Source organism: Malus sylvestris, chromosome 8 (assembly GCF_916048215.2).
Source record: "Malus sylvestris chromosome 8, drMalSylv7.2, whole genome shotgun sequence".
Classification (NCBI taxonomy): Eukaryota; Viridiplantae; Streptophyta; class Magnoliopsida; order Rosales; family Rosaceae; genus Malus; species Malus sylvestris.
In genome coordinates this window covers 5,012,660-5,151,727 of record NC_062267.1, presented here as the reverse complement: position 1 = coordinate 5,151,727, position 139,068 = coordinate 5,012,660, and the positions used below count along the sequence as shown (strand labels likewise).

At 39.7% G+C, this 139,068-nt stretch overlaps 13 protein-coding genes, 3 long non-coding RNA genes and 2 pseudogenes across 53 annotated transcripts in view; 7 read left to right on the top strand and 11 right to left on the bottom strand.

The window, feature by feature from the left end:
• The window catches only part of LOC126632169 (pentatricopeptide repeat-containing protein At3g06920-like), a 69,201-nt gene extending 21,615 nt beyond the window's left edge, over positions 1-47,586 (top strand). For 5 of the 24 annotated variants that reach the window (XM_050302443.1, XM_050302439.1, XM_050302425.1 and 2 more), the window contains 2 exons: positions 44,257-44,330; positions 44,490-47,586. In XM_050302443.1, the coding sequence (XP_050158400.1) occupies positions 44,312-44,330; positions 44,490-47,122 (2,652 nt within the window). In that variant the 5' untranslated portion in view covers positions 44,257-44,311 and the 3' untranslated portion in view covers positions 47,123-47,586. Of the gene's footprint in view, positions 1-41,125; positions 41,263-42,940; positions 43,022-43,340; positions 43,527-44,256; positions 44,331-44,489 lie in introns of those variants that run through there. The other 19 variants (XM_050302444.1, XM_050302438.1, XM_050302437.1 and 16 more) reach the window with 16 other exon arrangements.
• LOC126632175 (uncharacterized) lies at positions 6,504-11,266 on the bottom strand. Its single transcript, XM_050302448.1, has 7 exons — positions 10,756-11,266; positions 10,574-10,671; positions 10,135-10,398; positions 9,218-9,283; positions 8,155-8,310; positions 7,593-8,068; positions 6,504-7,512 (listed from the first exon to the last, which is right to left on the bottom strand). Coding segments are annotated over exons 5-7 (1,131 nt in total). The 5' UTR covers positions 8,156-8,310; positions 9,218-9,283; positions 10,135-10,398; positions 10,574-10,671; positions 10,756-11,266; the 3' UTR covers positions 6,504-6,858.
• On the bottom strand, positions 17,696-23,829 carry LOC126632180 (uncharacterized). The gene is made up of 2 exons (XR_007626595.1): positions 23,704-23,829; positions 17,696-18,361 (listed from the first exon to the last, which is right to left on the bottom strand). It is a non-coding gene; the product is annotated as an uncharacterized LOC126632180 (long non-coding RNA).
• Positions 22,362-23,375, bottom strand: LOC126632177 (uncharacterized protein At4g33100-like). Its single transcript, XM_050302451.1, has 3 exons — positions 23,043-23,375; positions 22,827-22,911; positions 22,362-22,700 (listed from the first exon to the last, which is right to left on the bottom strand). The coding sequence occupies exons 1-3, from the start codon at positions 23,141-23,143 to the stop codon at positions 22,620-22,622; spliced, it is 267 nt and encodes an 88-aa protein (XP_050158408.1). The 5' UTR covers positions 23,144-23,375; the 3' UTR covers positions 22,362-22,619.
• On the bottom strand, positions 29,432-56,470 carry LOC126632166 (aminopeptidase M1-like). Of its 3 annotated transcripts, none has more exons than XM_050302412.1 (19): positions 56,157-56,461; positions 55,636-55,791; positions 55,424-55,526; positions 54,891-55,080; positions 54,712-54,805; positions 53,316-53,469; positions 53,089-53,193; positions 52,895-53,011; positions 52,568-52,681; positions 52,272-52,454; positions 51,787-52,105; positions 51,588-51,709; positions 51,413-51,510; positions 51,108-51,285; positions 50,907-51,021; positions 50,756-50,823; positions 50,572-50,646; positions 50,377-50,453; positions 29,432-29,741 (listed from the first exon to the last, which is right to left on the bottom strand). In XM_050302412.1, exons 1-19 carry the CDS (start codon positions 56,369-56,371, stop codon positions 29,555-29,557), a joined length of 2,670 nt encoding a protein of 889 aa, XP_050158369.1. In that variant the 5' UTR covers positions 56,372-56,461; the 3' UTR covers positions 29,432-29,554. The 3 variants fall into 3 exon arrangements, with proteins under 3 accessions (XP_050158369.1, XP_050158370.1, XP_050158368.1); XM_050302413.1 differs by lacking the exon at positions 29,432-29,741 and adding an exon at positions 49,930-50,269 and having other exon boundaries at positions 50,376-50,453; positions 55,636-55,781; positions 56,156-56,470; XM_050302411.1 differs by lacking the exon at positions 29,432-29,741 and adding an exon at positions 49,930-50,269 and having other exon boundaries at positions 50,376-50,453; positions 56,157-56,460.
• On the bottom strand, positions 29,584-37,288 carry LOC126632174 (uncharacterized). Of its 3 annotated transcripts, XR_007626594.1 has the most exons (15): positions 36,835-37,288; positions 36,324-36,507; positions 36,137-36,205; positions 35,947-36,045; positions 35,473-35,552; positions 34,549-35,383; positions 33,380-34,059; positions 32,957-33,041; positions 32,781-32,832; positions 32,617-32,666; positions 32,382-32,429; positions 32,085-32,279; positions 31,965-32,005; positions 31,444-31,554; positions 29,584-29,722 (listed from the first exon to the last, which is right to left on the bottom strand). XR_007626594.1 is itself a non-coding variant. In XM_050302447.1 (13 exons), exons 1-12 carry the CDS (start codon positions 37,089-37,091, stop codon positions 32,103-32,105), a joined length of 2,616 nt encoding a protein of 871 aa, XP_050158404.1. In that variant the 5' UTR covers positions 37,092-37,288; the 3' UTR covers positions 31,610-32,005; positions 32,085-32,102. The 3 variants fall into 3 exon arrangements, 1 of the variants encoding a protein (XP_050158404.1); XR_007626593.1 differs by lacking the exon at positions 29,584-29,722 and having other exon boundaries at positions 31,164-31,554; XM_050302447.1 differs by lacking the exons at positions 29,584-29,722; positions 31,444-31,554 and having other exon boundaries at positions 31,610-32,005.
• On the top strand, positions 47,172-49,103 carry LOC126632179 (uncharacterized; annotated as a pseudogene).
• A 2,122-nt stretch (positions 56,471-58,592) lies between the features above and the next one.
• LOC126633231 (uncharacterized) lies at positions 58,593-61,302 on the bottom strand. 5 transcript variants are annotated; one of them, XR_007626990.1, is made up of 6 exons: positions 60,933-61,302; positions 60,739-60,831; positions 60,564-60,672; positions 60,398-60,464; positions 59,467-59,546; positions 58,593-59,063 (listed from the first exon to the last, which is right to left on the bottom strand). It is a non-coding gene; the product is annotated as an uncharacterized LOC126633231 (long non-coding RNA). The 5 variants fall into 5 exon arrangements; XR_007626987.1 differs by lacking the exon at positions 58,593-59,063 and having other exon boundaries at positions 59,334-59,546; positions 60,398-60,479; XR_007626986.1 differs by lacking the exon at positions 58,593-59,063 and having other exon boundaries at positions 59,334-59,546.
• Positions 61,303-68,215: 6,913 nt separating this feature from the next.
• LOC126632697 (aminopeptidase M1-like) lies at positions 68,216-73,578 on the top strand. Of its 2 annotated transcripts, none has more exons than XM_050303154.1 (19): positions 68,216-68,500; positions 68,874-69,019; positions 69,129-69,231; positions 69,508-69,697; positions 69,783-69,876; positions 70,039-70,192; positions 70,311-70,415; positions 70,500-70,616; positions 70,832-70,945; positions 71,059-71,241; positions 71,409-71,727; positions 71,807-71,928; positions 72,006-72,103; positions 72,233-72,410; positions 72,502-72,616; positions 72,699-72,766; positions 72,876-72,950; positions 73,069-73,146; positions 73,253-73,578. In XM_050303154.1, the coding sequence occupies exons 1-19, from the start codon at positions 68,285-68,287 to the stop codon at positions 73,436-73,438; spliced, it is 2,661 nt and encodes an 886-aa protein (XP_050159111.1). In that variant the 5' UTR covers positions 68,216-68,284; the 3' UTR covers positions 73,439-73,578. The 2 variants fall into 2 exon arrangements, with proteins under 2 accessions (XP_050159111.1, XP_050159110.1); XM_050303153.1 differs by having other exon boundaries at positions 68,865-69,019.
• A 5,345-nt stretch (positions 73,579-78,923) lies between these two features.
• On the bottom strand, positions 78,924-79,914 carry LOC126632724 (uncharacterized). The gene is made up of 2 exons (XR_007626797.1): positions 79,804-79,914; positions 78,924-79,585 (listed from the first exon to the last, which is right to left on the bottom strand). It is a non-coding gene; the product is annotated as an uncharacterized LOC126632724 (long non-coding RNA).
• A 3,442-nt stretch (positions 79,915-83,356) lies between these two features.
• LOC126632716 (protein phosphatase 2C 53-like) lies at positions 83,357-86,865 on the bottom strand. 4 transcript variants are annotated; one of them, XM_050303182.1, is made up of 5 exons: positions 86,715-86,865; positions 84,920-86,184; positions 84,485-84,802; positions 84,263-84,368; positions 83,357-84,034 (listed from the first exon to the last, which is right to left on the bottom strand). In XM_050303182.1, exons 2-5 carry the CDS (start codon positions 85,814-85,816, stop codon positions 83,697-83,699), a joined length of 1,659 nt encoding a protein of 552 aa, XP_050159139.1. In that variant the 5' UTR covers positions 85,817-86,184; positions 86,715-86,865; the 3' UTR covers positions 83,357-83,696. The 4 variants fall into 4 exon arrangements, with proteins under 4 accessions (XP_050159139.1, XP_050159136.1, XP_050159138.1 ...); XM_050303179.1 differs by having other exon boundaries at positions 84,920-86,206; positions 86,586-86,862; XM_050303181.1 differs by having other exon boundaries at positions 86,586-86,862.
• A 2,558-nt stretch (positions 86,866-89,423) lies between these two features.
• Positions 89,424-93,979, bottom strand: LOC126632718 (uncharacterized). 2 transcript variants are annotated; one of them, XM_050303184.1, is made up of 12 exons: positions 93,738-93,978; positions 92,772-92,946; positions 92,545-92,628; positions 92,197-92,438; positions 91,834-92,077; positions 91,648-91,727; positions 91,481-91,565; positions 91,226-91,357; positions 91,016-91,129; positions 90,792-90,833; positions 90,099-90,183; positions 89,424-89,973 (listed from the first exon to the last, which is right to left on the bottom strand). In XM_050303184.1, exons 1-12 carry the CDS (start codon positions 93,872-93,874, stop codon positions 89,882-89,884), a joined length of 1,512 nt encoding a protein of 503 aa, XP_050159141.1. In that variant the 5' UTR covers positions 93,875-93,978; the 3' UTR covers positions 89,424-89,881. The 2 variants fall into 2 exon arrangements, with proteins under 2 accessions (XP_050159141.1, XP_050159142.1); XM_050303185.1 differs by lacking the exons at positions 89,424-89,973; positions 90,099-90,183 and having other exon boundaries at positions 90,804-90,902; positions 93,738-93,979.
• A 6,236-nt stretch (positions 93,980-100,215) lies between these two features.
• On the top strand, positions 100,216-102,844 carry LOC126632722 (RNA-binding protein 1-like). Its single transcript, XM_050303187.1, has 6 exons — positions 100,216-100,408; positions 100,649-100,773; positions 101,147-101,465; positions 101,592-101,653; positions 101,906-101,987; positions 102,237-102,844. The coding sequence occupies exons 1-6, from the start codon at positions 100,366-100,368 to the stop codon at positions 102,350-102,352; spliced, it is 747 nt and encodes a 248-aa protein (XP_050159144.1). The 5' UTR covers positions 100,216-100,365; the 3' UTR covers positions 102,353-102,844.
• A 925-nt stretch (positions 102,845-103,769) lies between these two features.
• On the bottom strand, positions 103,770-105,734 carry LOC126632717 (protein ALP1-like). Its single transcript, XM_050303183.1, has one exon. It carries the CDS (start codon positions 105,579-105,581, stop codon positions 104,034-104,036), a length of 1,548 nt encoding a protein of 515 aa, XP_050159140.1. The 5' UTR covers positions 105,582-105,734; the 3' UTR covers positions 103,770-104,033.
• Positions 105,735-109,848: 4,114 nt separating this feature from the next.
• Positions 109,849-112,473, bottom strand: LOC126632719 (peptidyl-prolyl cis-trans isomerase CYP57-like; annotated as a pseudogene).
• A 1,462-nt stretch (positions 112,474-113,935) lies between these two features.
• On the top strand, positions 113,936-117,572 carry LOC126632712 (U-box domain-containing protein 52-like). Of its 2 annotated transcripts, none has more exons than XM_050303172.1 (8): positions 113,936-114,272; positions 114,365-114,438; positions 114,541-114,662; positions 114,739-114,951; positions 115,158-115,437; positions 115,558-116,088; positions 116,191-116,970; positions 117,189-117,571. In XM_050303172.1, the coding sequence occupies exons 1-8, from the start codon at positions 114,098-114,100 to the stop codon at positions 117,231-117,233; spliced, it is 2,220 nt and encodes a 739-aa protein (XP_050159129.1). In that variant the 5' UTR covers positions 113,936-114,097; the 3' UTR covers positions 117,234-117,571. The 2 variants fall into 2 exon arrangements, with proteins under 2 accessions (XP_050159129.1, XP_050159130.1); XM_050303173.1 differs by having other exon boundaries at positions 114,159-114,276; positions 117,189-117,572.
• A 512-nt stretch (positions 117,573-118,084) lies between these two features.
• LOC126632723 (leucine-rich repeat extensin-like protein 1) lies at positions 118,085-118,990 on the top strand. Its single transcript, XM_050303188.1, has one exon. The coding sequence runs from the start codon at positions 118,280-118,282 to the stop codon at positions 118,847-118,849; it is 570 nt and encodes a 189-aa protein (XP_050159145.1). The 5' UTR covers positions 118,085-118,279; the 3' UTR covers positions 118,850-118,990.
• Positions 118,991-119,271: 281 nt separating this feature from the next.
• Positions 119,272-123,486, top strand: LOC126632713 (conserved oligomeric Golgi complex subunit 8-like). The gene is made up of 12 exons (XM_050303174.1): positions 119,272-119,818; positions 119,914-120,066; positions 120,167-120,315; positions 120,652-120,729; positions 120,854-120,947; positions 121,062-121,136; positions 121,236-121,532; positions 121,826-121,893; positions 121,980-122,034; positions 122,114-122,252; positions 122,649-122,833; positions 122,929-123,486. Exons 1-12 carry the CDS (start codon positions 119,543-119,545, stop codon positions 123,217-123,219), a joined length of 1,860 nt encoding a protein of 619 aa, XP_050159131.1. The 5' UTR covers positions 119,272-119,542; the 3' UTR covers positions 123,220-123,486.
• Positions 123,487-139,068: the final 15,582 nt, after the last annotated feature.

Sequence of the window (139,068 nt, the reverse complement as noted above, 5' to 3'; positions counted from 1 at the left end):
ACATGACACATGTCAATGTGACAAAGCTACAAGTTTTTCTATAAATAGGGGTCATTCCCCCACAATATTGCCTAATGCCATTTGTGTTAAATCATTCACAAGAACTCACTAAATTGAGAGCTTGATCCTTTGTACTTGTGTAAGCCCTTCACTACTAATAAGAACTCCTCTACTCCGTGGACGTAGCCAATCTGGGTGAACCACGTACATCCTGTGTTTGCTTCTCTGTCTCTATTCATTTACGTACTTATCCTCACTAGTGACCGAAGCAACCAAGCGAAGGTCACAAAACCTGACACTTTCTGTTGTACCAAAGTCTTCGCTGATTTTGTGCATCAACATTTGGCGCCGTCTGTGGGAAACGACACTTATTCCTACTCTCTTCAGCTGTGTCAAGCTGGTTTCTATCATTCGTACACTTTCTTTTGATCAGGCATCCCTCTCCAACATGGGAAGCGAAGGAAGCCACAGCACACAGAATGACACCCCCCTTGCACATAGTGCGAAACAACGAAAGAAGGAAGGAAAACGAGTTCTTCTTCAAGCTAAAGTCGATGAGTTGGAAGCTCAGAACAACAAGATAGCAATGAGGAATGAGGTCCTCCAGGAGCAATATGAGAAGCTCTTCGAGACACTCCACAAAGCTAGGCAAGCTCAGACACGCGAGCTTGTTGCCCCCGTGGAAGTCAACCATCAACTGGGTGCCCTCCAACATGGAGGGTCACATGCATTCGACATAGATATCCCTGATAGGGAACAAATTACCCCTCGACTTGATAATCAACATGAGGCTTCTCTTAACCCAGTTGCTTCGACCCGAACCATGAGAAGTGGAGGGAGACACCTCTTTGCTGAAGGGGCAGAAGGATCGAAAGCCGTCTTTCGCGATTGTCGGGATTTCCTGAAGCAACGTCGAGAGAATTCCATCCATATAAGCTCAAAGATTAATGACCCAAGGATTTCTGAGAGACTCGGTCCCCTGCCACGGCCCAAGCCGGCCACCAATTTGGGGAAGGGGCAACAAGTCCCAGAGAGACATGAGGGTACAGGGGACTCAGAGGTGTTCCGACAGACATACCCTGGAAGCCAGTACAGCGAGTCCAGGGAAAAATCACATGCCCTTGATCAAACCTTCCTAATTCCAAGAGGAGATGGAGATTTACGAAAGAAAGCTCCAGTGACACATAACTCCGCTCAGGACCCCCTTGTCCTACAACTTCTTGAGGAAGTAAACAAGTTGAAGGCTGAACGTCAGGCTGAAATACCTGACTGGAACCAACCCAGGCCTGGCCCTCTTACAAGGAGGATCCTCAACACCCCCCTTCAAGCAAAGACAAAGCAAAAGCTTGGCTTGCAACTTTATACTGGAAAAGAGGACCCGATTGAGCACCTTAACCTCTTTGAGTCCACCATGGCATACCGGATGCACACCGACGAAGAGCGATGTCTTCTCTTCCCCTCCACCCTCTCTGGTGGAGCTCTAAATTGGTATTGTCGTCTTACACCTGAGACGGTAGACTCATTTGAGGAATTGAGGAAACTATTTGTTTCCCAACACATTTTCCAAACCGATCACTTGCACTCTGCAGATGACTTGTACACTATCCGCCAGAAGCCAGACGAGTCATTACATATGTATGCTGGCCGCTTCAGCCATGAATACTCCCGGTGTGCCGAGGCAGACGACAAGACTGCCCTCAAAGCCTTCACGGCAGGCCTACGTGATTGTTTCTTTAAATACATGATCAATGCCAATACTTGGAAGACTTACTCTGAGGTGATGGCGCAGGCTTATAACCATGCCTCCGCCGAGGCAAAGACATATCAGGAGAAACCCCCTACAACCATCCTTTATCAACAAGTGGGAGGTGGAAGCCAGACTCACCTAAATGAGAAGACCTCGACTTCCCAAACAGCAGTGGCACCTCCCCATGCCTTGCATAATGCTTCACCGAATCAACAGACATATCAATTTCAAGGCAAGAGGAAGGATTTCCATCCTCACCACTCTCCTTTCAGTAAAAAGAGTAAGGGACACTATCCCGATAACCAAGGGTATCGCCGCAATAACGCTCGCCCCCAGGCAGTCAATGCAGTGGGTCAAACCCGCGTCAAGATACCCCCTACCCCAAGGTATGAGACATACACGCCCTTGAATGCCACATGCGCGGCCATTTACCCCAGCATAGCTCACTTGATACCAAAGCCAAAGCCGAGGCACCCAGATTACACGCCCCCGAATAACGCGGGCACGTTTTGTTGCTACCATGAGCATAACGGCCATGATAGCGAGAAATGTATCATCCTCCGTGATCGTATTGAAGCTTTGGCACGAGAAGGAAAAATTGATCAATTCCTTCTTCACCCTCAAAGGGATAACCGAAACCAACGCCAGGTGAATGTCATATATTCCATAAGCAGCGGCACACCCATATCTGAATCTTCCAATAGGGCCATGAAAAACAGTGAACGAAGTCTGAGGCCTGGTCACCAAGTGTTTCACGTGGAAGACATCAGGGGAGGGAAGTATCAAAAACCTAACTGGGATCCGATATGTTTCTACCCTGAGGAAAAAAGAGGCATCATCTACCCTCATAACGACCCATTGATCGTAGAGGCTCACATAGCCAACTTTGATGTTCGACGAATCCTCGTAGACACAGGGGCTTCGGTCAATATCATGTTTGCCGAAGCTTTCAAGGCACTCAGTGTAGCTGAACACTTGCTCGATCGCTCGATTTCTCATCTGATAAGCTTCTCCGGTGTTATCGTGCAACCCTTAGGGAGCATACATTTACCCTTTACTATTGGTACAGGCCCTTACACGGCTACCATTACCACTAACTTCCTAGTGGTTGACTGCCCAACGGCATACAATGTCATCTTTGGGCGCACAGGCATCAATGATCTCAAGGCTATGGTATCCACGCATATGCTGTTGATGAAATTTCCAACCCCCCATGGCAACGGCTACATCAGAGGAGATCAGCTTAGTGCACGATCATGTTACAACACTTCAGTTAAGCAACAACACTTGCCCGGACCCAAGGAAACCCTGTCTGTACATGACCAAGTCACAAAGACCAGCCTAGATGAAGCGACCTTGGATCTTCCTGATAGCAACAATCAACCCGATGATCATCGAGATGACTCTTTCACCCAGCAAGCCCAACCTGCTGAAGAGTTGGAGAAGGTACCTATCTCAAGAGATCATCCAGACCGCATGGTGAATATTGGCACCACATTGTCACCACCCCTTCGGTTAGCATTGATATCTTTTTTGAAAGAGAACACTGAAGTCTTCGCCTGGTCATACGAAGACATGCCAGGCATCTCTCCCGATGTCATCTGTCATCGTTTGAGTATTGACCCCAAGATCAAGCCGGTGAGACAGAAGCGAAGATCTTATGACGCTGAACGATACGAGGCAATGAAAGCAGAAGTTGAAAAACTCAAAGGCATAGGCTTTGTCCGCGAGGTCAATTACCCGACATGGGTAGCAAATGTGGTCCTTGTTAGGAAAAATCCGACCAAAGAAAGTCTTTCGCTTCAAAAGGTCTTGTGGAGGATGTGTGTTGACTACACCGACCTAAACAAAGGGTGTCCGAAAGATAGTTTCCCTCTTCCTCTTATTGACAGGCTTATAGACTCTACGGCAGGGTGTGAGCTCTTGAGCTTTATGGACGCTTATTCAGGATACAACCAAATCCTCATGAACCCCTCAGACCAAGAACACACGGCCTTCACTACTGACAGGGGACTATATTGCTATAAAGTCATGCCTTTCGGCCTAAAGAATGCAGGAGCAACTTATCAGAGACTGGTCAATTCAATGTTCGCCGAACAAATTGGGAAGAACATGGAAGTTTACGTTGATGATATGCTAGTCAAAAGCAAACATGCTGACCAACACATCACCGACCTATCTGAAACTTTCACCATTCTAAAGAGGTATCGAATGAGGTTGAACCCCAACAAATGTGCCTTCGGCGTGGGCTCTGGCAAATTCTTAGGCTTCATGATTAGCCAACGAGGCATTGAAGCTAACCCTGAAAAGATCAAAGCAATCCTCGACATGAAAGAGCCAATAACTTCAAAAGACATCCAAAGCCTTACTGGCAAGGTGGCAGCCTTAACCAGATTCATCTCTAAGGCCACAGACAGATGTGCTCCTTTCTTCAAAGCACTCAAGGGAAATAAGAAGTACATTACATGGACGGAGGAATGTGCCAAGGCATTCAGGAACCTCAAAGAGTACATGAGTAAAGCCCCTCTGCTCTCCAAACCAGAAGTTGGTGACACTCTCATCATCTATCTATCGGTTTCGGCTTCAGCAGTCAGTTCTGTTCTTATTCGAATGGACAGTGGTGTCGAACGGCCCGTCTACTACGCTAGCAAGGCCCTACAAGATGCGGAGACACGATACTCCAACATTGAGAAATTAGCTCTAGCATTGGTCATGTCTGCTCGGAAACTTCGCCCTTATTTCCAAGCACACGCCATCATCGTGCTTACCAATCACCCTCTTCGACAGATACTCCAGAGTCCTGACACGTCTGGGCGAATGATCAAATGGGCGATAGCATTGGGTGAGTTTGACATCTCCTACCAACCAAAACCAGCCGAAAAAGGTCAAGCAGTAGCAGATTTCATCGCCGACTTCACATATCCTGTTGACATTGCTTCTACACCTGAAGCAGTAGCTTCATTACCATCGGAAGCTCAGAAAGTAGAATCAACGACCTCAGCATGGAGTCTGTATGTTGATGGCTCATCCAACCAACAGGGCTGTGGAGCGGGACTAGTCTTGACTACGCCCGACAAAGTAGCAATGGAGTATGCTCTTCGTTTCAAATTCAAGGCATCAAACAATGAGGCCGAGTATGAAGCCCTTCTAGCAGGATTACGTTTGGCCAAACACCTCGGGGTTAAACAAATTGATATTTTCAGTGACTCCCAATTAGTGGTCAACCAGGTTACCAACAACTTTGATGCTAAGGACAGCTCCATGGCAGCATATCTTGCGCAAACACAACTTTTGCTTAAGCACTTCCACTACCAGATCACCCAAGTTCCTCGAGCGGCAAACAGTCATGCAGACGCCCTGGCTCGCCTCGCCTCAGCTGTGGAAGACAAGATTGGAAGAAAAATTCATGTCGAACTGTTGGCAACACCAAGCACCATGGCCGCAGAAGTATGCAACTTACAACAGGGGGATAGTTGGATCACCCCGATCTATAATTTCCTTGCTCATGGCACCCTCCCAAATGATAAAGTCCAGGCTAAGCAAATTCGATACAAGTCTACCCGCTACCTGATCATCAATGATCAACTCTATAAGCGAGGTTTTAGCCTGCCATACTTAAGGTGTCTTACGCCTGCCGAGGCGGAAATCGTCCTTCGGGAAATACATGAGGGAGTCTGTGGAGATCATGCTGGATCTCGGTCCCTAGCACACAAGACTTTTCGCCAAGGATATTACTGGCCAACACTCCACCAGGATGCCATCAAAGTATCCCGCTCATGTGACAAATGTCAACGATATGCAACTATTCCTCATTCCCCTCCAGAGCCTCTTACTCCTATGATCAGCCCTTGGCCCTTCGCCCAGTGGGGACTTGATTTGATCGGCCCAATGCCGGCAGGGAAGGGCAAAGTCTGTTACGCAGTCGTTGCAGTGGACTACTTCACAAAGTGGGCCGAAGTAGAACCCTTGGCAACCATTACTGAGGCAAAGATAGAAGACTTCGTGTGGAAGAACATCCTTTGTAGATTCGGCATTCCCAATGCGATAGTCACTGACAATGGGCGACAGTTTGACAACAAGAAGTTCAGGTTGTTCTGCTCTAAGTTCAACATCAACTTATGCTTTGCCTCTCCAGCTCATCCCCAGTCTAATGGACAAGTTGAGGCCATCAACAAAATAATCAAGCGCACTTTGAAAACCAGCTTGGACAAAGCTAAAGGCTGTTGGCCAGAATTTGTACCCCAAGTTCTTTGGTCATATCGCACTTCATATCGGACTTCAACAGGAGAAACTCCATTCTCACTTGCCTTTGGCACAGAGGCGGTTGTCCCTGTTGAGCTCGAGCAAGCAACATTCCGAGTCCAGAACTACATTCAAAGTGAAAATGACAAACAACTCACCCTCAACTTGGATTTAGTCGAGGAACACAGAAACCAAGCTCACTTGAGGAATGTCGCCTACAAGCAGCGCATCTCCAACTATTATGACTCTAGGGTCAAGCCTCGTTCTTTCAAAATAGGAGACTGGGTCTTAAAGAAAAGATTACTCTGCGACAGAGTCCCGAGTGAAGGCACACTTAGTCCAAACTGGGATGGACCGTATGAAGTCATTGGCATCAGTCGCCCTGGCTCTTACACACTTAGAAGCTCCGATGGCAAGACCCTTGGCCATCCATGGAACGCTGATCACTTGAAGTACTACTACAAATAGACTCACGATGTACAAGTGTTGAGCTATAGCCGTTCGGCATCCTATGTAATGAAGGCCATTTGGCAATGAATTCAATAAAGAGGTAATTTAGCCAACTCAGCCCTCACTCTTTTACATTCCTAGCAAGGGAACACTCAAGTGTTGAAACCTCAAAGCAGATATATCCAACACGAAACAAAATCTAAGTATGTGTCGACAAGACTATACAAAGAAAGGAACAACCAAACAATGGCTTATATCCAAACAATAGATCTATTCATACATAGCCAAACATGCATTAATAATAGTGCAAACACTCATAAACACCTAAAATCCAAAACTCTCAAGCTTATAACATGGGCACATGTTATACACACATCAGACTACTACATCCAGAATACATGCAGATAGTAAAGACACTGCTATTCATTCTCATCTGAAGCCGAACCCCTGGCAGTATCACTCCGCGTCCTACCATCATCCTCTGCATCCCCAAGATCCTCTTCACCATGCTGAGTCTGTGCATCAGCACTACCTTCATTATCAGATTCATCTTCGCTGCTAGGATCAACAGCAAGGACAAATGTCTCGCCCTTTCGATGATGCTCATCTATATCTTCGTGGTATTTTCGAAGAATGCTCCCATCATCATAACGATCAAGGACGACCATCCATTTCCTTTTTTCAAAGCGAGCTTCTTGAGCACAGTAGGGTTTAATAGCAAGATGAAAGGTCGAAGAACTTAAGTATTCTTGCACAGCAGCCTCCCTTTCAGTTGGAATGCTCTTCTCCAGTTCAGAAATCTCAACTAAGGCACCATCCAATTCTCCCCTAACCTTGGATACTTCCAAGGTAGCCACCTCCAACTGTTTTTTAGTTGCCTCAAACAATTTCTTAAGCCTTAGGTTCTCACCATTTCGCCTTTTCAAGCTCTCCATGGTTTCGTCCTTCAGTTGGAGAGCCTGAGTCAAAAGTCCCTTATTCCTTCGGGCCTCGTCCACAAGCTGCTTATTCTCCTTCAGTTTTGCCTTGTACCGCTCAACCTCTTGCAGTCTGTCGTGATACTCGGCCATGACCTGCATGGCAAGACGATCATCACTACCTAAATAATGATAATAAAGAGGAAAAAGTAAGGAAATGACAAAGTAACACTCACATATGAAGACAGCTTCAACATCCGGTCGCAATCCGATTCATCCTTAGCTAAGGGCTCTCCGAGCTCATCGAAGGCGAATCGACGCCCTGCCAAGCAATTGTTGATATCCCCAAAATCCTTTGGCCGCGTGGCAACCCTCAAGTCCTTCCACGGGACACTGCCAGCTCTTTCCTTGCCTTTCCCCTCATGGCGGGAACCAGGATCACTTTCCTGGACAGTGTGCTCCATAGTAAGAGGATGAGGCAACAGTCGGCTCCCTTCTCCTGCAACTACGGCAGCAGCATTTTCAACGGCCTCGACTCCAGTCTTCCTAAAGGCAGGCCCCTTAAGGACCCCATCTTGGGACTTAGGTCTAACGGATGGTTCCCCTCGGAACTTATGAATTTTCTTATGCGGTAGGATGTCTTCCGAAGGAACTAACACTGGTGCTTTCCTTTTATGGGTGCTAGTCCCTGTTTTCTTGCTTACCTTCTCCACTGCATAAGGAAAATCAAAATAAGAAATACAACTTTCCAAATAAAGTAAGGAATTGAGCTAAGTTTACATGAAGGATACAACTTACTCGATCGTCCCTGGCTCTCGGAAACTAAGGGTTGGAAACCGTACCGACGAAATAAGGGTCGTAGCTTGCTTAAGTGTCTATCCTCTTTGGGCACCCTCAACACCTTCTCTATGTCAGATAGCTCCTGCCCAAACAGTTGGATGGTGCCCCGCGTCACTACATGAAGCAAAGTGTTAGAAGCAAGAAAAGACCACAACAAATAGCAAATAGTACGAACGGTTGATACGTTACAACCTACAGTCTGGAAGTGAGTAAGCACACGTCGCTCAGGCGTGACACCCTTATCATACTCCCAATCATTATACAGAAAGCACCAACGGTTTTTCCATGTGTAGTATGCCTTTTTCTTACCATACACAATACGCTCTCTCTCACTCCGACATGCACACTCGGCATAACCAGTGCATGATTTTGCTGGGCGCATCTTGTAACAGTAACGCCACTGATGGAAGGAAGGCTCACACAACCCACACTCCATCCAAATGATATAAAATCCAATCAAAGTATCCCAGAAACCAGGATTGAGTTGCCCAGGTGCATATCCGATCAAAGATAACATCTTTTGCAACCACGGATGTAAAGGTAGTCTCACCCCTAAAGTCAGTAATATCTGGGTGTAGAACATAACATGACCCTGGGGAGGCTCAGAAGGCCATTCTTCATCATGTACCAAACGTATCCCTACACTACGAGGGATATTACATGACTGCCTTAGCGCCTCAACCTGCTTCTCATTATCTAACAAGTTATTCTTTAGATGGTCTGCTGTGAACTCAGAGCGAACTATGGGTATGGCATAAAAAACAACCCCCTCACCCAACGCCATGGAGGAAGAACTAGCAATAGCTAAAGTTTGACGGTTGGGAAGATCATCCAATGTTTCTCTAGTACCGGACTCTAACAAAGACCCTGAAGACTCCGACATTGCAGACTCAGACTTAGAGCTAAAGCTAGAAGAGCCCTCATCACTAGAACTTCCAGGCTCTGACATCTACAATAAGAAGAAACAAATTCTATCACTACATGCATGATCAAAACATAAGGAAGTTCCTATATTACCCACATGAAGATGGTGCAAAGCGATGCCGGAACCCTTCTCAATCAGAAAGCAATCCGTCTTCCACAGTCACTACAAAACAAGCAAATGAAGACCGTGTCAAGCGCCAAAAAAAAAAAAAAAAAAAAAAAAAAAAAAAAAAAAACAGCTTCATCCAAAAAGCTTCACCCGAAAAGCTTCACCTCCAAAGCTTCACCCACAAAGCTTCACCCACAAAGCTTCACTTAAAAAAGCTTCACCTACAAAGCTTCACCTAAAAAAGCTTCACCTAGAAAGCTTCATCTACATACTTTCACCATCAAAGCAGCTTCATCCAAAAAGCTTCACCCGAAAAGCTTCACCTCCAAAGCTTCACCCACAAATCTTCACCCAAAAAACTTCACCCACAAAGCTTCACCCAAAAAACTTCACCCGAAAAGCTTCACTTAAAAAAGCTTCACCTACAAAGCTTCACCTAAAAAAGCTTCACCTAGAAAGCTTCATCTACATACTTTCACCATCAAAGCTTCACCATCAAAGCTTCACCTAGAAAGCTTCATCTACAAAGCTTCATCTCCATACTTTCACCATCAAAGCTTCACCATCAAAGCTTCACCTAGAAAGCTTCATCTACAAAGCTTCATCTACAAAGCTTCACCATCAAAGCTTCACCTAGAAAGCTTCAACACCAAAGCTTCACCTACAAAGCTTCAACACAAAACCTTGCTCCAAATAAACAAATTTTGTTCCCAAAACCCAAGATGTCCTTGAACTTGTACAAAAACACTTGGGTCAACATAAACATTTTTTGTTTTACACCCACAAGGGCCCAAAATCTTCATTCTTATTTATTCACTTATATATGTTCCCAAACATATTATGATAGATCAAATAATAATTCAAAGTCCAAAATTTAGTTATGGACAAAAATACAAGCAATTCACCAGTACTGAAGTTGCTACAAAAACTGGAATCTTCCCCAGCCTAGAAATCCAACAAAGCTTCGCCTCCTTTTCTCTATCAAATTTTTGCAGCTGCTGCTTTTCTCCAATGGAGCTGAATTTTGGACACCCTCTAGTTCTTGAGCAGATGAACAACTTTCAAGAAGGAACCATTTCTGTTTGAGCCACGGAAATTAAAGTGTTGAAGCTCCAAGCATGACAGTCGGATTCTTGCAGATTTCGAAGCTGCTGTGATGTTTCGAAGATCTGGAAATATTTAACCATTAGTTCTTTCTGAATTTTTGATATGTTATGAAAGAGACGATGAGGAACAACTTCAATGAAGAAAGCATGCTGATCTGAACAATAGAAAATGGAGTTTCGAAGCTCACAACAAATCTGACGGGTTGACAGAAAAATAATAACCAGTCATTCATCATACCTGAATTTCTTGAGTTATACAGCTCCGAGGGATCTCAATTTTGGATATGTTGTAGTTCACAAGTTAAGGAACAACTTCGATGAAGAAAGTATGTTGATCTAAGCAAGAGAAAATGGAGTTTTTGAAGCTCACACCAGGTCTGACGTGTTGACAGACAAATGATGAACAATCACTCGTCGTACCTGAATTTCTAGAGTTGTACTGATCTGATGGCTCTCAAATTTGGATATGTTGTAGTTAAGGAATTAAAGAACAACTTTCATGAAGACAACTTTGTGATTCGAGCTACAGATGATGGTGTTATATTGAAAACCAATTCAGGTTGTTAGGGGAAATGAAAAACAATTCCACCAAAGAAACATCATTATGATGTTTCATCATTATGGTGTTTTCATCATTATGATGCTTTCATCATTGTGATGCTTCCATCATTGTGATGCTTCCATTATGATTGTGATGGACCAACGGTTACACCCTCTATCATAGCAGTATGTGTGTGTATCTCCCTATAGTCATCATGTGCAAGACTATCGTAGTCAGATGGCTTTCCATAAAACAGCTACCAACCGTTACACCTTCTGCAATTCCACTTATTCGGGCCTAGCAACCTTCATAAACAAAATATATGAAGAAAAAGTCCGGGGCTACCACTTAGAAAACAAAAGAATGAAGTTTTGGTACTTACGACATGGACTATTAGCAAGACACTTCATTCGTCAACTCCTTCGACTAGAGACTTGGGGGACTCCCACCATATGCTACTACGCCTTGGTACTCAAAAGTTCGTGACTACTCAGTGACTTGGATTTTTCAAGTCTCCAACCGAGAAGTTTTCCTCACTCGGGAAATTAAGGGAACACTACCTCAAACTACATGCTTCACTCACAAAGCTTCAACAATACAGGTTTCAACAAAAGCAAAAATTCAAAGAACTTTATGAAGAAGGCTTTGGTGTATTTAACACAATATGTTGAAATGAAGCAAAGCTTATTTATTAATATTTTCGATAAGCCACAAATATGTACGTATACATGAGTCAAAATAAACAAACAAAAGGGAGCCTTCACAAAGGTTGCTTAGGGGAAGTCTCAGCAGTCGGTAGAGCCCCAGAAAGAGAAAGCACCGGAGGGTGGTTATCCGGAGCCTCAGTACTTGACAAAACCCCAGAAGGAGGAGGCATTGGAGGTTCATCATTTGAAGCTTCATTACCAGGTACAGCCCCAGAGGACGAAGGCAATAAATGCCTTTGGAACAAACCCACAAACCGCTGATGATCAAGTAAAACCTTACCATCAGATTCCTTCATCTGGTCAAGCTTCCTCTTCATGTTTGTAGCATAGTCATGGGCGAGCCGGTGCAACTGCTTATTCTCATGCTTGAGCCCTCTAATCTCCTGTTTGAGACTCATCACTTCAGCAGCCAATGATTCAACTTGGCGGGTTCTAGCAAATAGGCGTTGGGCCATATTAGACACAGAACCTGCACACTGAACACTAAGAGCCAGAGAGTCCTTAACAGCCAACTCATCAGACCGTTTGGAAAGTAGTCTGTTATCTTTGGGAGTGAGAAGGTTCCTGGCCACCACTGCAGCGGTCATATCATTCTTCATCACAGAATCCCCAACGGTAAGAGGACCAGTAGGGGATATGAAGGATGGGCGCCATATGTTGTCTGGAGAAGGCGTGGCTGTCTCTTCTCCAAGGTTCAAGTCAAAACGACGGTCGGAGGGTCCAGACATTTTCAAATGTGTTGAAGAAGGAAGAGGTCAGACAAATCAAGATCTTAGAAGTGCAAGAAATGAGCTTCTACTGGTAGAGATTCAAGTGTGCTGTGGAACTTAATGCCAGCCTCTATAAAAATCTGCACTCGACGGAGCTTCAGAAATCGAAGAGGCGTTTGCTTTCTCAAAAGCTGGGCTGCTCAGAGACCACGAGGGCCGATCTCAGAAATCGAAGAGGCGTTTGCTTTCTCAAAAGCTGGGCTGCTCAGAGACCACGAGGGCCGATCTCAGAAATCGAAGAAGCACCTGCTTTTGCAGCCTCGTCAGCACCTGTCACATGCACAATCAGCTTTGCGGAAATTACGGGCAATCTGTCGAAGATTTCTGGTGAAGTAGAAAGCACGTGAATCTTACTGTTCAATCACCGCTCTCCATATGCACCATCAACTCCTCGGGTACCACATATAACTTTGTCAAATATCTCTGACAAAGTTTAGGCACGAGAATTTCGAAGTTCCAGCTACCCTACTATTACCCATAAGGGTAAAGGAACAGCACCACTGCTTGACAACTGGAAAGTCCCTATGTGTGTCGACCTCCGTGTTTTGCGGCAAGATAGGTTGGCAAGAACGTCCAACCTTTACTCACATTCGAGAAAAGACTCCCAACATAATTACTTTCTCAAAAACCGGAGTAGCACCGCTTTCCGAATCTCGAGAGTCAGATCCTCGACGGGATTGCTTGTTCGAAAACCGAAGAGGCACAACTCTCAGAACTTCGAGAGCCAGATTTCCTTAGATAAAGCTTGTCTGTAATCTTCACACGTAATATCAGCTTTCCAGATACCACATACCACTTTTTCAAAGTGCTCTGACAAAATTAAAACACGTGAAGCTGGCAGCTCCCACTACATTGCTGTGACCAAGAAGGGTAAAGGAATAGCATTACTACTTGTTATTGGGAAATCCCTATATACATTGACCTCCCTCCTCAACGGACAGGCAAACCTGCAAAAATGCTCAACCCTTTCTCGCATTCGAAAAGGCACCCTCAACATAACCTCTCGAAATACTCAGCTTTATTTCCCCCCGATAATACCTCAGCAAATAAGCCACACCAAGAACAAGAGTATCTCATATCATCAGGGTCGAAAGCAAGAGTATCCCATATCATGTTTTCTCCCTGTCTTTGTCTTTGTCCTTGTCCACACCTGCAGGACAAGGAGAAAGAGAGCAGTCAGTCGGAACCTGAAATCAAACCTCCAATCGGGAACTGACTGCCTGGAGCCTTTGCCTGGTTGCTTACTTAGCATTGCTCTCGAGTACTCATCCTCAACTGCTGTCAAGGTCACGAATTCCACCGGCAAATACCTCATGACAGTTGATCAGATATTGGCTCTTTACACTGAAGCTGCCAAGCGTGGATGAGTCACTATGAAGGAATGTTCTGAAGGACCATTTAAATGCAAAGGTTGCACACCACTTCTGCCATGCAAAAGATTGAAGCAGAAGGTTCAACGGTGGGCTGAAACAGATCACTACAGCACGACACCTTTCCATACCACATTCATTATTCCGTCAACATCAATAGTATCCCATATCATCAAGGTCGAACGTACTCTAGATTTGATGGACTTGTTTTGACCCTCAAATTTTTGAGTCGGCCTTATACTCTGAAGGGCACCAGAAAACCCTCCAGCACAGTTCAAGAATAAGCCTGTGGAAAGTTACTTCTTCAAAAGCAAAAGTATCTCATATCATCTCTTATCCATTTGCTTCTCCTTATCCTGGCAGTTGAATGAGAGACAAGGAGAAGGAGAACAATCAACCGGAAGCCGAAGTCAAACCTCTGATCCTGGGTTGCTTACTTGGAAGTTTGACTGCTTACCTTGTCTGTCACATCTTTCGGCAGATCTCCTAGCTCGGCGACTTGGGGGACTCCTACTATAGGGTTTGTATCGCACTTGACCAAGCCCGAAACTACAAGTAAGCTTCAAGTGAAATTGATACATTACCTTGTGCGTCAACATCAGCTAAATACACCATTCCCGGATGGAGGAAAGGTACTTCCAGAAAAGGGCAGATGAAGATCAAACCACACTTCGGTACTTAGAAGTCTCGTGATTACTCAAGGGATTGGATCTTGCAAGTCCCCAACCGAGGAGTTTCCCTCACTCGGGAACTTAGGGGAGCACTGTTTGTACCATACTTGACCAATCCCGAAACTACCGAGCACCGGCCAACGCTATACTGTCAAGGACCCAGAAGAGTTCCCCTCCGACCAGGAGGCCAATCACTACTCGACACGTGTCAAGATTAGAAGCCAATCAGAGCGCAGCACGTGTCGACATCAAGAACCAATCACAACATGACACATGTCAATGTGACAAAGCTACAAGTTTTTCTATAAATAGGGGTCATTCCCCCACAATATTGCCTAATGCCATTTGTGTTAAATCATTCACAAGAACTCACTAAATTGAGAGCTTGATCCTTTGTACTTGTGTAAGCCCTTCACTACTAATAAGAACTCCTCTACTCCGTGGACGTAGCCAATCTGGGTGAACCACGTACATCCTGTGTTTGCTTCTCTGTCTCTATTCATTTACGTACTTATCCTCACTAGTGACCGAAGCAACCAAGCGAAGGTCACAAAACCTGACACTTTCTGTTGTACCAAAGTCTTCGCTGATTTTGTGCATCAACAACATGCATATGAAACATGAGAGCTCTTGTCTTCTCAAGAAGGTCTCGATTTTTTCTCTCAGCAACCCCGTTTTGTTGGGGAGTACCGACACAACTTGTTTGATGAAGAATGCCATGGTTGCTCAGATATTGTGACATATTATTGGACATATATTCAGTGCCATTATCAGATCTTAATATGTGAATATTGGATGAGAATTGAGTGCTAACAAGTTTATGGAAATCTTGAAACACACTTGTAAATTCACTTTTAAACTTTAAAAGGTACAACCAAGTGATCCTTGTAAAATCATCCACAAAGGTTACAAAATACCTATATCCATCAAAAGACTCGACAACTGGTCCCCAAATATCTGAATAAATGATTTCAAAAGGATTACTAGCCCTAGACAAGGATGAATCAAAGGGTAATCTAACAGATTTCGACAAGTGACAAGCATCACATTGAATCTTGTCCTTACACAGGTTTGGAAACAAAAAAGACATCACTTTTTTAGAGGGGTGAGCCAACCGTTGGTGCCAAAGATGTTGGTCTTGTGGTATACTAGAGCTAGCTTGAAAAACCTTGGAAGTCTTGAAATCTTTGGCTAGGTAGTAAAGGCCATTTAAAAAGAAACCTTCACCAATCGTCTTCTTGGTGATGATATCCTGAAAAACAACATTATGAGGGGAGAAAATGGCTATGCAATTTAAAGATTTTGTGAGGGATCCAATGGATAACAGTTGACAAGGGAATGAAGGAACATAAAGTGCTATTGACTCTATGTGATCTGAAAGAAGATTGATTTTTCCTTTTCCTACAACTAAGGCTCATTTCCCATTAGCTACTGACACTTGAGATGGAATGGACATTATTTTAAAATCATGCAGTTTGGTGAGTTGATTTGTCATATGATATGTAGCTCCTGAATCTATAATCCAATAATCATGCACACAACTAGCATTAAGAGCAGTTGAGAAGGAACTTAAGATACCTGGCATATCATTTTGTGGAACACGGTCAGTCTCTGCAAGAAATCCAGTGAACTTTCCCAATAAAGCAGTGTGATTTTTGCTTTCAGACATAGAGGTTTCCAAACAGTCATTGTGCAACTGTTTCTTGGGGAGATAGGCTGCGAACTCGTTGATCAATACGGCGGGATTTGCTGTAAAGTTTATCATGCCCTCAGTTGAAGAACCAGCTGCATGGTTGGCTCAGTGAGATGAATGATTCAAGCTTTTATGGGGGCCCTTGTTATCCTTTAATGAGCTTGGCTTCAGTTCTGGATGAAGAATCCAGCATCTATCTCGAGTGTGTCCAACAACATCACAATTGTTGCATTTCAAGTCAAGCCTTTATAAGGCCTTCATTCAGTGCGACTATGATTAGAAACATAAGCCCTAGTTTCAGGCATATTTGATTTGATCTCCAAGTTCATCACTTTCTTCCTTACTTTTTCTCTTTGAATGATAGCACATACACTTGTGAAAGATGGCAGCTCGGAATTCATAAGTACATGGCTTCTAAGATCTTCAAACTCTGTGCCCAAGCTTGCCAAAAGTTGAAAGATCTTATCCTCCTCAGCTCTCTTTATTAGGACAGTAGCATCAGTGGTATGAGGTCGATAAACATCAAGTTCGTTCCACATACTTGTCAAGCTGCCAAGGTGTTGAACAAATGACTTGCCTTCTTGTTGCAGATTTGCAATGTCTTTCTTAAGCTGAAAAACACGAGCATCGTTGTTTTGATTCCCATACATTTCCTTGACTTGAGCCCATAGATGCATGGATGATTCTGAATAACTGAAATTTCAGCAATTCTACGCTCCATAGAATTAAGTAACCATGACATAACCAATTGATCTTTACACAGCCATGACTCAAATGTAAGAGACGTGGCTGCAGGCGCCTGTATAGCACCATTGATATATCCAAGCTTAGATCTTCCTCCCAGTGCAAGAGATATGGCTCTAGCCCATGGAAGATAGTTGAATTCATTCAACAAGACAGAACTGAGACGTTGGTTTGGATTAACCTCAACGTCGGAACTTGCTGCAGTAGCCAAAGAACTTTCAGCTTCAAATGAGTTGTCTTCCGCCATCGTAGCGTGAAGGAAAAAATGCAACGAAAAAAATTCAGAGTCAGGATTTTAGAATTCCTGCTCTGATACCATGTTGAATTTTGGATGTATATTTCATATCAAAACAATTACAAGATGAAACATATATATAGGGAAAGAAAGAAAACATAAGCCTAACTTGCCTAACTTGCCTAATTTCCTAACTTGCCTAACTTGCCTAATTTACACAAAGAATGTTAACTTGCCTAATTTCCTAACTTGCCTAACTTGCCTAATTTACACAAAGAATGTTGACTAGTCATCCAACATGTTTATTTCATGCATGCATTTTAACAAAAGATATGACTTGGAACATGATTGATGCTTCTTCCAATAGACGACGACTGTTACTTGCGAGCTGCGCGAGAGTTTATCGAGTTCAGACTTCGGAAGTGTGCGAGTGGGACTCATCGTCTCCATTTTTTCTAACTTATTTAGCCTAAACATATGATCTTTTTATTATTTTAATTTCTTTAAATCAGACGGAAAAAAATTAGAAAGATGTGTGAGACGTTAAAAGGAATGTGCGGATAATCTTCTACAATTTTTCTAACTTATTTAGCCTAAACATATGATCTTTTTTAAAATGCTCTGATGAATTGTCAACTCAGCAATCGTCTATTTATTTAATATATATTCTAACAACTAATTTTTTACAGTTAAATTTTTTTAAATTTGTTGCCTTATTAAGAATATTTGTTTTAACTAATTTCATAAGAGAAGGTACGAGGCCATTCTCGCATCAAAGCTTCAGTCTCCAGGCCTTGAAGAATTTTGGCCTTCCTTCTTCTTAATAGCTCACTTTCTTTGTTGTGCTCTTCTTCAGCGGCTTCAATAATCAATGACAAATCAGAATTCTCCAAGCAATCTTCAGAATCAGAACCTGGTGAAACAGAGGATCCAATTTCGGGCTGGTCTTCCTTCCAATCAAAATCAAAAAATAAGTTTCCCGAACCCAGAGCCTCTTTTTCAAACTCTCTTAAAAGACGTTCTCTAGGAGACTTGGCATCACTATCGGAGTTCAGAACTCATGCTACAGTCCATACCAAGGATGTTTAAGAAATCACTCGACACTGTAATCTTTGGTGGGGGCTTATGAAAGTAAAGGGCTTTGCGTAGTTCTTCAATGTCACGCAACAACTCACCATTGTTGGAATTCCCACCACTGTAATCTTCCCTACTCTCAGTTTTCTGCAACATGATATCTTATCTTTGCATACAAATTAATCTAATTACACCATATCCAACCAAACCCACCATGGAAACTTGTAAATAATTCAACTTTTCTCCAAACCCCCCTACAGATTCTTTTGAATAACACTCCAAAAACTGGAACTGATTAATCGAATGAGAAATGCTGAAAATATGATAAAAAACTGCAAATTTACAATACCAACAAGGACCGAGCGTCTCTTGGCCGGAGGAACGTCGCTCGGCTTCTCAGTCAATGAACACCTGGATGGCTTGCTCGGGCGAGCCGTGTGGTTGGTTTCGGGTATTTTCTCGGGAATCGTGTGAAGATTTTGCGGGTAAAACTTTAACGTGACGAATTTAAAGGTGATGGAAAATAGAAGTTTTGTCTTCTGTGTGTTGTACGGTGGAGTAAGTAGAGAGTTGTAATTAGAGCACTTCCAGCGTGGGCTGGAGCTCGGGGGAGAGGCAGCAAACAGGGTCTGAGAGCCCGGTTTATTGACTCCAGCGTGTGGGAGGCCGAGGGACAAGGCATGCCCGTGTACCAGGCCTGTCACGAATTGCCAGCCAGCGAGCCCGAAGGCTATTTGACGCAACGCTGACGTCAGCCAAACGTCAGATCCTTTTTTTATTTTTTTCTGTCAGGTGCGTGCAATGCATCCGCACGTGGGGGCACGTCACCCGACATGTTTTCAGCGAATGGGACCCGCGGTGCAGTTTCAAATTGTTACCATTGGGAAGCCACATGGCTTCCCATGGTCTGTTGGATCTCAACGACTCTTATTTAATATCAACCGTTGGATCTGAGATCAACAGTTGATATTATTCTCTTTTATAAATAAATAAAAAAATAGTTTTAAAATTCAGAAATGTTGCCGTTGTGCCACGTGGCACAATCTGGAGTGTTGGAATTTAATTTTTTAAAATCCAACGGCAGAGATTAATTAGTTGAATAAAAAAAATTTAAAAATTGTAAAAAAATGAATAAAAATCAGAAGAAAAAAAAATTGTTTTTACTTTTCTATAAATACCTTCTCATTATCATTTACCTTGCACCACAATTTCATATTTTCTCAACTACTTTAAACCACATTCCTATCTTTGTCTCAAAGTTTCAATCCAATCTTTTTCAACAAAATGATTACTGATGCATGTACAAATTGGACGTTTTTTGAAGATGTTGCGTTGTGTACTAGCTGGGTTGAAGCTACTCATAGTTTGCTTACGGGTAATGAGATGCAGTTGCGAGAAATGTGGAGTCTTATTCATACCAATTATCTTGAGAAAATGGGTGAGAAAAGAACCAAATAATTGATGTCCAATCGTTGGAAATTACTTAGCCAATCGTTTAGTATGTGGAGAGATGCCTTGGCACAAGCTAGTACTAATCTTTGAAGTGGGAAAAATTACGCGGATCAGGTAACAATATATTATTTATATGTTTGTACTATACCCAAATTTACATTATAATTATTTCTTTGTATTATTTATTTGTTACCTACTTTCATTATAATTATTTCTTATCCCGCATTGTGTAGCAACTTCAAGCACAAGCTTGGTATGGTGCCAAAACCAAAAGCAAAAATAAATCATTAAACCAGTTGGAATGTTGGAATATTGTCAAAGATTGTCCTAAATTCAAAGTTGTGCTTGTCAGTCAAGAAGTTCTCATGAACAGCACCCATTTACACTTTACAATCGATCATGCCTTGCATGTTCACGAAGATGAAGCAGAAGAAGTGCCCGAAACGCCCCCCTGAACAAGCGTCAGGATCGACCCGTTATCTAATTAGGTCTCGAGGTAAGAAGACTTCAAAGAGAAAATGGAGTGCTTCCAAGAATGATTATGCAAAGTATATGGAAGAACTTGCTCACTAAGGTAAATTGACTTTGGTGCGGGAAATGGCAAAATTTGAGGCTAATAAGGCTACAGGAGGCAAAAGCTGCAGATGTTGAGATAGCATTTCAAGCTAATGAGAGAGAAAGAGAGCTAGTTAGGCAAGAAATGAAACAGGTTAAAGAAGAAATAATGGCTCAACGAGATCGTGACATTATGGCCACCCCTTTAGAAGGAAAGGTCTCCAAATTCTAAATATTTTTGGAAGTCGGAGAAAGCGGAAGTGGTGCGAATGAGGCGTGCAAGAGAAGCGAGAGCAAGAAGAGATGGTCCTAGCGCGACAAGAGAATATCATCCTAGCACCACAAATTGGTTAGTGAATAGAGTACTTTTTGTAATCGGAGCCCATAATTTTCCAATCACTTTGGGTTGTAATTTTTTATTTATTGAATAGAGTACTTTATGTTGTTTCCAATTTATTGATTTTAGTACTTTATTTAAACTAATAGTATATTTATTTAATTTGGTAATTTATTTATACTAAGAGAATCTTTATTCAAAAGACATTTAAACACACCAAATAAAATTATATAAACATACCAAATAATAAAAAAACTCACTAAATGAACTGAAAAAAAAACACCAAATAAAATTAAATAAACACACCAAAAAAAAAAAAAAACAAACACACTAAAGATCATAAACATCAATCAGTAAGTTTGCCGCAACGATATATGCAAGGGGAGTTGGCTGGAAATATACTTATATATAGCTATATATGGAAACGAAACTTCGTAATCGAGGAGGTTTTTTTGTTGCAAGAGTAATAAATTGTTAAAACTGTTTTTTTCAAAAAAAAAAAAAAAGGACCCGTGGACTGGCTCCGAACCGGCCCGTTTTTTCTAGGCCGGGTTAGGTCCTGTTTCAAAGTTCAAATTTCTTATACCCAGCCCGTTACATTTTAAAACCAGTATGGTCCAGTCCCTCCAAATTTGGACCCGACCTGGCCGGTGTCCAATGGTGGACTAATACCAGCCTTACAAGGTTATAATCGTCATTGTATTGCGTGAACGAAAATATGATTTTGGATCTTAAAAAAAAATGGAAATGTTATTGTCACTTTAACACAGTTTCACTCTCATTTTACATTTCTCGTATATTTTTATTTCTAAATATAAAAAGCTAAAGTAAAAAATGAGAATTTTAGAGTGTTAATAACAATTATAAAAAATATTGTTTTTAGGTAATTCTTTTTCTTTTATGTGTCTACGGTCTGTTTTGTAGTTTTTTATTTTGAATAATTACTGTAAAATTAAGAAAAAAAAAAATAGTGCATATGTAGAAAGAGGAATGTTAAGGGACCATTTCAATGTGTCGGACACATGGCCATTACACTAAGTATTATAATATAATTAGTTGGAAAGTTGAAAAAAAAAAATATTTCCAACCAATTGTATTATGACAAACCAAAGCAAGTGGCTTAGTGGTAACAGCGCGAATTCTGGCTCCCAAAATACAAAAAACAGGGAGATCCTAGGTTCGAGGCTTCAAGCTGGTGAGTCTGCTTGATTGTGACCAGGCGAAAGCTGAAATGCCTTTGTGAGTTTTCCTGACCTCCGGAATGGATGGATAACTATGTCTTGCCACAAGTTATCCCCTTTTTCTAATAAACTACATCACTTAAATTACCACTACAAGACCAAAAGCATACTCCGCCCTACTTGGGTTGGGCTCAAAAGTTGGACTTTCTAGTAATCTTCCCGTGAAAACCATGTAAAAATGGTCCACGCCAAAGCCCATATCCGGCCAGCAATGGTCAGAAACTCCTGCTCGCCTAAAGAACTCTCATGCGTTAATCTGATGCAGGACAAAAGTGAAGATGACCGGATTACTAGGCATCGAGGAAGGATTCGTCTTGGTGATATTTCTTTGTGCAAGATGATGTTTCCATCGTCAATCATTGCCTCGCAAACGGGAAGCACTATGCGCAAACAAGGTTAGGTTGAACCCTCTCACCCCTTTTGTAACCGAATGCAAAACTCTAACCGAGAAATTGAAGACCCTTTTGTGTTGCAGTGAAGAGTTGCTCAAAAGAACGGAACAGAAGAAATGAAGCAATCAAAGCTCCGTTTGCGTACGAAGCAAATGCCGATGGAAAATCAAGTGTAAAAAGCAGTCAGCACTGTCAAAAATCAAAGTGCATATTTGCTGTTCAAAATAATGAGACGGTTGAGAAATTGTAAAAAGTATAAACCCTTCAAATTATCAAACAGTTTTGCTGGTTGATCACACAAAACTCTAACAGAAAAACTAACCAAAAACATACAATTTCGCAGAATGATTGACAGTGTACAAACGACCGCTTTTTAGACCAAAGTGAGAAGTTATATCACAAACCATTTTGACCAAAACGCATTTCTCTAATTCATTCTCAGACTAACAAAAAACCTCCTAACCAAGACCGACATTACTGTCTCCGCCGCTGCCAGCTTTCGTTAGCCACCGTCAGTGGTGGTGGAGTTCACATTGCCTTTAGCCTCTAAGAAGCGACTCAGCTGCTTATCTTCCAAATGTTCCTGCGCAAAACCAAAGTTAAAATAATTTAAAAAACCCAGAAAATAAAATAAGCAAAATATTTATATAAAATTATTAATTGTGATTTGGATGAAAATTTGGGAGAAAGGTAAGATTTGGAAACGCACGGCGAGGCAGGCCTTGTATTTCTGCCACTCTGAAACGCAATCCTCCTTGTCCCATTGGCCCTTCACAAACTTCTCCGAGTACCACCTGCACACAGTGACAATGCCCATTATACCCTTTTCAGAAAACGAAAAATCGGATTTTAGAGAGCGGGTTGGGGGAGAGAGAGAGATTAGGTTTAAGGGTAGTAATGGAAATTAATTTTGCGCTGAGAGGACCTGGTGAAGCAATTGTGGTAGGCGTCTCTGAGTTTTGCACAGGGAGAAGTGGAAGAAGAAGAAGATTTCTTTTTGTTCCGTGAATCGGTGATGATCCCCATGTGTTGCAAACCGGTTCAGAGGCGGGAGGCGAAGTCCGAGTTTTTCACTCCCTTCCACAAACTCAGCTACGCCTTCCACAACCTTCGAAGACCGAGTCTGCAGCACCTCACCCTTCCTCGTCCACTGCGCACATACACTAAGATTATTAAAACTCAGAGGCAACCCTTCAACAGAATGCACATGAAGGTAAAAACAACAACTAAATTTCCGATTCCCGATATGACTGAGAGCCTTCAAGGGCTTCTTCCAATTCCACACCGAAGACGATTTCTTATCCTTGTGCAACAAATCTTCCCTCACAAATCTGGGTTCGAATCCGAAAAACGGGTTTTCCCAGCAGATTTGGATCTTCCATCAGAAGAGTAAAGCAAAACCTTCTGTGGGGCTTCTGAAAGTAAAGGGCTTTGCTTAGTTCTTCGATGTCACGCAACAATTCACCGTTGTTGGAATTCCCACCACTGTAATCCTCCCTACTCTCATTTTTCTGCAACATGATATCTTATATTTGCATACAAATTAATCTAATTACACCATATCCAACCAAACCCACCATGGAAACTTGTAAATAATTCAACTTTTCTCTAAAACCCCCTACAGATTCTTTTGAAAAAACAATCCAAAAACTGGAACTGATTAATCGAATGAGAAATGCTGAAAATATGAAAGAAAAAAAACTGCAACTGTACAGTACCAGCAAGGACCGAGCGTCTATTAGCCGGAGGAACGTCGCTCGGGGTCTCAGCCGATGAACACCGTGCAGATGGATGGCTTGGTCGAGCGAGCCGTGTGGTTGGTTTTGGGTATTTTCTCGGGAATCGTGTGAAGATTTTCCGGGAAAAACTTTACCGTGACGAATTTTAAAGGCGATTGAAAATAGAAGTTTTGTCTTCTGTGTGTGGGACCAGTGGCGGATCCAGGATTTTAAATTCGGGGGGTCCCAATAATAAAGGTAAAAAAATTTATAGATAAAAATAACATTGAAAAGTTAAATATAATACACTTCATTCAAAAATTAGATGGTGCTATTGGCTTTGGCTTGAAAAATCTTTCCATATTTCTCATTTCTAAACTACACATTTAACCAAAAACACAAAATATATACCAATCAACCAATAAACAAAAAATCCATCTAAATTGCAATGATAAAATGAGTATACAAACATAAAACATATCAACAACCATATCAATAATAGACTAAAAATCTCCACCAATATCTAATATAATTTAGTTGAGATTAGATTAGAATACCAAAAAACATACTTGAACTTTGAACTAAATAGTGGTGGCTTGGAGAATTGAAACAAGTGGAGGTATGATATTGGAGTAATGTAATTATAATATGAAATTGGGTGGGATTAGGAATTGGGTGGGATTAGAAATTGGGTTTTGGGTGAATATAAGAAAGATGGGGATTAGGGGAAAAGCAGAGGAGTGGGGAAAGGAAACGGGAGGGACTCTCGGGAAGGATGCGGCCCATGTGGGGCTTTAAAAGAATATGGAACATCATGGACAAACAGCAGAGTTTGTCTCATTGATTTTTTTATTAAATTAAAACAATTGGCCAAAACTATGCCGTTTTGGACCAATTGTTAAAAGGCCCTGTTTTCTTTCTTCTTCCCCTCCCAGCTGTCTTCTTCTCCATTAGAACCTGCAACTCCAACCCGTAGCACAGACCTCGTGTCGAGTACGAGGGGTCCTCCGGAAAATTTCTAGCAGCAATTTAGGATCGCCGAGGGGTCATGGGACCTCCCAGGTCCCTCTGTAGATCCGCCACTGTGTGGGACGGTGGAGCGATTAGAGAGTCGTCCCGGTAGACCGATACCAGTTTGGCTGTTATAATAGTCATTGTAATTTGTATTTCGTGAACGATAATATGCTTTTGGGGATTTGGATCCTCTCCTGAGCAGAGGATCCGGCTGATCAAGAAAACAGACCGTTTGATCAAAATCTAACCGTTACAATTATTATAACTTTAGAAGGTTTTTCTGTTTGTAGTAGTTAGATTTTGATCCAACGATCCGTGTTCTTAGTCAGCAAGATTTGGACCCTCTGCTCAAGAGAGGATCCAAATCCATGCTTTTGGATCGTCTAAAAAATAATGATTTTCCGACTTTCGTTTTCTTTTTCTGTGTCTACTATCTCTTTTAACTAATGAAACTTAGGAGAGAGAAACAAAAAAAAAATTATTGCTTACGTAAAAAGATTAATGTTAGAGAGACTGTATTTTTATATCACATTGGCTTATCAATGACGTGTTAAGTGAATATATGTCTCGTCAGTTAATAAATCTATCTGATTAAATGTTAGTTGTATCCATTATTTGCCACGTGTGAGTACATCAATATGATTTTAAAATATAACTTACCTAACATTATTTGGGTAAAAAACAAGAGCATCAAGATCACTACCATATTAATTTTAACCTTATACTCTAACTAAAATTTTACTTATCCTTATAGTTTCAAACGTAGCAATTTAAAGTTTCGTAGTACGGTTAATTTTGTTCTTAGCAAAACATGTGTAAATGAACTTCTCTCTCCTCTGTGAGAGTTCTTCCCATTTTGTGGGGGTTCTTTCTCCTATGCGAGATAATTTTTCCAGCTTTCTCACCCTCTCTCCCGTTTTTCTTCCCTTTCTTCAGTTTCTCCTTATGATTGCCGTTTTGACAGTCGGAGGCCTGGGTTTTCTCCTTTTATATTTTGCTTTCTTTCCTCACCTTTTTCCCTCCCTCAAACCCAGCCCTTCCATATTTCCATCACCACCCCACACATCAGTCCTTGTCAACCGTGCTCTTCCCCACCATCTTCCCTATCCCTTAACCAAAAATTAGATCTTAAAGTTTTAGACCCGATATGGAATTTCAATTGCTGCACTTTAAGATTTGATTTTTGCTTTGGTTTTGCTTGCCATTTTTGGTTTGATTTGGCTATGGGTTGCTTCTTTTTAATGGGGATTAAGGTTTTATCAGCTGTTTTTATTTTTGGACTAACTGCTTTTTATGTCTTTTTGTATCCGTTTGATGTTGGTGCTCCTCTCAATCCTTCCTATAGTTGTGGATTTCATGTCTGCGGTGGTGGGTTGGATAGTTTGAGAGTCATGTTTGACTCATCCTCTGATTGCTTGAAGATGACGCCTATTGCTATTGACTGAAAACGCTATTGAAAATATTTTTGGGTTGTAAAAGAACTTGAATTGCTTATTATAAGAAGCACTAATTATATGCTTCTTTCATAAAGCACTTTAAATGTTTTTCTAGATTCACACTTGCGTGAGAACTCAAGTAGAGGATGTTGAGAAAGTAGTGTTGGAGCTCTACTGTGAAAGGTCATGGATAAAAGATGGTCACACTGATCTTGATTTTGGGTGTGGCTGGGAATCTTTGTCATTGTACTGTAGACATCGAAATTTCGGTGAAATAAATGTTGATCAATAATTAGAATTTCAACGTTCATGTGTCACATAAATTTTACACATAGCATGTGACTCAACAAAAAATCGAGAATCATCATGAAAGTCATCAAACATGACACGTGTCAACGCTTGGCAGAAATGATTTATTTCATCTGATTATTTAAACCCAAAAATCAAATTTTGGAATTCTATAAATAGGAAGCCAAGACATTCATTTAAGAGACCAATTCATAACCTATTCATAACCAATTCACCTCACACCAAAACCTTGAAGCTTTAAAACTCCAAAGCTCCCAAGCAAATCCCGAAGCTCAAGAAAGCTCTCTTCGTTCTTCGTCAACTCAACCTTCAAGACCAAGCCCCAACGGCCCTTTGAAGGAACTTCCACCAATTCAAGATCAAGCCCCAACGGCCCTTGAAGAAAGTGTTCATTGTTCATCATCCGTTCATCCTATGATCAAGCCCCAACGGCCTTTTGGATCAACAACATCAACAAATCCACACATCCAACCATTTTTCAAGATCAAGCCCAAAAGCCCTTAAAGATCCATCCATTAACTGTTCATCAAGATCAAGTCCCAAAGGCCCTTGAAGATCCATTCATCAACAGTTCTTTAAGATTAAGCCCAAAAGGCCTTGAAGATCCGTTCATCCATCAACCTTCAAGATCAAGCCCAAAAGGTCTCTTGAAGAAACTTTCAACCGTTCGTCCGAGATCAAGCCTCGACGGCCCTTGGATCAGCATTACAATCCACAAATCAACATCTTACGGAGATCGAATCAGATGATCAAATTTGAGAGAGATTGTAACCCTTAAATCATTAATACAAATATTATTTTGTACACGTGTTCTTGTCTCTTTTGTTTCAAGAATTTCCGTGTTTACATGTGCATTGCACAGAGATATAGCAACTGCAAAGTTACCGGGATCTGCAGCTCGACGACACAAAAAGCTTCCATAGAAGAGCAATGTCTGTGCGTAAGCGATTAATTCTTTATCACATTGAGTCGCTGGACTATGTGCCGTGATATTGATTCATTTTTGTTAAGGTGTGTATGGATCTAGAGCTGCAGAATGTAGAGACGTCGTCGGAGATATCAGCACGTTTGAAACAGAGGCTTCCTGCTCCATAAAACCAGTTATGGATTCAGCCGTGAAATGGACAGTATATTGGCCTACATTCTTCATTTCGGTGGCAATGCTAAAGCTCTGTTTGCGTACGAAGCAATGAAGCAGCCAAAGCTCTGTTTGCGTACAACAATGGAGAAGAGTCGATGGTTGTTCAATTCCTATTCAAGAAGAAACGAAGCAATCAAAGCTCCGTTTGCGTACGAAGCAATGCCAATGGAAAATGAAGTGTAAAAGCAGTCAGCAATGTCAAAAATCGAAGGTACGTTTGCTGTTCAAATAATGTGACCCTTCAAATTATCAAACAGTTTTGCTGGTTGATCACACAAAACTCTAACAGAAAACTAACCAAAAACGTACAATTTCACAGAATATTAATGCCTAATGTTACACATTTCGGACCCGACTCGATATTCTCAGTTTACGATTTCTCTAAGGCTTTTTAACCAAATGGTCCTGAAAAGTAAGTGGAGGGGTTGATTAGATAAAAATACTGGATATTTTTCATAAACTAACCAAAATGATTGAGTTCAAACGACCACTTTTATCGAAGGTGATCAAAGTGAGGAGTTATACAAATCAGAAACCATTTTGACTAAAAATCATTTCTCTAATTCATTCTCAGACTAACAAAAAAACACCTAACCAAGACCAATATTACCGTCTCCGCCGCTGCCGGTTTTCGTTAGCCAACGTCAGTGGTGGTGGAGTTCACATTGCATTCCGCCTCTAAGAAGCGACTCAACTGCTTATCTTCCAAATGTTCCTGAGCAAAACCAAAATTAAAATAATTTAAAAAACCCAGAAAATAAAATAAGCAAAATATTTATTATAAAATTATTAATTGTGATTTGGATGAGCATTTAGGAGAAGGGTAAGATTTGGAAACGCACGGCGAGGCAGGCCTTGTATTTCTGTCATTCTGAAACGCAATCCTCCTTGTCTCATTGGCCCCTTCACAAACTTCTCTGTGTACCACCTGCACACAAATACAATACCCATTATACCCTTTTCAGAAAACGAAAAATGGATTTTAGAGAGAGAGGAGAGAGAGAGAGAGAGAGAGAGAGAGAGAGAGAGAGAGAGAGGGGGGAGTGAGATTAGGGTTTAAGGGCAACAATGGAAACTAATTTTGTGCTGAAAGGACCTGATGAAGCAATTGTGGTAGGCGTCTCTAAGTTTTGCACAGGGAGAAGTGGAAGAAGAAGAAGGTTTCTTCTTGTTATGTGAATCGGTGATGATCCCCATGTCTTGCAAACCGGTTCAGAGGGGAGGGGCGAAGGTCGAGTTTTTCACTCTCTAATGAGGTGTTTTGGGCCGGTTTATATATTTCTTGGGTAGATATTGGGTCGTTTCGGAAGGAAGGGGAAAGTGTTGACTGTGCTAGACCTCTTATTAACGGGCCTTGTAAATGAAAATTACCAATACACCATCCAATCATCTATAGTCGATTCTTTTGAGATAATTATCTACACTCATATTCCAAGTTCAAACTCTCTCTCCTCTCTTAGTGTAGTTTAGAGTAGAAATATTGTTTGGCGGGATAGACAATAGATAATAGACAATCTTCTTCCAAAAAAGACAGACCATAGATGACAAAGAAAGGTATTTGATTCAAACAAACATACGGCAATCAAGCGGAGTAACTTGTTTTTGTGACCGTAAGTGCGTTCCGTGGTGTTATCAGTCCCCATCTTATAAAAGATCACAGGAGATTCAAGTAATGGTTGCATTTTTCATGAGAGAATACTAGTGCAATTATTTATGTCTCTTTATTCTTTGTTTTGGCAAGTTCAAGTTACATTAGTTTGGAAATCCAGTCCCAGACATAATCTTCGTTAAAAAAACAGAAGCAGCCAAACATGGAATCCTAGTATTTCCGGTATGCCAACTCCGTTGCGACATCGGCGAGTTTTCTCTCGCACTGAACACTCTGAACCCATTTGGCGTTGATTTGCACCCGCTCAATGCTCTGCGTCACTGTTCTAGTTATCTTCGGGTTGGGATGCGCTTTGAAGAACTCATCTACTTCCTTAACCTTGTCAAATGAGGCAAACAGCAGAGGAAGGTAGAAGGAAATAACAAGGTATTAGAAATCTAAGTTGCACAACAACAGACCTCGAGCATAAGAACGAAAGTTTCTAGAGAAAGAAAGAACGAACTGGTGAAACAATTTTAATTTTGACGCAGTTCGAGTTGGGATCTGCATTTCCCAATTTTGCTCGTGTGCGTTTTTTTAAGAAACGCTTGGGCTTTCGCGGTTTGGTAGAATTACTTTTTTATTTTTTATTTTTTTTTAGTAGATTGATAATATTTTAATTATTTTTAAAATAATTGAAAAGTTTTTTGTGAAATTGATTCAGAAGAATCATTAAATATGTATTTTTTGCATGAATCATTTAAAGTGCTTTTCAAATATCCACTTATATTTTTAGTTATAATTGATTTTAAAAATATTTCCACTAAAAACGCTTTCAGCTATTTTATAAATATTTCCAAATAAGCTATGCATTAAGGGAAAAAAAAACGATTTTTTTATGCAAAAAAAAAAAAAAAAAAAAACGATTGACCCATTACTATGCATAAGGTTTTAACTACTTTCGTTGTGACTTTCTTAATGTGATAAACATAATTTTTTGGCTTGAATGTCAAAATGATCAATGTGTTATAGTCATATGGTCAATTTAGTCTCCATGTTTTAGATTTGGGTAATTTAGTCATCGTGTTTGTCTCTGTTAGCCAATTAATGACATTTCATTTCATCTCTGTTAAAAAATTCATAAAAAAAATTATAAGAAATATAATTACCTTTTCTCTTTACAGAAAAATGATTTGAGAAATAAAACATATAAAAGATAAAACTTCCAATCTGAAAAAATGATTAAGGTTGTGATATAGAAAAGAGAGGGGGTAACGTTAGGGAGGAGGTCGGGAGTTGGGAGGAGAATAAATTTTCTTTTAATTTTTTAATTTTAGATATTTTAAATCAAGTAAATTATTTTATAAATAAGTTTATAATAATTTATACAATTTTTTTTTTTTACAGAAATTAGATAAAAATGTCCTTAATTGGCTAGTAGAAATAAACACAAAGACCAAATTAGTCAAGTTGAAAACACAAGGACTAAATTGACCCAATGACTAAGGACTCGTTTGGATTTGGTTTTAAAATGATTGAAAATTATTTTAGAGAAAATGTTTTTTTTGTTCCAAAAACACTTAAAATGTTTTTCCATAATTTAATTGCATTTTTACTAAGAATTGATTCCAAAAACATTTTCACTAAAAATGCTTTCAGTCATTTTAAAAACACATCCAAAAGAGTTCTAAAACGCAAAGGACCATTCAAACATTTGAGCCTAATTTTATCTATTATTTTCAAGGACACAAGATGTTTTTTTTTTTTTTTGTCGAAACACGAGGCATGTATCTCAATATATGCAAGGAAAACAATGTTTCCTTGTAGTCAAAACTAGTAGTACTACAAAAATGAACAGTCATGATTGAATTGGAGAAATATTATTTTTGACAAATATTTTTGCTTGTCAATCTAATTGATATAAAATCGTGCTACCCAGTAGTCCGAAAACCTCGAAATATTGAAGACTTACCCTGTTCCTCATGTGAAAGAAGACGAGAAAGGTGAGACGAGAAATTTGGTTGAATGTTGCTCAATAGATATAGCCATAGGTTTGCATAGACTTCTAGCAGCCGAACAAGACTGCTACTAAAACAAACATCGAATGCTACAGAACTCACCAGTACCCTTTTTGCATCAGTGAACGTAAAGATTGTAAGCCTTCGCTGTTCTCGAAGCGCAGCGCGAGTATAAGCACGTAGCAAAGATCGAAAGATGTCTCAAATGCCCACCTGTAAGCCAGCAGATAAAATACATTACATAGTCCACTTAGGGCAACACCACACATACGACGATATGGGTAAATATTTGACTAGCTAGCATAGCAGTTGAGGTGCGAGCTTAACCAAATCCACTGCACGCATTGTTTACTCAAACATTCGAAAAATAATACAAAGACGATTTTTCATGGGAGATGACTTTAACACACCATTTTTCTCCACATGCACACCCCACGCCTGTTACCGACTGTTTGATCAAACGAATACAGAAAATCAACGAACAAAACCAAACAGAGGATGCAAATGGAGAAAAATGGTGTGTAAACATTTCCCTCTTTCTTTCCCTCAATACAGTATTTCTTCGCAAGAGAATCCTTAAATAAACAAAAGACAACTACTTGTCAACACGGTCCAATTGTCACCTCGTATGTCGAAAGCCAACTTATTCGGTTGTGGCTTTTATCTGAAAAATAAGAAAATATCTGTGTCAGCAAGGAGGATAGTTACCATCATGTTCCAGATAAATTTACCACCGAAACTACCTCTGTATAATTCATTATTCATACAAGCTGTACAACAGCAGCCACTCTTAGGGTCCCGCTTTGGAGAAGATCAGCAAGCTCGTCAAACAGCAGAGCCGATCGCCATCCCCAGCCCTTGGGAGCTTTCGGTAAAAGCGTGCCTGTCTGCTTGAAACTCCCAAACACCATGACTTCCCTCTTTGATGGGCAAATTAACTGCATCATACAGGTATATGAAGCACGGATTCAATATACAAGGTTCTGGCGTAACATGAAAATGGGCTAAGCTGACAATGTTTGGTCACTTTGGAATGTTACCTGATAGCGGGCTGTAACCTTTTCACGAGAATCAACATACATCTGCACCTGTGTTGGGCATAAACCGTACAGTATCAATTAACAACTATATGAGTCACAAATGCTGACAAAACATACTCGTCAGCAAAACACAGTGAAAAAGGGTGATCCTTTAAATATGAAGATAAGAAGCATTCTTCTCCATAACTAAAATAACCCAATCATGCTCAAACAATCAAAGGGAAGGCTGGCTAACCCTTCTGAATGAATCAGTAATCTCTGCCTTACGTCGGTGAATAAATAATCCTGAAATAACAAATATATGATATGCATTCAGCTTAAGCAACAAATTTAAAATATAATTCAGGAAAGCAAAACAACATGCTTCCAAGGTATATATCATTAAGCCAGGAACAGTACCAAGTGTTCGACGTCCTTGAGGATCTTCATCATTAAAAGCCTGAACGCTAACCTATAAATTGGAACAGAAAACCCATCTGTCTGAGAGCATGGAAATTGGAAATCGGAAATCGGAAAAGCATCACCACATATGTAAATCTTATATTGAAAAGAACAATAAGTTTGTACTCAAACACCTTCCATAAAGAACCAGCATAAAAGACTTCTGAAGAGTGCTTCACTTGGCCATCACTAAGCCTGTGCACATCCTCAAATTGCACCCTGTAAAAAAAAGGGCGACTTGTAATTAGTAGGATAGACAATTAAGCATGATGATCAATCATTACATCCACATTATAATATTGTTAATGACATTCAGACTTGAGCAAATTCGAACTCAACCATCCTCACACACACAAAATCCAGTCCCAAGCAGAAAGGACTTGCATAAGTGGATGTGCAAAAGCACTTGTATAATTAGGTAATCAATTTGTAAAGGAGACCTCTGAGCTAGTAGATCATAGGACAGCATCCTAAAAAGAATGTATGATTCTTATTTTCCAAAGAGAGTTCAAAAGCTAAAGCGCAGGTGGAAAGGAGTATGGAAAGAGCTCACATACCCAAAGCGGAAAGGAGGGAAGTGACTTAAAGGTGTTTTCATATCCAATGAGATGGAAGAACTGCTTGCATTATCCCACTCAATCCCAAGTGCATGGTCTGACGACTCTACCATCTGAATGGGTACACCACTAGTACTTGGCACTGACATGGACGTTCCAGCCATTCTGCTTTGCATATCCATCTCATAGCCTCTCTCTGTTTGCTCCCCATGAGCATTAGCTACATTGTTCCCTCCTTGGCTTAGCCCAACTAAAGCTGTTAATCCATCTCCAGACAGGTCCCCATTATGGTCAGCTCTAGCCTCTGAATCATCATTAGCAAGAGACTGCTGGCAATTTCTGTTGCCCATGCCAAATGGCACACGGGAAAAGACAAACCGAGTTGGAGGCCAGGCAGTTGCTGGTACAAATGTAGTTCCGCGTCCGATACCAGCAAGCCCATCAATAGGACCCCTGACATGCACACGTACAGGCCTAAAGAGACCATTTCCTTCACCTGGGGCAGACTCAGCAACATATACACCAGGAGAATTATTCTGATTATGCTCTTGCATGTAGTATCCAGTAGTAACTCCTTGTGAGAATGAAAATTGCTGTCTGCAACTGCACGCTATACTTGTAAGACAGCAATTTTTGCACGTATCAGCACCAACTTCTTGGACTCTCTGGCTTAAAAGCATCTACATGATTGCACACCAAACAATTAAGTTAGTAAAAAAATAAACAGATAGGGTTTCTTTGCGACATTTTGATATTTAAACACACAAATAAACAAATAAGACATCTCTTCAAAAGCATAACCGCGGGCAACAATGTGTGTATGGAAGAAAGAGATGCCTAGCTTTCTCATGGTGAGAGGTGGGCAGAGAGCCCTTGCAGTCAGCCTGCCAGGGCCTGTAAAAATAGTTTCATCGACTGAATCAATTTATCAGCACTATGGTTTATAAGATATTTTTCCAAATGGTTAACTATACCAGTTAATAGGGATACCATGTAAGACATATAAATTGCATACCAATCAAAATTGCTATAAAAACTAGATGCACCTTGTTTGTGTGCACAACCAAAACATTAACCAAAGTAACTGTAATGATTGCTCTTTCATTTCCCCCACACTTGTATAGCAAAAGAAAGATGGAATTAAAAAGAAAACAGATATAGAAAGAAACCTGCAGCCAAAGACCATCGTTTACAGCTTTGCAGGGGAACCCCAGTTCCTCAAGTTGCTTTCGTACATTCAAAAGTGCCTCAAAAGACATGTTGCAGTATAAAAGAGATCCGCCTTCAAATATATTAACAAATGCATCATATTCCTCCCCACCAACCCCAAAGTTCCCTTTAGCATAACCTTTAACCTGTCTTCTCCCTACAACCCTGCCACCCCATGAAAGAGGAGGCATGCCACATCTTCCCCAATCATTTGGCATGAGCTCACGAGTGGAAGAGTTCATTGAAGAGCATTGCCTTGACTGGTCCCTGGCAAACCAACTGTTGTTATTTAAGTGAAAGCATGATCCTTCATCAGATGGCCCTTCCATAGCCACTCCATTCGCCCCCAGTCTACTTGCTCCAACACCAACTGGCATTTCAGCATAACATGAGGTTCTCATCACATCTATTTCTGATAGTGAATTTTTTAATGATGAAGGACCACCCATGCTGCAGTTGTATCCTGGCTCCAAATTGGATTGAGGGTCCGCAACTTGTTGGACTTGCTGTTTGGAATTTGAAACTCCTGTTTGGAAATCAACCACACAGTCTGCAAGCTCTATCAAAAGACTACGAGCAGTATTATGGCCCTCTACATCATCTTTTAGAGTTAAGCGCCCGACTTCAGACTCCAACCTTTTGTTAGCGAATCTATCAATCAGATTCTTTCCCTTTGCGTTAGAAGAATCAGATGGAGTATCCGTTCCTGCCTCAGAACTGGAACTTCCATGATCATAGTCTTCCTGTTTGCTTTGAGCACCTTTTGCAAGGAATGCATAGAATGCCAGCTCAAACCTTTCCACAAAGGAAAAATAAAGAACACATCAAAAGGAACTCAAGCTGTGATTAATAAACCCGAGTTAGAGGCCGTCAATGCTCCTTACCGTTTCTCTTCACTGGGTACCCAGAGCTCATCAGAGGTCAGTAATGCAAGCAGGGTTTGAGCTGAAAGTTTTGGAAGCACCTGTCCATGACCATGTCAGGAAATAGAATATGTAGCAGTAGGTTTGCATTAACAAAACTGAAAAACCTTAAAATATACTTAATCCTTATAAAATCAAATATACTGAGTCATTGACAATGGATAGATCCAAGAGAGAAGAAAAAATTGAGCTATGCTATCATAATTAAATAAAATAACAGAGCTTAAGCCATATTTTTCTAGACTGGGCAAGGTTAAGTATGCTAATATTACAAAGAAATACAAATATGTTCCTTCGGCATCCACTGTTTTGTCCTTCTCTCTCATCTTTTCTCATGTTGTCATGTTATATGATCTCAAAGGAAAATAGAAGGAAGAAGAAAATGTGCGCAAAACCCACAAGTGATTACTACAAAATAAGCACACCATCTTTTACCTCTTTCAACTCCATGGAACCACTTTGACAAAGGTAGCCCCAGCAAGCATTTCTTACTCGTTCTCCATGTAGGCCATAATCTTGGCTCTCCGCGAACACCTAAAAGCACAAGTAGACATTCTCAATTACAAAAGAAAATGGTAGCATGTGGGTCATACATAAACAAAGAAGCGGCACAAGCATTTCGAACCTGATTGGCTAAGAAGTTTGAAGTCCATAATTCAGATATAATGAAGTCTGTGCATATTGCACATAAATCCTGCATCAAAAGAACATCAAGCCGTAACCTAAATGCACATAAAGGGATGGGACTTCTAGAGTGGAAAAGAAAATAGTCACGCAAAGTAAAAGAAGACATCAAAACGAGAAAATGATACCTGAAGGTCAAGAAAAGAAGCGGCAGCCAAAACACGAAATGCATTGTTATCATTAAGCTTGGGGTGGTGACCGTATAGATACGCCAAAGCCATTGCAATTGCTTCTCCGTTAACATTCTTATCGTCAATATGTAAGGTTAAAACGGGGGCACTGGCTTCTTTCCAAGGTCCATGAAGCATGTTCCTGCCAGACACATTACAGTCCAGCATATGAAGATTGCACAAGGTGATTAGTAAGCACCTAATTGCTTCATAATTACGCGTGCATTATCGAAAACAAAAGTAATTTCATCAACTCCCCATTGCCAAGCTTAAGCTTAATCGTGCAAATGCTAACTAGGTACTCTCCGTATATACATACATCCACATAACTATTCAAATTAACAATAAAACCCCATAATTATCAATTCAACATCATCCAACAACGCCGATGAAGCCGCGCGAGGGGGCGAATTCAAGTTGCATTTTGGTAAATTGACAAAAGGGGTTTGGGGAATTTGGGACAACGGACCTGAAGTAGGGGCTGCGGGAGAGAATGAGGCGGTGGAGATGGTAGGTGGAGCCCGTGGCGTGGACGACCATATCGGAGAAGGCACCGGAATTGAAGCCCTCCGTCTGTATGTGGTCGCAGAGGGCTGTGAGGTTGCAATCCAGCGCGCGCAGCTCGCCGCTGGACCGGTCGTTGTCGGAGTGCTGCGAGGGCTGAATCGTCATTTTCATCTGCGGCCCGTGCGACCGTGCCGGCTTGGTCGGGTATTGCGGGTCCATGTGAGCCGCAGCACCACTGGATTTTTCCGATTGCGAAGCCTATGAGAGTGTCGATGGGAGTGAGAGAACGGTGTTAGGCATCAGAGAGACAGAGTTTGTTGATGCGCTGCCGTTGTTACTTGGTGTACACGAGAAACGCGACATGGATGGGCGTGGGTCGGATCCGCTTGAATTGACCCGTTTAGCTCGCCCCGAACCATCTTCGTATATTTTTCTTTCAGTATATTGCACAAACACCACGTGGAAGATATTTTTGGCAATTCCACACCTACACACACACTCCTATTTTAATGTGACTGTCAATATAGTAACATACCATCCACTTCTGAATTTTGATTAAACTCGTGCTAACATATGGTGAAAATGATAACCTAAGGTGAACATGATTAAACTTGTGGGCCTTTCCAACAATTTTTTCAACAATGATGACCTACGATGAAAATCAATCATGTTGAACTAAACTTGTGCTAACATATCTTTTTTCTTTCACAAAGCTTTATGCTATGACTCGTTTAGACGTGTTAACATAATTCAAAGCGTTTTTAAGGAAAAAAAATTTAGTTTTCAAAAGCACTTGAAGTATTAGTTACAAGGAGTTATGTATAGGATTGGTTATGCTGTAGTCCAGCCCAAATTTGGTGAATAATAATTAGTCGGTATGTTAGACACTACCGGTTAGGTTTATATATTCATCAAAATTTTGAATTCGCTTTAGATGCAGAGTCAGTGACGACAATTCAGTGAGGAATATGATGATATGTCATATTTCTTATAATACAAAATGTTGTCGTTTAAAGATTTGTCCATCTTTGCTTTGCTATCTGGTTCTTTTTTTTTTATGAAGCTAAAACCAAATGCCTAATAAAAAAAGGTAAGGCTTTAATGGTACGTATCGTCCAAGCTTAAACCAAAGCAACCCACCATTGTAGATGGTGGGTTGTTTCGTGGCTGTCTCACGGTCATCCAAGCTATCACCAAAATACTTATATTTTATTAGCACTCCACATATTGTTGAATAAACGCTTTGAAAATCAAATACAACACCATGGGTCATTCAGCGGCTCTCTCTCTTTGTTTCTCTCTTTAAAAACCCAGATCCACAAGCTCCATCCCCAGCTTCAAGCTTAGCCGCCGCCCTTTGCTTTTGCTCGGGGTAGGCGGCAGCCCACTACTCTTTTTTTCCTCATTCCCTCATCTCCCCTCTGCCTTTTCCATCTTTTTCCTCCTATCTCATCTCTTCTGCCCCATCCCCTTCCCTGCATCCACCTCATATTTCTCTTCCATTTCCAATCTCTTTCCTTCGTTTTTATTCCCAATTTTTCCCTGAGTTTATCTCAGTTTCCATGGAGTCAGATCTCAACTATCCCTTGAGCTTGTCTCATATTTGGGCTCATGCCCCTTATTCAGCATTTTTCGCCTACTTTTACAGCTTTCTATCTTTTAATTTTATTTCCTTCCTCTCCTTAGTGATACTTCATCCCTTTCCCACCATGTACTCGGATCGGCAAGCTCCGATCTGAAATTGGATTATAGATCCACTACCCTCCTTCACTTTCTATCCTCCAACCAGCATGCTGGATCCCCATCAAGGTCAAGTGTTGGGTATTTTACATACCCCTTAGCCTCACTCTCTATTTGTATGATACTTTGTTTGTTTACATTTCTAGGGGTTTGTGAAGGGGAATTGGATATGTTGTCTATTCTCTTGGTTCAAAGTTTGGCTTTCTCCGAAGATGTGACGGTTGTGGTGGTCTAGTTTATGTTGCTCGAGACTAGGGTTTTTTGTTGTTTGTTAACGCAGCCTACCAGCCTAAGTTTGTAAGGGCTTCTCGTTGTATCTTGGGTTACTGCTCTCACTTTGCTTGGGCATTTTACTTTATCTGTTGTTGTTTATCAAGTTCCTTTGTGCGTTTGGTACGTGGGACGGGACGGGACGGAACGGGACGAGGCGTTCCGTCCCGCGTTTGGTGCGCCAAAAATGGGTGGAACGGGCTGTTCCACGGGACAGATTTTGAGTGTTTTTGCGTTCCACCTCCCCCCTGGAACGGGTTTGTTCCACGTTTGTGGAACGCAATATTTTACCATTTTAAGACAAATATACCCCATGTCTTTTTCAAAAATTACACCTTCGTTCCGTCCCGTCCCGTCCCGTTCCGTCCCGTTCCGTCCCGTCCCGTCCCGTTCCGTTCCGTTCCGTCTGCGTACCAAACGCACCCTTTGGGTCTTGTACTAGTTTTTATTGTAATGAAATTTTCTATTAACCAACAAAAAAAAACCTTGAAAATCTATATTAAATAACTTACATACCTTTTTTATAGAAGAGTTTTTATCATAAATGGTCATTTAGATTGATCAAACTCATCATTTTGGTTCCTTACTTTCAAAATCAATCAACGTCATCCTTCACATTCACTACTCCACTTCAATTTGGTCATTCCGTTAAGATTCTGTCAACTATTTTGTTAGTTTGTATGTGGTACCCACAAATTCAATGAAATTGTGACACATGTATTACACAAAATAAGGTTTTTATCGCAAATGGTCTTTGACATTGATCAAACTCCTCATTTTGGTCCCTGAGTTTCAAAAATCAATAAATTTGGTCCCTGACTTTCACTACCGCACATCAATTTAGTCATTCCTTAAAAATTTCATTAATATTTTTTGTTTGTGTGCTGATATGGTCTCACTAATCCAATTATATGGCTCCACTTAGATTAACTATAATAAACTATTTTTTAAGAGTGAACCAATGAATGAGTATTTTACACTGTCATTTCTTGCATCCCAATTGAAAGAAAAAAAAAACTCAATCTAAATTCGATAAAATTAAATCCAAATTCAAATCAAATTTGATAGGATTATAACTAACTACATAGAATGAGGGGTGAGTTGTCGGGCCCAAGTACTTTAGTGATGCCATGGTGCCTTCCTTTTCTTTTAATTTTGGTTTTTAGTTTCTTATTTTACTTTTAGTTTTAAATCTTAAAAAAAAAAAAGTTTATTATAGTTAATTCACGTGACGCCAGATGATTGAATTAGCGGGACAAAAAATATTGACGGAACTTTAACGAAATCATTAAATTGACGTGTGGTATTGAAAGTCAATGATCAAATTTATTGATTTTTGTAACTCAAGGACCAAAATGAGGAGTTCGATAAATGTCAAGGACCATTTGCCATAAAAATCCTTATTTTGTGTAATTCATGTGTTAACGTTTCATTAGATTTATGGATTCCACATACAAACTAACAGAATAGGTGACGAATCTTAATGGAATGACCAAATTGATGTGCGGTACTGAATGTCAGAGACGACATTGATTGATTTTGAAAGTGAGGAACCTAAATGATGAGTTTGATCAATCTTAAAGACCATTTGTGATAAAAATCCTTTACAAAATGACTATTTAAGCCTAATAAGACTTTAAAAGAGAAAATACGCAAACATTAAGAAAAATGATATTATCATGAGGCAATTCAACCACATCAAACTTAGTAACAATTATTGAATTGTGTTACTGTAGATGAAACCAAAGGAAGCAAATACGGTGGATGAGAAACCTAATGTTCTGCACCTAATGACACTTATGCAATCATCCTGATGGACTCTCAAACCAACCAGTCGAAAGATGAAGGAACTCATCAATCATCTTATTTCCAACAACCTTGCTTACCATGTGATTGAAAAGGATTTGAAAAATTCAAGGTATTATGCAAAGGGTGTGCTATTCATACATCCTATTTTACTTCTCACATATCCCTTGATAGTTTTTGTCCGTTGATCTTCTTCAATTCATATGATTCAACGGCCAAAAATAAAAAAATATGTGAGAAGTATAATAGGATGTGTGGATATCACATCGTTATGTAACTGCGCTGCAAGAAAGGAAAATTATTCTCTACTAAAACCCCGTGGAAAACCACTGTTCACTAACAGTGTCCACCCGATTTTGCCCCTCATTCTCTTCATGGTTTTTTAGTTTTAGTGGGGTTGTATGGTGAATTGGCCGTTTTGCCCCTCTCTCTTTTTTCGTTCGTGCGTGCGTCCTCAGTTCGACACACTTCCAAATCCCTAAATTCGCAGGCTTTCCCTCTTCTTTCTCCAACACGGTTTCTGCTATTGCCCCCGCGTCTTCTACGACTCCGATCTCCATATTTGCTTTGCGTGGTAAGACTTTTGTTCTCGATTTGAAACTGGTTGTTTAATTTCGTTTGTTTACCAAGAAATCTCTCTCTTGCGTTTTTCTCCTGAGGTTTATGCTCACTTTGCATCCTGAAGCAGATGTGAGAAGCATGTTTTCTTTTTTGTATTATTTAATGTTTTGTTCCAACTTCCTCTGTTTGCTTGCATAGAAGATGGAGAAAAGAATATAAAGTCACTAATGTTAAAGTCTTTTCAAATCAGTTGGGATATTATCTAAAATACGAATAGGGGGAATTTCACATTTTCTTAACCTTTTGCACAATTTTCGTAGTTAATGAGGCTTAGATTTTGATATAATATTTGTCGAAAACGATAACCGAATGAAAAAGATGTGAAGATTTGAAGTTAGGGAAGCCAAATGGAGAAGAGAAAAAAAATCAAGAACAGCATCAAAGCTGCTGGTTCAGTTTTACTTGTCTGTGTTGGTTAACCAAATTGATGCATATCTTGCCAGTTAGCATTATGTATTTGAAGGAGTTTTTAAAAATATCTCATTACAACCACCTCAATCTAACAAAACTTTTATCACTCTTAAAACATTATCTGAACTCTCAGCTCAAGTAAGTCCTCAGTTTCCATATACTTTTTATTTCTTAACATCTACGTGGTTTTCATAGTTTTTAACCATTAAATCACGTAACTTTGTATTTACAATTATATTCTTTCTAATTGTTTGTATAGATTTCTTTTTTGCTCCTTACAAGATAATGTCATGGCGTGGTTTAGTGGTGTTGAATATAATTGGAGAAACTGATTCTTTAATCTACTCATGCTGTAGGATTTCAAAGTTGAAGCCCACTTACTTTCAATCTTTTTGAACAAATTCACTTTGTAAAGTAACAAAACAATGATATTCCTAAAGGAAATAAAATTGTTTGCTTTCCTGAGGTGCTTCTGTTCAGATTAATCAATGCTATAGTGCATTTTGAAACCTAAGTTATGGATCTATTAGTTTCAATTTAAACACATCTAGAAACTTAGATATACATTTATTAGCTCACATTTATATACTGCTGGAAAGTTACTAAATTTAACTTTGGTAGTTTTTCAAATATAATTATCCATACAATTTCTAATCCCCCAGCAATGCGCGGGCATCACTTTCTAGTGATCCCTAATTGACAAGAACCCCAAAATATATAGAAAACCAAACTTTAAAATCCATAATTGACAAAGAGTATGGAGTGCGAGGGTAGTATTAGAAAATAAGTGTGATGTGTTAAGATAAATTTTAATTAAAAAAAGATAGATATGGGGCGTATAAAGCACGTGTTGTGGTTAACAAATTATGGAGTATATACAAAAAAAAAAAAGAGAGACTTAATTGGATTAATAGTCTTCGTGGTGATAGGGTAGTTGGAAGATAGCTCATGTGGTAAAAAAAAAGGATTTAGGTGCAGTTTGGGATTGAGGTGATTAAAAAAAAAGCTGGTATGAAAAAAAACCGGGAGGATTTTTTATGTTTGGTAAACTTTCAAAATCAACTTTATTTCAAAGTTTGGGGTGAAAATAAGCCCAAAACCTGAAGCTGCAAATAGCAGCTTCCAAAAACCAGCTTATTTTTTAAAACACGGGTGAATAATGGTGCGTTTAATGAATTTTTCAATAACCCAAAATTGCCCTCCTTTCCTCTTGCCTTCAGCAGACTCTCGCAATACGTGAACCAGAAAACCAGCGATCTCTCTCGTTCTCCAGGTTTCTCCGGCTCGGCGTCCTTCCTTTGGTAAGCTTCTCTTGTAAAATTTTGTTATTTATCTGTTTGGATTTTTAAATTTGGGGATGGGAGATTGAGAGGGAAAGAGGGGTGGGAAGAGCAAAGGGATGAGGGTATGGGTGTCGGGAAAAAAATTGGGGATGGAGGGTGGGGAAAAAATTAATTGGGGAAGGTGATATGGTTTGTGGAAAAAATTAATTGGGAAAAAATTAATTGGGGAAAAAAATTAGGGTTTGTGGAGGAAACAAGAAAAATTGAGAGAGAAGTTTGATTACTTCTCTATTCTTTTTTTTTAGAAGGTCTGCTACTGATTTATCATAGGGTTTAGGTAAAGGATAATTTCTTATAAAGCTCTGCGCTGCTTCTGATCTGTGAACTGTGCTTCTGATTTGTCATGCGCCGTTCCCTCGTCTCTTGCGATTCAGCACACCCCTCTACGACGCCGTTTCATCGTCTTCTTCAAGAATTCTCCTGCAAACTTGGTTTGGTAGTTGTCTAACAGATCACCATTATAGTGAGGATTACACTTTTGTCAAATGTGTCTATTATGCTGTGTGTCTTCTTTTTTGACCGCTTGTACTGGAGATTTATATCATACAATGCGAACTTATTCTTGAAGAAAATTTGTTGTTTTTACTTGTTGATATTTGTATGTTCCTGCCCTACAGTTGAAAACATTGAAAGTTATGCTCTGTGTTCCTGCCCTATTTTCTATGAATTTTTCTGAACTCTACATCTGTTAAAAATTGAAAATTCCGTCAACTAGCAACTGGGTTATCAAGTCTACATCTGCCCTATTTTCTATGAATTTTTCTGAACTCTACATCTGTCAGAATTTGTTCTTCGGTTGATTGCGTGCTATTTTGTACTCTGAAATGTTCGGAATTTCGCGTTTCCGCAATCAAAGCTCGGCCCTCACCAATGAATTAATTCCAATTTTCTCATGCTTTCTCATCAAATTTGAAAAATGCATGCAAAATCTCAAATATAGATCATTGGTTCCTAGTTCCTAAGCATTCATATGGGTTTGCACGTTAAAATTTTAGGAAGCGTGGGACGTTCTTTGCTTACTGGATTGCGCTTTTGGTGTTTACTATCGGCAGATGTTGTTTTTATTTGCTTACTGGATTGCGCTTTTGGTGTTTACTATTTATGTCCCAATGTTTACACAACTTAGCTTACGCTGTGTGATGTTTAAGTAGCGGTTTTCTGACATGGGTTATGTCTTAAACTTATTGAATTAGATATTTGGAAGGCAAAGAGCATACACGGTGTTAGATTGGGCATGCATTTGTCAAGATGCTCCTAAGACAACAAGGTAATCTTGACTCGCATAGATTGTTTATTCTCGATTGAGTGAAGTTTTTTGGACTTTGGTATATACATTGATCAGATAGATAATATATTCACAAGTCTCTTTGGCTTAAATGATGTTCGTCAGTTATTACTGTTTGCTTGATCTTTTTCCTTGTTGCAGTTGCAGGGATACGACGTGGCTTTCATTTGAACATTTACACATTTTCCAAAAGGTTTTCATCCTTGTCAAATGAGCCTCTGTCTGAAGAGAAAGTTGTGTCTTTGATTGATGTGAGACAAGTAGTTGATGATGTGTGCCGAGTCTTGGAGTGTGGTCCTTGGGGACCCACTCTTGAGAATGCTCTATCGGCGCTTGACAAAACACCTCAATCAGAATCAGTTATTGGAGTTTTAAGGAGGTTGAAAGATGTCAGTTTAGCACTTAATTATTTTCGGTGGTGTGAGAAACAAACGGACCAAGCACACTGTCCCGAAGCATACAATTCACTTCTCATGGTCATGGCCAGGAGTAGAAATCTTAATTATTTGGAACAGGTCCTGGAAGAAATGAGTGTAGCAGGAATTGGCCCATTTAATACCACATGTATTGAGTTAGTTGTGAGCTGTATGAGGTCACAGAAGCTGAAAGATGGTTTCAATCTACTGCAAACAATGAGGAAATTCAAATTCCGCCCAGCATTTTCAGCCTATACAACTCTTATTGGGGCTTTGTCTACAGTTCCTGAATCTGATCTCATGTTGACTCTCTTTCATCAAATGCAGGAGCTAGGTTATGAAGTTACTGTGCATTTATTTACAACCATTATTCGTGTATTTGCCAAGGAAGGACGAGTTGATGCTGCCCTCTCCTTGTTGGATGAGATGAAGAGCAACTCTTTTAGTGCAGATGTTGTCCTTTATAATGTCTGTATAGATTGCTTTGGCAAGGTCGGTAAGGTGGATATGGCCTGGAAATTCTTTCATGAAATGAGAATGCATGGCTTGGTGCCTGATGATGTGACATATACTAGCATGATAGGAGTTCTCTGCCAAGCTGCGAGACTAGACGAAGCAGTGGAGCTATTTGAGGAGATGGACAGACATAGGAAAGTACCTTGTGTGTATGCGTATAACACCATGATCATGGGCTATGGCTCTGCTGGAAGGTTTGAGGAAGCATACAGCTTGTTTGAGAGGCAAAGAAGAAGGGGGTGCATTCCGAGTGTGATTGCATATAACTGTGTTCTCACCTGCCTAGGGAAGAAGAGACGAGCAGTAGAAGCATTAAGGGTTTTTGATGAGATGAAGAAAGATGCAGCTCCCAATCTTCCAACTTATAACATTCTAATAGACATGCTTTGTAAGGCTGGTAACCTCAAGGATGCTCTGCAGGTTCGGGATGCCATGAAAGAAGCTGGCTTATATCCTAATGTTATGACTGTAAACATAATGATTGATCGACTCTGTAAAGCTCAAAAACTTGATGATGCTTGTTCTATATTTGAAGGAATGGATCACAAAGTCTGCACACCAGATGCAGTTACATTTTGTTCTCTTATAGATGGCTTGGGAAAACAAGGAAGAGTAGATGATGCCTATAGGCTTTATGAAAAGATGCTGGACGCTGATCAGACTCCAAATGCCATTGTATACACATCCCTCATCAGGAACTTCTTCAAATGTGGCAGGAAGGAGGATGGTCACAAAATATACAAAGAAATGCAGCGTAGGGGCTGTTCTCCTGATCTCATGCTTCTTAATACCTATATGGATTGTGTTTTAAAGGCCGGTGAAATTGAAAAAGGTAGATCTTTGTTTGAGGAGATTAAGACTCAAGGATTCATTCCGGATGTGCGGAGTTATTCAATCTTAATTCATGGCCTTGTAAAAGCAGGCTTTGCACATCAAACATATGAATTATACTATGCGATGAAAGATCAAGGCTGTGTATTGGACACCCGTGCTTACAACGCCATCATTGATGGATTCTGCAAAAGGGGAAAGGTGAATAAAGCATACCAGCTTCTGGAGGAAATGAAAACTAAGGGTCACCAACCCACCGTCGTTACTTATGGTTCTGTCATTGATGGTCTTGCCAAGATTGACAGGCTTGATGAAGCATACATGCTTTTTGAAGAAGCTAAGTCAAAAGGAGTAGAACTGAATGTAATCATTTATAGTAGTCTTGTTGATGGGTTTGGGAAGGTAGGTAGAATAGATGAAGCATATCTAATCATGGAAGAGTTGATGCAGAAAGGTTTGTCACCTAACGTTTACACATATAATAGCTTGCTTGATGGACTTGTGAAAGCTGGTGAAATTGATGAAGCAATTGTCTGCTTTCAATCGATGAAAGATATGAAATGTACACCCAACCATGTAACGTATAGCATTCTCATAAATGGTCTTTGTAGGGTTAGAAAATTCAATAAGGCTTTTGTATACTGGCAAGAGATGAAGAAACAAGGGTTAAACCCTAATACAATCACCTACACTACCATGATCTCTGGACTTACAAGGGCTGGGAACATAAGGGATGCTAGTGGGCTTTTTGAGAAGTTTAAGGCCAGTGGTGGCATTCCCGATTCTGCTTGTTATAATGCTATGATAGAAGGGTTGAGCAATGCAGAAAGGGCAATGGACGCGTATACACTTTTTGAGGAAACTCGGCGGAAAGGTTGTAATATTCATTCCAAGACATGTGTTGTTCTGTTGGATGCCTTGCACAAGGCTGAATGCCTTGAGCAGGCAGGAATTGTTGGTGCTGTTCTTCGAGAAACTGCAAAGTCTCAGCATGCATCAAGATCATGGTAAAATCGTGTGTCATGCAATTTACTGGAGGGATTTAGATGTGTCGTACTCAATGAGTGGTGACACACAACTGACACAAGGTGCCTTCTCATCCATTCACGCTGATGGAGCAAATATTGGGCAACAAGAGATTTTTTTTCCTGAAGGGTCTTCGTCCCATCAATTTCTTAACAGGATTGAAGGCACTCTGTGGAGGTAATAGCTTCATGACTTCAAATGGAGTTACTGAAATTCTGTACATGTATCTGCAAAAAGAGTCATGACTTTAGGGAGCATGCCAACATGTTATTCCTCTGATTCACATTTGATAAAATGTTTTGATGAATTGAATGTTCGGGTTGTAACTTTTAAAATATTGGATTCTACTGTGTTGTACTTGTACATAGTAAGGTAAACAAAAGCTGGGTGAATGACGTGCATGCATGATATGCACAATAGCTGGGTGAAATATGCATTTTTTTCTGGCAGATATTGGCTTTTTTTCTTTTCCATTTTTCTTGTTGATGTGCTTCTGGCAGATTTTCGATTTCGGTGATTCTGAATTCTCAAAACAAACATTCATGTAAGGATCTTGTGCAGCAAGTGTTCTATTTGCAACTCATACGTATCCCTTCTCATAATTTTTCAAGTTCCACAGGTACTTGCATTTGACTAGATACTTGTGGATGCAGGACGCAGATCTCAAGATCCAGGTAATTCTCTATCTCATTGGATGTCCCTGGCACGCGAATTCGACTCCCTTCACCTGTGTATTAAAGTAATTTATTTGAAATTTCAGAGCTTGAGTGAGGGATTGGAATCAAAGGATTGGGTGAAGGTGTGTGAGTCTCTGAACAATGTTAGGCATTTTGCAATCCACCACTCTGCTCTTCTGGCTCCTACTCTGTGAGTGCTTTTCTTCTTAGTTCCAACATTCGATTCTCTGCTGTAACAAGTCCACTAAAACGACGTCATTTTTGTTTGTACAGAGAGAATGTTGTAGTGGTGCTGGTGAAGGCAATGAAGAATCCGAGAAGTGCCTTAATCAAGACCTCGATTATGGCTTCTTCCGACGTCTTCATCGCCTTTGGTGATGGTTTACTTGAGCCTCTAATGCATTTGGCCAATTGGTGTGTACCCAAACTTTTCTTGTTTTCTTGAATTTAGGGATCGTTTGACAACAATTTCATTTTCATTTTTTTATGTTCTAATGAACGGCTTGGATTGTTCAATGGGTTCACAGCTGCTGCAATTGCTGCTCAAGGCATCTCAAGACAAACGTTTTGTGTGTGAAGAAGCAGACAGGGCACTAAGCTCAATGGTGCAGTCCTTGACCCCTCTTCCTCTGCTTCAGAAGCTCCGAGCTTACGCTTCCCATGGCAACCCTAGAGTCAGAGCCAAAGCTGCCATTGCCATCGCATCTTGTGTCGCCAAGATGGTATATACTATGAAACCAAAATGTTCTCTTGAGTTTTGACGTTGGACATGCCATTTTTCTTGTTAACCTTGTTACCGAAAATGGGATTTTGGTACCGATTTTCAGGGGCTTGAAGGAATGAAGGATTATGGGCTGGTTTCTTTGGTGAAAATGGGTGCAGATTTGTTGAATTCGGCTGCCTGAGGCGAGAGAAGCAGCTGCGGGAGAATGAAGAGAAGTTGCGGGAAAATGATGAGGAGCAGCCGGAGAAGCAGCAGATTTGGCTAAAACTTTTGTCAGTCTAATTTGTCAACAATTCATGCTCAGTCCATGGTCAAAATTACTTCTTCTCAGTAGAAAAATTAGAAGAAGACGATGGATTAGGGGTTGGGTTTTGCTGGTAGCAGAAGCTATAGTGGGAGTGCTAGTTTGGTTTGTGATTCTGCTGGTAGCCTTTTAGCTGCAGTTAGAGTTTGAGAGTGCTATGAATTTACATCTTCCAGCTTCGTCTAAAAGCTGTTTTTACGTAATTTTATGTTGATGAATTTCTTCGTTTAATAAAATTTTCGTTCTTGATAATATCAGAAATAGCGAAAGAGTTGCAGAACGGTGGTAATGTACCAGCAATGCAAGTATCTTTGAAATCTACTGTCACTGTCATATCTTTAGGGTTTAGATCTCTTTCTGAGCCGGCGTGCCATCCCCATGCGCACAGGAAAGCAAGCGGGCGGTTATATACAGGGCGACTCAAAGACGTAAAGAAATTTTCAGCTGGGTTCTGGTGTGTCTGCCATTAGAACGTGCCGCGATAAAAGCCAGCAAATAATTTCAACAAATATCGAAACAAGAGAAATATATTGTCTCTCAGTACGACCGAATGCATGGATTCCTACATTTGAACTATTTCCTATTCATTTGAAACAAGAGAAATATCACGAGACAGAAATACGAAAATCTCTATAACTGCATTTCACTATATTTTCCTACAACGGGGTTATTCAACGCTTCCCTTGCATGTTACCAAAACCACGAGGAGACCTTCACTTGAGATCAGCAGACCCAAGCCATCGTAATATCAGGAATGTGACACAACTCTGAAACCAAAAGCAACCCTGATTGGCGGAAGAACTCTGAAAGAGGAAAAAAGTCTAAGCACTTCACTCTTGTTCAACCAGAGAGGGCAACGCTGTCTCAACTTCTTCAATCTCGATATTTTTGCAACCCTGATAGCATGAATATTCACCATAATGCATGACCCAACTTTACGTTTTCCGAATTTTAGATTCTACATAAATTGTGTACATTATATTCGGTTCAGAAAACATACGGCAATCATGCGGAGTAACTTGTTTTTGTGACCATAACAACGTTCCGTGGTGTTATCAGTCCCCATCTTATAAAAGATCACAGGAGATTCGAGTAATGGTTGCATTTTTCATGAGAGAATACTAGTGCAATTATTTATGTCTCTTTATTCTTTGTTTTGGCAAGTTCAAGTTACATAAGTTTGGAAATCCAGTCCCAGACATCATCTCCGTTAAAAAACAGAAGCAGCCAAACATGGAATCCTAGTATTTCCGGTATGCCAACTCCGTTGCGACATCGGCAAGGTTTCTCTCGCACTGAACACTCTGAACCCATTTGGCGTTGATTTGCACCCGCTCAATGCTCTGCTTCACTGTTCTAGTTATCTTCGGGTTGGGATGCGCTTTGAAGAACTCGTCTACTTCCTTAACCTTGTCAAATGAAGCAAACTGCAGAGAAAGGTAGAAGGAAATAACAAGGTATTAGAAATCTAAGTTGCACAACAACAGACCTCGAGCATAAGAACGAAAGTTTCTAGAGAAAGAAAGAACGAACCGGTGAAACAATTGCACTGACAAAGCGAGTAATTAGAAATCCAGACCCCCAGGTCTTTGAGATGTGCTCCCAGTTATTCTGTGTTTCGGATAATCCAAATGGAAAAATGAATCATAGTAACGAAAGTGGGATAAGAAAGATAAAATCCACGAAAGTGGGAACATTTCGTAGTATGTCATAAACTAGTGAGAGATACCTTCATCCACGTCCAAGCTGTTTCCCGACCTTCATTACTAACAGCAAGTCCAAATACAGCATCCTGACTGCGAACCTACGTAGACAGGCATTAAAGGCAGTATATCATCAAGCTTTAAGATTCTCAAAACTATTACTAGTAAGTAAAACTTCAACCTCCAATTAAGAGAGAAAATCTGAAATACCTCAGGAGTCAATATAAACTGGAGAACTTCCAGTGTAATATTGGGATCGGGACAAGACGCTAAAGAACCTACAGGCACAGACACATCGATTACTGCTATAATCTAACAGCCTCATATGTTCAGCATTATTTTACTAATTACTTATATTTACCTAGAATGCGGGTTTTCTCCTGGCTTAGATCACTCTCTCTGTAGAGTCTAACAAGAGATTCATAGCCTGATCGGTCAGATACGCTTGTTCTTTGCATTACAGCCACATATGCCGCCTGCAACGGTAGTCCATAATTAACATCAACGTTGAACTTAAAAGTTTAATTACATATGTGTAATTAATGATTTACGTCAAAGCAACCTTTCTAATGTCTGGGGGAAGGAGGGGCGTGTTTCTGTCTTCTATAAAGGCATGAAAACGCCTACTTGCTTCATCTAACGTCAGGTCATGACCAAAAACAGCAAGTGCAGTCAAAATTTCTCCTCTCAACATTGCATCTAAATGGCTTTCGCCCGGTTTAGGCTGCCAACCAAGCCTCCTGTAAAGAAATTCCATCATAAATGATAAACTTTGAACAAAATTAAAGAAAAAGACAGAAGCAAATCTTGTGTCCTGATAGTTTATCTACATAGGCATTTGAGTTGTTAAGAAAAGAACAAACTTACTCTGCAGAATACTGGAAAAGTCCAATAAAGAATTGTTTAATGTGATCCAGTAGTCCGGGTACAGCATCGGCTGCAATTCTTGCCAGATTATAACTTATCTGTGAAACATGAGGACCAGAATCAGGCCAAGGTCATCAATGCAGCAACATAAACACAAAGCAGGGGCGATCATTACAGTAATCAAATTTGACAGCACGATATAGTCAAGTTCCTCTCTGTATGCACTCAACAAGGTAAGCACTGAAGCAAAAGACTGTTTGCGAGCCATTGATAGGGCAAAGGAATCATCCAAAATGCCTGTGAAAGGAAAAAAAATTGGTGAAAACTTTTACTATCAAAGAGATAAACAAGCACGTGTACGAAATGATGATTACCAAATCTGTCAGTTTCAGACAATTGCTTCTTTTCGATAGCGTTTCTAAGTGCAGCTGCAAGTTCATCCTCATATTTCACTCTGTAAAAACCAGTCTGATCCACATTGACTTTTATCCAACTGCATAAAGCATTGTCTTTGTTGCTTGTGCCTCCACATCCAGCCTTTCCTACTGAGCAACCCAGAAATTCCTTTATGTCAAGAGTTTCAGACTTCGCTTGTAGTAGGAAATTCTTGCGTACATCATACGAGCCACAGGATAATGTGATCGGCACAATCCATTGCCCATCACCTTGGGAACCGCTTGAGTAGAATTGTGTCTGCCATACATTAATTTACTTATTAGATCTTTGTTCGTGTCCTTGTACCGTGGAATAAAACCTAAACAAATGACTTAACAGCTTGTACTGCATTAGAGCTCGAGATGATCTTTCAGAATTTCATTTGATAACCAAACAACTTTGAAAGAAGCAAACATAAGGAAACCTGATCAAACTCCAATTTCTGATCTTTGACTTTGACAGAAATAACCGGGTAACCCTTCTGCTGTGTCCATGAATTCATTAGTTTGTTTACAGGTTCACCAGATCCCTCCTCAAGGGCAGCCCACAAATCTTCTGTCTTTGCATTTGAGTAAGCATGCTTTTTGATATATGAAGCAAGTGACCTCTGGATGCATTAAAAAGTAGCATGCACTTAACTCTCTAACTTTTTTATATCATAGAAAATAAGATAGTTCCTTCAACCTTCAAGCACACTAGTTGACAAATCAAAGGACATACCTGGAAGACTTCAGCACCTAGATAGCTTTGTAGCATCCGAATAACAGTAGCACCTTTTTTATAACTTATCGCATCAAATACTTCATCAATCTCAGCAGCATGATTGATCTCCACCTGGCCAAAAAGAACAGATTAAAACATAATATACCAGAGAGACTTATATACACTAATACTCTCCATTAATAACGCCTTGAAAACTATAGTGGTGAATATTACTATTTAAAGCCTTCTGTGCAGATGATCCAGATTCGATGCCAGGAAACAGCAAACTTTAGGAAATTAAAATTAAAATGAAACCCAGGAAAGACCAAGTGCACGAATAAGTACCTCAATGGGGTGAGATTCTTCAAGCCCATCCAGCTTAAGACCATCAGTGACTTCATCAAGAAACTGAGTCCATATTTTCCACTCTGGGAATAAGCTATCAGTAGCTAAATAGCTCACCTAATGACATTAAAACACTTCTTTATAAGTACAAAAGCATGGAAACTAACAAGTATAACAATGATATGAAGTTATACCCATGTTGCAAATCCCTCATTCAGCCATAAATGCGTCCACCATTCCATTGTTACAAGATTGCCAAACCACTGGTGTGCCAATTCATGTGCCACGACAGTCGCAACCTTTTACCAAAACCAAAGAAAATGATTAAACGTGTCATTGAGTGCTAAAACTAAACTATACCTCCCTACCATATTAACCAAGATAATTCTGAAAGCAGTGACATTCAGGATGCGCATTTTACCCTTTGCTTGTTGGCAGCTGCTGAATGTTGTTCATCAAAAAGCAAAGCTGTTTCTCGGTATGTAACTAAACCATAGTTCTCCATGGCGCCGAAAGCAAAATCAGGTATTGCAACCATATCCAATTTGGGCAACGGGTATGGCACAGCAAAGTATCTGCAGAACTGATCATCAATGATTTCATATTAAATGGAATGTAATGCAGCATAAGTACAACAACAACCAAGCCTTATCCCTATCCCACTAAGTGGGGTCGGCTAATGAATCCTAGAATGCCACTACGCTCGGTTTTGCGACAAGTCTTCCGTTAGCTCCAAGTACAATATATCTTTTCTTAAAGTTTCTTTCCAAGTCTTTCTAGGCCTTCCTCCACCCATTTTGCCTTGAAGCTCCATCTCATAGTCATCTTCCATTAGCTCCAAGTACAACATATCATTTCTTAAAGTTTCTTAAAGTTTCTTTTATCTTCGGTTCACGTGTCCAAACCATTTTAAACGATTTTCTCTCATCTTATCTTTAATTGCGGCCACTGCTACTTTACCTCAGATATCCTCGTTCTTACTCATATCATTCCTTGTGTGTCAACACATCCAATGAAGCATTCTCATCTTCACTACTCATTTTTTGCACGTGTTGCTTTTTGACAGCCCAACACTCCGTGCCATAAAGCATTGTTGGCCATATTGTCGTCCTATAACATTTTCCCTTGAGCTTTAGTGGCATACGACGATCGCACAACACATCCAATGCACTCTTCCACTTCATCTGTCCAACTCGTACTCTATGGTGGAGATCTCCATTTAATTCTCCATTATTTTGCAAGATAGATCCAAGATAACAAAAGCGTTCACTCTTTGGTACTTCCTGATTTCCAATCCTCACCCTATCTCATCTGGACCCCCATTTTCACTGAACTTGCAATCCTTATACTCTATCTTTGACCTTAGACGAAGACCTTTAGATTCCTAAATTTCCCGCCAAAGGTTAAGCAAAGCATACACCAAGTGATATCATCTTGAATATGTCCCGTAAGCTTGTCCATTACCAACACAAAAAGGTAAGGACTTAAAGATGAGCCTTGGTGTAACCCTATGGTTATGGGAAAGCTTTCATTTTGTCCTTCATGAGTTCTTACTGAAGTTCTTGCTCCATCATCCATATCCTTTATTGCTTAGATATATGCTACTCTACTTTTTCTTCTCTAGAATCCTCCAAACAATTTTTCTTGGGACCCTATCTTACGCTTTTTCCAAATCTATAAAGACCATGGCAAATCCTTTTTTTATCTCTATAATGAAAAGGGAAAAAAAATCTTGAGAAACTGCTACATTAGTCCATAACATGCATCAAGTGCAATTGCCAACTTGAATATGAATGATTAGTAACTTTTACACATACTCTGTGTACAATTCAAGTGTCTTGACAGCAACGTGCAAAGCAAACTTCCCTTGGTCTGCCTTACCAACTTGACAATATACCCGCACTTTGACCCCTGTAACAACATGAAATGGGACATCATCAAGAAAAAGGTTGCACTGACATACACATGAAACTAAGGCCATAGTGTAGGAGTTTACCATCAGAAGTATGATCTTCAACGTAATCAAACAATCCGACAACAATGGCCACCAAATATGTAGACATAATTGGTGTTTCCACATATGAAACTGTGTTCTGATGTCCATTCAATTTTTCTTCTTGAATTGGCATGTTAGAAAGGGCTACTAGTTCAGACGGAACACCATCAAGTGTAATCTTGAATGTAGCCTGCCAACCAAATAGCCAGCAAGTCATAAACTCTATATTTGAACAATTTAACCAGAACGGGAAGATTGATTTCTCATCTATACTACCACCATAAACAACAGATCTCTTTTTTCCTAGTCTCAAAAATGCATTTATAACAATGTATATCCAGAATGGTGTAAACAAAATCACTTGATACTGATGAAAATCAATATCTTAAGTCAACTGTGTGCGTGTGTGCGTGTGTGCGCGCGCTTGTGTGTGTGTATGTGTGTGAGAGAGAGAGAGAGAGAGAGAGAGAGAGAGAGAGAGAGAGAGAGAGAGAGAGAGAGAGAGAGAGAGAGAGAGAGAGAGAGAGAATAACCTTGCAAGCAGGTTCATCCCAACACGGAAAGCACCGCCTGGCATCAACGGGTTCAAACTGTGTAACTGCCATATTTTTCTTCTCACAGTTGTGCTCATATGTACTGCACGAAACAAATCAAATCTTAGACATATCTATACCATTGAAACATGATAATACTGAACGAACAATCGAAGATGGACTCCGCAAAAGTTCCTGCATTCAAAAACTACCTTCTGTAGAAACCCTTCATCTTGTCATTCAAAATTCCTTCAAATTCAATAACCAAAACTCCAGACCCAATCGGAAGCATCTCTACAAACTCCAAAACCAAAATTCCATCCTCTTCGAACGTCTCGGCCTTCGAAGGCTTGAAAACCTGCTCAAACATTCATTTACTCATTCAGTAAAGACACAAGTAGCCAAACAACGCACTAAATGAATTCCAAATAATCTTTCCATTTCCTACGTTATCCGTGCAGCCAAACAAGGCAGTAAAGTCGACAACGTTACAATCATCTTATCAATTCCAATCCATTCACTTGCCCACAAATCATGAACAGAGCAGTAATCAAACCAAAATTAAAACTAATCAACGATTGATTAATTGAACTTAGACTTACTAATCGAGTATTAATTAACAAATCAACATAAAAAGAATGAAAATTTTCATCAGCCAAACACCTCACTCTCCATTCTACTTCTTTTTTCAGTCAGTTCTACAAATTTGAAAAGCAAATGCGCATCGATTACCTTGGACGAGCCTCCGTGAGCGAAAGAGACAGAGCCGGCATTGACGAAGAGCTCGGTGGCGTTGAGGACGACGAATTTGGTATCGGCGACGATATCCAGGTCGATGTCGACGGAGCCGCCGAATTTGCAGGCGGCGAGGTCCGGCTTCAGCCTTACGTCGTAGCGTTTCGGGACGGCGAATTTCGGAAGCCGGGGCTGGCCTTTGAACTGCTCCATAGTAGCGACGACGAGTGTGATACTTGCGAGCTGCGCGAGAGTTTTTCGAGTTCAGATTGGGAAAGTGTGCGAGTGGGACTCATCAGTTGTCGCCATTTTATAACTTGCAACGCACGGCTCTTTTCTGACAAAATTTTACACGCCGACTTTTTATGCATGGGTTATCACACACTTTTTTTTATTTTTCACATCTTCTATTTAATTTTTGTCATTTTATCTTTTTTTAAATCATCAGACTACAAAAAATTAGAAGAATGCGTAAGAAGTAAAAATAAATATGTGGATAATCTTCTACATTTTGTCCAACTTATTTAGCCTAAGCATGTGATTTTTTTTTTAAATTTAATTAAAATGCTTTGATGAATTGTCAACTCAGCAATCTTCTATTTATTTGATATATATTCACTTAAGCTAAGCTAACAACTAATTTCTTACCATTAAAAAAATTAAATTTGTTGCCTTATCAAGAATATCACTTGAAAAATAATAAATTTTTATTTCTGTTATTATATTTAATTACTATCCTCCTCCGTTAAAGAGAGTCATTAATACTTTCATAAGAAAACTTCATTCATTTGTTAAAATTATGTTAACTTTTAGTACGTTTAGATTTTAAATTTACCAAGAAACAAAATTCACAAGAAATTCAAATGTATCTTAAAATCAAATGTACTCTTGCCAATATGATTAACCGTACTTCTTATAAAATTGTAGAAAAAATGTTTAATCAAATTATTAAAAGGATCGGATTTTTAATCAACGAAATTGAAAAATGAGACACCTATATCTAAACCTTCTTACTTTTTATTTTTATTTTTTGGTGCATTGCCACCATCTACGTTTCGGTCTGGACTTCATTTTTTGACAATATGATCTGCAATTAATTTAGGGCACATTACATTTTGTTAAATGACTATAATATTTACATGTATTTAATACAATCAACATATAACAATTAGTGTATCTATTTGTGGAGTATAGGGAGGAACGAAACGAGGAATGAAAGCTTGACGACAAAAAGAATCAGACGTTTTAAAAGAATTAAGGCAGTTTAGCCACTTCCTTTGATTTTCATATGCAAAAAATATTTTCCACTTTCTTACCAAATATCTCTTGACACATAATGAAGTGATCGACTAATTGTAGCAATGGTCTCTCAATTTTAACTTAATTGGAGCAATGGTCCATCAACTAAAAATTTATTACCATTAGGTCCCTCAATTCTTCAAAGCCGCTATGGTCATTTTCGTTAACTCCGTTAAAACTTCCGTTAAAATAAGTCATGTGTCATGCATGTGAGGATAAATCAAGGGGCAAATATGAAAATTCAAATAAGAAAAATTGTATCAATGATCCCTCAACTTTAATTCAACGGGAGAAATGGTCCTTTAACTTTAACTCAATTGGAGTAATGATCCCTCAACTTTAATCCATTGTAGCAATGATCTTTTCAACATAACTCATTTTGACAGAATTGATGAAAATGACCATAGTTACATGTTATGATGAGTTAATGGATCAATGATAATAGATTTTTAGTTGATGGATCATTGCTTCAATTTAATTAAAGTTGAGAGACCATTATTACAATTTACTCTAAAATGATTGAAGAGATTATGACAGATCATATTCACCATAGTTGTATTTATTTAAGGTTGTATTTATAGCAATTCTACTTGATAACTCTATTTTAATCTATCGAAGAAAAATTTCGTTGAAATTGTTCATTTGGAAATTTCTCAAAAAGCTAATCATAAGTTCTTATACTTTATGCTTTTGAATAATGAGTGAATAATTTGGAAAATCAAAAGATTCTCTTGCAGTTCTTCATCACTTCCTTTTCCTCTTGCTTTTGCTTAGTAGTGCAAACTTCATCAGAGCCGTCCATTTTTTAAAAGAAAAACTAATAAAAATGACTTGAAATTTTTGAGTTTTAACGATAAAGATAAAATAAAGGATAAAGTAAAAAATACCAATGTTGATTTTTCGTTAAAGTGAACAGTACCAGAAGTTTTTTGTTAAAGTTCATTTTTTTAAAAATCTATTGTTGATTAACATATAACCTAAGAATTTATGCGTGACTTGACTTCAAATGCTCACCCAGGTGAGACTTAAGTCCCAGTGTAACATATTACATGGTATTGTTTATTATTTTATTTTTTTGTCAAAATTTATTATTATTTGTTATGAATCTATTTATGTTGGTGGTGAGGATGCTTGTGATGCTATATTTATTTACAGTATGTGTCAATGAGATATTGAGAGTATCAATCTCACATCAAGGAAGGGACCTTACATGTTGAGTTACTCTTCATATTGTCAATTGGTTTTATGGTGGAAATCCAACTTTCTTCATGGTATCAGAGCAAGTTGTCCCGCTTGTGAAGCCTAATGGCCACACATACTCCATGCCACCTTATTTGTGTTGTCCGCGTGTTAGGCTTGAAAATTCGTCATACATGAGGTGGCGTATTGAGAGTATCAATTTCACGTCGAGGAAATGAAGGACCTTACATATGCTTATAAGTAGTTGTACTACTTTATATATTGTCAATTAGTTTTATGATAAGATCTCAACTTTTGTCAGACGATACTGATAGCATGTGTGTAGCATTGGGGTTGTCCAAATTTCTCATTCAAATCCCATGTTGAAGTGACTCGTACAACTTACACTATAAGTAATTGGGAAAACCTACGACAAAAAGTAAACATTGTAAGTGTCTGTCACATTCGAATCCGATGCATTAGCAAAGTAAAAATTGTTCACCAATGGGGCAGTGGTACTTATGCATATATTCGTTGATTTGTGACACTAACGGGCCTAGTGGCTTGGAATAATTTCATAAGAAAATGGCTACTTGACACATCCCGACCGAAATCGAGGTATGCTGGCCGTCACGAGAGGTTGACGTAACCATGTGCACAGTGCGGAAGCAATAAGGATAAGAAATATACAAATAAATAAAAACCAAAAGCTACTAATATGCACTAATAAGCAAAAAGTGCTAGGAGTGAGATACAAGAGTAAATACTCCTAATCAGAGCATAGAAAGTCTAGGTGCAGTCTAGTAGGACAAGTACTAGTTATACAGTACCATAAGATATCCTATGAATATTTTATTCTGTCGAAACCGCCGAGATCCTCAATGCCACCAACAACAAGTTTACCTAAAACCTGGAGGGGCGCAAAACAGAAAACGTAAGTGGGCAAAAACAAAGGTTTTCAAAACCATTTCATCATCAAAATGCTCTAACCCCTCGTCGTAAAACATGTATAATTTTCCCAGAAATAGAATATAAATATATATATATATATATATATATATATATATTCAAATCATGCTTCACATATTCATAATCATAAGTATGTCATGCCAAGATATAAACAGGATAAGTAACCAAGGTGAAAATAAATTCATGGAAAATAACACATTAGCTAGAACCCCTGCAGAAGTCTGTACGACTGAATTCATAGCTCATTAGTCAATCTAGCCGAAGTCACTACAAATGACCTATATAGCACTACACTGCACACAAGTCGGAACCACTGAAAAGGGTCTGTACGACAAGACTGGGTGTAATATAATTATGCTCAATACTACGCTCTCATGATAGTTGTGCGATAAATCGCTAGTCACCTACGAGTCGGAACCACCTATAATGGTCTGTACGACAAGACTGTGCACCTAAATTGGATCCAATGTGAGCATATGGTGCGGGAGGTGACATTATATACAGGCATGTACTATATCTCTAGCTAAATCACAATCACCCGAGGTGCAGGTTTATGACCTCTATGCTTCTCAATTAATCACAGCCATTCAATACACATTCACAATTCATAAACTCACCTGGAACTTACCTGAGCGCCCACAACACCAAATCACATTTATGCATACAATTCTAACTCATGGTTTAAGCATAAAGCAATAGGCATGACATATTCAAAGCATAACTCATTTAAATGCATTTTCTGGGAAAATATCAACCATATACGTATACACTTAAAACCAAAAGTCCACTCACTGGTATGTCGAAGGGTCGTAGCCCTCGAGTCGCCATTGACTACGCTCGTCCTAGGGATAAGTCTCCCCTATATGCGAAACAACTATAAAAACGTTAATTTAAAGCACATAACCAATACTAGCTAATAACTTCTCATACATTGCTCAAATGGGATGTTTGAATATACCAACGTGATCCACACAACCTCACGAACATCCCCATATTTTTAGAAAAAATTTCCGACGTCCCACACGCAGGCATGGGCACAGCAACACGCACGGCCACGCGCAGGGACCCTAATGGAATCCCTTAACGTCGTTAGGAATATTCCGTTAAAAAGTAACAGAAACAATTAATTCTACCTGACAGCGTCAAAATATTCCATCAACTCTGATGGAATATTTTATCTTCTTCTCCGGTTAGCCTCTCCGACTGCCGTCGCCGTTCATCGGAAACTGGAAAATCATGAAAACTTTCATATCTCGTCCAATTCTCAACCAAATTCCACGAAACTTGAACCAAATTGAAGCTTAGGACAAGTAGAACAAAACCTTACCTTTCAAAAGTCCTAAAACCGACGGAACTCACCGAAAAATCCTTCGATATTCCGGCTAAACCTGCAACTCCCTATTCCCGAGCTTCCCGATGTCCAAATCACTTCATTTTTCTTCTCCGAGCCTTGTGAAGACGATCTAAAGCTCCCTATAGCTTCAAAACTCTCGGAAAACTACACATTTATGTGTGCATGAACAGTACCTTGGTTTTTCAAGGTTTCACATCCAAATAATAGTATGAATGGACTCAGAGCTTGTAGGGAACAAGAACATCACCTTTTTAACGTCGATCCGTGACTGGTTGAAGGAGTTTGAGGTTGACTGTACAGTTTGTACGGAAATGGAAGGAAATTCGAGAGGGAAGGGAGAGAGAGAGAGAGAGTCAACGGGAGAGAGAGATTCAACGGGAGAGAGAAAAGTATGGGTGCTTGTGTGTGGTCCTAGTTGGTCACAACCAACAAAACTAAGTCCTAAGTGTTCCAAAAACTTAGGAAAATCTTTGAATCGGTCCAAATAAAACTTTACCCACATGACCACACAAAACGTCCAAGGGTAAATAAGTAATCTCATGCCGTCGAAATAGATATTTCGGGACGGGCTGTGACACCACTGGTTCCGATGGAATTAAAAAAAAATATCCCAAGCAAGGTTCTGAATCTATATTTCAAAAGTGATTAGTTGAAAATAAGCATTTCGGTAAGTTCATTTTGAAGAGAGCCTTAAATTGATGAAGACGCAAGTTGGTGAAAGGCAACAAATTTTACGTCAACAATATTTAATTTTCGAAGAGAATCTAGTTTTATGATTGAATGTGCCTTAACATAGCCTTGGTTTTCGGCATTAACCAGTTTCCAATGCAAAAATTCAAAATAAAATTACAATCCATATGAAATTCCAACTAATGAGGACTGAGAAGTATGCATGAGGTGATTTTAGTGCGTGTCCAACTAAAGCCATCCACCAATTGCGTGAAGGCGGGCATCGTCCGAATTGGTTTAGATAAAAAAGTTCTTTAAGTTTTACGTTGTCGTTTTTCGATTGTTTAAACCTGAATTATAAGAGAATTTGCACACAAAAATATATTTTGTAGAATATAAAGACGATAATTTGATGTTGCAAGGGAAAAAAAACAAAAATAAGGCAAAACCCAACATCAAAAGAAATTTGAAGAAGGGGAGGATCGGTATTATGCTACCAAAGAAATGATTATGCTACCAAAGTATGATTAAAGTACCATGTTATTAAGAACCTTTTTTTTTTGGGAAAATCTCGATAGTACTAGAAATTTTTTATTGATATCAAAAAAAAGGAAAGAATACACCTAGTCAGATGGAACATAAACATAATCCTTCATGATACAACAAAAAATGAACATAAAAAAGAAGGCGGGACAATTGTCCTTTGCTCAACTTTGCTTGGGAAAAGATTATAGTATAGTTTTAAGAAGCTTACTTAGGAATTCCTCTTTTATATTCCATTGGAACCAATTGTCCTTTGTTATGAAATTATTCCAAGCGATTAGGCACAATTTTTACTATATTAGTATATCTAATTCGAATGCGACAGACATAACTTACCTACAGTGTTTACTTTTTGTCGTAGGTTTTCCCGATTCCCTTTGTGTGTGTGTTGCGAGTCACTTGAACATGGGATTTGGATGAGGAACTTGGAAAACCCAAATGCTACACACAAGCTATATCTTCCTTAATATACAATAGCTTCCGAAAAATTTCCTGTTTCATCGCAACATATTTTCATGAATTTACAGTATTTGTCAGTATCTTCTCGAGAAAGTTGGGATTCCTCTATACAATAAATTAGTACTATGGAAAGTTGAAGCTCGACGTGGGATTGACACTGCAACATGCATCCTCACGTGTGTCAAATCAATGTAGAATTAGTACTCTCAACACGTTCTCTTATGCGTGCAAATTTCCAAGCCTAATACGTGAACACCATAAATTATAGGATGACTTGGAGTATGTATGGTTGTTAGCACGCTGGACAATTTGCCTTGATATCATAAAGAAAGTTGGGGTTTCACCATAAAATCAATTAGCAATATGAGGAGTAGCTCAACTACTTATAAGCACATGCAATGTCTCTTATTTCTTTTATATGAGATTACTCTAAATACGTCCCCTCACGTGTGACGAATCGATAGAAGACCATTTTCATTGTGACATGATCTTGTAGATAGACGCTTTTGCTTGCATAGAGTTCACACTTTGAGAAATACATTAACATATTTAAACTAGTTTTTTTTTTAATTATTATTTTATATTTTTGTCAAAATTTATTATATTTGTTATGAATCTAATTTTGTTGGTGGTGAGGATGCTTGTGATGCTATATTTATTTACAGTATGTGTTAATGAAATGTTGAGAGTATCAATACCATATCAAGAAAAAGAGGGACCTTATATATACTTATATATACTTATAAATAGTTGAGTTGCTCTCCATATTGTCAATTGATTTTATAGTGGAAACTCAACTTTCTTTATGATATCAGAGCAGGTTGTCCTGTTTAAGCCTAATGGCCACACATGTTTCATGCCACCTGATTTGTGTTGTTAACTTGTTAGGCTTAAAAATTCGTCATACATGAGGTGACGTGTTGAGAGTATCAATCTCACGTCGAAGAAATGGGGAACCTTACATATGTTTAGAAGTAGTTAAACTACTCTACATATTACCAATTAATTTTATAATAAGATCTCAACTTTTGTCAGACGATACTGATAGCATGTGTGTAGCATTTGGGTTGTCCATGTTTCTCATCCAAATCCCATGTTCAAGTGACTCGTACAACTTACACTACAAGGAATCGGGAAAACCTATGACAAAAAGTAAACATTGTAAGTAAGTTCTGTCTGTCACATTCGAATCCGATGCACTAGTAAAGTAGAGATTGTTCACCAATGGGGCAGTCATGCATATATTCGTTAATTTGTGACACTAACGGGCCTAATGGCTTGGAATAACTTCATAAGCAAAGGGCTATTAGTTTCGGTGGAGTTAAAAAATAAAATAAAAATCCTAAGCTATGTTTTTAAATCTATATTTCAAAAGTGATTAGTTGAAAATGAGCATTTCGGTAAGTTCACTTTGAAGAGAACCTTAAATTGATGGAGACACAAGTTAGTGAAAGGCAACAAAATTTACGTGAACAATATTTAACTTTCAAAGAGAATCTAGTTTTATGATTGAATGTGCCTCAACATAGCCTTGGTTTTTTGCATTAACCAGTTTCCAATGCAAAAATTCAAAATAAAATTACAATCCATATGAAATTCCAACTCATGAGGATTGAGAAGTATGCATGAGCTAATTTTAGTGTGTGTCCAACTACAGCCAACCACCAATTGCGCGAAGGCGAGCATCGTCCCAATTGGTTTAGATAAAAAAGTTCTTTAGGTTTTACGTTGTCATTTTTCAATTGTTTAAACCTGAATTATAAGAGATTTTGCACCAAAAATTATATTTTGTAGAATATAAAGACGATAATTTGATGTTGCAAGGGAAAGAAAACAAAAATAAGGCAAAAACCAACATCAAAAGAAATTTGAAGAAGGGGAGGATCGGTATTATGCTACCAAAGAAATGATTAAATAAGTCTATGAAAAGATTATAGTATAATGTTATTAAGAACTTGCCTTCGTATTAAGGGGTTTTTTTTTTTTTTTTTGGAAAAACCTCTACGGTACGAAGAGAATTTTATTGATATCAAATAAAAAATTACATCTAATCAGAAAGCATAAATCTAACCCCTCATAATACAACAAAAAAAGAACATAAAAAAGAAGGAAGGACAATTGTCCTTTGCTTAAGAACTTTGCTTGCGAAAAGATTAAAGTACAGTTTTAAGAAGCTTGCTTAGGAATTCCTCTTTTATATTCCATGGGAACCAATTGTCCTTCGCTTATGAAATTATTCCAAGCGATTAGGCATAATTTTTACTCTATTAGTGTATCTAATTCGAATGTGACAGACCTAACTTACCTACAGTGTTTACTTTTTGTCGTAGGTTTTCCCGATTCCCTTTGTGTGTGCGTTGCGAGTCCCTTGAACATGGGATTTGGATGAGGAACTTGGAAAACCCAAATGCTATCTTCCGAAAAATTTCATGTTTCATCGCGACATATTTTCATGAATTTACAGTACTTGTCAGTATCTTGTTAAGAAAGAGTTTTATTATAAAATCAATTAGCAATATAGAGAGTTGAAGTTCGATGTGGGAATGACACTCTCAAAACGCTCCTCGCGTGTGGCAAATCGATATAAGATTGATACTCTCAATGCGTCCTCTCACATGTGCAAATTTCTAAACCTAACACGTGGACAACGTAAACTGTGGTGTGACGTGGAGTATGTGTGGTTGTTAGCACGCAAGACAAACTGCTTTGATACCATGAAGAAAATTGGAATTTTACCATAAAAACAAATTGCAATATGAGGAGTAGCTCACTTGCTTATAAGTACATGCAAGCATGGTTCTAAAAGACGTTAGGCGCTAGTCAGGTGGCAAGCTGGGGCCTAACGTCTAGGTGGTTAGGCGGGATCTAGGCAGGGGCCTAGGCCGATTTAAGTAAATCCATTATATATCGTATAAATAAGTGTTTGCTTATACTTAAAATTTATTAAAAAAATAAAATGCAAAATGAAAGTTATATATTTTATGTCTAAGTGAGTCGCGATCTAAGCGCGTGCCTAAGCGGGTTTGGATGAGTTAGGTGGGCGCCTAAATAGGTTTAGGTGTCATTTCTTAATTTTCAAACACCCAGGGATTAATCTGGGTGGTGGTCAACCGCCTAACGCCCATGCGGCGCTACATGGAGATTTTTAGAATACCATATATAGCTAATTTTCAAGGTCCCTTGATGCAAGATTGATAACAAGCCTCTTCATGTGTAGCTAATTTTCAAGCTTTGGGATTGATAGAACACCATATTCATTTTGACAAGATTTTGTATATAGATGCTTTTGATTGCATATAGTTGACGCTTTGAGAAATACATTAACATATTTATACTAGGTTTTTTTTAAAACAAATATTATTATTAAGGGGATGAGAGAGAGTTCAAAACTATTACATTAATTTAAAAGAGTGTTTCGAACCCCGAGCATATAGGTAGAAATCCAAAACTATATTGACTAGGATGTTAAACCACATGCGTGTGACAATCAAACTAGTTTGTTGAATGCATTACACATACTGTAAATAAATATAGCATCACATGCATCCTCAACACCAACATAATTAGTTTCGTGACAAAATAATAATAATTCTTGCCAAGAAAAAAAAAGTAATATGTTAGACTTGGGAGTTAAGCCTCACCTGGGTGAGCATTTAAAGTTAAGTCACGCATTAATTCTTTGCTTATATGTTAATCCAACAACAGATTTAAGAAATGGACGGCTCTGATCAAGTTTGTACTCCAAAGCTAAGCAAGAGGGAAAAGAAGTTTGATGAAAAACTGCAAAGAGAATCTTTTGAAGCATGAATTATAAGAACATGAAACACTTCTGGTACCGTTCACTTTAACGAAAAATCATATTTTTACTCTAAAAAGTCAATCCTGATACTATTCACTTACAACACATTTTTGTCATATTCGTTAGAAATCAAAGTTTTCAAACCATTTTCATTAGTTTTTCTTTATAAAAACCTATGATTAGTTTTTAAGGAAAACTAACGAAAAGTTCAAAAAAACTTCCATTTTAATAAAAAGTCATTTTTAAAGGTATAGTGAATAGTACAAATGTGGTTTTTCTTTAAAAGTGAACAGTACTGGAAGTGTTTTGTTAAAACTCCTTAGTTTTTATGGGAAATTTTCAAATGGACAATTTCAATCAAATCTTTCTTCGATAGACTAAAATAGAGCTTACCAAGTAGAATTGCTATGAATAGTCTTAAATAAATACAACTATGATGAACATCATATGTCATAATCTCTTCGATCTCTTCATTTAAGTGCCAGAATAAAGAGAGATTTGGTTAAAAAAGTGAAAGAGATTATTTTGCGTATAAAAATCAAAGGGAGTGGAAAAGCTGGAGCATGGAGCAACACTTTGGAAAAGACTTATTCTCTTTGTTTTCGAGCTTTCATTTTTCGTTCCTTCAGGTACCGTTTGGTACGTGGGACGGGACGGGACAGAACGGAACGAGTCGTTCCGTCCCACGTTTGGTGCGCTTAAAAACTAGGGAACGGGTTGTCTCATGGGACGAAATTTGGATGATTTTTCATTCCACCTCTTCCCCCTGGAACGACCCGTTCCACATCCGTGGAACACAAATTTATAACATTTTATGACAAAATTTCTCCTTATCTTTTTCAATATTTACATCATCCGTTCCGTCATGTTCCGTCCCGTCCCGTCCCGTTTGCGTACCAAACGGACCCTCAAGTACCTTTCCACCAAATGTATACTCTAATCGTGAGATGTTGATTGTAGTAAATACATTTAAATATTACAATCAATTAGCAAATGAGAAATGATAAGGGGATTCTCTCAAAAATGGTACTTTTCGTAAACTATGTCACCTCGTAATTAACATCAATTTTTTACCAATATTATAAAACATTGTGTAAAAAATAAATTGACAAAAAATATATAAAGAATCATACTTTTGAGATAGCCTTTCGCATTTCTCGCAAAATATAATCCACCCTAAATTAATTGTGGATCATATCGTAATAGAAAAAGAAAAAAGTGTGCGGACCGAAACGTGTAAAAATCATTGTTCTAAAAATCTCTGCCTATGCCCTGCTTAGGAGTTAGACGGTTGGCCACCGCCCCTAATCGCGCCTAGACCTTCTTAGGCGCCAGCCTAGCCTGCTCAGACACCCCTAGACACTTGTTTAGGTTGCAACTCATTTAGACAGAAAATAGATAATTATCATTTTGCAATTTTTTTTTTAATAAATTGAAAGAAACTTGTTAAATACTAAAATGAACACAAATTATATGCTTGTTCCCCATGTTTTCATTATGTTTCAATACTTCATAATATATATGTCATTCTATTTTGTAATTCATGATAATTATATATATTTTAAGTATAAACAAATATTTATTTATACAAAATATAACAGATTTACTTAAATCCGCTTATCTGCTTAAGTGCCTGCTAGGTCCCGCCTAACCTACCGTTCGACTAGCGCCTAGCGTTTTTTTTAAACTTTGGTAAAAACAAAATAAAAAGTCCACGTGTAAAATTTTCTCAGAAAATATTCGTACGTTGCAAGTTATAAAATCGTAACAACTGACGAGTCCCGCTCACACACTTTCGAAGTCTGAACTCGAAAAACTCTCGCAGCTTGCAAGTATCACAGTCGTCGTCGCTGCCATGGAGCAGTTCAAAGGCCAGCCCCGGCTTCCGAAATTCGCCGTCCCGAAACGGTACGATGTAAGGCTGAAGCCGGACCTCGCCGCCTGCAAATTCGGCGGCTCCGTCGACATCGACCTCGATGTCGTCGCCGATACCAAATTCATCGTCCTCAACGCCGCCGAGCTTTCCGTCAATGCGGGCTCCGTCTCTTTCACTCACGGAGGCTTGTTCAAGGTAATCGATGCGCTTTGCTCTTCAAATTTGTGGAACTGAGGAAAAAAAAGAAAATAGAAAGGAGATTGAGGTGTTTGGCTGATGAAATTTCATTGTTTTTAGGTTGATTTGTTAATTAATACTTGATTAGTAAAACTAAGTTCAATTAATCAATCGTTGATTAGTTTTAATTTTGGTTTAATCACTGCTCTGTTAATGATTTGTGAGCAAGTGAATGGATTCGAATTGATAGGATGTTTGTCAACTTTGCTGCCTTGTATGGCTGCACGGATAATGTAGGAAATGGAAAGATTATTTGGAATTCATTTCGTGCGTTGTTTGGCTACTTGTGTCTTTACTGACTGAGTAAATGAATGTTTGACAGTTTGAGCAGGTTTTCAAGCCTTCGAAGGCCGAGACGTTCGAAGAGGATGGAATTTTGGTTTTGGAATTTGGCGAGACGCTTCCGATTGGGTCTGGAGTTTTGGCTATTGAATTTGAAGGAATTTTGAATGACAAGATGAAGGGTTTCTACAGAAGGTAGTTTTTGAATGCAGGAACTTTTGCGCAGTCCATCTTCGATTGTTCGTTCAGTATTATCTTGTCCTAATGGTATAGATATGTCTAAGATTTGATTTGTTTCGTGCAGTACATATGAGCACAACGGTGAGAAGAAAAATATGGCAGTTACACAGTTTGAGCCTGTTGATGCCAGGCGGTGCTTTCCGTGCTGGGATGAACCTGCTTGCAAGGTTATCCTCTCTCTCTCTCTCTCTCTCTCTCTCTCTCTCTCTCTCTCTCTCTCTCTCTCTCACGCACACAGTTGAGTTAAGATGTTGATTTTCATCAGTATCAAGTGATATTGTTTACACCGTTCTGTAAATACATTGTTATAAATGCATTTTTTGAGAATAGGAAAAAAGTTATCTGTTGTTTATGATGGTATTATAGATGAGAAATCAATCTTCCCGTTCTGGTTAAATTGTTCAAATCTAGAATTTATGACTTACTGGCTATTTGATTGGCAGGCTACATTCAAGATTACCCTTGATGGTGTTCCGTCTGAACTAGTAGCCCTTTCCAACATGCCGATTCAAGAAGAAAAAGTGAATGGACATCTGAAGACAGTTTCATATGCAGAAACACCAATTATGTCTACATATTTGGTGGCTGTTGTTGTCGGATTGTTTGATTACGTTGAAGATCATACTTCTGATGGTAAACTCCTACACAATATCCCTCGTTTCATCTGTATGTCAATGCAACCTTTTTCTTGATGATGTCACATTTGATGTCATTATAGGGGTCAAAGTGCGGGTATATTGTCAAGTTGGTAAGGCAGACCAAGGGAAGTTTGCTTTGCACGTTGCTGTCAAGACACTTGAATTGTACAAAGAGTATGTGTGAAAGTTACCAATCATTCATATCCAAGTTGGCAATTGCTCTTGATGCGTGTTATCAACTAAAAGTAGCAGTTTCTCTAGATTTTTTTTTCCTTTTCATACTTATGCTGCATTACATTCCATTCAATATGAACTTATTGATGATAAGTTCTGCAGTTACTTTGCCATGCCATATCTGTTGCCCAAATTGGATATGATTGCAATACCTGATTTTTCTTCCGGCGCCATGGAGAATTATGGTTTAGTTACATACCGAGAAACAGCTTTGCTTTTTGATGAAAAACATTCTGCAGCTGCCAACAAGCAAAGGGTAAAATGCGAATCCTGAATGTTACTGCTTTCAGAATTTATCTTGGTTAATATGGTAGGGGAGTATAGTTTTTGCACCCAATGATACGTTTAATCACTCTATTTGGTTTTGGTAAAAGGTTGCGACTGTCGTGGCACATGAATTGGCACACCAGTGGTTTGGCAATCTTGTAACTATGGAATGGTGGACGCATTTATGGCTGAATGAGGGATTTGCAACATGGGTATCACTTCATATCATTGCTATAATTGTTAGTTGTTAGTTTCCATGCTTTTGTACTTAAAAGAAAGTATTTTAATGTCATTAGGTGAGCTATTTAGCTACTGATAGCTTGTTCCCAGAGTGGAAAATATGGACTCAGTTTCTTGATGAACTCACTGCTGGTCTTAAGCTGGATGGGCTTGAAGAATCTCACCCCATTGAGGTACTTATTTGTGGACCTGGTTTTTCATGGGTTTCATTTTAATTTTTTTTTCCTGAAGTTTACTGTTTCCTAGCATCGAATCTTGATCATCTACATAGAAGGCTTTAAATGGTATTATTCACCACTATAGTTTTCAAGGTGTTAATAATTGGAGAGTATTTATGTATACATGTATCTCTGGTATATTATGGTTTAATCGTTTTCTTTTTGGCCAGGTGGAGATCAATCATGCTGCTGAGGTTGATGAAATATTCGATGCGATAAGCTATAAAAAAGGTGCTTCTGTTATTCGGATGCTGCAAAGCTATCTAGGTGCTGAAGTCTTCCAGGTATGTTCTTTGATTTGTCAGTTAGTGTGCTTGAAGGTTGAAGGAACTATCTTATTTTCTAGGATATAAAAAAGTTACAGAGTTAATTGCATGCTACTTTTTAATGCATCCAGAGGTCACTTGCTTCGTATATCAAAAAGCATGCTTACTCAAATGCGAAGACAGAAGATTTGTGGGCTGCCCTTGAGGAGGGATCTGGTGAACCTGTAAACAAGCTAATGAATTCATGGACACAGCAAAAAGGTTACCCGGTTATTTCTGTCAAAATCAAAGATCAGAAATTGGAGTTTGATCAGGTATCCTTATGTTTGCTTCTTTCAAAGTTGTTTGATTATCAAAGGAACTTCTGAAAGAACCTCTCGAGCTCTATTGCATATATAAGCTGTTCAGTCATTAGTTTAGGTTTTATTCCATGGTACAAGGACACAAACAAAGATCTAATAAGTAAATTAATGTATGGCAGACACAATTCTACTCAAGCGGTTCCCAAGGCGATGGGCAATGGATTGTGCCGATCACATTATCCTGTGGCTCGTACGATGTGCGCAAGAATTTCCTACTACAATCGAAGTCTGAAACTCTTGACATAAAGGAATTTCTGGGTTGCTCAGTAGGAAAGGCTGGATGTGGAGGCACAAGCAACAAAGACAACGCATTATTCAGTTGGATAAAAGTCAATGTGGATCAGACTGGTTTTTACAGAGTGAAATATGAGGATGAACTTGCAGCTGCACTTAGAAACGCTATTGAAAAGAAACAATTGTCTGAAACTGACAGATTTGGTAACCATCATTTCGTACATGTGCTTGTTTAACTCTTTGATAGTGAAATTTTTCCTCAATTTTTTTTTTCCTTTAACAGGCATTTTGGATGATTCATTTGCCCTGTCAATGTCTCGCAAGCAGTCTTTTGCTTCATTGCTTACCTTGTTGAGTGCTTACAGAGAGGACCTTGACTATATCGTTCTGTCAAATTTGATTACTGTAATGATCTTCCCTGCATTGTGTTTATGTCACTGCATTTATAGCCTTAGCCTGATTCCGGTCCTCACTTTTCACAGATAAGTTATTATCTGGCAAGAATTGCAGCTGATGCTGTACCCGGACTACTGGATCACATTAAACAATTCTTTATTGGACTTTTCCAGTATTCCGCAGAGTAAGCTTGCTCTTTTCTTAACAACTCAAATGCCTACGTAGATAAACTATCAGGATCCACAAGATTTGCTTCTGTCTTTTTCTTTAATTTTGTTTAAAGTTTATCATTTATGATGGAATTTCTTTACAGGAGGCTTGGTTGGCAGCCTAAACCCGGCGAAAGCCATTTAGATGCAATGTTGAGAGGAGACGTTTTGAATGCACTTGCTGTTTTTGGTCATGACCTGACGTTAGATGAAGCAAGTAGGCGTTTTCATGCGTTTTTAGAAGACAGAAACACGCCCCTCCTTCCCCCTGACATTAGAAAGGTTGCTTTGATGTAAATCGTTAATTAAATTACACATACACAATTAACCTTTTAAGTTCATCGTTGATGTTAATTATGGACTACTGTTGCAGGCAGCATATGTGGCTGTAATGCAAAGAACAAGCTTATCTAACCGATCAGGCTACGAATCTCTTCTTAGAGTCTACAGAGAGAGTGATCTAAGCCAGGAGAAAACCCGCATTCTAGGTAAATATAAGAAAATAGGAAAATATTGCTGAACGTAGAGGCTGTTAGATTGTAGCAGTAATCGATGTGTCTGTGCCTGTAGGTTCATTAGCGTCTTGTCCCGATCCCAATATTACACTGGAAGTTCTCAACTTTATATTGACTCCTGAGGTACTTCAGATTTTCTTTCTCTTAATTGGAGGTTGAAGTTTTACTTATTAGTAATAATTTTGAGAATTCAAAGCTTGATGATATATGACTTTAATGCCCGTCTACGCAGGTTCGCAGTCAGGATGCTGTCTTTGGCCTTGCTGTTAGTAATGAAGGTCGGGAAACAGCTTGGACGTGGATGAAGGTACCTCTCTCACCAATTTACAACATGCTACGAAATGTTTCCACTTTCATAGATTTTATCTTTCTTCCCACTTTCGTTACTGTGATTCATTTTTTCATTTGGATTGCCCGAAACACAGGATAACTGGGAGCACATCTCAAAGACCTGGGGGTCTGGATTTCTAATCACTCGCTTTGTCAGTTCAATTGTTTCACCGGTTCGTTCTTTCTTTCTCTAAAACTTTCCTTCTTATCCTCGAGGTCTTTTTGTTGCGCAACTTAGATTACTAATGCCTTATCATTTCCTCCTACATTCCCATGCAGTTTGCTTCGTTTGACAAGGTTAAGGAAGTAGATGAGTTCTTCAAACCCCGTCCCAACCCTGCGATAACCAGAACCTTGAAGCAGAGCATTGAGCGGGTGCAAATCAACGCCAAGTGGGTTCAGAGTGTTCAGAGCGAGAAAGACCTTGCCGACGTCGTGACGGAGTTGGCACGCCGGAAATACTAGGATTCCACGTTTGGCTGCTGCTGTTTTCTAACGAAGATCATCTCTGGGAATGTATTTCCAAAGCTTATGTAACTTAAATTTGCCAAAACAAAGAATAAAGAGACATAATGTAAATAATAAAAGTACCTGGTTTGCCTTGATTGTGACTTGCTCTCTCATGAAAAATGCAACCATTACTTGGAGAGATTTTTAAATGCACCGGGTACATGCCCTGATATACCAAGTGTCATAAGTGGTTGGATACTTGAAAACAAAAAATTTATAACCATTTTTATTACGACACTTAGCGTACCATGTTGTATTCAATTAAAAATTTCCCCATTACTCGAATCTCATTTTACCTATTGTAACACCATGTAATGCTGTTACGGTCACATCAAGTTACTCCGCTTGATTGGACAGGTCACATCAGAAATGCAGGAACCACCAAAATTGCAGTCCCCTCTCCACTTGCAGACCAACACATCAGTGATTCCATCAACCTTAAGGAGCATGGAGATTACAGGAGCTTCAATTCACAGATTATACGCCTCTGTATGCTTCCCTCAACGCATACGAACACCACGAAGCATAGACATGAGGTATTGACATCCTTGGTTTTCAATTTTACAAATTGGAAGGACAAATGGGGTTGAATTTTGAAGTTTATTCTACCATATTATACTGGTGTTATTCTGACCATATACGTTAGGTACTCAAGCCCAAGGAAAGAGCCCAACCCAAAATACTAGTCCAATAGGTGGGAGGACCCCAGGACTTAAAGAACCACTACACCATTTTTGGTGTAGCCGATGTGGGATCATAACATTACACCACCCTTCGGAAGACCCGACGCCCATGGTGGCACCAGTCGCCAAGTCCCTTGGGAGCCCATACTCCCAAGGCAGCTCCACTCGCTAAGTCTCGCAGCGTCGGGAACCTAGGCTCTGATACCAATGTTAGGTACTCAAGCTCAAGGGAAGAACCCAACCCAAAAGACTAGTCCAATAGGTGGGAGGACCCCCAGGACTTAAGAACCACTACACCATTTTTGGTGTAGCGGATGTGGGATCATAACAATATATGAAGACTTCTTGACTGATAAATGTGGATGGGTTAATTGGTATCTTTTGGGAAAATTTGTGAAAAAAGATTGTTATGCATTGGAACAGTTTGAGAAAATGTCTGAGAGAGGGAGTGAAGAGCAAATGGAAATATCTCACTGGAGAGACCTCTACAATTTCGAGAACATTAATTGTATATGGAATTCCTGTAGCTGCACAATTGTCGTTGAGCTTTTAGTAAGTCAATTTCAAGGTATCTTTGCTACTTTTCATCAATATGCTACAAGTGGACCACAAGTTGGGGATGAGCTTTTCCAATTTAAAAATGTGGAGTTCGATCATTTCAATGTGTTGTTGAGCTTTTCCAACTGCTTCAATCTTAATTTTCTTGTTTGATGGAATGTCTAAGAGACATAATTGCAACTGGAATTCTCGTAGCTGCTCATATGCTGTTTGGAATGCTCCTATGCTATGTGGAATGCACAAACTTATGCATCATTTGGTGTTGCAAATTCGTGACCATGATTTGCACCCCATTGGTGATACAAAGTCAATTAAAGTAGAAGTGAAAGTGTCTGTGGGAATTGGCCATGGAGGGTACACTACTCTTTGGTGGGTGCTGTGGAGGATGAAAGCTATAGGAATTACAACTTCTTTTGCAAAAGCACCAATGGAATTTGTTAGTCCCGTTGAACTTCAACTAAGGATGGCGTGTATTCTTTTTTATTCATGGGCTGCACTCTTTGCGACGAATCAGGCTATCCATGATAGTATCAATCATGATACTATTCACTTTACCCTTTATTTTGTCCTTATCGTTAAAATTCAGAGTTTTCAAGTTATTTTCATTAGTTTTCCTTAAGATTAAAAGGCATAATCACCTCCATGAATGCACAGATCCCTTGCTTCAAGAAAATCTTTTCCATGATTGCCAACCATCTAACAAGTTTTCTGAGTTTAAAGATTGACGTCAATCTCCCTTTTGAAGAAGGATGGAACAACAACTGCTTCAATCTTAATTCTCTTATTTCATGGAATGCATTTCAAGGAGCACTTGGAATCCCTTCGGAATTTGGAACAAATTATAGAGACTTTGGACTGGTTGGGACTGGTTCGAGTACTGGTTTGGTACTTAAGTGCTTTTATAAAAAATGGGTATAAAAAAAAAACTGAGCTTAAAAAGGTGTTTGGTAAACACTTAAAAACAGTTTATTTTCATAGTTTTGGGTGAAAAAAAAGCTGAAAACGTGAAGCAGCAAAAATGAGCTTATTCTCACAGCACAGCAGAAGTAGTTTTTTTTCAAAGCGCAGCAATATCAAACCACCATATAAAGCTATTTCTAGTGTTTATGCATGCTTGTACGATTATGGATGCTCCAATCCAAGGAAAGATTTGTCTAGTCTACTGTGGGTATCCTTTGTCTTGGTTCTGGTGCGACTATCGTTCATGGAGTTCAAAACTTGTGGACTTCACAGCCTCCACCAAAAATTCAGTATGCAGCTCTTGTGATTGGTAGCTCATTTATTATTGAAGGTGCTTCTCTTCTTGTTGCCATACAAGCTGTCAAGAAATGTGCAGCTGCTGAGGGCATGAAGTTGACAGACATTATATGGCGCGGACATCATCCCACATCTGTTTCAGTCTTGACGGAGGATGGCGCAGCTGTAACTGGTCTTGCTATTGCTGCGGCATCATTGATTACAGTGAATAGAAAAGGAAATGGAAAATATTTTGAATTTGATGTATGAGATTTACTATTTTTCTTTGTTATTTGAAAATTTGTGTGGTTTTCAAAATTTCAATAGGTATAAATATGAGAAAAGTTCAACAAACAAACGAAGATATGTCAAATTTTTTTGGGAAGTGTTATTGGCACTTCAAAAATCTTATTCTACACTCCTCATAAATGTATTTTTTTTTCTAAATATAGAAAGTTTAGAGAGTACAACAACAACAACAACAACAAAGCCTTTTCCCACTAAGTGGGGTCGGCTATATGAATCCTAGAACGCCATTGCGCTCGGTTTTGTGTCATGTCCTCCGTTAGATCCAAGTACTCTAAGTCTTTTCTTAGAGTCTCTTCCAAAGTTTTCCTAGGTCTTCCTCTACCCCTTCGGCCCTGAACCTCTGTCCCGTAGTCACATCTTCGAACTGGAGCGTCATTCGGCCTTCTTTGCACATGTCCAAATCACCGGAGCCGATTTTCTCTCATCTTTCCTACAATTTCGGCTACTCCTACTTTACCTCGGATATCCTCATTCCCAATCTTATCCTTTCTCGTGTGCCCACACATCCCACGAAGCATCCTCATCTCCGCTACACCCATTTTGTGTACGTGCTGATGCTTCACCGCCCAACATTCTGTGTCATACAACATTGCTGGCCTTATTGCCGTCCTATAAAATTTTCCCTTGAGCTTCAGTGGCCTACGACGGTCACACAACACGCCGGATGCATTCTTACACTTCATCCATCCAGCTCGTATTCTATGGTTGAGATCTCCATCTAATTCTCCGTTCTCTTGCAAGATAGATCCTAGGTAGCGAAAACGGTCGCTTTTTGTGATCTTCGCTAGATTGCTCCGGTCATTAGTGTGGATAAGTATATAAATGGATAGAGATAGGAAAGCAAACACAAGATGTACGTGGTTCACCCAGATTGGCTACGTCCACGGAATAGAAGAGTTCTCATTAATTGTGAAGGGTTTACACAAGTACATAGGTTCAAGCTCTCCTTTAGTGAGTACAAGTGAATGATTTAGTACAAATGACATTAGGAAATATTGTGGGAGAATGATCTCGTAATCACGAAACTTCTAAGTATCGGAGTGTGGTGTCGTCTTGACTTGCCTTATCTGTCTCATAGGTAGATGTGGCATCTTCTCTGGAAGTACTTTTCCTCCATCCAGGGGTGGTATCTTTAACTGGTGGAGATGCACAAGGTAATGTATCAATTTCACTTGAAGCTTACTTGTAGTTTCAGGCTTGGTCAAGCGCGATACAAACCATGTAGTAAGAGTCCCCCAAGTCGCCGAGCTAGGGGGTCTGCTGAAAGAGGTGACAGACAAGGTAAGCAATCAGAGCTCCGACTGATTGTTCACCTTCTCCCCATCTTGCAGCAGCATGAAGGATAAAGAGAAGAAAAATGAGAAGAGATGATATGAGATACTTTTGCTTTTGAAGAAGTAACTTTCCACAGGCTTATTCTTGAACTGAGCTGGAGGGTTTTCTGGTTTCCTCCAGAGTATAAGGCCGACTGAAGAATTTGAGGGTCAAAACAAGTCCATCAAATCTAGAGTACGTTCCACCCTGCTGATATGAGATACTTTTGCTTTTGACAGAGTAATGGATGTATCGGCACGTGTGCTGTTACGCTTGTCTCCACATGCTTCCTTGTATCCTTCGCACTTGCCCTATATGTTCCTCAAGCAGATGCGGAATCTTCCCTGGAAACATAAGATGTTGAAGATGAGTACTCAAGAGCAATGCCAGGTAAGTAATCAGGTAAGGGGTTCCAGGCAGTCAGTTCCTGGCTGGAAGCTTGATTCCAAGTGCTGACTGATTGCTCTCTTTCTCCTTGTCTTGCAGGTAAAAACAAGGCCAAAGGAAAAGACAGGGAAAAAGCATGATATGGGATACTCTTGCTTTTAACCCTGATGATATGAGATATTCTTGCTCTAGTATAGCTTGTTTGCAGAGGTAATATCGGGGGGAAAGAAAGCTGAATATTTCGAAAGGCTTCGTTGGGAGTGCCCTCTCAGATATGATGAAGGGTTGAGCATTTTTGCAGGTCTGCCTGTCTGTTGGGGATGGAGGTCGACATATATAGGAGTCTCCCTAACAAGTAGTAATGCTATTCCTTTACCCTGCTTGGTCATAGCACGGTAGTGGGAGCTGCCAGTTTCACATGTTTTAACTCTGTCAGAGCACTTTGAAAAAGTGGTCTGTGGTATCTGGCTCTCGAGATTCGGAGAACGATGCCTCTTCGATTTTTGAGAAAGCAATCATGCTGGGGGTCTGGCTCTCGAGATTCGGAGAGCAGTGTCTCTTCGATTTTTGAGAAAGTAATCATGTTGGGAGTCTGGCTCTCGAGATTCGGAGGGCGGTGCCTCTTCGATTTTGGAGCAAGCAATCTTGTTGGGAGTGTTGTCTCGAATGTGAGTAAAGGTTGGGCATGTTTGTTAGTCTACCTTGCCACGAAGCACAAAGGTTGACACACAGGGACTTTCCAATTATCCAGCAATGGTACTGTTCCTTTACCCTCTCTTCGATTTTGAGAAAGTAGTCATGTTGGGAGTCTGGCTCTCGAGGTTCGGAGGACGGTGTCTCTTCGATTTTGGAGCAAGCAATCTTGTTGGGAGTGTTTTCCCGAATGTGAGTAAAGGTTGGGCATGTTTGCTAGTCTACCTTGCCACGAAGCACAGAGGTTGACAAACAGGGACTTTCCAATTATCCAGCAGTGGTATTGTTCCTTTACCCTTGTGGGTAATAATATGGTAGCTAGAACTTCAAAATTTATGTGTCTAAACTTTGTTAGTGCTGTTTCTTTGTTATTCTTTTACCTTTCTTGGTCAGAGCGATGTAGTGGGAGCTGCAAGCTTCACGTGCTCAACTTTGGCAGAGAACTTTGGCAAAGTTATCTGTGGTACCCATGAGCTATTGTTGCGTGTGGGAAGTGGGTGATTGAACAGTAAGATTCATGTGCTTTCTACTTCACCAGAAGTCTTCGACAGAATGCCCATAATTTCTGCAAAGCTGAGTGTGCGTGTGACAGGTGCTGACAAGGCTAGAAAAGTAGGTGCCTCTTCGATTTCTGAGATCGGCCCTCGTGGTCTCTGAGCAGCCCAGCTTTTGAGAAAGCGAGCGCCTCTTCGATTGATTCGGAGAACGATGCCTCATCGATTTTTGAGAAAGCAATCATGCTGGGGGTCTGGCTCTCGAAGATTCGGGGAGCAGTGTCTCTTCGATTTTTGAGAAAGTAATCATGTTGGGAGTCTGGCTCTCGAGATTCGGAGGGCGGTGCCTCTTCGATTTTGGAGCAAGCAATCTTGTTGGAAGTGTTTTCTCGAATGTGAGTAAAGGTTGGGCATGTTTGCTAGTCTACCTTGCCATGAAGCACAGAGGTTGACACACAGGGACTTTCCAATTATCCAGCAATGGTACTGTTCCTTTACCCTCTCTTCGATTTTTAAGAAAGTAGTCATGTTGAGAGTCTGGCTCTCGAGATTCGGAGGACGGTGCCTCTTCGATTTTGGAGCAAGCAATCTTATTGGGAGTGTTTTCTCGAATGTGAGTAAAGGTTGGGCATGTTTGCTAGTCTACCTTGCCACGAAGCACAGAGGTTGACACACAAGGACATTCCAATTATCCAGCAGTGGTACTGTTCCTTTACCCTTGTGGGTAATAATATGGTAGCTAGACCTTCAAAATTTATGGGAGCGATGTAGTAGGAGCTGCAAGCTTCACGTGCTCAACTTTGGCAGAGAACTTTGGCAAAGTTATCTGTGGTACCCATGAGCTATTGTTGCGTGTGGGAAATGGGTGATTGAACAGTAAGATTCATGTGTTTTCTACTTCCCCAGAAGTCTTCGATAGAATGCCCATAATTTTCGCAAAGCTGAGTGTGCGTGTGACAGGTGCTGACAAGGCTGGAAAAGTAGGTGCCTCTTCGATTTCTGAGATCGGCCCTCGTGGTCTCTGGGGAGCCCAGCTTTTGAGAAAGCGAGCGCCTCTTCGATTTTTGAGATCAGCCTTCGAGGTCTTTGAGCAGCCCAACTTTTGAGAAAGCAAACGCCTCTTCGATTTCTGAGATCAACCCTCGTGATCTCTAAGCAGCCCAGCTTTTGAGAAAGCAAACGCGTCTTCGATTTCTGAGCAGACGCCTCTTCGATTTCTGAAGCTCCGTCGAGTGCAGATTTTTATAGGGGCTGGCATTAAGTTCCAAAGCACACTTGAATCTCCACCAGTAGAAGCTTCATTCTTGCACTTCTAAGATCTTGATTTGTCCGACCTCTTCTCTCTTCAACACCTTTGAAAATGTCTGGCCCCTCCGACCGTCGTTTTGACTTGAACCTTGTTGAAGAGGCAGCCCCGCCTTCTCCAGACAACATATGGCGCCCATCCTTCGTCTCCCCTACTGGTCCTCTTACCGTTGGGGATTCCGTGATGAAGAATGATATGACCGCTGCGGTGGTGGCCAGGAACCTTCTCACTCCCAAAGATAACAGACTACTTTCCAAACGGTCTGATGAGTTAGCTGTTAAGGATTCGCTGGCTCTCAGTGTTCAGTGTGCAGGTTCTGTGTCTAATATGGCCCAACGCCTATTTGCTCGAACCCGCCAAGTTGAATCATTGGCGGCTGAAGTGATGAGTCTCAAATAGGAGATTAGAGGGCTCAAGCATGAGAATAAACAGTTGCACCGGCTCGCACATGACTATGCTACAAACATGAAGAGGAAGCTTGACCAGATGAAGGAAACTGATGGTCAGGTTTTACTTGATCATCAGAGATTTGTGGGTTTGTTCCAAAGGCATTTATTGCCTTCGTCTTCTGGGGCTGTACCGCGTAATGAAGCTCCAAATGATCAACCTCTGATGCCTCATCCTTCTAGGGTTCTGTCCAGTACTGAGGCTCCAAATGATCCCCCTCCGGTGCCTTCTCTTTCTGGGGCTCTACCGACTGCTGAGACTTCTCCTAAGCAACCTTTGTGAAGGCTCCCTCTTGTGTGTTTATTTTGACTCGTGTATATGTACATATTTGTAGCTTATCGGGGATATCAATAAATAAGCTTTCCTTCATTTCAACGTATTGTGTTAGATACACCAAAGCCTTCTTCGCTAAGTTCTTTGAATTTTCTTTTGTTGAAGCTTGTATGTTGAAGCTTTCTGAGTGGAGCATGTAGGTTGGGGTAGTGTTCCCTTAATTTTCCGAGTGAGGAAAACTTCTCGGTTGGAGACTTGGAAAATCCAAGTCACTGAGTGGGATCGGCTATATGAATCTTAGAACGCCATTGTGCTCGATCATGTGTCATGTCCTTCGTTAGATCCAAGTACTCTAAGTCTTTTCTTAGAGTCTCTTCCAAAGTTTTCCTAGGTCTTCCTCTACCCCTTCGGCCCTGAACCTCTGTCCCATAGTCGCATCTTCTAATCGGAGCGTCAGTAGGCCTTCTTTGCACATGTCCAAACCACCGTAACCGATTTTCTCTCATCTTTCCTTCAATTTCGGCTACTCCTACTTTACCCCGGATATCCTCATTCCTAATCTTATCCTTTCTCGTGTGCCCACACATCCAACGAAGCATCCTCATCTCCGCTACACCCATTTTGTGTACGTGTTGATGTTTCACCGCCCAACATTCTGTGCCATACAGCATCGCCGGCCTTATTGCCGTCCTATAAAATTTTCCCTTGAGCTTCAGTGGCATACGGCGGTCACATAACACGCCGGATGCACTCTTCCACTTCATCCATCCAGCTTGTATTCTATGGTTGAGATCTCCATCTAATTCTCCGTTCTTTTGCAAGATAGATCCTAGGTAACGAAAACGGTCGCTCTTTGGTATTTCTTGATCTCCGATCCTCACCCCTAACTCGTTTTGGCCTCCATTTGCACTGAACTTGCACTCCATATATTCTGTCTTTGATCGGCTTAGGCGAAGACCTTTAGATTCCAACACTTCTCTCCAAAGGTTAAGCTTTGCATTTACCCCTTCCTGAGTTTCATCTATCAACACTATATCGTCTGCGAAAAGCATACACCAAGGAATATCATCTTGAATATGTCATGTTAACTCATCCATTACCAACGCAAAAAGGTAAGGACTTAAGGATGAGCCTTGATGTAATCCTACAGTTATGGGAAAGCTTTCGGTTTGTCCTTCATGAGTTCTTACGGCAGTCTTTGCTCCTTCATACATATCCTTTATAGCTTGGATATATGCTACTCGTACTCCTTTCTTCTCTAAAATCCTCCAAAGAATGTCTCTTGGGACCCTATCATACGCTTTTTCCAAATCTATAAAGACCATGTGTAAATCCTTTTTCCCATCTCTATATCTTTCCATCAATCTTCGTAAGAGATAGATTGCCTCCATGGTTGAGCGCCCTGGCATGAACCCGAATTGGTTGTCCGAAACCCGTGTCTCTTGCCTCAATCTATGCTCAATGACTCTCTCCCAGAGCTTCATTGTATGACTCATTAGCTTAATACCCCTATAGTTCATGCAATTTTGTACGTCGCCCTTATTCTTGTAGATAGGCACCAAAGTGCTCGTTCGCCACTCATTTGGCATCTTCTTCGTTTTCAAAATCCTATTGAAAAGGTCAGTGAGCCATGTTATACCTGTCTCTCCCAAAAGTTTCCACACTTCGATCAAATACAATATAAATAATACGGTCATTTGTTTGATACTACACCAAACGCCCAACTAATTTAATCAGTACTATCCGATGATTATTTATCTTATCCGACATGAATAATCAGTACAGTCTGATCTGCCAAATGAGGCCAGTGTTATGGTTCTTTCTATTTACATTTTTGTTTAAGAGGTGATTGTCGCACTATCCTTTTCCTCTGCCCTCATTCTTCGTGAGTAAATTTAAGAAAAGTCAACAATAAGACGATAAAAACAATGGAAAATTAATGAAAAAAGCTTGAAAACTTTGAATTTTAATGATAAGGACAAAATAAAAGGTAAAGTGAATAGTACCATGTTTGACTTTTTAGTGTAAAAATGTGATTTTTTGTTAAAGTGAACAGTACCGTAAACTTTTCGTTAAAACTCCCTAAAAACAATGAGATGAGTGCAGAAGGAGAAAACGATAGCATGACAATCCCATTTTTGTTCTTGCAAGATCATTACAAGTGGCAAGCAAATTCCAAATTTAGTAATTTTATAAGCACTAAGATTGAAATAACAGATTTAAGTAAATACCTCACTGAGCTTTTTCTTTTAACTCGGAGGCATAATGAATACAATTTAAAGCATCACCCTGCCACCATATTCCTATTTTTTTCCTTCTACAAAGCAGCTGAGATTTACACAGCCACAGCTCGGCAGTGTACAGAAAATGTTCTACAGTACATACAGACTGCGTGCGGTTCGGATTAAGCAATGAAGCCCGGGCGAAAAACAAACGGGCAACACGATAAATCAGATCATACGAAAGTTTTTATATCATACAGCTACAGATCAAATGGGAGATGAAGGAACCGATCATGTTTTGCTTTTAAACTTCCTTTGAGCTTTCAAATCTACCACAATCACAGTAATGTTGTCCTTGCTTCCTTTTTGAAGGGCACGGTTTGAAAGAAACTCCGCGGCTGCCTGGGCAGCGGGATCAATTCCTTCGCCTCTTTCCTGCGGAAGTCCATCTGCGCCATTCTTCTTGTGCCAGAGGAGTATTCTTCTCCGAGCAAGGTCACACACTTCTTCGTTTGACATAACGTCCCATAGACCATCACTGGCTAGAATTAGGCACTCGTCGTCTTTTGTCCGGGGAATAAACATCACTTCTGGTTCTGGAATGATCCACGGTTTTAAATATCTATCGCCTGCAAACCCAAAACAAAAGTTGAAATTCAACTTTACTGTTGAACTGCTCAAGCTTTAGAGTAGGACATAGCTTTTCTATGTACTTTGGTCACCGAAACGTCTTTGTGCATCTAAACGTACCATCATATTTGGGACCTAGCATCAAATCTATTGTATATATAGCATTCGGTGAAGTACTACAAAGGTTTCTACGAGAACAGAAGACAAAACCATGGTGAAGCACATACCTATAGACCTTGACATAGCAAGAACTCCAAACACACGATGGCCATTCCATTGTATGACCTTGCCTCCAGCTGCTTCAATCCTTGCATATTCATCTTCCCGATTTGGCTACAACCGATTGTTCCATACACAAGAATTTACGACAAAATACAACAAATGCAGATCAGTTTCCACAATCAGTAATAAACTATAAGATACAAGACTTCGGTTAGACAATGTCTTACTTTATGATCCACCGACAATGCCATGGGTTCTTTACCACGACACAGAACTGCTCTCGAATCTCCACAGTTTGCTACTATGATATGAGACGAGCAAATAAGGGCAACAACAGCAGTGGAACCAACAGTTTCTGGGGCAATGGGCTCAACACCAGCCTTCCCTCCAACCTCAGTATCAACCTTAAGAAAACAATTCGTAAATGCATTTGTCCATTGCGCTTGGCAATTGTCTTTGATACTTACACTAACTAGGCCTTCCTTAACAGATTCTATCTCTTCAACCAAAGCCAAATGAACGCGATCACGACAATAGTTTGCAACCTAAACAAAATTAAAGCCGATTCCATGAAAATAAAATACCAGTAGAAAGACATTATGCGCATGTTATGCAGAAGGAAAAAGTTGTCCATGGAACACGTAAGGATTAGGAAATGGTACCTGAGAGCCTCCATGACCATCATAGACTCCAAAGAAATGCACAGTTTGGTGTAAACACTTGCTCAAGCCATCAAGTATGCGGTCACCAATCAGCATTTGAATTGGAATCTTCAAAAATTGTGGTATAGCGGCAAGTGCATCTTCCATCTCTGGTCTTCTTCCAATCACGGATGTAAACCCCCAAAGCGGCACATAGTCTACCTCAAAAACACTGCGGCTGACTGTTTCTTTGGCCCCCGTTTCCACAGGTAATTGATCAACAACTGCAGATGGCTTTGGATCAGACTCATCGCCAATTTCTTCCTCAGGGTTCCCCGTCACAGCAAGGGGGTCACTTGTGATCTCTGTCTCAAAATTTGAATCACCTAAATCTGTAGCCTTATCGACAACATCAACACAGCAAATGCTCTGCTCCGTGTCTACAGAACTCAGTGTGCCTGCATCAGGACCAATCTCGTAGACGAGGAAGTCCTCTAAACACAAGCTACTTGACTCACTCGCCACTGAGACTGAACAAAAGCTATCAAGAACCTGATTGCCTTCCAATGATAAAGAATCATCGTCCTCACTTTCACGGCCGACCAAATCAGCAGAAGAAACCCAATTGCGTTCGTCTTGAGATATCATATCCAACAAAGGAGCTCCCCCTCCCTTGTCCTCTTTCGGCGCAGAAACTGCTCCAAAATTATCATTACCTGAGCAACTACAATTACAATCCTCTTCACCAGCTGCAACTGTCTCACTGGAACCCATGGTGACAGAACCAGATAAAAACCCCGCCGTGTTTTTCATTAGCTTAAGGCTTGTGATATCGATGTGGGCAGCTATGGTTGGGTTATCACAGACTGAGTTACCTACTCTAAATGGCAACGCGACCGCCGGAGACATATCCTCCATGAAAATCCTTATCTGGGCAGTACAAAAAGTTACCCTCCAATCCCTCCAACATCACACAACCTGTCATTTCTCAATTAATCGAAGACTTTCTCCCCCTATTGAGAATGATTTCGGAATGTGAACGGTGGGTTCTAACGGGCCATTTTCCATGCCTGAGGGCACCCGATTAAAGGCGAAAAGACGGTGCAAAATTCAGGAGATGTGAACGTATGGATGAGCTAAAAAGGGTGGTGGAAAATGAAATGATCAGTCAGATCTGGTCATCAACAATGGATCCACACTTCCATTTTTGGAAATTGGACTTTAATATTACTAAATTGACAGGTTGTGAGCCCTTTTCAACTTCTTCTCTTCACTCTTCTCATCAACTACAACCCAGAAAGATACAGGCTTTAAATGCACAAATGAAAAGAAAAGAAAAACTGTAAAATTAGAAAAAAGTACAAAAATCAGATTAAATTTAGAACCAACCACTTATCAAAGCACAAGAAAGAAAAAAGACAGAAAAGGAGGTCATGAGAAAGAAACCCAACTAAGGCAAAGCCCCAAGGGTCACATGAAAACCCAACCCTATCAAAGAAAGCAACTTTTTCCCATCAATATTAACTTAGACTTCCCTGGATCTGAGGCAACCTATCTCTGCCTCTCGTAATTCAACTCTCTCTCTCTCTCTCTCTCTCTCTCTTCTCCCCTCCCTCTCTCTCTACAAATAATTATGACAATTATCAAGCAGGAAAAGGCAAGAAGGTAAAAGAAGAAGAATCACTACCTTATTTGTCAACCGTGTAGTCTTTCCTTCCCTCCCTCCTTTCCCTCCCTCTCTCTAAACTTTATTTAAACAGCTGAAATCCATGAAAAGGATCAAAGAAATCAAGAAAACAAGATATGGGAAGCTTACCAATTAAAAAACCCAGCTCAAAGATGACTGCTTTAATATTAATAAATGTAGCTGGAGAGAGTTGAGACCTGCAAACGCAAGAAAGGGAGTGGAGAAAGAAATATACCAGAAAAAGTAAAAATAATAAGAAATAATGGAGGAAAAAAGGACAAGAGACAGACAGGGGAGTGAATTTGAAGAGTGAGAAAAAGGTTACACATGTCAAATCCTGAAGAGCATATTAAAGCATCTCCACCCATCCCATGATCCTTCCCTTTTAATTCTCTAATCCTAAATTATTATCAAAAGGAAAATGCTTCAAAGGATTTTTTTTAATTTTTTTATTTTTATAAGTCTATAAATTTTTGTTAATAAGAGGGACGATCTTTCTCTGGTATCCTGCCTAGACAGTCTTATCTTGTGTACTTGTTGTCCTAATTAAAAAATTTTGTTATAAATTTCTTTTGTTTCTTCCAATGTTTTAATATGTTTTTATAAATGGCAGAAATCTTATTATTAATGTTAGCAGATATTATACGCAACAATGATTAGGAATTGCAACAAACTTATCATAATTTATTCTTTTATCTTGATAGATCGGTAATGTTTAATACTCATATAGATCTTATAAAGTGTAGACAAAATTTTTAATAGAGTGTTGGGTTATAATAGTTTCGAACTTTTCTCGCTTCTTTAATAATAATAAATTTATAAAAATTTAAAAAAAAAAAAGACTTAAAGTTGTAAGTATTTGTATTGGTTTATAAAATGAAGCACTCACTTGGTTTAAAATTTTGTATTACCAACAAACTCCATCTTACCTTTATGGAAGGTGGGTTAATTATTTTGTAAAACATTAAAAAGAAGCATATGAAAATCGCAAGGGGTTTGTAGTTTGAGTAATTGAGAGCATTTACGCAATGCATTTAAGAAAAGGCTTTTCATTTCTAAATTCCAACATCTGATTTAACAAACAAACCAAAAAAGGAAGAGGAAAAACAAATTATCCTACGGTAGCCATAGTAAATCACGATATGATCTGAATACCAACTTTGAGAAAATATGCTTCAAATTTTAGGCCTAAATACATAGTGGTTATATACAAATTTAAAATACATTGCGTGGATTAGTGATAATGGATATTCGAACTTAGAACCTCTTCTAAGATTTGCACTTGGTTTTTAAAGAAATGAGTTCGAGGTGAGAAATCACTTCCCTTCGTGTGTTTGGTTAATCCAAAATTGTGAAAAACTTTCACGTCTTATGAAAAGTGAAACCGTCCATCCAAACTTAGATTTAATTTTTATTTTCATTATATTTCCTTTCAACTTGCTAACTGTATTATTAGGTTGGGAGGAGGCTGACAATTTTGAGCTTAATTATTCAGAGTTTGCTGTATCTAGTTGACTAAAGCAAATAATTAACTAAATAATTAATGATCATTCGGTCTCATATAGAGATACATAATATTGAACTGAAACGTTAAAATAACGGAAAATCCCAATTTATGTAAGTTGATTAAAAAAATATCGATTTGGAAAAGGTTTCTCCATAAATATTGATCTGAAAACAGATGGAAAATTAAAATAATGTCCAGTGTAATTTTTTTATTTTTTCTTGAGAAAAACATCCTGAAACCTAAAGGGATGATGTCCCAATCCGGATAACTGCTGACCTGTGTAATAAAACGACGTCACTGACTGACGCGAATTACAGAGCTTAAAATTAAGGCCCACTTGGTGGACTTTGTCTAGTGAATTCCTATTGGGTCTCAGATTTTAGTGGGCCAGAGAGAGTTATAGCCTGCTGAGCCCAAATGGCTTTTATTTATTGAGAATTTTAACGAAAAGCTTTAGGTACGTTCATTTTAACGAAAAATCACATTTTTACACGAAAAAGTCAATTCTGGTACTATTCACTTAACCTTATCGTTAAAACTCAAAATTTTCAAATCATTTTCATTAATTTTCCTTTTATTTATTTCTTTTTTTTTTTGGTACTGAAAATTCGTTGTGATTTATCTTTTTCTACGATTGGAAGAACATGTTGGATTTTGAAGAATATTAAAAAAAAAGCCAACAAAAGGCTTCCCATTTTTATGTGTGAAAATCTCCAATTTTAAACAGAAAAATGAAAGTAGCAAACTTAAGCATAACCAAGTTGGTTTACACAATGTCTTTTTACAAAACATCTTGGTTTGACACCTCTTCTCTAATTTAAGTTCAGTTAGAATATCGGTCAAATAAATAAAAACAGAACATGAAAGCTAGGAGAGAAAAGAAGGCTCGAAATTCTTCAAGGGTATATTTGAGTGAGGGATTTAGGCATAGTGATGAAGAAATGGATCATAAAAAGTTAGATAGGAGGAATTAGAAATAACTACATGAGTCCTACAAATCCCTCTTACACTCCATTGTACTGCTCATGCGGTGCATTTCTAATCCCTCATGTGTAACTTTTTGTGACCAATTTCCTGCCTCACTTTGTCTAAATCCCTTGGAATTTGGAATTCCCTCACCCAAACATACCCCAAGACACGCCAGCGGAGAAAATCTGTCATGTCACCGCAGTACAGTCTCTCCCACTTGTAACAACCTCGAAGTTCAAGGAATTGACATATTTAACAACAACAACAAAAAAACCTTATACATACATTTGTAAAATTCCATTTTGGCCAGAGTAAGAGGCATATGATATATAATATGGAGGTATGAAAATTGAAGCAATATATTTACACAAATATTTCATTTCATAGCAAATTTCAAGTCCATCCCTTAAAAGCCTTAAACAAACACAACAGAGAGAAAAGTTACTTGTCAAATGGCTACTGAGTTTCTTGGTAATTTGGCCATGAATACTTGGTACTTTCACCAGAAACTGCCACTAGAGAAGGCATTGTACAATACTGCCAACCTGGGCAGTCAGGACAGCGGGTTCCCAGAATTCTCAGGCTACATTAATTCTAAAATTCTAATTCACAAGACCTAATTACTGAAGTCTCTCACTCGCCTCTTTTTCCGGGCTTTTATGAAGTTCTTCAATAGTTACAGTTACTGTACACTTAAAATGTTTATATTGCAAGTTACGCGGCAGCCAATTTGAAAGATATGCCAAGTTTCTTTGAATATGAACCCAAATTAAGGACATGAGTATATATCTTGTCACCTTTTGTCCCCAGGGATTTGGTGTTATGGTAACATGGGATCACCGGCTGATGCAAGCATCTGTAACTCGGCTTCCTTGGCTGCCCGTTCAGCAGTAAAATCTACCCTAGCATCACCTGCATATATTGGCGAATATATAAGCTTTAATCCGCTTAGGTTCATAACAGAATAACATCAGGTAATTCCAGTTAAGTTATACGATTCTGGAAACAAGAGTCAACATTAGAGTAACATTGCGTACCAAGAGCTTGACGAAGCCCTTTCACAGCATCAAAGTTCTTGTATGTATAGCCAACAAAGCTTAAATCTTTGGGAGTCATTTGCAACTGCATGAAAGTATAAGGTGATAAGGAATACATATTGTACATTCATACTAAATCATAAATTACTTAAACATGTGGTACGAGTTCGTATGAACAGGCTATTGCAGATTTTTGTGGATCCTCTAGAGAATAGACATGAGAACTCTATTGATAACAAAAGGGGAATGAGGCGTTGCCTAATAATGCAGATTCCTTCTGAGTTCTGAAAATAATGTTTCACAAGTTGAGATATAAGCAAAAGCCAATTGAGATTGATTTTTTACAAGAAAATTCCCTTTTCAGAAAATTAAAAACAGAATTATTGGCATCAAACAGCACTAATGCAGATTTCATGGTGGCCGGCTAAAGTCAACAATTGTAATTTGGCATTACGTCATCTTGAAGACAAACATAGATGAAAAGGTCTACACTATGATCTTTTCTTTTTCCTATGGCAGTTCTCTTGGCTCTGGCGCCTTTTTAACAAAGGGAACCCAGTATTGAGCTTAGGTTTTCTCTTCAGGGAAAAGATGAGCATAATGCCAATTGATTGTGTAAAGTATTACATATCATGTCTTATAAAATATGTATTGCATATCATCAGTATATAGACAGCATCTACAGTTACAAACCTTTCGTGAAGATCCAGTTCTTGCTGACGCTGGCGGGTCCAACTAAGCACAAATGCAAAGATGTACGGAAGTCAGTATTTCAATAGGTTTGGTAGTGCAAAAGTACAGAAGCTAAAAGGTATAGATAAATGGAACTGTTAATTATAGCACTGATATTAGTAGATGTCGGTGCAGAAGATGATAAACAATGATACAAGAAATAGAAGGATGATCTTGTAAAATACCTCATCAAACTTCATAAAGTTTTGGGTATCAAGCTCTCCATTCACTTCTGGTTTGAATGCTGCGTCCATTTCATAGAGTTTGTCCCACACAACATCCTTGAACCAAGGATGAGACTGATACAATACAACATAGTTTTTAGAAATTTAAGAAAGAAAAAAAATCTGATTAGAGGATAAAGACAACAATTTATTCAAATAGGAGAGCTTTACTTTGATTTGATGTGCCCCTCCAGTCCCTAGCCTATGTTCAACATCACACAGCAACCTGCAAATAAGATCCTTAGCCTCAGCTGTCAACCTTGCATCTTCTGGAAATTTTAAGTGGTTTTTCCAATGAACAATCTGACGTAAATTGACAAATACAGTGAGTAATTTTGTATGTGAAACTGAAGTGACCTTAGTTCAAACCTATGACTCACCACAAAAACTTTGCACTCAGATTTACATGAGCGTTAAGCATTTTACCTTTCTGCATGTAGTTATTGGATCATCTGAATAAAATGGAGGGTAACCAACAAGCATTTCATACATTATTGCTCCCAATGACCACCTAAACCAAACAATACATATCATAAACACAAAGATGAGAGAATGCAAGAGAGAATAAAAATAAATTAGCAGTATAAACTTACCAGTCGCATTCCATTCCATATCCTTTCTTCAATAACACTTCAGGTGCAATATAGTCGGGTGTCCCCACAGTTGAAAATGCCTTTCAGAAAACGAAGAAACAAAAAACAATAGAGTGAGGGGAAAATGTCTACGGGTTAAGGCTAAAGATATACCGCAAAAACCAGTCTGTAAAGATGCTAACATACCAACTTCCTCCTGTTCATCTGCCAATGTTGCAGCTGTTCGGCGGGGCTTTTCCAACTACTCCGATTATCCGCATCAGGAACGCATGTGTCGATATCCATTGGTTCTGTCATATTTTCATCATCCATAGTTCTATTTTCATGCAGTGAAGGTAAAGTTGTACAATCAAGAGGCTTACAGAGGCCAAAATCCGAGAGTTTCATGTGACCATTTTTATCCAGAAGCAGGTTGTCTGGCTTAATGTCTCTGCAGAGGCAGCGAAAATGAAGTGGTGAGACAAGATTGCATACTTAATTCATCACCTAACAAGTATTCTGGTAACAAAATAAAAATTTAATAACATGATATTAGTAGAATTCTTCAACCTGTGTATGTAGTTGTGTTTCTGAATAGATTCTATGGCCAGTACGCTCTGTGCAATGTAAAATTTAGCCACACTTTCAGTCAATGTGTCTTCCCTAATCAGCAGAGTCATCATGTCACCCCCAGGCAGATATTCCATTATTAAATATAAGTACTCATCGTCCTGGAAGGAGTAGTAAAGTTTAACTATGCAATGGCTGGCAACTTCTGCCAGCAAGTTTCTTTCAGCTCTAACATGTTCCACCTATAAGGCAAAACGAAAAATATATCAACAGCAAAGTTTCAATGATGAAAATCCAGGAATGAGTTCCAGTGGTGGGTTTGGAACAAAGTTGCATATGTGATATTACCTGTCCTCTCTTCAGCATTTCAGATTTCTTCAACTTTTTCATGGCGTAGATATTGCCAGATTTTTTCTCCCGACACAATCGGACCTGTAGTTTGAGAGTGAATTAGGAAAGGTATACTGCAATTAGCAACCACATCTAAAGCATAAAATGGAACTTCAAGCTAATGCGAGTCCAATGGTCAATGAAAAGTTTAATACGTTCGTTAGAATACTATGTTTAATACAGACCTCACCAAAGGCCCCCCTACCAATGATGGTCAAAGGCTCAAAATCATCAACACATATCTTGTGCCTTTTAAGTCGCATAAATTCTGTCTCTTTTCGCTCCAAGTCTTTAATCAGGTTGACTTGTACCTCCTTTGGCACATCTGACGAAGCTAATTTCCTTTCCAACACCCATCGTCTGCAACAGAAATAAATATCATGCCGGTAACTCACTGCATCTTTGAACTAAAGCATTTGGCAGTGGCCTTAATGATTTTCACCAGAATACCCTTGTTCATGTTAAGTCGGAGTATGTGAGAGGAGAAGTTTCTTATTTTCAATTACCTTACTTCTAGAACTTTGGTGTGAAACTCTATGAAAAGCAAATGTAATAACCCTATCATTAACCTCAAATTTTAGGCCGCCCCTTGGCATTTGGGAGACTTCGGGGGAGATGAACTGCCCTTGCTAGATTGGATTCTATCAAACATCTGAGTATTACTGATGCGGACTAAGGGTAGTAGTCTAATTGCTATACAGCCTAAATCAAACAAAGACAATCTAAGATTACCAAATAAACACCGATTCCGAACCCACACGGATCAGATTCCGCAAACCCCAATTCTTATCCCAACGGAATAACTACCCTATTAGACCCTCATTTGCCCCATGACTACTTGCTTCCATCTTTAAAAAAAAATCTGATTTCTTTACTCACCCCCACACTTCCTCAACCCAAAACATTAAAGAATCACATTTTCAACTAACAAAACCACGATACCAATACACATTTCGCTATTCCCACATTTTCTCAGCAACCAAACAGCAGAAATCGAAACCAATTCATGAAATGACAACACCCAATTCAAACACCGAAGAGTTTCACGATTCAGAGCTCGAATTACTTCCCCAAACTACATTATTCAGCAATCCAAACAAAGCTTAAGTATGAAAACCCAGAAGCAATTGAAGCTGCAGATTGCAGATTACCTCTCTTTCCGCTCCTGAATGTTCTTCATCTGAGCTCTGTAGTGGTTCTCTATGAACTGCTTGGCCGCCGCCACCTTCTCCATCGTCAAGCTCGAACCCAGCACCTCCTCCTCCTCCTGCTCCTCCAGATCCTCCATTCTTTCTCTCTCTTCACTCTCACGGTACCGTCCAGTATTTTCTCTCTCTACAGACTCTCTCTCTCTCTCTCTCTCTCTCTCTGACTCCTCTGAGGGAGCTTCGTTTTTATTGCGACGACGAGTAGATGATGAAAGAGAACCTCCCAAAATATTTACCTCTCTCGTTTTTACTCCTCAACCGCTATTCGCACGCCACGTGTACTGGTCAGACTTTGGCTCCTACTCGGGATGACGTGTCGGATCACGATTGACTGGTGGTTGTGAGCCCACGGGGTTTCGAGGCAGTGGAGCGGAGCTCGACAATTTCTTTATAAATATTTTTCAGATTGCTGCTGCAGGATGAGTGGCGGAGTCACGCGCTTGAGAGTGGGAGTGTGACACGCTCCACGTTGTGGTGAGGGGCAGTGTAGTTGTCATTTTAATGACGCTTTAACGATTTTAATACCCAAAAGGCAAGCAACTTATTTTCGTTATTACGGATTATTGTTCTTAGGAGAGGATTGTTTACGGATTTTCTTTGTGAGGATCCTAGCGTTTATCTGTTCATTGTATATTGTGAGATTAGTTTTTGTTAGGTACTGTTTGTGTTTAATTTTAAATAAAAAAATTTATAATAATTTATGATCACACGATGTACGATGAACAAATAAGATGTAAGGATCCTCCGGATAGGATCTAAATTTATTGTTATTTATATTTTTATTCAAATAAATATAAGATTAGTACGTGGGCCGATCAAAGCTACCATTTGTTTACACAAATTCTGACACACATTTTTGTGAATGTCACTTTGTATTGTATTTCAATGGTCTGAACCATCTATGTGGAGCCAAAAATAATCTCAAATATTATGGAGGTGACAGTGAATTTTTGGACAAGAAGGAAGATATTACCCTCGAGGCACACCGAATTTTTGGACAAGAAGGAAGATATTACCCTCGAGGCACACTGGAATCCCCACGTGCATGCAGCAGACAATAACAGCTCAATCAAGAAAGAGTCAAATGTAATCAATATGGAATTTATTCAAATTCCTCTCATCACTCCTTGTTAATCCTTTATTGATTTTATTCAAAGGGTAACTCCCAAAACCTCCTATTTAAATTATGAATAATTGTCATGTTAATTGCAAGATATTATTTCACATAATATCTTGCAATTATTCGCCCAATTACACATGTTTGGACCCAAAATTACACTATCGGCCTGAGTAATCGATGTCGTTGAATGAACAGAATTTTAGACCATTGAATGACAAAGAGGTTGAAATAATTTTCGATTATTATTGAGAAATAATATTGTGATTTTAATCATGATATTATCTCTTGGTAATATATTAAATTATTTAACCTAATATTTGTCTAAATCCCCATTGATTTGACCATTTGGGATATTGGGATACGCACAGCAATGATGCATGCGAGGATGGATGAATGCATGTGTGGGTTAATGCAACAATAAAGATGATGGTTTTGGGTGATGGATGAGACATGAAGTCTAGGAAATCTAGGCTTTTGGTGATGATGTGATTCCTAGATAGGCTTTTTAGTTTGTTTGAAAAGTCATAGATGACAAACGGATCAGTTTTCCTGATAGAGTTTGTTGATGCACAAAATCGGTGGTCTTGGAACAACATAAATCCGACCGTGAATCTGCAAGTAATGTAAATAACACAAGGTGTATCGTGGTTCACCCCAAGATTTGGGCTACGTCCACACTGATTATATTTCTGAGGGAGAGAGAGAGCTCTGAGAGTGAGAGCTTAGGGGGGGTGAGGAGCCTTAGGAATTGGTCTCCCTCAATTGTGAGGGTGAGGGGTCATTTTATAGAATAAGGATTCCTCACTTATTACATATTTGCCTATTCCTTTATCACATAATTACATTTAAGTCCCCTGGGTATTTATACGAAATCTAAATACGAGACCCTAAATATAGTATAAACAGAGTTTAAGTCGCAGTTGAACATCATCAGCCAAGCAAATATCACCCCAGAGTCCATTCGAGATAGAAATATGTCTCATTAAACTCGTGGTCTCATCATGAAATAATGTTTGGCTTTGCATAGGCACAAGATGCATGCGAATTATACAAAAGCAATTAGGATTTGACCGAAAGCTTGAACGATGGAAGAATTTTAGTAGCATGGTGGAGCTTCAAAACTTATCAACTGTGTACTCATCCCTATAAATACAAGAAACCGTGCAACACAAAGGGGACCTCCAACTCAACACATAAACTGTTTTGCGCAAATCCTCGCTCTACGCGAAACCTCTCAACAACCTTTAGATTTTTATTTCCCTTTTTTGCCGACTCATCTTCAGTTTGGATAAACAACACTGTGAAGGAAACCGGCGAACATCTTCAATTTGGATAAACAACACTGTTGTTGTAGTATCAACCGACCGCAGAGTACCTTCAATTTGGATAAACAGCACTGCGTCGAGACTGACTGGTTATCTATCAAAGTCTCGGTCGAGAAGGATTTTTGAATCCTTATTGGCAGAGGTCATCTCATTAGCCTTCTCGGCGAAGTGAAGTGTTACAAGTTACTACATTCGGCACATCAAAAGCCGAATTTGATATTGAACTTCGCAGAACTAGCAACCTTGTCTTCATGCTCTAGAACCTGAAGGCTGAGACGTGTTCCTTCCTCGGCCGCAGTCACGAGATTCAGAAGTCAGTAGCGCACCCAACACAACATTAACATATTTTACTCTTTGGCCGAGCTCGGCTGACTAGTTGGCACGTCCGCATACAACCGAATGACGTAATTAACTCATTAGTTACTTGGCATGCGCGTCACGTAGGCTTAATAGTTTTTAGGGTCAACAACACCATAAAAGGTCGGCCACTCCTCACCCTAAGGTTCGACCATTCTCCTATAAATACCCATCTTAGCCCACTAAAATGCTAAGTCATTTGCTACCCATAAACTCCTAAGCACATTATTTCCAGAATTCTAACTTTGGCATTGGAGATTATTCACCTAAAGCCCTCTATTCTTCGTGGCGTGTGAGGCTTTTAGCCATAATATTAGGTGCTATTATTTTGCAGGTGCATTTTTGTCAAATGAGAAAACAGTGGAAATTTGCATCCACAAATTGGTGCTTTCATTAAGAGTTTGATTCACACGCTTGAATAAGACTTTCGCATTCAAAGTTTATCTTTTCTCTTTCATACGTAAATTTTTCATACGTTCTTATTCCTAGAATTTTTTAATTCTTTGAATAAACGTAGGAGAAAAATACAATGGAATGAAATTCAAAAAGCACGACGAACGGAAATTCCTACGTTCAAGGATCTGGATCAAATGATGAAAATTACGATGTAGCCCCACTACGACAATCCACGAGACTCACCACGATAAGAGGAGTAACCTTGCCACCGCGGAGCACCACCACCATGGCAGCCACAACAACTGTCGTGGCAGTGGAAAGTGGGACATCTCCATGACAGCTAGGCTACGAAGCAACAACAGCTGCAGCCCACGGAGTAGCAACTCATCGAGTAACTACAAAGCGACAAGCCCACAGGGCAGCGCCTTAGCAAGCTGCTGTAGAACAACTAGCCTAAGACCTTGCAGGCCATGAACGTCACACAAGCCTAAACCGTGCCAAGATGAATAAGGGCCCAGGACAGGACCCATGCGCCTTTGCGGCCCCATCCACACCTGAGATGCAGCCCGTGCCCGCTGTCCGCCTACTCTTGTGGCTCACCTAGCTACCCAAATCGGCCCAAGACCAGTTTAATTGTCCCGGCTTCATATTTCTGAACCGATGATTGAATCGGGGGTATTTTTCACCCGTTTTTTTCACATATTTGACATATCCCAGCTTTAATCTCGCGCTTGAATTCCATTACAATTCCACCATTCAAGGAGATGTATAACGTCAAAGCTCTTCCATCCCACATGGCGAACAACACTTCACCCAACAAGTCGTATAATTGATGAGTGCCCTCATGCAGCAGACGACCTTGGTGAATCAGCTCTTGCAACGTATCGAGATGCAGCATGTCCCAGATGAGGTGTCCCAAAGCAGGACAAGGGCAAACGATGAACCTCTCCAGCAGCATCCATGCAAACAACCCCTTGACCACTCACGAACTGAAGGTTCTGGCAGTATACACTTCCACCTGGGTCCCCCCGATATAGCGTATACTTATGTCTTAGCACGCAGAGGAGCTTGCACTGCTGATTAGGCTCACAAACAAGCATACATCCATAATTGAGGCCACACACCGATAATAAACATGAACAAATTATGTAGGAAAAAGGAAAACACAAATCCTTTCTGATGGCATTTATAATTTTATTATAATTTAGAAATATGACATATTATCTTTGTCATCATTTCGGAAACAAACAAAAAAATTTCTCACGAAGTGCAGTGACGGCCCAACTAGTTGGCTGTGATTGGGGCGTGGTGTGCACTCGCATTTAGTGGGATGTGGATATGTTGACTGCCCAGGTCAGTGACGTAGTGGCTCCTGCTGAAACACCCTGGACCTCGTATTGTAATTACCGTAGGATACGATCTCCTGCGGATAGGTCTACAATCAGAGAATCAACTGCTTTTTAACCTTTTTTTGTCTTTTTTGGTAAAATTTGGTCAAACGTCATGGAAATTTTTTCCATGTTCCGTAGCTTTTCGAGGTACGAAGTACGGACGGTCAAGATGAAAAATATGTAAATCTGACGGTTGTTAATAAGTTTGAAGATTGAAAATAATGAAACCGGTCAACCTGCGGACAAGAAGTAAAAGTGGTGGCCCACTTGCGTCCATCTGTCGGAAAAAATAGAAGCTAGCCCACCATTCATCTCTCTCTCTCTCTCACCTCGCCCTGCTTCTCTTTCGTCACCGTTCCAGTCCCTCTCTCTCCTCTCTATCCAAATTCCTACGGGGCGGAGAGACGGAGAAATCGAAATTGCCGGCGAGTTAGGTGTAGTGGGGTTTCCAATTCGCCGCCGTCCTCTCTCGGCGTTCGAACTCGAGCCAGAAGCTCCAGAAGCAAGAGAATCAGAACCAATCGACTTCCATGGAGCCTGACCGGATTCCTCCTCCTTGCATTACCTCTATCTCGGGAGCCGCCGTGACGCGGAGAGACTTGGTGGTGGGGGTGTTGCCGTGTTGGTCTGTAGTGGGAGATAGGTTTAATGTGGGTGTGGTCCTCAAGGATTTAAATCCATTTTCCTATTTTTTCGACAGACCAAGACTTTTTCCTATTTTTTCTGACAAGTGGAGAGGTTGTGGGACCTAATTTTTACAGGCTACCTCCTATCATTTTCTGTGAACCACCAAGTTTAACCTAACGCTACGGAATATGGAAGTGAAACTCAAACTTATTTCATGGTAATAATTTAGAAACATGTAAATCCTAATTTCCATGAATACAGAGTCTAATGTTAAAATTCACCGTCGAAATGATAATTATATTAAATATATACTAGCATTTGTTTATATATATTTTTAGAAAATGAGAAGGAGAGAGGAAGAGAAAGAGAGAGAATGTTGGGGGAGGGGGGAATGGAGGTTTTTGTTTTTGGTTTTTTTGTTTTTTTTGTTTTTTTTAATATTAGAGGTAGTTTAATATCATCCGTATGTGAGACTTCAATAAAAAACAGTAAAATTTGAACCTGTGAAATTACGTTATTACCTATCATTTTTTTTGTGTGATAGAAGATTAAGTTTTTTTTTCACCATCTTTTGGTTGCCAAGAGGGTTTCATTAATTAGTAGAGATAAGATCTTCTATGGTAAATTGAGCCTATAACACTATATTACATTGGTGAATTTTTTTTTTTGTACAAGATATATTTTACACTATGGAGATGAGAAGTTCGGTTAAACCACACAATTGACAACCTAATTTGGTATTGAATTCACCATCCACGAGATTTGAACGTAATACTATAGTACTAAATGGCTACATTGGTGAAAGTTAGAGTCATACTTTTTTATAGAAATTTAATTATAAATATCACTCAATAGTTTAATATATTGAACGCATGAGTTTAATATTATGAGTTCAATATATTGAACGCATGAGTTTAATATTATGAGTTCAATATATTACTATTACATTTGAATTTTTCACTGTAAAAGCGTAATTTTTATGGATAATACAACAGAGACTAAATTTGCAAACTGTGTCAGGAATAAGTATGTTTATCAACATTCAAGTAATAAATCAATCATCAACTTCCATCTCTCTTGATTTCCAAAATTTTTTCTACAAATTTAATCTATTTAACATTACTCAATCTTTATAGGTTCACACACTTTTTCCAACATATTGCCACAATATTATATAGTCAAATCCCTAAGTTATTCGATCCAAATCCAAAACTACGGCGTTTCGACCTTGAATGCGCCAATTCGGTACTGCAAGTCTGCGAGTAGTACAACAAACCAAACCCAAAGGGTGCTTTCACTGCTGAAGAACCGGAGGTTGTGGATCTCATCAGCTGAAACAGGCGGTGGAAGAAGACATGGGCGATCCCTACCGTATATACTTCACCTCGCCCGAAAGAGGTTCTCTGTTTTGACCTAAACCTAATTCCACAACCCCCAAATTCTCAATTTTCCTGCGCACTTTCTCGCATTTTCTCAGCATCCAAACAAGCTATTCATTACTTCATCAATTCAATGCTTTCTAATGCATGGTTTGATTGGAAAGTTTGTGTCTTACTTAATTAGATTGTTTTGCTGTTTAATACAAGATTAGAGAAATTGATGAATGATTGATGGGTGGATTATATTGTATTGTGACAGACAGTGTTGCAAGGCCAAGCTTTCCCGGCTACTTGTCGTCGGAAACACCCCCATTGCTATTCAATCCTACGATTCCCTCTACCGATACGCAGCGGAGTTATGCTTCCGATTTTCTGCAGGGAGATGTAAGAACTAAGAATTTGTTCGACACTAACTTAGTTACTATAAGGGCCTGTTTGTGACTGCTTCGGTAGGTATCACTTGTGCTCATAAGCACTTTTGCTAGAAGCCTATAAGTGCTTTTATTGGAAACAGGTCGAAATTTTATCAAAATCCAAGTGCTTATTGGAAATGAACTTTCAGTAGAAGTGCTTAATGACCCATAAATGATTTTAAGTTTAATCTGCCAAAGGCATTCAGAAGCGGTTTTGGTTGTCAGAAAGCGATTTTAGCCCTTCCGGAAACAGTCCCAGACAAGCCCCAAGTATATGATAATGTTCATTTTGTTAATGTATATGAATTATTGTGAAGGGATTGTGGTATTTGATCTGCTTGCAGATAAGATCAATGACTACTGGTACTGGGGTATATGCTGTAGATGATGCCGGAGGTCTTCGGTTTCGTCATGAGCCAGTTCTTGGTGTAACAGCAGGAGCCAGCACAAACGGTTATTCATCTCTTTTAGAAGTTCCGAGTTTGATAAGCCAGAGACAGGATGTTGCTGTGGTAAGCATTAGTCCAAATGTTCCTGCTGACATAAGTTTAGAAAGGCCAACTGGCTCTTCAAGAAATGCCGATGGTCTTCCTGTGAAAGGGGAATCAAACGTTTTGTTTGTCGATGGACTTCCCACTGACTGTACCCGAAGAGAAGTAAGCCGTATCCTTTTACTCCTAAGTTCCTAACCCTGGATTCAGAGCTTATGGAAATGGATATGATTGTGGCTGAAATATGCTTATTCTATTGCTTTGTTCTGTCATTTAAAAACCTTGACTTGCAACGAAGATATATTTCGTCCATTTGTTGGCTTTAAAGATATCAGAGTCGTTCACAAGGAGCCTAGACGTGTAAGTCTTCTTATCTTCCTACTTCTTAATCTTCACAGACTTCATTATAGTTTCGCTAAGATTATGCGGTAACTTATACTGTAATTGGTGTTTTACCCTTTAGTTTAGCATAGCAGACAGGCTTGTGATCTAGCAACCATTTTTTTCCTTGAGGGGCACATAGTTATTGGTTTCTATTTCTATTAACGTCCTCGTACTTTTCTTTTGTTTGAGCTCGTCTCTATGTTTACTAGACCTTTACATGAACTGCAGAGTGGCGATAAGGCTATGGTTCTGTGCTTTGTGGAGTTTGCTGATCCGAAGTGTGCTCTGACTGCTATGGAAGCTCTTCAAGGTATTATATGAGCAATTAACTCTGATCTATCCATGTCTGCCATATATGTGAAATCCATGTTCCAGTTATCAAATATACCATATGGCAATCGGTGTAATACTCTAACCAATTTTTTTTCTTCGGGGAAAAATAACTTTTTACGGTTTAGAATCCCATTTGACATAAATAGTTAATTGATAAAGCTTCATTGAATCTAGTAATTTGAGTAAACTCATCGCTTATCAACGTCTGCAACATGGATGCGTGCAGGTTACAAGTTTGATAACAAGAAACCCGAGTCCCCTGCATTGAAGATCCATTTTGCACATTTTCCATTCAGTCTACCAGATGACGGCAATGAACATAGAATTCGAATCCCACGGTGACAAAAAATGGCTGATACGAAATCTGTCTGAGTTGTCTCGGTGCATGGATGTTACAGAAACGAGTAATGTGCACAAGCAGCTCCAGAGTCCATGCATTACGCTGATTATACCCTAGACTTCGGGCATTAAATCTTGACTTGGCATCCGCTGATTTAGAATCGCTTCTTTTGGTTGTAGTTTTAAAATGGAAAACCCATTCAATGGAATTGTTGCATCATTTGGTTGATGACAGGGAAGGGCTTATGGACAGTGAAGCCACCGCAAGTTTACGACGACGACACAGGAATGCCGGAAGATGCGGCTTGCTGGAGCCTGTTTCGTGATGTTTACGGTAGGTCTCAACTTACTATTTGTATATTGTGACGTTTTCAGTGAAGTCATTGGGACATAAACTGTTTCAAAGGTAAGTGTTAGGCATGGAATATGCCTCCTACTTTGGGGAACTGTTTTCAGTGATGATAACGACTTGATATTAAAGATTCTTAAACTAAATAGACTACTACAAGCTCAATGCATAAACTAATTAGACCATTACAAATTTGGTGCGAAGCAGGAGAGAATCTTGCATACAATCAAAGTTGAGACGGAATATCTTGTAGGCACCCAAGATTCTCCCATGTATGAGACACGAGATAAACTTTGGTAAGAATATCTTATTAAAGGCAATATTCACACGACAAGATCAATGCGAGGTCGGGCGGTTGGGTGGTACTTAAAGTATAAAGTGTCCTATGGTGTGAAAGGTGTTGTCCGAATAACGTGCTCAGACAATCTACGCGAGAGAGATCATCCAAGCACTGAACGGATTATGCCCTTTCTCGAGCCACGAAATGGAGGTCATGGTGCATTTCTGTACTCTCTTAGTAAGGATAGTAAGGATTTGAACATCCGTCAATCTTATCTGTTTTATATATCGTGTGATTAAAAATTATTTTAAATATTTTTATTTAAAATTAAATACATTACTTGACAAAAATTGAATAAACGATGTACAATGAACGAACACGATTTATAGATTCTCAAAATCCTCATCAAAAAGATCCGAAGAGGATCCTGTTGGATAGAAAAGAAGGGAACAGATGTTCTTCGGATCCGCTTTCATCCGGATCCCGCGGATCTCTCTCCCATCACTCACCTCCCCCCCTCCACCTCCCACCCCAATTCAAACTGCATGTTTCCCCGACCTTCAAACCCTCCGATTTTCTTCTCTTTCTGTTTGCGGTTCTGCTTCGTCGATCGAGAAGAAGGCAAGAACGTTGAGGAGAAAGAGAGAGTGAGAGAGTTAAAGAGCAAGAGTGATCTTAGCTGCACAATTTTACGTGCACGACTGAGGTTATTTGGTCCGAAGGATCCAGATGGAAATGATCCGGAGAGGATTTTGTTCCAGAAAAATAGGGAAGAAAAACATCCAAAATAATTAATAAATAATTTGCCATGCAACTTCATTAATCTCTTAATTGGCAATTGGAGTGAAATCTCATGTTACAACAACGTGTTTTCTGTGATCTTGATGTATATCTTTTACAAAGAGCCCCTCCACACAAATTACAAATAAGGGGGGAAAGAAAAATACCCGCCTCCTTACATGTACGTGTCAGATTGTGATTTGTTAATGACTTGTACATGTAACGAGTACGTGTCAGACTGTGATTTGTGCATATAACGAGCTGAGAAGAGTTACCTAAAGAAAACTTGTACCCGCGAGGCCGTGGTGCAATAAATTATGAGCAATGGCATCCCGGGCCTTCATCGAGCTCGTCGACCTCAGAGCGACCTCCGGGACCATATCGTCGTCGATGAGCTCGAACCGGAGCTCGGGATCCATCTCCTCATTCCTCAACTCACAAATGTTGTGCAAAACACAGCACGCCCCGAGAACCACCGGCAAGTCCTGCAGCTTCACTTCCGTCCTCTTCTGCAAGCAAAGCCACCTCCCCTTCAACCTAGCAAACGCGTCTCTGGCGACATTCTGAATCTCCCCAATCTTCTCGTTGAAAGCGTGCTGGGTCCACGTTAGGTTCTGCTGGGTATACGGCACCAGCACCCAGTCCATCAGAGGGTACCCAGCACCCCCAACAATCCACACGTTCTTCAGCAGACCATTGTTAGCCCTCTGATTCAACGCCGATTTCTCCAGCACCTGATCATCCGGCATTGATCCTGGCCATCCGATGCACACGTCGGTAAAAACGCCTTTGGGGTCCACCACACCCTGCACGGTGATCGAGTAAGAAGTCTTCTGGTTCCTCTCGGTGTGCCGTTTATTGAAGTACGCAGCCACGCTGATTTTGGGTGCGATGATGGGTATATGCGTGGTGTACATAGACCCAGCAACGTTTGGAATTCCCGAAATACCCTCGAACTCATCTTTAATTTTCCTCGCCTCGCCCTCCTCCGGCCACTGCAGATACTTTGGCATCAGAACCGTCCGAATCGCGGAGCAGACCTCGAGAACGAGCTTGTGGCAGGTCGAGATGCCGAGGCCGAATCGTTTCGACACGAGGCGGAGCGCGTCGCCGGTGGCCAGACGCCACAGGCACACCGCCACTCTCTGCCGCACCGGAATCGCCGACCGCAGCGTCGTGTCCTCCTTCGCGATGGCGGAGTTAAGCTCCTCGCATATCAAATCGAACGTGGATTTCCCCATCCGAAACGCCTTTTTGAATTCCGATTCCGGAAAATCCGGCTGGTTGCACTCGTCCCACCACGCTTTCGACCTGTCCTTGACCCACAGCCGCCGATGTTGACCCGACCCGACTCCCGGCTTACCTTTATCAGCTCCATCGGCTTCCGTCGACACAGCCGCCGTCACCACGGCCGCCGAAACGGCGGCGCTTCTCGATTTTCTCCGCTTCATCGTTTCGGATTCTTCCACCTCCGAGGAGCACTCCTGGAAATTGGAGTAGCAATCGAGCATGGCCTTGGTTCTCTCCGTGTGCTTCTCTTGGATAAACGACGCGTCGTCATTCGATGCCCTGTCGTGCTCCCGCTCGTCCTGCTTCTCCTCCTCTTCTAGCAACGACAAGGAGGCGACTACGCCCTTCAGCTCCTTCTTCTTCTTCTCGCCGCCGCCGGAGTCTTTACGACGCCGTTTCCTGGCGTTTCCGTTTCCGTTCTCATTCATTTGCCCGTGGAGAGAGTTCTGGAGGAAGGTGTAGATGGTGGAGAGGCCTTCAGCTGCTGGGTGTGTTGGGTGTGCTGCTGGGTCTGTCTGGAGCTCGAGTTTCATATAAGGTACAGATTTGCAGAAACAACAACAACAAGAAGGAAATTGAGGAGGAAGAAGAAGAACCAAGTGGCTTTTTGAAAATATGAAAAATGCAAGTGTGAACGCGGAGATTGACAAACTGAGAAAGTGTGGGGCGGAAGGAAGAAGTTTTGTAGTATTGTATAAATATGGACTTATATGTCACTTGCCGTTCACACTTCACATCAGCATAAGCATGTTAGTCACTCATATCAACGAGGATAATCGATGTTAATCGAATCTTCATCAGTGTGCATAAATATTATTAATTTTCGTTACTGTGACAACTGATAATAATTATGAACATAAGTAAATGTTTAGTTAGCACAAATACCTGGCTCTTTTTACATGCAGAGGATTTACGAACTCATGTTGTATTTAATACGACGTAAAATAAACAGACAAGATTTATAGAATTAAATTATATACCTTCATTTGTCTCATTAATGTTTCGGTGGAAAAGATGGTTGTTTTGTGTTAAAAAGTAGACTATGTGTCGATATCGTTGCAATAAATGTATCAACGTATATTACAAAAGTATACCCATCATTCATACAAAGAAACCAACTTAACTAAGTAGTAGTCTTTAATTGTCACCTAATATTACAGTTTGATGGTATTCCTCACTTAGAAATAAGAGGTCTTATGTTCGAATCTTATAGATAACGATTCGATAATAAATTAAGTTGCATATTATGTGGCTTAACCGAATTCTTTATTTCTATAATATAAAAATATCGATATACTATAAAAAAATTATGTAAAATGTTAACATGATTTAATTGAAATAATTCAAATAAAAGAGAGAAAAAAAAGAGAAGATAATCCTCCTTTGTGTGAAACGTGGATAAAAAACGCGGGTACAAAGGTGGCACTGGCAGGTGTGAACGCGGGTTTAGGGATGGTGGCGGTGGTGGGTCGGCTATGACGGTGACTTTGGGATTGCCCACCTTTTTTATATTTTATATTTAATTTCTGGGGTTTAAGGGTGTGTGAGTGATTGGAATGTTACTTTGTTGGAACAAAAGAACACCAACCCCACCTCATGCCTTTTGACAATTTTCATCAATTTTTGGAAAAATGTTGGGCATGAGAAATTGGGACCATAGATTTCGTGGGCCAACGCCATTTTCAAGCTTTGGAGAAAGGGTATAACCAATTGATTAGAGCAGTAAATGATTAAGACGTGTGTGATTTAAATGCGATTTGATTTTAAAAAAATTTCTCCAAATTACGCATATCTTTAGAAGAGTCATGCTAACTCGCAAAGGATGACCACTTACGTGCCCAAAAACATTACGAGTTGTGTTATTTAGGTTTGCATGGATAATTGCGGAATTCATTTGCATTAACGATTGAAAGTTGAGAAAAGATCAAACTATGAATGTAAAACGTTACATTTAATAAATATTTAAAATAATGCTTATCTCATATCCTAATGTCCTATCATTGTTACATTTTTCACGAGAAAAATGCTAAGATGACTCTCTCAAAATATAACTCTTTATAAGCTCTCTGCTACTTAACAGTTTAGTGTCAATTTTCATACTAATATTATGAGTATGATTTCCAAGAAAAACTAAGCTTTAATACAACATAATATGAACATTGGTTTGGACTAGAGTTGTTGCTTGTCCAAAGATTAGAAAAAACGGTGTAAGCTTTTCAAACTCTTCTATACTCCTTTTGATAGACTAAGTTTATTTTAATAAAAAAAATCATGCTATAACTTTATTTAATGGAAAAAACTTAAATTTTAATGAAAAACTCTTAAAGTTAAATCAAAAAGACAAAAACAACTTAAATTTTAATGAAAAAGACATAATTTTAATATTTAAAAAAATTTGATGCGCAGATATGCGTGCTACTCACACAAACTGTTTATGAAACTGACTATACTATGAAACTTAATGGTACTACACTGTTTATGAAATTTACTACACTGTTTATGAAACTTAACGGTAGATGCTTGTCCCAGATTTTCAAGTTCTTTCACCAGAATGCAATAAAAAGATAAAACAAATACATGACAATGATCAACATCCACACCATTAAAGTCATGTGTGGCTAAAAGATAAAAAATAAATATAAAAAAATATAAAAAAAACATAATGAAGATTAACGTCAACGCCCATACCTGACCAACTCCCTCCCAACCATACCGCCCCGAATGTGGTTCTGAATTGAACGGAACTCACTTCAATTTGAAATTTTAATTTTAGAGGAATAAAATATGTTTGGATTATGTCAAAGGGTTATGCAACTGAAGGATTGGTTGGGTGTTCTTTGCATGTGCCTTTAGTTAGGTTTTTGTTGTTTTTTGTTTTTTTCTTTCTCTTATCCTTATCATTAAATAAAATTATAACATAATTTGTTGTTAAAACTCGAAATTTTGAAATCTTTTTTATTAGTTTTTTATTTATTTAAGACTTATTTTTTGAAACATTGTAGACAAAGATATATACGGTTGGATACGGTGGACCCCACCAGCTAGCAAAAATTCAACGATGGACATTAATCATCGCAATGACCAAAGCATCCACCCAGGAAGAAAATTAAAAATTAAAAATTAGGTTTTTTTAATTGGTGCTAAGATTCTTGTGCACAGTCAACATCCAAAGTTGGATTGGTAATTACGCCGGTTAACATTGGCTAAACATATTTTATTTCTGTTTTCAAAAAAAAAAAAAAAACATATTTTATTTCCTTGTTTAAAGTAATCATCTTCGTCTTTGCAGTTTCAGCGAAGTTTCATTTTGATCTCTGCAGTTTTAAGTTTTAACTATCTTAATTGGAGGCAGATTCTCTGCCCTCCCACTTCCCTTGCTCTCCTGTTTATGTAGTCACGGTTAAGCTATGTCAACATTTTATATTACTATTTCTTTTTGTCTTATTATCTCTATAAAAATAAAAAAAATAAATTTTTGACGTGACTTAACCGTGACTACACAAAACAGGAGGGCACGAGAAGCCTCCATCTTAATTAGTCTTTATAGTTTAATATTTGCCTCGGTTTATGGACAATGGCTTGACAACTTTTATACAAAGAGAAATGTTAAGGAGATTCTCTTAAAGTAAGACTCTTTATCGACTTTCTGTCACATTTTAATATAAAATCAATTTCTATATCAATATTATAAAATATTGTGTAAAAAATATGAGATAACAAAAAGTCTACAGAGTCTGATTTTTTAGATTCTTCTTAGCATTTATCTTATACAAACTATATATTGAAAAGATGCGGGGTAACGTTCTTGAACATATAGATTGACAAAAATGGACATAACCTTTTAAAACATATTGATCATAACCTTTTAAACATTCGAAATACAACCTAAAGTTTTCAAAAAATGGACATCTATTAGGTTCACTAGCATGTGATGACAGATAAATACAAGGCGTGTTTTAACTCTCAAGCATCGACGGAGATTTGAATCTCCAGATTGACAAATTTATCAAAGCAAATTTATGGTTTAACTTGACTAAAATGGGTCAATTGGAGGGATTAGAACTCCAAAGACATTGATTAGTGAAACCAACTTTAATATTTGTCCATCTCATTATTTAATGTTGGTAAGGTTCCGTAACCTACCAGATGTCGGGTTGTTAGATAATTAAGTAATTATTTAAAATATTTAAAAAAGTTTGGACTAATTTGAAATCACCTAATTTTTAGGTTAATTCTTTGTACTTCACCCCTTAAAATATTTTCCTTCGATTACAATAATGAGTAAACTACAAAGACTTCGATTGCGATAATTAAAACTTGGGGCATCGAAATGGAACTTTACCAAATTACAGTACCAAAATCATTATTTCGGCTCACAAAATATTATAAAAACAATTATTTTGTTGTATATGCAATGAACAAGACTTGGCTTTTGTAAGTTGCTGGGTCTTACAATATTGACCTGGTCAAACATCCCAGCTATTTCTTGGATTCTTGCTGCCCAAGGCAAGTCCCATAGGTTTGAATATCATACATATACGTTTAGAACCTTTGAAAAGGTAAGGCCTGAACAGTTGAAAATGACTTACTAGGACCAAGGTTCTAAAAGACGTTAAGGGCTAGATGAGCGGCGAGTTGGAGCCTAGCGCCTAGGCGGCTAGGTAGGGCTTAGGCGGACTAGGCGGATTTAAGTAAATCTATTTCATGTAAATAAATCTCTGTTTATACTTAAAATATATATAATTTCATTCTAAACTACATAATAGAATGACATATATATTAGGAAATATTGGAACATAATTAAAACATGGGGAACATGCATATAATGTGTATTCATTTAAGCATTCAACAAGTCTCTTGCAATTTATTGAAAAAAATAAAATGTAAAATGAAAATTATCTATTTTCTGTTTAAGTGAGTTGCAACCTAGGCGGGTCTAGACAGGCTAGGCGAGTGCTTAGGCGGTCTAGGCGGGCGCCCCAGCAGCTCTAGGCACCATTTCTTAATTTTCAAACGTCTAGGCATTAATCGGGACAGTGGCCAACCGCCTAGCGCCTAGGCGGTGCTAGGCAAGGATTTTTAGAATAGTGACTAGGATTAATGTGGTGGTCTTTCAAACCAATAATCAACTGCCACATAGCTAAGATAAACACGTGACATTGCGTTAACCAATGTGACGGTCTTTCAAACCAATAACCAACTGCCACATAGCTAAAGATAAACACGTGACATTGTGTTACTAATTTTAAAAAACCACTACTGTGGCGGTTTTTCAAACTAATAACCAACTGCCGCATGGCAAAGCTAAACACATGACATTACGTACTGATTTAAAAACCCACCACTGTAGCGGTTTTTCAAACCAATAACCAACTGCCACATGGCAAAGTTAAACACGTGAAATTGCCTTATTGATTTAAAAAAACTACCACTGTAGCGGTATTTCAAACCAATAATCAACTACCACATGGCAAAGCTAAACACGCGACATTACGTTATCTATACAAACACCCACCATAATGACAACCCGCACGTAGGTAAACAGATGTGAGAGAAACAAACTTGACCTAGCTTAACAAGAAACTTAGGCATTTGATTTTCCTAGAACTGCCTCGTTTAGAACTTTGGACTTGTTTGAGGTATATAGATGCATCAAAACTGTCTAACCTGGGCTCTTCTTTCTTGGAGCTTTAGAGACAGATAACTGTACATGCTTTGTTTTGGAATCAAAGTTCTGCATACAAAAACATTTGTCAAAGATAAGTCCTTTGATTAAAAATTGCCGATTAAGTGAGAAAGACGGAATGTGCACACGTAGATTGCTAATCACACTCAAAATGCTCATAACAACATATGGACCTGAATTAGCAAAATTTCAACAGTTTTATATAAACAAGGCATCACAACAAGAGATGGCAGATAATTACCGATTCGTTAATTGGAACTTCGTCCTTCAGAAGGCGAGGATCATCCATTACATCGTGACTGCTCTTGATTTTTGTCTTTACAGCTGCCAATTCTTTCTCCTCTTCTTCAGCTTCTTCTCCAAACGAAAGCAAGTTCAGCTTTCTGTATTTTTTAAACAAACCATGCACATAAGATACTGAATAAGCGTAGTGACAATTTTGACGCCATATATCATGGCATAATACATTTCCTTTCACAGACAGGTGCGCTGTACGCAAAAACAAATTAACATTCACACATGTGCATATGCACGCGTTTCTTCCGGCAAGGAAGAAGCTTACTTTACAGCTTTCTTCTTTATATCTTTGTTGCCAGTATTATTTTTGGATTCCGTCGAATGCTTTGCACGTACTCTTGGAAAAATGTCATCAAAGGGATTCTATAATACCTAAAACACGGACATAAAAAAGATGAGCAACAAAAAAAAAAAAAACACAAAACTACAGAACCATATAGAAAGTGGAAAGCTTAAGGTTTACTCAAAGACCATGTTTAGCTACCTCTACTGATAGTATCCTTGGGGGCGGGTCCAACGGCCGATCCTCCTTGTCAGTTTCTAGTTCACCCAACCTCACAAGATTATATATTGAATCCCCAGTTACCTGAAAAACAAAAAACAAAGTACTGAGTGAGTTCGGTTCCTTGGTTTTCTACTGATACTCATAAAGCTAAACTGCCGGTGCCGGCATTGAAGTTAATCATCACCTTTCCGAAGATGGTATGCTTCTTGTCAAGCCAATCACTCCGATCCAAGTTCATGAAAAACTGGCTCCCATTCGAATTGGGTGTACCGGCATTTGCACAAGCGACTGAACCCATATGCTTGAATCTCAAACGCGAATGAAACTCATCAGGAAAAACACTTCCATAAATACTCTCACCCCCTGCAAAAAAAAAAAAAAAAAAAAAAAAAACCCCAAAAATTCAAGCTCAAAATCTTATATCCGAAGTAACCCAGATCACTATACAAATTCCTGAACCAAAATTCTCAATCTTTTCTCCGAAACTGTAGTAACCCAAATCACTATACAAATGCCTGAACCGGAATTCTCCATATTTTTCGCAATACCCAATTCAAATTCAAAATCCCAAACTGAAGTAACCCAGATAACTATACAAATTCACGAACAGAAATTCTCAATCTTTTTTTTGAAATTACCTGTGCCGGAGCCGGTGGGGTCGCCGCCCTGAACCAGGAAGCCTTTGATAATGCGGTGGAAGATGGTGTTGTCGTAGTAGCCTTCAAGGCAGAGCTGCACGAAGTTCCTGACGGCCTTCGGAGCCTCTTTGGGCCAGAGCTCCACGTCGAGTGGTCCGTGCGTTGTTTGCAGCACCACGTTGCCCTTCGTCGGCGGCTCTAAAACGTATATCGACGACATTGCTCACGGATTGAGGCGTTGCAGGAGATTTGAGTCCGCTGGGGATTTGGGAATGTCGTTGCTATCTCAGTAATTCTGGTTGGTTAATTGGCGAAGAAGGGTTTTTAAATTTCTACTCACCAGCTGGAGACGACGTCGTTTCCTAATGTTTTCCCTATTTGGGCTCCCGCGAATCCGCGGGCAAGGTGATGTGGTAGCCTTGGAAGAGAATTTTTCAGTGATTATCTAAATTATAGGATTTTTTTTTTAAGTGTATCTTCCATTGTACAGTAATATGTGGTGTAACGTATTTTGTACACATTTAAATCTTTTAGAAGGTTTTTATTTTTGGAAAACATAATGAATGCTACTTTATTACTGATTCACGTGTTAATGTGTAATTAGGAAATCAATATGTCATGAATTAAATTATTGAGAACTGCTCAAAATTTTGGACAAATTCAATTCTCACCCCAAATAAATTTGTTTTAGACTCTTGTTAGCGTGGGAGAAAGATTTATATGCGACTAATCATGTCATGTGGTAAAGTAATCAAAAGAACTTGAAAAATATAACGTGTTAAAGGTTCTTCAAAGTCCAAAATATTCTTCGAAAACACATTCATGTTCTATTCGTAACACTGTCACGTTGCAAAACACACTCTCCCATAAATTTTTCTTGTACTGTACCGATTCAAGAGAGTTTTGAGAAATATGAATAAGCAAAATAGCAGAGAATCATAATATTTTAAGTGCACGTAGTAACAAAGACTAATACTTGTTGGGTTGGTCTGGTTATTATAAAATGTCTTATAAATGAATATTAGCGCATCCTAAATTTGAATAGAATCTTTTTGTTTAATCAATAGCATAATAAATTCGAATTTAAGATCTCTTTCAATATTAAAAAGATGGTCCCACTAAACTAAAAATTGGTCGTTATTCTCTTATAAAGTAAAAAATATAGAGGTTAACTTGAATTGAATACTACCATTCATTGTTTTCTTAAGCCATTTGTGTCACAAATTGTAAACACAGTTTGTATCTTCATAGCCACCATTTAAGCCAAATACTTGTAATTCGTAACCTTTCTACAATATGGATATCAAACAACTATCAATAAAAGACCACTTCAAGCCAACAAGGCTTCCCGCTTTGCTAGATATGAACGAAACGTCTATCGTATGCAATCTTACCCTTACTTTACAAATAGGTTGTTTCCATAACTTGAACTTGTGACCTTTCAGTCATAAAAGAACAACATTTCCGTTGTGCAAAGACTCGCTCTCTACCAATCCTTAAACAAATTTTGTTGAACAAACAATATTTTCGTTCCTCTCAAAGTCCCATTTCTCTCATTGTTTGTTGACTAGCCCAAAAAGCTTCAAGAAAAATCCAAACCGAATTAAGTGAACAAAAGTCCTTTTGTTTTCTTTGGTTTTGGTCATGGCCAGCTAAAAAATTGCCTAAATCAAGCAACGGTTGAAAGTCAATCAAAAGTTAGTTATGTCACATTTTCTATGTTTAGCCAAACATGTCATGCTACAGTTCCACAACCACACCAACAGAAAACCCTAATCACCCAACCTTCTTCCTTTCTTCTTTCCCTTTTCCCCTTTTCTTGCGTCTCAAGCTTCCCCTGACCTTTGGACGTGGAGGGTGGTGCCATTGACAGCGGCATTGGTGCGTGTCTGTGCTAGTGCTGAGCTAGTGGCGTCTCGCAAAATGGCCTCCCATTACTCCTCAGACGACGCTGTTCCACCCATCAATGCAACCGCCGTGGCCGTCGACAAGGACAACAAGAACAGCAACTATGCCGTCCGGTGGGCTATCGATCATCTTGTAATCGCCAGCGCCACTCCGTACATCATCCTCATCCATGTCAAGCACAAAAACCATCGTAGGTACCCTCTATTTTCTCTGCTTCGTTTTCAAAACACATTGTTTGGCCTTGTCAACGTGATTTCTTTGTTTCTTTTCGGAGTTATGCAGAGAGTGATGGTGAGGGTGATAATAATGGACATAGCGTTTTCATTCCTTACCGTGCATATTGCGCTCGTAAAGGGGTACGTACCTACATCATTTCTGTCAGGGATGTAGTCTACAATGTGTTACGCATAATATCTCGTACAGGGTTTAATAGGTTTTGATTTGTTTTTTAATTTTAGGCACAAGTGAAAGAGGTTATCCTTGATGAAGGTGATGTTGCAAAAGCACTTTTGGAATATATCAACTGCAACTACCTCAATAGTATTGTAGTTGGTGCATCAACAAGGAATGCTCTTACAAGGTTTAAACCTCTCACTCTCTCTCTCTCTCTCTCTCTCTCTCTCTAAGCTACATTCTGATGCTGTGGTTTTTCACAGGAAGTTCAAAAGTGGGAATGATGTGTCCATCAGCCTTGTAAAACTTGCACCGGAATTCTGTTCGGTATACGTAATTCAGAAAGGGAAGATGTTGTCAGCAAGACCTGCAAAGAGGCCTGCGCTTAATACTGCAGCTCCACCAAAACATCCATCCTCTCTGGGACTCCCACCTTATATCCCAGCAGATCATAATGAATTTGAAAACGGAGCTAGGTACGTACATTAATTATTTCTCTTCAGGATGACGTGTTGAGAAAATCTCACTTCTTCTCAGTTTTCTTCGACTCTGATCTCTTCTGATTACACGGTTGAGGTTTCTTCAACGTGTCATGTCTTCCAGTAAGACAAAACGTCATGTAGAGAGAATTTCTCTTATGCTAAAAAGTCGTGACTTTTGCAATGCTGTTTGGTGGAAGCAGAGGACAGCCTGCATCAAGGGGAGGGTGGAAAGCTCCAGGATCAGAGAAAATGCCTGCGGCGCGCGAGAGGACAAGGAGTGCTCCAAACAATCTCTCGTTGGATATTAATCTCGACATGGCTAACCATACTTCAGCACGGCCTTCGCTTAGCTGCCGCACTTCGAATGCTGATGAACGTGACTTGTCAATGCCATTATTTGGGTCAATGGATATTACAAACCAATGCTTCGATTTCTCTAGTGCATTAAATTCTCCCAAGGAGTCATCCAGACAATCTGCAGTAAGTTGTATTTAATGGTTGCTTGTAGGAAAAGTTGATCAGTAATTTGGTAGTGTAAAATTTATAATCAAGGCCTAGATAAAAGAATAATCTGGCTGTCAACTGTTTGATCGATTACAGCGGGATTTGGAGGCTGAAATGAGAAGATTAAAGCTCGAATTGAAGCAAACGATGGACATGTACAGCTCGGCGTGCAAAGAAGCAATCTCGGCAAAAAATAAGGCTAAAGAGCTTAGTCAGTGGAAGCAGGAGGAGGCGCGAAAGTTCGATGAAGTGAGGGTTGCTGAAGAGACAGCCCTTGCTATTGTGGAAATGGAGAAGGCTAAGTGCAAAGCAGCTATAGAAGCAGCTGAGGCGGCGCAGAAGTTGGCGGAGATGGAAGCTCAGAGAAGAAGACAGGCAGAGATGAAGGCAAAGAAAGAGGCAGAAGAGAAGATCCGGGCGTTGAATGCTTTGGCACAAAATGATGTCCGGTATAGGAAGTACACCATAGAAGAAATTGAAGAAGCCACAGAAAAATTTGCAGAAGCCAATAAAATTGGTGAGGGTGGATATGGACCTGTGTACAAAGGAAAACTCGATCACACGCCTGTTGCCATCAAGGTTCTGAGACCTGATGCTGCTCAAGGGAGGAAGCAATTCCAACAGGAGGTATGTTATTGATACAGTTTTGAGATTTGGAACATTACATAAACGTTATACTATCAGAAAAACAAGATGGTTATCAGAGACATAATTTGTGTTGGCATGCAGGTTGAGGTCCTGAGCTGCCTGAGATATCCTAACATGGTTCTCCTCCTTGGTGCTTGCCCCGAATACGGATGCCTAGTATACGAATACATGGAATACGGCAGCTTAGAAGACCGGTTATTTAGAAGAGGTAACACGCCCCCAATATCGTGGAGGAGACGGTTCAAAATAGCTTCTGAGATTTCAATAACGCTTCATTTCCTTCACCAAGCAAAGCCGGAACCCCTTGTACACCGTGACCTAAAGCCAGCAAACATCTTATTAGACCGGAACTTTGTGAGCAAGATCAGTGATGTCGGGCTAGCACGCTTAGTTCCACCATCTGTAGCAGACGAGGTGACACAATACCACATGACTGCAGCCGCGGGAACATTTTGTTACATCGATCCTGAGTACCAACAAACTGGCATGTTAACAACAAAATCAGATATATACTCGTTGGGGATAGTACTACTCCAAATCATCACAGCCAAGCCTGCCATGGGACTTGCTCATCATGTCAGGAGGTCCATCGAGAAGGGAACATTTTCAGAGATGCTTGATCCAGCAGTGACCGACTGGCCAATCGAAGAGGCTCTAGCGTTCGCTAACTTGGCATTACAATGCACAGAGCTAAGGAAGAAGGACAGGCCCGATCTTGGCACGGTTGTTGTGCCGGAACTGAACCGGTTAAGAGACTTTGGAAGGACTGGCGACATTACTCCTCCTGGGTTCAATTATAGTCCAACTCGAAGCTCTGCGCCGCGTCCTTCCACATCAAGAACGTCACCTACATGTAGTCAGGTTAGTAACATTAACTGATAGACTCGTTTGGACGCGGCTATTGACACTTCAAAATAGTAATCCTGCACTCATTTCTAATTGAAGAAAATAAGAGAGAAAAACACGAGTGCAGAATAACTATTTTGGAGTGCTATTAAGTATTAACAATTCGCGGTCCTCTTTTCTATTGTAGTTTTTATCTGCTAGCACCTAAATATGCTACATTGTTGAATAACCAGGAGCCACTGGATAAGAGTAGCTCCGGGGGTGGAGTTGAAACATAGTGCAGAAGTACAAAGAAGATGAAGAGAATTCAAAACCACTTGATGACGCAAGGAACGAAAGGCCGGAAAGCTAGTTACAATTGAAGAAACTGGAGTGTTTGTAGATAATAGGAAACTGATATAAGGAAAAAGAAAAGGTTGATAGTCTTAGGCTTCTTTCACTGATTGGTTTAAGCTAAATCTTTGGTGGGTTTGTGATTAGAAAATCTTTGTTATTTGTTCTTTGTGTTCATGTTCTGCCTGTTCATACTATAAGATGATCACTTCCCTCTGCAGTTGAAGTTTGAGAAGATTTAAAGTGTAGTGACTCAAAAGGAAACCTGCAAGACTTTATACTCAAGTGAAAATTCCAGCCTAAAAGAAGTCAGTAAATTTTATTTACTCGAACAATAATCTAATCTAATCTAATCTAATCTAATCTAAACTATGGGGCGTGGGATCCAAAGTTGGGCGCAAATGGGCTGTGAAAACATATTGCTTCAACCAACTTGGCTATGCGCAAGTCTGCGAGTTGCATTAGCTGAATTAGAAGTGCAAAAAGTTAGTGAAAGGGTTGTGGATCCATCTTACAAAGAAAGGTATAACTAAAAGAAGGAGCATAAAGTGCACCACTACTGTAAGGGGGTAATTGTTCCACACAAAGGTGGATTATGCTTGCAGAAAGGCATCAGAAAAAAAAAAGTAGAAACCAGAGGTGGAGGATTAGATTGTCATTGAAACTTTTCTTAGGATTCCTTCTCGCATGAAATTGAAAGAATATTACAAATAAAAGCGGAAATAAAACCGGTTACAAACTCCTAATAAAAAAAAAAAAACTCAGGTACACTAAATAGACAATGTTCAGACCGTATGTAAGTCACAATTTAATGCCCCTTTATTGTCTGTTTTGTGACCCGTTTTGTTTGTGCGTATTTCCTGAAGCATCTAAATCAAAACTTGTGGGAGGAGCCATACGTACTTTTGTATAAAAAGGCAGATAAGAAGAACAAAATTTTCTGAAGGCTACCTCACAACTTGGTCAGTTTTCAAGGTTATGCTTCTGTCAGATGGCTAACTCCAGAGCTTTGAGATTCATGGTAGGGAAATGGATTCCCCGGTCCTTGATGGCCGCGATTTTCGGGATGATCATGTTTTCCAGGTTCACATATGGAGATCAAACGGTGGATCCTGAGACTGGTTTAATATGTATCAGTGACTGCACTACATGTCCAGTCATATGTTCACCACCTCCTCCTCCTCAACTCGAGCCTTCAGGTCCACCGCCATCACCTCTACAATCACCGCCACCAGCATACCACTCTCCACCTCAATATTACTACATTTCTCCACCTCCCTCGCCACCAAAACAATCACCTTTGCCACCTCCCTCACCGCCAAAACAATGCCCCCCATCATATCCTTCGCAAGGCGCTCCTCCTCCTACTCGGTTTATGTACTTCTACGGCATGCCTCCTGCTGGTCCAGTGCCAACAACAGCAACAACAGGAGCAGGAGTGGCGAATAACAGTTCACATCCTTACTACTACTTTTACGCCTCCGAGGCTTCTTCTCCTTCTTCTGTTCATGTCTTTTTTTTGTTCATCTTGTTAGTTCAACTTGTGTTTTCTTTTTGGTGAGAAGTATAGACGCATAGACCAAATCTTGGGTGATGTATATACACAATCCTACTCCTACTTGTATTTGATTTTGTTTGTTACTTGATCTTTTTATGTACTACTTTCGACGATAATTAATATGTGATTTGTAACATGTTTTTACTTCGAGCGATACGTTAATATAATCTAAATAATAAAAATGAGGATCCGAACTTGTGTTTGCAGAGGGGCATACAGCCCCAGCAACCTGAAATTACTCAAAAATAACATGTCCAACGCCTGATCAAGTATAAAATTACCAAAAATTAGGGTAAAAAATGGGTTACCGCACCAGCTTTAAACATACAATAATCATGTATAAATCGATATGAAAATCTATTCAGAAACTAGAGAAGTTTTCTAGTGATTTATATTGTCACGTTATTATCAATCCACTCATGTTATAACACGTGAATTGATAACATTATAGAAATGTGTAATCGTTACAATTACAAATTTCTCAAGCAGAAATAAAATAAAAGAAACTCAGTATCATTTTAAAATGAAACTGAAAAATGGCATTTTATTTTATTTTTTATTTGTTTTAAATACTGGAAAATAAAAAGAAAAAAATGGAAAAAAACCATAGAATCACCTCTTAGATTGGGCCCATAGAGGCCCAATAAACCCAGAAAATAGTTGGATCCAGATCCGAATCGCGGCAAATCAAACGACATGACAACTGCCCCATCGAAAGTGAGCAACGAACTCCAAAGCAGCAGCAGCAGATCTGCAAATCTGCATTTCCCTCCGACACATCCCAAACCCCTAACCGGAGGGTCCGAGATCCGAAAACCTCCACTCAATTCGGAGCTCCACCACCAGATGATGGAGTCCGAAAATGCCGCCGACGACTCCTCCGCGGTGGCTAGCCTCCTCCCCTTGGCCTCCGCCTCCCAGCAACCTTACGTCTCCGAGCTCCTTTCCTTCACCCTCGATCGCCTCCACAAGGTCCTCCCTCTTCCCCCCCCCCCGCCTCTCTCATTGTTCGTTCGTTTGGTTAATCGAACTTAAATTGGTTTCTTTTTATCGGGTCGGGTTTTCAGGAACCGGAGCTTCTTCGGGTCGATGCGGAGCGAATACAGCGGCAAATGCAGGAGGTGGCGGTGGCCAATTACCGAGCGTTCATTGCCGCTTCCGATGCATTGGTCTCAATTCGAAACGAAGTGTCCTCCATTGACAAACATCTCGCGTCTCTGGTAATAATTAATTAACTCTAATTTCTGGTTAATTAATTAATTAATTTGAATTCTATGATGCATTTTTTAAAAGCTGACTTGAAATTTTGGGTTTTGGTAGCTGGAGGAGACGCCGAAGTTGATGAGTGGGTGCACCGGGTTTGTTGAATCCGCGGAGCAGATTTTGGAAAAGAGGAAATTGAACCAGACGTTGCTAGCTAATCACAGTACATTGCTCGACTTACTTGAAATTCCTCAGCTTATGGATACGTATGTGTTTGAAATATTGTTTAAAATCATTGGTTTGAATTGTATCACTACTGTATGTAGTATAAATCCTTGCTACATTACCCATCAATCTGATTTGGATTTAGTTTGCGAACCCAAAAAACCCCGAAACAATGCTTTCTTATGTTTCTCGAGCGATTGGATAGAAAAATGTCGTTCTCATTCTAGTGAATTGGTTTCATCAGTAGTGAATTTGAACTGAATGGGATTGTTTGATGGTAGCCAAGCATGATTTTTCGGAATGTTGTATTTCTTACTGCAGCTGATTATGCCATTGGATAAGTCCTGTATGCTTAATTCATTCTGGTTCTTACGCAGATGTGTGAGGAATGGAAATTACGATGAAGCTCTTGACTTAGAAGCATTTGTTTGCAAGCTTTCGACCATGCACCCCAAGTGAGTCTTGCCTCCTTGTTCTCCTTGTCAGTTGATAGTAACGTTCCAATTTCAATTTTGTGAAAGGCGATGCACTGAGGCTTGCTTTGTTCTTTGACTTATTTTGTTTTCCTTCTTCTGTAAGATTGCCTGTTATTCAGGCTTTGGCTGCAGAAGTCAGGCAGACCACTCAGTCTCTTCTTTCTCAGCTTCTTCAGAAACTTCGTTCAAATATTCAGGTATTGTGTAATGCCATGAACATACGTGTCAAGCAGTGCAACATGATTTTTTATTACATTGATTGCAGAATTTGATAATTTTTTTCATTGTGGGTGTATCTTTGTGTATTGCAGTTACCTGAATGTCTCCGCATTATTGGATATTTACGTAGAATAGGAGTATTTAGTGAATATGAAATGCGTTTACAGGTAAGAAATTAGTAACGTTTCAAATGACATCTTTCATTGAGTAATTCTCTCTGGAAATCTAGGCTTTCTTGTATCTGACCTTAATTTTCTGTGCTTTAGTTTTTGAGATGTCGGGAGGCATGGCTTACTGGAATTCTGGAGGATTTGGACCAGAGAAATGCTTACGAATACCTGAAGGGGATGATAAATTGTCATAGAATGCATCTTTTTGATGTTGTTAACCAATATAGAGCAATATTTGCTGATGATACATCAGGCAGTGAAGAAAATTATGATGGTGGTCTTCTTTTCAGTTGGGCTATGCATATAATTACTTCACACCTTAAGACTCTTAAAATTCTGCTTCCAAAGATAACTGAAGGCGGATCTCTATCAAATATCTTGGATCAATGCATGGTGAGCGTCCAATGTTATATTTATTATCGTTCTGCACATGCTGGCATCAAGCTATAAACTGGAGATAAATGCCCGAATACAGTTGCTTCTTTAATAGTCCATGATTTGCAAGATATATCACCATTCATTTGAACTTCTCGTTTAAAATGATACTCGTCCCCTTTTTACATATGATAAAAAACCAAAGCTTCAGTCGTAAATTGGTCATGCTACTCCTTTAAATATCATTGAAATTTAAGAGTAATAGAAGCTCTGTTTGTTTATTTTGATCTTGTTACTTTTTTTGTTGACAGTATTGTGCTATGGGACTTGGTTGGGTTGGGCTAGATTTTCGGGGATTGCTGCCATCACTGTTTGAAGAGTACAGATCTTATTCCCCTTTTATCTTGACTACTATATACCCTATGTTTTCTTCATTGTGAATGTTGACCTTGGTTATTTTTCCAGGGCAGTTCTCAACTTATTCTCAAAAAACATGAGCGCAGCAGTTGAGAATTTTGAGGTGAATGGATAATTGATGATTTGAATTCAGTGTTTCTATGATTAAAAATGCAGATAGTTGACATCGTGCTTAAATCCAGGTGGTCTTGGATTCACATCGTTGGGTCCCACTACCAGTAGTTGGCTTTTCATCGAATAGTCATGGTGATGAAAATCAGGATGATGTAACCCCACCATCTTATCTTATGGAACATCCACCTCTTGCTGTCTTTGTTAATGGTAAGTGTTGCTTAAGCTTCTCAGCTAAAATCTTCTATGTTTACTGAGGAATTGCCCTTTTCCCCACCAAAATTCTCATCTTGTGTGCTTTGTTCGTTTTTAGTTGCCTACTTTAGTAAACAAAATAATGATCGATGGTCTAATATCATTGATATGGTTACTAAATAATATTCTTTCTATCCCTTCCTATGTGACATTTGGAAGAAGGAAAGTAGGTCCCATGTTTACTTATATAAACCGCATAACTGAATTGTAATGTGGGACATATATTTCATGGTTGCTCTTAAAAATAAAGTGTTAGTAGGTCCAGTGATTGCATAATACTCCAGAGAATGGTCGATTTCTGCTTTTTTTTCTTCAGGCATTTATGCATATATCTCTTTCTTGTGGCTTTAGGTGTTTCTGCAGCGATGAATGACCTCCGCCCCTGTGCCCCAATAAGCTTGAAGCATGTGCTTGCTCAAGAGTTAATCAAGGGGTTGCAGGCTGTTTCTGATTCTTTACTGAGGTACAACACAAATCGGATGCTGAAAGAACATGAGTCTGGACTTTTCCTCTCACTTTGTCGAGCATTTATTGAGGTATAATATAAACAAACCCGGGCTACATATTGTCTGATATTTTTGCATCTATAGACGACATTGACATCCTCTATATCTTACAAATACATTTGTAGGTCACTTTCCCACATTGTGCAACATGCTTTGGCCGCTGTTACCCTGGTGGAGCTACTTTAATAATGGATGCAAAGAATTTATATGACGGGATTGGCCGCCTATTGACAGTCGCCACTCCATCAAGAGGACCCCCGAAACCTGTTGGTGATGGAGACGGAAATGAAAATGAAAGTGAAAAGAGCGTAACTGAGAACGTCGATGTGCCTCCGGTGGAAAATGGCGTATCGCCGGTTGTTGAAGAAACCGATAATACCAACTCTGATGAAAGGGAACCGAAAAGCCCCACTTAGCAAACGGAGAAAGAGACTCACTGATCTGTGAAGCAAATAGAACACTCCTTGTAGCTCCCATGTTTCGATTGTGTAGGTCATCATTTTTTATTTTTTATTTTTCGGTTTTATAATTTTGAATATTGGCTCTAATATTTTGGTTGTAATTATTTGGCTCAAAGATGTTATATCGGAATTTCAGATGTTATATGATAGAGAAGAGAAACAGTTTGATTGTAGAAAACCAGCAGCAAATTAATAACAGTTTCATACTAATTTTGTGTACCATCCGATATAACGCTACACTTTCGCACTCATTTTTCTTTCTATATAATCATATGAAATTATTGTTAGTCCAGTTCGTCAGGACAACGAATTTATTCTTTTATACTAAAAACAAAAGAAAAATATAAGGATCGTTCGGTATTTAATTTGAAAATAATTTATTTATGTAATAAATAAATATTGCGAATTACTTATTGTTTAATTTTGAAAACAAAAAAGTTAGACTCAATAAGAATATGAATGACTTATGCACCCCCATTTTCTAATTTCGCACAAGTTTGTCTATCAATTGTTTTTTATTTATTCAATTTAAATGTTAGAAATAAACAGAGTTACGCATGAGAAAAACGTTGTGTGCATAAACCACTTTCGAATGAAAAATGAATGAAAATAAAAGAAAGGTTAGAAACCCTTTTGTCAATTTATTTTGAAAATCTATTTTGATTACTGTGTTTTAAGTTTAGCTATTTTACAAAAGATGTGAAATGTGTCGAAGAAAAGAAGTCTCATAAATTTGCTATTAATTTGTTTTGATGATTGGAGAAGTTGTGATGACCGTTTAAAATATCGATATAGGTGGAAATATCAATGAATATATCTATATCGAAATTGATATCGATTGGCTTTGACAAATCACGAAAATTATGAAAATTTGCAATGCGCTGAGTATTCATTAATTTTCTTATATCTCACCGATAGAAAATGATATTTAAATTTCATCTCATCATTTCGTATCAATCCTTGATTTTTCAAATACGTTGACGAAAATGAATATTTCAAACACTGATTGTGAGCACAGTAGAAAATATCGAGTTTTTTGGGGACCCTGATATTTTAGTAACTATCCAACTAGTTTTCGGCATAATTGTGAACACGGAAAATTCCTGAAAACGAAAGAGACAAGAAACGACGCGCACAAACAAATATTTGTATTTGATGATTTTGGGTTACAATCTCTCTCTATTTTGATCCTCTGATTCGATCTCCGTAAGGTGTTGATTTGTGGGATGTGCGATTGATCCAAGGGCCGTCGAGGCTTGATCTTGGATGAACGAGGATGAACGGATCTTCAAGGGCTTTTGGGCTTGATCTTGAAGAATAGTGATTGACGGATCTTCAAGGGCTTTTGGGCTTGATCTTGAAGAACAGTGATGAACGGATTTCCGAGGGCTTTTGGGCTTGAACGGATCTTCGAGGGCTTTTGGGCTTGATCTCGAAGAACAGTGATGAACGATGAACGAAGAACGCTTTCTTCAAGGGCCGTCGGGGCTTGGGCTTGATGAATAGCGAATGAGCGGACTTGTTGATGTTGTCGATCCAAAGGGGCCGTTGGGGCTTGATCCTTGAGGATGAACAGTTGATGAACGATGAACGCTTTCTTCAAGGGGCCGTTGAGGCTTGGGCTTGAAGGTGGATGATTGTTGATCCAAAGGGCCGTTGGGGCTTGATCTTAGGACGAACGATGAACGAAGAACGCTTTCTTGATTCTTCGGGAACCTGGATGCTTGAGAGCTTCGGAGTTTCAGAGCTTCAGAGCTTCAAGAGTTTTGCCTAATGATTTTTTGGTTTCTTTAAATGAATGAAATGGGCTTGTATTTATAGAATTTTCCAAAGCCTAATTTTGAATATAATATCCCAGATGAAATAAGTCGTTTCTGCCAGGTGTTGACACGTGTCCTATTTGATGACTTTTCCAACTCATTTCAATTTTCGTTGAGTCACACGCTACGTGTAAAATTTATGTAATACATGAGCATTGACACTTTGATTTATCGGTCAACATTTATTTACGAAATTTCGATGTCTACAAATGCCCCCACTTCAAGGCACGTCGTATACATGTGCTTGTCACGTGTAGGAGATGCGTTTTGAAGTCCCTTACTGTAGATGTCGATCCAAGGGCCGTCGAGGCTTGATCTTGAATTGGGCTGGAGATTTCTTCAAGGGCTGTTGAGGCTTGATCTTGAATTGGGCTTGAGATTTCTTCAAGGGCCGTTGAGGCTTGATCTTGAATTGTTGTTTGAAATTTCTTCAAGGGTCGTCGATGCTTGATCTTGAAGGTTGAAATTGGACCACAAAGAGCTTCATGTGGTAGATGATCTTTGGCTTTGGTAGTGGGTGAATCGACACCTATTTTGTTGCGATTTGTTGACTTTCCACAGCTTTGATCTTGAACTGGGTTGAAGGATTTTCTAGATTCCTCCAATTGTTGATTTTCCACAGCTTATTCTTGAACTAGGTTTTGATTCAAGGGTGGTAGACACTTAATCTTGAATCGGACTTGTGATTTCTTCCAGGGCCGTCGAGGCTTGATTTCGAATTTGGCTGGAAGCTTCTTCAAGGGCCGTTGAAGCTTGATTCTTGAAGGTTGACTCGAACATATTGCAAGCAGGCACGAGGTGAAGGTGACGACTTGTTGCTTTGTTCAATCTTTCTAATTCACACCTGAGCAGTTTGGTCAGCGGTATGATCTTCAAGATTGATGGGCTATTCTTCCAGTTGGTGACTTGATCTTTAAGGATTTGATTCAAGGGTGGTGAATCGGCACGTGCAGCCCACAACGCCTAGTAAGTTGACCCAAGAATTTGAGGGTCAAAACGAGTTCTTCATCTCAGACTCTTTATGCCGAGTTGACTGTGCATGCTGCATTCTTCTCTGCTTGTTTCTTCAGGCAGATATGGCAGCTTCTCGAGTTCCTCAGTTCGGACTCCTTCCGCTGAGTTGACTGTGCAGACCGCATTCTTCTCTGCTTGTTCCTTCTGCACCTTGTCTCCACATGCTGCAAGGTATCATTTTCACTTGCCTTATCTGTTCTCCAGGCAGATGTGGCAGCTTCTTTGGAAGTACAGCAGCAGTGGGAAACGAGTACTCGAGAGCAGTGCTAGGTAGGCAATCAGGGAAGGGTTCCAAACAGTCGGTTCCTTACCCAAGTTTAAGTGGAAGTTCCGGCATATTGTTTTCTTTATCCTTGTCTTTGTAGGTAAGAACAAGGACAAAGGAAATGACAGGGAGAACGCATGATATGAGATACTCTTGCTTTCTACCCTGGTGATATGAGATACTTTTGCTTTGGAGTCATTGGCTTGCGGAGGTACCCCAAGGAATAAGGAACATTGAATGACTCGAGAGGCTTCGTTGGGAAAACATTTTTTTTTTTAGATGAAGAGAGGCTCTGTTTGTTTGCCTTGCTATGGAAGGTGAAGGTGGACAGTTATAGGAGGTCCCTTAATACCTGTAGAGGTAGTATTCTTTCACTTGTGTCGGCAACTAACGCGTGATTGAACAGTAAACTTTCACGTGCTTTCTCCTTCACCGAAAATCTTCGACAAATTGCCCGTGATTTGCGCAAAGTTGAGTGTGCATATGACAGGTGATGACGCGGCTGAAAAAGAGTGGTGCCTCTTCGATAACTGGGATCGGCGCTTCGACAAATTGCCCGTGATTTTCGCAAAGCTGAGTTTGCGTGTGATGGGTGCCGACGCGTCTGGAAAAGCAAGATGCTTCTCCGATTTCTGAGCTTGCCTCTTCGATTTTTGAATGGCCTCTTTGAATTCTGAGCTCGCCTCTTCGATCTCTGAAATCCCGTCGAGTGCTGATTTTTTATAGAGGCACGCTGTTCGTTTCAAAGCACACTTGAATTTTACTTGTGAAAACTCCCTTCTTGCACTTCTAAGATCTTGATTCGTCCGACCTCTTCTTTCTTCAACACTTTGAAAATGTCAGGACCCTCCGATCGTCGTTTTGACTTGAATCTTGGTGAAGAGGCGGTCCCGCCTTCTCCAGACAACATATGGCGCCCATCCTTTATATCCCCTACTGGTCCTCTTACCGTTGGGGATTCAGTGGTGAAGAATGATATGACCGCTGCGGTGGTGGCCCGGAACCTTGTCACTCCCAGAGATAACAGACTACTTTCCAAACGGTCTGATGAGTTGGCTGTTAAGGATTCTCTGGCTCTTAGTGTGCAGTGTGCCGGTTCTGTGTCTAATATGGCCCAACGCCTATTTGCTCGAACCCGTCAAGTTGAATCATTGGCGGCGGAAGTGATGAGTCTCAAACAGGAGATTAGAGGGCTCAAGCAGGAGAATAAACAGTTGCATAAGCTCGCACATAGCTATGCAACAAACATGAAGAGGAAGATTGACCAGATGCAGGAATCTGATGGTCAGATTTTACTTGATCATCAGCGGTTTGTGGGTTTGTTCCAGCAGCATTTACCTTCGTCTTCTGGGGCTGTACCGACTGCTGAGGCTTCAAACAGTCAACCTCCGGCACCTCCTCTTTCTGGAGCTCTGCCGAGTTGTGAGGCGCCACCTGATCGTCCTTGAAGATCCCCTCTTGTAAATTTGATTTGAAATTTTTTTTTTTTATTTATTTATTTATTTATTTTTTTGTATGTACAATGCAAATTTATGTAAAAATTTCTAGAAATAAAAATGGACTTTTATTTCTCTTAATACATTTGTTCCTCTTTTCTCTCTTTTTTTTTTTTTTTTTTTTTTTGCACATGGTGCCAGATGCACCATAACTCTTTAAATATATTATTGTTATATATATATATATATATATATATATATATATATTTTTTTTTTTTTTTTTTTGCCTTTAATTATGATGACAGCTGCACCTCTCCCCCTTTCTTCATATGGTGCCAGACGCACCATGTTCCTTCATCATATTTTTATTATTTTATTAATTGTTTTTTCTTTAATTATGGTGCAGTGTTCCACCATCCCATTTTTTAATAATTTTTTTTTTGTATAAATTTTGATGATGGGATGGGGAATTTGCAGGGAGCGGATGAAGACGACGGAGATGCTGCAGTCGAGGCTTCATGACCGGCTAGTCGTTTGACGGCGGTTATTGAAGTTCTCCGCCGTTGATGTTTGCCACTGCCACTACACAACCATTGCTCCGCCACTGCATTCTTGCTACCTTGCACCGCCGCCATTGCACAGCCGTTGTACTGCCTGCCGTCGCAAAGGAAGGGATCATATTTGCAACCTGGGCGCTTCCTACCAGACCACCAAGCGTTGCCTCAAGACCCTCGAAATCCAACTCCATGAAGGGACTCGCCAAGTCGTTGCTGTTCATGGTGGAGTTAAAGACCGTGTCGCCAAACTTGAGCTCCTGTGAGCTGTCGGATGTGGTGTCGCAGCTCACCCAACCTCCAGGGTCTCAACCTTTCCAGGTGCTTCAGCTACAGAAGCTATCTTACCTTCCAGTCGCTTTCAACAAACTAGCTCTCCCAATCGGGGTGTATATGAAGTAGCAGATGTCTAACCAACAGATCAATCCCCAGGATAGTGAGTTTCAACAACAGATGCAATTTGCAGCTTCTTCAGGATCCAAATTAGTGCAAGAATGAAGTGGTGCTAGGTAAATCTTCCTCTCGTAGGCATCGAACAGATTAAGGAGATCCCAAGCGGAGTGGAGCGGAGACGGTGGGTGAGAAAGGGGTTCAGAAGCGCACACCCAAATTCGCAAATCAAAATGGATTCTGACCCTGTCGTCGTTATACACCAATTGAGCAAGAGTGGTCTTTCCATCCCACCCATCCCCACAACAGGGATGACATTGACATTGCGCCTTATACCGTCTTCACTGCTATCAGACACTAACCTGCTCATCAAAACCTTCTTATCTTCGTCTCGGCCATAAATGGCAGGTTCCTCAATCAAAGAAGTAGTTCCCAATCTCGCAGGTTGTTCAATTTGTTCAATCTCTCCAACGTTGTTCAACTTATTCAACGAATTAAAACCGTATTTGCCTCTCTCGGATTCAACAGTACTCAACCTCTCCCTCAGTTGATTCAATTCAACGGCGATCTGACGGCGTTGACCGACGCGGCGGACTTGACAGAAACAAAGGAAGGAGTTGAGTATGCAAAACCGTACCTTCTCGGAGATTCTGAACTGGAATTTTTGAATCTTGATTTTGAGAAGAGCGGTATCCTACTCGTCCAACAGCTCCTCCAAGTCGTAGACGGCGTCGTTTAGCTCTGTGTCGGAATAAGTACTGGGAATGCCCCCTCCCTTGCGACGACTCGGGCTTCAGGGGGGAAGAGAAAGAGACGGAGGCGTGAGGGTTTGGACGAAGCGCTGTTGTGGTTGGCCGTGCGTTCGAGGAAGCGATGGAAGTCGAAGGGGGCGGCGTCAGTGGGGAGAAACTTCTTAATCTGAGGGTACTGAGAGGATCTGACAGAGCCTAGGAGCGTGAGGCTCGTCCGTGGAGGATCTGTCTGCAGCTCCTCGGTTTCGCCATCGGGACCCATTTCGAAATGCATGAAATCCGCCATTGAATTGTTCTGCAAAAACTGGTCGGCGGAGCCATCCTCAATTGGGCTGAGGGAGGAAAAGCCGAAGACCTTGAAAGGAATGAGCTTTGAGGGTCTGGAAAATCTGAGGGTCCTGTGAAGGAGAGGGCCGGGAGTTGTTGGGAAAGACGAGATCGTTCTCTTCAGAAGCGAGAGATTCTCCGAGAATGACAACGTTCGGGTGGAAAATGTTTCCGGCGCCGGAAGGCATTGTGGCCATCGACTCCACATGCCGCAGGTGATCGCTTGTCGTAATCAAATTTGGATTATTACGAGGCTTCTTGTTGTTGTTGTTAGCAGCATGATGATCGGCATGATCAGGCGTTGATGATTCCATGTCCCAACCGCAGGATTTAAATCTGGGCGACGCCCACAACGAAGTCCTCCTTTTTCCTCATCTTCGTCAAAGAGAAGAAGACGACTCGACGAATTGGAATTGGAGTCTGGAATTGACTTTCTTCTTCCGTGGAGAGCGGAAAGGGAATATATGGCCAACGGAGGAGTGTGATGATGATTCTGATTGTATTGAGGAAATCGGGGAGCCGTCGGGTTTGGTGAATCCGGACCCCGACCTCACCGCCTTCGTCACTCTCTGTGCTTTGGAGGGAAGCCTGGGCTTGGAGGCTGTCACTTGGGCCTGGATAGCTTCCTTTTGAGTTTGGATGACCTCCTTTTAATGGGCTGGCTGGATAGAGGTCATATATACATATATATATATATGTATGTATATAAAAGGAATTTGTATTTTTTTTTTTTAATACATAAAACATATGTATTTTTTTTTATTTTTTTTTTCTGTAATAAAATTGACTTTATTTAATAAAACATTTTTTTTAATAATTTTTTTTTTGATGTGACTGAACTTGAAATTGAATATTCAAGCTGCCTACGTACCCTTCCAAAGAAAGAGATCAAGTCAAAACGTAGTTCAAATACATACATATATTTTTTGGTATTTTCTTTTTTGTGCCGTTTGCAGTTTTAGCTCATGCAGGCAAGGAGTGTTGGTGTCGTTTGCAGTTTCAACTCGTGCAGACAAGGAACGTTGGTATTGCCTTTTATGCTCGTGCAGACCAGGAGCGTTGTGCCATGCAGTTTAGGCTCGTGCAGGCGAGGAGCTTTGTGTCCTACAGTTTAGGCTCGTGCGGACAAAGAGCTTTGGTTCGTGCAGTTTAGGCTCGTGCGAACAAGGAGCATTGTGCCATGCAGTTTAAGCTCATGCGAACAAGGAGCATTGGTTCGTCAAGCGATCTGAGAGAGTCGTTCCTCGCAATCTTCATAGCAAGGAGCCTTGACTGAGTAGTTGAAGAAGTCTTCAGGAAAGATGTCACGCATCGTGATGGGGATGGATGATCTTCGTGTCAAAGTTTCATTATCTCCAACACTTTCACATTGTTCTAGAGGTGAACATGAGCTGTTTTGCCCCATTTCCCATTGGTGAGCTTGTGGAGAAGACATATGCTTCTTGTGCAATTTCTTCGGAGTGACATAAGTCCATCCTTCAACTTCACTCGGCTTGACTGGCATGTTTTTGGAGCATGCCCCCAGCGATTGAGGTGAAAATTTTGAGTTGACAGAGCCGGAAGTGACGTCTTTTTCCAGGGTTTCGTCTTCTTTGTCTTCTTGGGCCTTTTCTTCAGTGCGATCCTCTTGGGTTTGTTGCCGTGAAGATTGGCCGGTATAGATGATGGTGCGCCTCCTTACCTTTAGTGGTCCTTTTGTGTCGACTTCCAAAGTTGCTTGGCGCTTCATCCTTGAAGGAATCAAGCTTTGAACATCGTCTTTTCCTGCTAGACTGTCGAGCTTCTCTCCCTTTGGCGTTGTCTTCCTGTTTCTAGAAGGCTTCTTAGTTTCTTCACGTCTGTCCAAAGCCGACCGTTGCGGAGGAGATCTAGCTGTGCCGCTTTGTTTCTTGGGTTTTGATAACCTTTCAAAGACTGATCTTTGCGGTGTTGGCGTCTCAAGCCTTTTGAAGACGGAATGTTGGTCTCGACCACTGATGCGATCAAGTGCTGCAATTCTAGGTTTTGAATAATTCAGCCTTTCGAAGACTGAAGTTCGAGGGGCAGGTTTAGGCTCCTCTTTTGGCCTTGTGGCTTGTGGTCTTGGCTTCCTTGTTTTTTTGTAGGTCACCGATGTCCACCCTTTCTTATCACCAGTAGATGCATCTTGGTTGCCTGCCCCCGGTGATGGTTGTGTAGGAGGTGCCATGTGACTTGAACATTGACGGGAATGGTCATGCATGCTTCGGAGATGCACAGGATCGAGTGATTCAAACACGATAGTAGTAGTGTGTGCCGCAACCGTGTCTTCGAGGTCAAGCTCGATTTCCCCTTGCTGTGCTAACTTCAGGATGAGATCTTTCAGTACGAAGCACTTTTCCGTTGGATGACTGATGAAACGGTGGAATTTACAGTATCTTGGGTTATCGGTACGATTCATCTCTTCCGGCCGTCTGCACTCAGGCAAACTGATCACCTTCTTGTCTAACAAGTCATCCAGCATGGCAACTACATCAGAGTCGGGGAATGGATAAATCTTCTCCTCAAGCTCCTTCAAAGTGCGTCTACACATCTCTTGATCACGAAAAGCTTTGGTTTGAATCGCCTTGCCTCGTGTAGGGATTTTGACGGGAGCTTTGTTGATTGTCATTGCTTCCTTTGTGGATTTCCACGTAGCCTTCTCCACCTTTGTCTCAAGAACTTTGTCGTTCTTGTAGTTGGCGATCGGTTCCTTCTTCCCATGATGGGCGATGCTTAACTCCATGTCATGGGCGCGAGTGGCTAGCTCTTCGAAGGTCCGTGGTTTGATGCCTTGAAGAATGTATTGCAAACCCCATTGCATGCCCTGGATGCACATCTCGATTGAAGAGGTCTCCGAGAGCCTATCTTTGCAGTCGAGGCTTAGAGTGCGCCATCTGTTGATGTAGTCAATGACTGGCTCGTCCTTCCACTGCTTTGTGCTCGTTAGCTCTAGCATGCTTACTGTGCGGCGGGTGCTATAGAAGCGGTTGAGGAATTCTCGCTCTAACTGCTCCCAGCTGTTGATGGACTCAGGCTCCAGGTCTGTGTACCACTCAAAGGCGTTTCCTTTTAACGAGCGCACAAACTGCTTGGCGAGGTAATCTCCCTCCGTCCCTGCATTGTTGCAGGTTTCCACGAAATGTGCGACATGTTGCTTCGGGTTTCCCTTTCCGTCAAATTGCATAAACTTCGGCGGTTGATAACCCCTTGGCATCTTTAAGGCGTCGATCTTCTTGGAGTAGGGCTTCGAGTAGAACAAAGAGGTATGTGAGCTCCCTTCGTACTGTGCCTTGATGGTGTTGGTGATCATCTCCTGCAGTTGCTGGATAGAAAGAGATCCCATGAGTGCCGCTGCTTGGTCCAGCTCCGGCTTCCCATCGATTTTCTTCACCGGGGGTTCTTCGTCTCCGCCAGCTCCTCCCTTTAGTGGATCATCCTCTGGGTCGGGTTTCTCACTGTCCTGCGCCTCCAGTCGGTTGACTAGTGCTGCAATTTGCAAGTCTTTTTCTTCCACAGTTCGGGTTAGCCTTGCGATTGCTTCATTCATTTGAGCCAGCTGCTCATCGATTGAAGTTGCTCCAATGGTCATGACTTGCATGGCTGAACTGTCGCTTGAATCGGCATCGGAGAGCATGGATTCGGAGTATTTCCTTGGGCTTTCCCCCCTTGGTGCCCTTAGTGAGGCTAAGGTGATCAAAGGCTCGTGCCTTGGGTGCTTTTGTTCCCTTGGCAGAGTTGATGCAGAGGTGAAAGAGGCGGCAGAAGTAGCTCTTGCTTTGCTTCGAGTCGTGATACCCAACGTGACACCACTTGCGACGAGGGCGCCTTTGTTCTTTGCGCCGGTTATGGGAACAGCTTGAGCCTTCCTTGACGTCATTGATTTTGGAAGTGTACTTATATTCCTTGAACGGAGAAAGAGATGAGAGGCAGAGATTGTCCCACTGGGCGTGCCAATTTGTGAACACGGAAAATTCCTGAAAACGAAAGAGACAAGAAACGACGCGCACAAACAAATATTTGTATTTGATGATTTTGGGTTACAATCTCTCTCTATTTTGATCCTCTGATTCGATCTCCGTAAGGTGTTGATTTGTGGGATGTGCGATTGATCCAAGGGGTCGTTGGGGCTTGATCTTAGGATGAACGGGGATGAACGGATCTTCAAGGGCTTTTGGGCTTGATCTTGAAGAATAGTGATTGACGGATCTTCAAGGGCTTTTGGGCTTGATCTTGAAGAACAGTGATGAACGGATTTCCGAGGGCTTTTGGGCTTGAACGGATCTTCGAGGGCTTTTGGGCTTGATCTCGAAGAACAGTGATGAACGATGAACGAAGAACGCTTTCTTCAAGGGCCGTCGGGGCTTGGGCTTGATGAACAGCGAATGAGCGGACTTGTTGATGTTGTCGATCCAAAGGGGCCGTTGGGGCTTGTTCCTTGAGGATGAACAGTTGATGAACGATGAACGCTTTCTTCAAGGGGCCGTTGAGGCTTGGGCTTGAAGGTGGATGATTGTTGATCCAAAGGGCCGTTGGGGCTTGATCTTAGGACGAACGATGAACGAAGAACGCTTTCTTGATTCTTCGGGAACCTGGATGCTTGAGAGCTTCGGAGTTTCAGAGCTTCAGAGCTTCAAGAGTTTTGCCTAATGATTTTTTGGTTTCTTTAAATGAATGAAATGGGCTTGTATTTATAGAATTTTCCAAAGCCTAATTTTGAATATAATATCCCAGATGAAATAAGTCGTTTCTGCCAGGTGTTGACACGTGTCCTATTTGATGACTTTTCCAACTCATTTCAATTTTCGTTGAGTCACACGCTACGTGTAAAATTTATGTAATACATGAGCATTGACACTTTGATTTATCGGTCAACATTTATTTACGAAATTTCGATGTCTACAATAATATCGCGATATTATCGATAATATCGCGATATTATCGATAATATCGCGATATTTTCGAAACTATCGCGATATTTGGTATGGACTCGTCGGAGAACACGGCCGGAGCAAATAATCCGAAACCCTAAATCCCCAAATGCTAATTTCCAGCCTAATGAACTGAATCTACAATACAGGATTCCGACAAGAACGATTTCATTACAAAAATCAACATGTTTACAAGCCGAGAAGAACGATTTGAGTACAAAAATCAAAGCAAATGAACCGATCCCTAAATCCCCAAATTCGGATTCAAAGCAACTGAACTGAATCCCTAATTCCTAAATCCCTAAAATCTATTTCAGTACAAAAATCAAGCAACATGCAGATAAATAGCAATCTGTACAAAAATAGAACCCTAATTCCTAAATCCATAAAATCAATTTCAGTACAACAAAGGTGTGCAACATGCAGAAAAATTGAAATCTTTACAAAAATTGAAATCTTTACAAAAATTTAAAGTAACAAAGGTGTGCAACATGCAGAAAAATTGCAACATCCCTAAAATCCTCACGAATCCAAGACGGCTGGGACAAGTTCGTGGTCCTCAGTGGTGTCGACGGCTTGGACTACGGAGACAGAGGGAGACAGGGAGACACGGAGACACGGACGGTTAAGGAGTGGTGTCGACGGCTGGGTTTAGGGCGGGTGAGATGGGAGGAGCAGAGGGAGACAGGGAGACACGGAGACACGGAGACACGGACGAGGACTGAGAACTTCTCAGTGATGATGTCTGTGTGTGTGTGTGTGGAAGAAGTGGAGAAGGGGGAAGGGAGGGAGAAGACTGAGAACTTCTCGGTGAGAACGAAGGCTCAGACCGACCTCAGAGAGAGAAGAGAGAAGAGAGAGACTGAGAGGATTCGGGAATAGGGTAGTGGAGTGGGAAATGAAAGATCGAGACTGAGAGGATTCGAGAGAGACTGAGAGGATTCGGGAATAGGGTAGTACGTGTGTGGTGTGCGTGTGTGGTGTGGTGGGGGGGGTCTCGAAGTGTGTGTGTGGTGGAGTGTGAGTTATTCAGTCTTTTTTTACTGTCTGAGTGATGGCATGTTAGAAAAAAAAAGCATCCAATGCTCCAAATTATTGAAAACCAAATCATTCCAAACCTATGTCTACCTCTCTGATACAATAATCCAAAGAACTTTTTGCAATTTCAGAACATGCACAACAAATACTACTGCTTTAATAAAGAAAGCGTGTGACAGTCTTTCATATGCAAAACAGTGTCAATGTCTTTCACATGTAAAACAGTGTCAATGTCTGTTATATACTTACATTCTTTCATCATCAGAGGCATTCACCGAATTTTAACTTACATTCTTCTTCCCATACCATTTTCAAAACCATTCCAGATCCTTTCCAACGCCAAGCAACACAAAGGCTTCCATATTTAAGGTAAGTTTACAAACTTAAATTTATATTATTGTAATTTATACAAAAACAAATAAATTTGTGTGCACTTGTATGTTAATTTTTTTAAGTAATTACTTGCATGTTAATTATGTTAATTTTTGTAAGTAATTAAGTAATGTTAATATTAATTGTTTTAAGTAATTAAGTAATGTTGTATAATTATTCCCTAGGATAATTTTAATATGTTTAATGTTATTTATTATTTTATTTTCCTTACCATTTTCAAAGTCATTCCAGATCCATTCCAAAGCTTGAACACAAAGGCTTCAATATTTAAGGTAAGTTTACAAACTTAAATTTATATTATTGTAATTTATACAACAACAAATAAATTTGTGTGGACTCGTATGTGAATCTTTTTAAGTAATTAATACTTGCATGTTAATTTTTGTAAGTAATTAAGTAATGTTAATATTAATTGTTTTAAGTAATTAAGTAATGTTGTATAATTATTCCCTAGGATAATTTTAATATGTTTAATATTATTTATTATTTTATTTCCCTTACCATCTTCATTATCAAATTGGATTATTATTCATTAATATTAGGTTTTTTTATTATCAAATTGGATTATTATTCTTTAATATTAGATTTTTTTATTATCAAATTGGATTATTATTCTTTTATATTAGGTTTTTTTATTATCAAATTGGATTATTATTCTTTTATATTAGGATAATTTTTTTATCAAATTGGTGGATTATTCATTAAATTGGATTATTATCAAATTGGATTATTATTCATCACCATGTTTTATATTAGGATAATTTTTTTATCAAATTGGTGGATTATTCATTAAATTGGATTATTATCAAATTGGATTATTATTCATCACCATGTTTTAATTTAGGATAATTTTTTTATCAAATTGGTGGATTATTCATTAAATTGGATTATTATCAAATTGGATTATTATTATCAAATTGGATTATTATTCATCACCATGTTTTAATTTAGGATAATTTTTTTATCAAATTGGTGGATTATTCATTAAATTGGATTATTATCAAATTGGATTATTATTATCAAATTGGATTATGATTCATCACCATGTTTTAATTTAGGATAATTTTTTTATCAAATTGGTGGATTATTCATTAAATTGGATTATTATCAAATTGGATTATTATTATCAAATTGGATTATTATTCATCACCATGTTTTAATTTAGGATAATTTTTTTATCAAATTGGTGGATTATTCATTAAATTGGATTATTATCAAATTGGATTATTATTATCAAATTGGATTATGATTCATCACCATGTTTTAATTTAGGATAATTTTTTTATCAAATTGGTGGATTATTCATTAAATTGGATTATTATCAAATTGGATTATTATTATCAAATTGGATTATTATTCATCACCATGTTTTAATTTAGGATAATTTTTTATCAAATTGGATTATTATTCATTAAATTGAATTATTATCAAATTGGATTATTATTCATTAATATTAGGTTTTATTATTCCATATTATTTGTATAATTACTTAACTTTTTACAATCATTTTCTTTACTTTGTATTTAATTCTTCTGTAGAATAACTTTATTATTTAGGTTCTCTTATTTTTATCAAAAAATAATTGTCTAATTTTAATGAAAAATAAATATAGGTACGTTTAAGATGTCAAGTAAACGTGATCCAGCTTGGGAACATGGAGACCCAATAGACGGAAACAAACATGGCACAATTTGCAAATATTGTGGTCGGGTAATGAAGAGTGGCGGAGTGACACGACTGAAGTATCATCTTAGTGGATTAGATCCATCAAAAAATGTCCAACGATGCGATAATGTCCCCCCAGAAGTGAAGGCATTCATCAGCACATTATTAAAAAATAAAAAACAGCAGAAGGAAAAGATGACACAAGGAATGGAAAATATTCGAGCTGGGCTACGGGGAGAAGTCTATGGCCAAGCGGTTGACAGTGATGAGGATGACGATGAGGACGAATGTGATGATGACATGGGACCTGAAGAACGACGCAGTTTGAAACAAGCATTACGTGCCTCCAAACAGTCAGCATGGGAAAGAGAACACCTTCATAAAATTCCTAATAGGGGACAAGGTTCCGGGACAAGTGGTGGTGCACAAATGAGACGGGGAGGCAGTCTTAGAGAATCACAACCAACACCACCAATAGCCCCAAGTTTATATAAGTCATCCAACGCACGTCAAAAGAGTGTTTGGAGTTATTTCAAGGGAGGTAATGTGAAGGAGGGAATGGGGCGTCTAATTAGCAAGTTCTTTATCTATGAAAATGTCCCTGCTGCGAAGGCTTCATCACATCATTTCAAAAATATGGTAGTGGGATGTCAACAAGCCGGTGTTGGAGTACAACCTCCCACTCCCTATGAGATAAGAAACAAATATTTGGATATGGAGTATAAAGACATTGGCGAGTATGTTAACAAGTTGAGGTCAAAGTGGGAAACTAATGGTTGCACAATCATGTGTGACGGATGGACCGGCCCGACCAGATTATCTATCATCAACTTCATGGTATACTCCAAAGGCAAGACAATTTTTCTGAAGTCTGTTGATGCTTCAGACCATATAAAGAATTACAAGTATATTTACAAATTATTGAGGGATGTAATCATGGAGGTGGGAGAGCATAATGTTGTCCAAGTCGTGACCGACAACGGTTCTGCATTTGTCAAAGCTGGAAAAAAGTTAATGAAGCATCATAATGTGTTTTGGACATCATGTGCAGCACATTGTATTGATCTTATGTTTGAGGCAATGGGGAAGAGAGAGAATGTTGCTACTGTGGTCAAAAGAGCTAGAACGATCACTAATTATATTTACAATCACGGTTGGTTGTTGGCAAAGATGCGTGAATTTTGCAGAGGAGAAATTATTCGTCCAGCTACCACTCGATTCG

What these genes read in the sequence shown, in the direction of transcription:
- LOC126632175 (XM_050302448.1), bottom strand. An exon ending in TGTTGAAGCTGTCTTCATAT is followed by an intron (nt 7,513 to 7,592) that starts GTGAGTGTTACT and finishes CTTGCCATGCAG; the next exon opens with GTCATGGCCGAGTATCACGA.
- LOC126632177 (XM_050302451.1), bottom strand. Translation starts at nt 23,143, where the DNA reads ATGGGGATCATCACCGATTCACGGAACAAAAAGAAATCTTCTTCTTCT. An exon ending in TACCACAATTGCTTCACCAG is followed by an intron (nt 22,912 to 23,042) that starts GTCCTCTCAGCG and finishes CACTGTGTGCAG; the next exon opens with GTGGTACTCGGAGAAGTTTG. An exon ending in AATACAAGGCCTGCCTCGCC is followed by an intron (nt 22,701 to 22,826) that starts GTGCGTTTCCAA and finishes GGTTTTGCGCAG; the next exon opens with GAACATTTGGAAGATAAGCA.
- LOC126632174 (XM_050302447.1), bottom strand. Translation starts at nt 37,091, where the DNA reads ATGGACCCGCAATACCCGACCAAGCCGGCACGGTCGCACGGGCCGCAG. An exon ending in ACGATGGTCTTTGGCTGCAG is followed by an intron (nt 34,060 to 34,548) that starts GTTTCTTTCTAT and finishes GCAATCATGTAG; the next exon opens with ATGCTTTTAAGCCAGAGAGT. An exon ending in TTACTGATTCATTCAGAAGG is followed by an intron (nt 32,430 to 32,616) that starts GTTAGCCAGCCT and finishes TGCCCAACACAG; the next exon opens with GTGCAGATGTATGTTGATTC.
- LOC126632166 (XM_050302412.1), bottom strand. Translation starts at nt 56,371, where the DNA reads ATGGAGCAGTTCAAAGGCCAGCCCCGGCTTCCGAAATTCGCCGTCCCG. An exon ending in GTCTGAAACTGACAGATTTG is followed by an intron (nt 51,710 to 51,786) that starts GTAATCATCATT and finishes TTCCTTTCACAG; the next exon opens with GCATTTTGGATGATTCCTTT. An exon ending in TTCCCCCAGACATTAGAAAG is followed by an intron (nt 51,022 to 51,107) that starts GTTGCTTTGACG and finishes CTACCGTTGCAG; the next exon opens with GCGGCATATGTGGCTGTAAT.
- LOC126632697 (XM_050303153.1), top strand. Translation starts at nt 68,285, where the DNA reads ATGGAGCAGTTCAAAGGCCAGCCCCGGCTTCCGAAATTCGCCGTCCCG. An exon ending in TGAAGATCATACTTCTGATG is followed by an intron (nt 69,698 to 69,782) that starts GTAAACTCCTAC and finishes ATGTCATTATAG; the next exon opens with GGGTCAAAGTGCGGGTATAT. An exon ending in TAGGTGCTGAAGTCTTCCAG is followed by an intron (nt 70,946 to 71,058) that starts GTATGTTCTTTG and finishes TAATGCATCCAG; the next exon opens with AGGTCACTTGCTTCGTATAT.
- LOC126632716 (XM_050303182.1), bottom strand. Translation starts at nt 85,816, where the DNA reads ATGGAGGATATGTCTCCGGCGGTCGCGTTGCCATTTAGAGTAGGTAAC. An exon ending in ATGGTCATGGAGGCTCTCAG is followed by an intron (nt 84,803 to 84,919) that starts GTACCATTTCCT and finishes AATTTTGTTTAG; the next exon opens with GTTGCAAACTATTGTCGTGA. An exon ending in CATTGTCGGTGGATCATAAA is followed by an intron (nt 84,369 to 84,484) that starts GTAAGACATTGT and finishes AATCGGTTGTAG; the next exon opens with CCAAATCGGGAAGATGAATA.
- LOC126632718 (XM_050303184.1), bottom strand. Translation starts at nt 93,874, where the DNA reads ATGGAGGATCTGGAGGAGCAGGAGGAGGAGGAGGTGCTGGGTTCGAGC. An exon ending in AAACACAACTACATACACAG is followed by an intron (nt 92,078 to 92,196) that starts GTTGAAGAATTC and finishes CTGCCTCTGCAG; the next exon opens with AGACATTAAGCCAGACAACC. An exon ending in TATGGAATGGAATGCGACTG is followed by an intron (nt 91,566 to 91,647) that starts GTAAGTTTATAC and finishes TGTTTGGTTTAG; the next exon opens with GTGGTCATTGGGAGCAATAA.
- LOC126632722 (XM_050303187.1), top strand. Translation starts at nt 100,366, where the DNA reads ATGGGCGATCCCTACCGTATATACTTCACCTCGCCCGAAAGAG. An exon ending in CCGATTTTCTGCAGGGAGAT is followed by an intron (nt 100,774 to 101,146) that starts GTAAGAACTAAG and finishes ATCTGCTTGCAG; the next exon opens with ATAAGATCAATGACTACTGG. An exon ending in TTCACAAGGAGCCTAGACGT is followed by an intron (nt 101,654 to 101,905) that starts GTAAGTCTTCTT and finishes CATGAACTGCAG; the next exon opens with AGTGGCGATAAGGCTATGGT.
- LOC126632717 (XM_050303183.1), bottom strand. Translation starts at nt 105,581, where the DNA reads ATGAAACTCGAGCTCCAGACAGACCCAGCAGCACACCCAACACACCCA.
- LOC126632712 (XM_050303172.1), top strand. Translation starts at nt 114,098, where the DNA reads ATGGCCTCCCATTACTCCTCAGACGACGCTGTTCCACCCATCAATGCA. An exon ending in CATATTGCGCTCGTAAAGGG is followed by an intron (nt 114,439 to 114,540) that starts GTACGTACCTAC and finishes TTTTAATTTTAG; the next exon opens with GCACAAGTGAAAGAGGTTAT. An exon ending in ACAAGGAATGCTCTTACAAG is followed by an intron (nt 114,663 to 114,738) that starts GTTTAAACCTCT and finishes GGTTTTTCACAG; the next exon opens with GAAGTTCAAAAGTGGGAATG.
- LOC126632723 (XM_050303188.1), top strand. Translation starts at nt 118,280, where the DNA reads ATGGCTAACTCCAGAGCTTTGAGATTCATGGTAGGGAAATGGATTCCC.
- LOC126632713 (XM_050303174.1), top strand. Translation starts at nt 119,543, where the DNA reads ATGACAACTGCCCCATCGAAAGTGAGCAACGAACTCCAAAGCAGCAGC. An exon ending in ATTCCTCAGCTTATGGATAC is followed by an intron (nt 120,316 to 120,651) that starts GTATGTGTTTGA and finishes GTTCTTACGCAG; the next exon opens with ATGTGTGAGGAATGGAAATT. An exon ending in ATATCTTGGATCAATGCATG is followed by an intron (nt 121,533 to 121,825) that starts GTGAGCGTCCAA and finishes TTTTGTTGACAG; the next exon opens with TATTGTGCTATGGGACTTGG.